Source organism: Stylophora pistillata, chromosome 1, assembly GCF_964205215.1.
Source record: "Stylophora pistillata chromosome 1, jaStyPist1.2, whole genome shotgun sequence".
Classification (NCBI taxonomy): Eukaryota; Metazoa; Cnidaria; class Anthozoa; order Scleractinia; family Pocilloporidae; genus Stylophora; species Stylophora pistillata.
Window position 1 is genome coordinate 8,600,337 of NC_142519.1, and position 141,064 is coordinate 8,741,400.

Sequence of the window (141,064 nt, forward strand, 5' to 3'; positions counted from 1 at the left end):
AGTTAAAAAAGAGAAAAATCATCAAAAAATATTAAAACTGGAGACTGAATCGTAAATACTTTTGTTGTTGGGCCATCGTAATTTGATCAAAAATAAGACACAAACAGCGGTGATAAACATATTGAACTTGCACATTTTGATTATGACTTGACGTTTCGTATGTACTCAACGTACATTTTCAAAAGTAACCGTTGAAATTTAAAACAGCGAAGGGTAAAACAGACTACCATTGTAAAATCAAAGAGATCTTACTTATTCGGAAACTTGAGCCAGCTTTCAACGTGGACGTCGGAAGTGAAAAGCTGTTGCTTTATTAATCTGCTCATGTGTTATTGTTGATTGATAACTTTTATGCTAAATCTTGTTCCCAGTCCCATCACCTCAGTTATATATATACATAGCCGTTTTAAATTTAGTATCGCTGAGTATTTTTACGAGTTGTGCCGTATTTTGACGAGCCTGTAGGGCTGAGTAGAAATACTCGCTGAGTAAAAATACTCAGCGATATACTACACAGCAAACGTCTAATAAGTTATTTATTATCCAACACGCCAAACTATTAGTTCAGTGCGGGCGAATTTCGCGTGACAGAAGTGTGCGAAACGGAACAGAATTGGCCCGTTGTCGTGTTGCTGTTTCTATTTTCTTTAATAAATGAAGAAATTTCCTGGTGGTCTTGCTGTTTTTCTTCGTTCGATTCATCTTATAACCTTGGATCTATATTTGCCAGCCATTCTAACTCTTCGTCGTCGGAAATACGATTCAAATTGTCCGCCATTTTTTTTCGTAACTACAGTCCAATTCTTCGCTTGCGCGATGCGAGAAAACCTGTTCAACCGGTACTCTGCAGTACAAATACCGCGTGATATTTTTACTCGTCTATGGCGTTATTTGTACTCTACGAAGCGTAGTTGGATAATAACAACGGTTACTTTTGAAAATGTATGTACGAAACGTCAAGTCATAATCAAAATGTACAAGTTCAATGTGCTTATCACTTCTGTTTGTGTCTTATTTCTGGAGACTGAAGCTAAGAGTGGGCACATCATTTTTATTGTTTTTATTATTGATAATAATAATAATAATAATAATCAATGGATAGAGCACTGGACTGTTGTGCGGGAGGTCGAGGGTTCGAGCCTCGGCCGGACCAACACTCCGGGTCTTAAAATAATTGAGAAGAATTTGCTATCTTTCTATAACATCAAGAAATGGTTAGATATACTAGTCTTCTTGGATAGGGACGAATAAATGGAGGTCTCGTCTCCTGCAGGGTTGGGGTAGGAGACATCAATTTCAACCACACGAGATTACTGTGTGATGGATGTCCTCCCCTGGGGTGGGATGGGTGGGTGTTTTAGAGGGCCACTAGGGATAATACTTTTTAAAGTACTTGGTACTTAAAAATTCTTAAAAATAAAGGTTATTAGTATAATTTCAGAGCTGAGCAAAGAGTTTCCAGCAATCTGATTGGTCGAACGGTTCCTTATATGACGCTATATAAACCGCTCCACGCGGCTTGTATAAAATGTTAAAATAAAATGTTAAAATGTTACTAAAATGTTATGATTTTAGAAATTTCTCTGTTGCTCAGCTCTGAAATTATACTAAAACAATTATTCGCCTCAGGTTCGGTTAATATTGTCGAATAATCCTCGAGACTTCGTCTCGGAGATTATTCGACGATATTCACCTCGCCGAAGGCGAATAATTGTTAATTATGACCAGGTCCCACCGAGATTTGAACTCGGATCGGTGGATTCAAAGTCCAGAGTGCCAACCATTACACCGTGGGACCAACAACAAGTTTACACATAAATTTATTCCATAAGTTCGTAGTAGTAGCAAGTATGAAATAGACAGCTTTTTTGAGAGACATGTTTCGACCGTGCTTATGCCATCTTCAATCAATGAGTAACTGAACGTGAGTAATTATATAGCATACAAGTAGATGAATAAAATATTTACAGTATGATGTAATACAAAGGCGGGTACTAATTACAACGCGACACCAAACATCAAAGGTGTGAACTAAAACGCTAGAAAAGTGTTATAATGCTGTAATTGTTTGTTTAGTTCAGGTTTGGTCTTATTTATATAAAAAGCTTCTTTGACAAACCTATCCGTCTCATAGAAAAGCATACTTTTTTTCTCAAGATTTGAAGGAAACAGAAAGAAAAAAACTTTGTTGATGAGATTGCTTTTGTTTGACAAGTCAAATATCTGTAAAAGTGGGTCATAGTCAAAAAATAAATTACTTGACAACAGCACTAGCTTGGATTCCCATCACTGAATGACTAAGTCTAATACTATAACAATACTGACTGCTGATGCTCAGGCAGCTCTTTGTCAGTATACATAATTCTATAGTCATACCCAATTACATTTGGGACAAGCCAACCAAAACCTCACGCAAATCATCACGGGGAAAACAATGGGTCAATGGGTTATCATTTTTTTATTGATGCGACATTTTGTTTCTCGACCGAATCTATGCCGTCGATGGGTTCCTTTTGAACTCGAGCCTTTGAAAGCTGTGAAGTTTCTTATTTCTTATACCCTCACTGTACACGCAATCTGATGAATTACTAAAGACTAGAATGTTTCCTTTGAAAGTAGTCAGTTCACCTTGATGCGACATAAAAAACACGAATCGTTACATTTTCTGTAACGATTCGTAAAAGATGCTACAAGAGACATCCCAAGCGAAAATCGTCGTTTAATCTTGTTACAAACTGAAAATAACACTGGTTCTCAGTAATTGATTCTAAACATCCAGTTTATGGTGATTTTAAACCGACTCTTCAAGTACATATCACGTAAAGCATCCATGCTAGACTGAGCAAATTACGTTGGTAAAGCAAGCAGCTCTTTGACTAGCCGTACCAACATTTAAACTCATCGTTGTTCAGTGTAGAAGTCCATATCTTGAATATGTCGAGTACAGAATATAAGGTTTCAATAACACCGAAGGGTCTTCACTATTGTTCCCATCAAGGAGCAAACCACTCACATGGATTCTTCACTGAATGATTAATGGCTTCGTCCGACGATAGCCTAACAAATTAGATGTGCCTGTACTTGTTTTGTTGTTTTTGGTTTGCATTGGAGAAGGTATCAACAAATGATAACAGCTGAGATAAGCTAAATCATGCTTGCACTGGTGGCTTTGAATCTTCATAATAAATAATTTTCCTTAGCTGAAAAAGAGGGAGCACTGCTGGTTGAAAATATATTACTGTAGATGATAATACTTGTATCCCTGCTTGATGAGCCGACAAAAATTAGACTGATCAAACTGTAAACAAAACATTCGAATGCTCAATATAAGTACCAACTTCCCAACGACTGTAATCCTCTTGTTGAAAATGAACTTTCCTAAAAAAAAAAAAATTTCATATCAGTTTAACTTCCCCGGAAACACGCTGATCTCGTGAAGCCCATCTCCTTCCCCCGCACACACGTTTGACGTTAATCTGTCAGTCTATTCCCCTGAAAGTTTTACTTTTCTTCATAAGTTTGGAATGAAACAAAAAGGACGTTGAGAAGATTGTTTTCATTTGATATGTCAGCCTTGGGATTAAAATCACGGAACTAAGTTTAATAACAATAGTGAGAGCAGCTTAAGGTTTGACCGAACGAACGCAACATTTCAGCGCAACATCTTGCAACATTGTTGCACACAGCTATAGCAACCACCCTGAATTTAACCTGAATTTAAAGTGGATAAGCACATAAAAAGAGAAAAATCAATCAAAAATGATAAAAGTGGAGACTTGATTTTAAGTAAGCTAAGTATGGGCATATCATTTTTGTTGTTTTATTTAGCAATAATTTCCATAAAATCCTCTACAATACAAAATATTAACAGCGTAAAAAACGATCCAAAATAACTCACTTTCGGCTCACATCTACTTTTTTTTTTTTTTGTCAAAGCGTCTGGAAAACTATAAATAACGGAGTCAAATCTGAACAGATTCAAAGTCTAGTAATCTGATAAGTAAAAGCATATCTAAAACTATACAGAAAAGAGAAAGGTGAATGGCAAATCTAGAACCCTATATACAAGGCTGCCAAAAATCATTAAACAATGTTAATGGCTCCCTCGGCAGCTGCGATTTCAACGTCACAATTATTATAGATTATTACAGTCATACGCATCGCGGCGCTTCACCCGCGATCCTCGAAGGCAAACTAAGGCTGACCGAAGGAGGGCAAAGGATGTCTTTGCTCGTATCCAGGATATTGTTTGCGGGTATCATTCCTCTTTCTTGGCGGCTATCAGCTCGGCCAATCCTCTGTGGTATCTTATGCATTCCATCCCCATCCCACCCGTAGTTGTAAATACAAGCGGCGTAAACGAGCCATGCTCAACATCCAACACTCTCCTTGAGTACAGCCGCTTCTTGTCGTTTTCATGGATGCGATAAATCTGCTGCGGTTCCCGGTCCTTGTAAGACTCGGCATTAGGGTGGCAAACCCTCACATCCAAGAATGCCGAGCTCTGGGGATCCCAGAAGCCACGCGCCCGAACGTCCAATCTTGCGTCTTGTGCTCTATTAGACCCTCTGCTGAGTTGTTCTTCAGTGATGTCTTGGAGAACTGGCTCGACCTCGACATCGGTACTCACTATACTCAAAAGGTCGGCCTCGAGGTCTCTCAACTCATTATGCCGTTGGATAACAAAGCTCCCTCGTTTGCAAATCATTGCGTGGTCTACTGTGAAGTTTTCCCCACACGCACGCACTGATGGAATGTCATTGAACGGCCAATCATAGCGTAATTTAACAGCATCGCGAAACTCTCTCTTGCTGAGGTTGAAACCATGTTCTTGAAGGGGAAGAACTGTGAGCCATACAGAGGAGCCTTTTTCTTGCGCTAGCAGTCTAGAGCTCGCTTGGTCTTCCGTGAAACAATTTGTTTTAGATTATCTGCAATCTCTGAAAGTTCTTCAGCTTTTCCATGTTTGACAGCCTGACGCCCTGACTCGATGAGGGACTCGTCGGGTAGTTGATGAGTTTGAGCCATGATATGTTCGACAAGAGAAGATGTCACCTGAATAGATGAGGCATGTTCGCGTGCCGCCTCACTATACTTGTTTTTGTTATAATAAAAATGGTAATTATTATCATCACTATTATTTTTGCCATGGTTATTATTATCATCATTATCATTGTTATTCTTTTTATTTATATTATTATTATTATTATGCGTAGAAGAAGTGACTTGGAACAACATTTGACGATAAAAACTTGCGACAAAACGTTGCTTGATAACATTGTAAAATTTAAAAACGATAAAAAGCTATAGAAAGCTAAAATCGACGACGTTTCGACGTTAACATAACGTCATTTTCAAGTCAAGAAAGTATAAAAATAAGTTCTATAAATGCTAAAACCGAACAATAAGAAAATAATTTGCGAGTTAAACAAAACGTTTAGCACGTATGGAGCCCGTTTGCACGTTCAGATTAGGTTTGAATTGCTTAATATAAAGCATTTTAAACGCTAAACAATCAAATTTGCTTTGACACTTTCTGAGAATCTTATTATGACTATCATTCCAACGATCCCTCCTACCATGCGCTTCATAAAAATGTTTGCCAATTGCCGAATTTTATTGTTCGTTTTTAGTATTTATAGAACCTCTTTTTATACATTCTTTCCTTGATAATGACGTTATGTTAACGTCGAAACGTCGTCGATTTTAGCTTTCCTATTTAAATTCAGGACTCATACACAAGAGTGGGTGTGCAGCTCGAACTAGGAGCTGCTGAGAATACAAAGAACGGGAATTACAGGCCTAAGCAAATAGAAACCGCTAAACGGCTTTCTAACGAGTCTGCAACATAGACATCTTTAGCGTTTTCAGAACGCCATCTGCCGTGTCTCTTAAACAATCTGTCAGGAATACCTCCGTTAGCAGCGGAAGATAGCAGTAGAAGCTTGAAGGACACTGAGTAAATACAAGGACACGAAAGCCGGGGATGCTGGTAAGACGTTGATTTCAGGGAACCTAGAGCCCCAAGAACGCCAGCGCTTAAAACCGCAGAGATACGTTGTAGTTGTACTATCTGCTCTGGAGCCAAGAGCCACTTGGGGTAACTTGTTTGCTGAGAGACGCAAGGAAGGATCTTGAACGTGGGTAAGCTCGGCCCACATGGGACTGGATAAAACGTCTGGGAAGACAAAAACAGAAAAGGAAGGAACTGTAGTCAGAGAATTAGTTGGGGGCCCGCGGGAAAGGGATATACTAAAAAATAATGCTGCGGATAGAACCAAGTTAAAAAACGGTAGAAATAGTATGAAAACTACACAGGGCCGGGCATGCAGACAAGGATATTACAAACACAAACGGCCACTAAACGTACACAAGTACACGAAACGAGAATAACACACAGCCACCGAGGCACGCAAAAATATAAAACAGGATTACTACTAGCACCGCCACCGAGGCGTGCACAAGTCCTCGAGACTAATAAGCATAGTCAGCCACGGAGGCAATCACTAGTCACCGAGACTAGAGGTACGCGTGGCCGCCGAGGCCGACAGTAGACACTGAGACTACAAACATACTAAATTACGAGATAGAGCCGACCTACGCGAGGTCAAGAACACACCGTCACAGGGACATAAGTTACAGCAATCATGATATAATTTAATGGGACATATGACGAGGTGAAGATAAGAGGTGCAAAATTACAATGGCGTGAAAATTAAAAAATAAATAGGGGAGATAGGCGTAAGCTAACAAGCGGATAAACGAACTGCTAGTACATAAGACTTGAACTTAGACCCATCAAAAATGGATTTGGAAGAGCCCATAACAAAAATCCCTGCAACGTCAGTGAAAGTAATGATGCCCTTGACAAGGGAATGGTAGGGAGACTCGATCCCGAAGAGCATGGGCCAGAAGGGCGACGAAACCCATTGGGGTACGATGAGAGTACCCGCAGCTTTGCAATGCGCAGGATGCCTGATAACCCGAGGAATAAGGAACACTGGGGCCCGGGTACTAGCCAATTATTCTCCTCAACCCAGTCGTAGCAAAAAGCGTCGACGCCTTCACAACCAGGGTTCCAATAACGTGAAAAGAACCTAGTAAGCTTAGAATTATGGGAATTAGCAAAGCCATCAACAGAGTGTGGGCCCCAAATACCATCCAAGTGGCTGAAAAAGAAGGGAAACTCCCCCCAATCATCGCGGTCAATGAACCTGCTAATGGCATCCGCTTGCTCGTTAAGGGATCTAGGGACCCAATCTTCTTGCAAATCAATAGTGTTTCGCAGAGCTAATCTAAAGATGGACAAGGCGAGTTCGTGGAGATCCGGCCTCATACTACCATTGGAAATAATGGAAGGGATGTTTCGATTGTCCGTAAACCACTGGACAGCGCAACCAGCTAAAGATCTGAAGAAACTAGAGAGGCAAATGAAGACCGCTTGCAGCTCACGCCAGGTAGAACTGCGGCCTGCTTCTGAAGGGGCCCATGGCAAGTGGCAAATGAGGCCATCGCGCTCTTTAATGACCCCCCCCCCCCCAGCGCCTAAATCACTCGCGTCGGAGTAAACAATAGTGCGAGCAGCGGAATAGCGCTGTCCGATAGGCCTACCGTTAATAAACTTAATATTGACTTTCCAGAAAGTGAGTTCCTCTCTAACGGAGGCGAGCAAAGGAAATTTGAAATCCCAACCGGATTGAAGAGCAATAGCCATATTAAAGAATTTAGTCATAAGGTTGATGACATTTCCTACCGCCAGGTTGAAAGAATTTATTTTACCGGCAACAGCAGAAAGTTCTCTAGCGGTAGAATGACCAGTTTCCAGAATCGAGACAATGTCGGACAAAGCCCGTTTGATTTTCTTCCCTGGAACAAAAAGTAAGCCCTGAAACAGATCAATAGTGAACCCCAACCAATCAATGACTGGGGTGGGAACCCAAAGAGATTTCTCCGAATTAGGAACAAAGCCGGAGTGAGCTAAATCCTCCTTCACTTTCTCGTTCCAGACCAAGGCAGCCTGAAATGAAGAGGCCTCCCCTAACCCGTCGTCAAGATACACGACGATATGGATGCCCTGTCACCTCCAGTGGGAAACGAGAGGTCTAAATGTCTTACTAAAGATATAAGGGGCTGTAGAAAGGCCAAATGGAAGGACTCGGAAACAAAAATATCTAACCTTACCCTTGTAATACCAGGAAAACCCCAAAAAACACTGGTGAGGAGGGAAAATCTCAACATGATGATAACCACTCTTAATATCAAATGAAAACATGAAATGACCTGCATCCAAAAAATTCAAAGCGACCTTAAGGTTTTCAAACTTAACTCTCTGCTTCCACAGGTGCTTGTTAATAAGCCGCAAATCTAAGATTAACCGCTTCTTGCCTGAGGACTGCCCAGATACAGATAAAGGATTCACATTATGCGGTATCGCGTCCGTTTCAAAAATACGATCGGTGAGTAGCAATTCGGATATTGCTTCTTCGACGAAACCCGCATTGGCTAAGGCAGAAATATTGTTATCTGAGGAGCTAACCGGGAGCATAGAGTAAAACGGAATACGAAAGCCTGTATCTATAACATCTAAAACATATGGACTGGCACCAATAGATTTCCAAAACTGAATGTGGGTCTTAAGTCTACCCGCTACAATAATATTAGAGCTTAAACCCAGCTCATATTCATAGAAGTCATGATTTCAGTCTAAGCCTCTGGAGAAAGAATTAGAGACTTATCTCTGTTCGGTAAAAGCATGGAGCTTTCCGCGTCCATTAGATTCGCTTGCTGAGCTGGCTAGCTGTGGGCTGAACACCACGAAAAGGGCACTGGCTTCGAAAGTGGCCAAACTTTCCGCAGCCAAAACAGGCTCCTCGCAAGGCGGACGAGCTTCTAGGCCAGATGGTAGTGGAGGTATTCTGCGAGGCAGCGGCGGAAAATGTTGGAGTTTGGAGAAAAGGGACAGGAGAATGGAAGGCAGTAGGACTGCCGAAGGGAACGGACGAAATTGCTGGATATGGGGACCTCGGGGAAGTAGAAGCTGTTTTTCTCTGCGATTAAGTTCGACGGCGCTTCTGATATGCTCTCGCCTCGGCCTGTCTTATACGTTTGTCATCGTCGCTGTTGTCGGCAAGGTCTCTGTGCTCGTATTCATTAACCACTTCCCAACCTTCTTCGGAGGAATCGGCGATTAAGATAAGCTTATTCCTGTGTGCGAGCTTTTCTCATTAAGTTCTACAAGGGCCTTTTTAACTTGTGGTGGCGTAGATTGGAGGAATGAGGAGGCCGATTGGACGTTATCGAGGACTTGAGTATTCACCTCAAACTGCATCTAGTTTCTTTTCTTCTTAAATTTCGGCGCTGCTGAAGGGGTGGATTTGAGTCTTTTTATCGCTGATTCGTGCTCTTCAGATAATTCTCTCGGCAAGAGTACCATATAACCCCATTTATTAATTATGCATTCAGACTAGTAGACCTTGTTTTTAAAGTTTTGTCGTGAAAGACAAAGAAGTGGAATGCATAATTAATGTATGGGGTTATATGGTAGTCTTTCCATTCTCTCTTAAGGGATGCAAAACCATTGCGAAGCTCCTCCTTTAGATCGGATAAGGTTTTGGCGAGGTCAATTTCAGGATCGGACGGCATTTTAACATAAAACTAGGAAAGTTCGAGAGCTGAGATGAATACATTACAAATGCCAAACCTTAAATACACCATACAACAAAAGACTCAATTAATGCCATAGCGGCCCACCTGCTAACATACCAATAGGAAGATATTTACATTCTTTGTCACTGCCACTTACAGTTTAGTTCCGCCGAATGTAAATACATTTCTATAGCTTTAAATCGTACTTAAATTTTACGATGTTATCAAGCAACGTTTTGTCGCAAGTTTTTATCGTCAAATATTATTATTATCACCATTATTATTATCATTATTATTGTATTAAAGCACGATAAACTGGCAAATTTAATAGTTAATCAATGTATTTTGAGTATTCCAAACACCGTGGATAGTCCTTACTACAAAAAATATTAAAAGACAACTGAAACTAAATGGTCACCCTTTCGAATTTCATTTGATAGAAAATAATTTTCAGACGTCGATTTTAAAATAATATTTCTCGACATTTGAATTGGCAAAATGAGACGCTTTGATTAGGTCCCACCGAGATTTGAACTCGGATCGTTGGATTCAAAGTCCAAAGTGCTAACCATTACACCACGAGACCACCTACAAAATTTATATTTAATATATTGACAGTGTTCATTGACTGGTGGCTTTCAGAGTCTTTAAATCGCTCTATGCAAACAAGAGAGTGGGGTTATTAATACTTTGGTTGCATTAGCTGAGGTAATTTAAGCAATAGACCGCACTTTTTATCGGTTTACCGGCCAGGCGTAATAACTCGTGCGGAGTGTCTTCGGCCTCTCTGACAAAAATGTCGTGAATGTAATTTTCGGTGAAGAATTTATAGCTTTTTTTTCACCTTCATAACCTTCTGCACCAGTCTTCACATGTTTGGCTACCGTAATAGAAGAAATCTTCAGCAGACTGTTCGGAGATTTCGTCCAATTCGACTCTAGATCAACAAATTTGCTTTAAGTTTCCCCCGCTGCCACTTTGAAAACATGGCCTTTATTTAGTCATTTCAGATCACATGACTCCGAAGCTAAAGAGGTCTATTGGCCACAATAAATAGATCCTAAAGCTGGCGTTTCAAGCGTCAGCCCCTTGTCAGAGTCAGTCGGAAATTTTACGGCGTTGTTTGGTTTATATACAAAAAGATGGAGCTATGCTTTAAGTGGGAATATGGTGACATGAAAAACACAAGAATGAATAAGAGACGGACCATTCTTTTTCTGGAGGGAGGTATGAGAAATTTTCTTCTGCAAAAATGTTTTTAAACATACACGTCTCTGCAAATCTTTTTTTCAACATTTTCTTCGTGCACACAATTTTATTCTTTTTTTTTTCAGTGTTCTTTTTATTTGTGCTAAATATTATCATTGCCTTTTTGAACTATTTTACGAAGAACGTAATTAATATGATGACCAGTAACGTTGAGATTTAATTGTCGCAATAAATTCCCACTTTTCCATTTTTTCTCGAGAAGCTACGAGACGGAAGAAAAACTTGAAAAAAAAATTTTATTTCTAGAACGTTTTTTTTTTATTATTCAATGTTTTCTTTAGAATAGAGAACGGAGAAGGGAGAAAAGGAGTGGGGAACGAAGAACGTAGAACGGGAATGGGAAACGGGAATGAGGAACAGCAAATTGAATAAAAGGCTTAGCAAAATTTCATCGGACACAGTAACCTTCGACAAAGCAGCACCCATGTATCAGCAAGCGTTAGAAGCAAGTGGCTATAATCATCAATTAAAATTTGACACAACAACTAAAGACCAGAGGAGTACAGAAGGGAGAGGAAGACACCGAAATATAACTTGGTATAACCCACCTTTTAGTAAGAACGTTGCCACTAACGTGGGAAAAAAATTTTTAGGCATCATGAAAGAATCCTTTTCGCCAGGGCACTCGCTAAGAAAAAAATTTTTTAATAGGAACACTTTGAAAGTAAGCTATTCGTGCATGCCAAATTTAGAAAGAAAAATCGACGCCCACAACAAGTCCTCCCTCGCAAATAATTCTCAATCGCAAGAAAAATCATGCAATTGTAGAGACAAGCACTCTTGCCCGTTACGTGGCAATTGCCTAATTCAAAATGTGGTCTACCAGGCCACAGTTGAAAGTCCCTTGGGAACCCAAACGTACGTCGGCCTTACTGCGAACCAATTTAAAACAAGATTTAGAAATCATACGGCTTCATTTAGACATGAGAACAAAAGGAACGCAACAGAGTTGAGCAAATATATCTGGTCCCTAAAGGATGCTGAAACGGAGTTTCCCGTGACCTGGAAAATAATAGCTCGCGCCAGGCCGTACTCAAATACCACAAAGAGATGCAATCTTTGCATAGCTGAAAAATTCTTTATCATATGCAGAACAGGGGCGGGCACCCTAAACAAAAGGAACGAACTGGCGAGTGCGTGCCGGCACTCAACTAAATATTTGATAAGGCTGCTCAAACCACCTACTTAAAAATATCGTTAGTCAACTAGTGTATTATCTACCTGACGAGAGAGGACTTTTAACCCTTTCGAAACAGATCTGTAGTACCAAGTTTTAATTTTTATTTTCCTAAATAATCGTTTATATATATATATATATATATATATATATATATATATATATATATATATATTTATATTAGCCTGAATGATAAGTCATTTAACAGCCCTATTAGCAATTATAATTGAATACCCTGATCTACATCGTTTTCAGTGTGATCCTCAAGGTTCAAAATAACAGCCGGCTGCCGGCGGCAGCCGGAAATTTTTTAGCACACTTACCGGCGATTTTTCACCAAACAACTGGAATTTTATTGAAAACATTATGCTTATTGATTGTCCAACTGAAGTAAAAGTCTCTGTCTTGTTATGGTGAACATTTCATATCAGACAATAACGCAGCCAAGAAAAGTTTTAAAAGCTTTTTGGAGACGTACACGAGTATAAAGTTTCGAAATTTGAAGCCTGCTATAAGGAGTACTTTTGTTTACAGTATTTAGTTTTCTACGTATTCCTTCAAGCGTGTAGCAAGCAAGTTTGTGTAACCGCCGTTGCATCACCCTTTTACACTTGGACAAACACTGAAAAATTGAGCCGTTCACTCGCTTTGTAATTAAAAGGGAATTATCGCAACCAAACATGTTGATCAAAATAAGTGTTCTAATACTTAATTATTTCAGTAATTTAATAATGTTGAGTGTTGAAGAAATGTGCTGACTGATCATTTATTATTGGCAGCTGGGAAAAAAATGAACCTTGACAAGAGCCCACAAATTCTCAGTAAAAGCTGAAAAATTCTTTTGAACCCTGATCACTGCGGCGTTCCTTTTTCGGGCAACTGGTAGAAGGGAGAGAGAGAAGAGATAGTTGTTTGCCTGTAGTCCAGAATTTGGCATTTTATCTGATTTGTTGTAAAACGTTGACAGATTATGCAGAGACGTTTCAACTTGCTATTTTCCTTCACTAGAAAGTGAAACATGTACATTGCTCATTTTAAAGATTCACCATTTTAAAGGTTCTCGTTTTTAAAGATTCCTTAATTTCAAGAGTCCCCATTCTCCCTTCCCACTCCTCCGTTCCCCGTTCCTTTCTTCAATGATAGCCATTTGTTCACTTCTTCTTTTTTTTTTTCTTTTCTTTTTTTTTTATTATTATCATTTTTTATTTTTTATTTTCATTTTTATTATCATTATCAAAGATTATTACTCAGTTTAAAGAGGCAGTATTTAATTCTGAAAGTTCAAGAATAACACCTACGGCAAAAAACCAACCTTTTTGGCGGCTGCTTTAAACTGTTTACTCATTAACATATGCTTCAAAAGTACAGTGAGATTTTTTTCTGCAGCGTTCATATTACAACTACTCGAGAGAGGAGTAAATTTATAAAACTCTTGCTTATGCTGATTTTTGACCATACTTTCTTTCAAAATTTGTTTGTTTCGAAATAAAACATCTGTCAATGCAAATAGAATTTTAATCTTGCCACCCGCAGATACCTGGCGACATCAATAAAAAGACAAAATTGTAGAGTTAACTTGCCTCTTTAGAGATTGTGAAAGGTATAATTACTCTTATTTTCTACTTTTCTTTTTTAAAAAATTATTTAGGAAGTTTTACAAAGCATCTGTGACCTATAGGAGCTCGTCCGTGCGAGTTTATTAACAAGAGGGACGTGGTTGATTATACCATGGGTAGGGGGGCAAGCCTCCTTTTAATTGCCTCTAATAGACACTTGTCTGTTTTTGTAGCACCCACAATGTAAAGATGAAGCCATTAAATAATGAGCGTAATTTTTTCAAAATTAAGCCTACTTATACTTCGCTTTTCAATAAACATTTGTCTCGTTTGTTTGTTTTTTTTTTTGTTTTTTTTTGTTTTGTTTTTTTTCATGTTTCTAGAAGCCTTCGTAAGAAATTTAAATTTTTTTTCCTTCCCGGAACAAACACTCAACATTTTCTTTTTTCCCGCTTACCAATGTAGAAAATCAAACTTTCTGGTGGTTATTCCCTATATGAAAAACATTGCCTTAAATTAAATACCACTTGCGAACCCTAGAGGACTACAAATTACTTTCAAATGCCACGGTTTGGCGCTATAATGGTTCTGCATTGATAATGTCCATCATTTTGGAGAGTCGCCATCTGTTCAATAATGAATTCAAATCTATAATCAACTTTGGAAATAATAGTCTGCCCTGCGTCGTATCAATTTCATTTTACTCTAGTTTTTCTCACGAAACTATTTACTTGTAAAAAAGACTGCCTCAGGGCATTCGGAAACTCCTCATCGTTTCCTCCCATTTTTCGAATCTAAGCCGCCTGATATGAACACCACAAGCCCGCAAAATTCTACTTTGGTTCAGGACTGTTCTGGTGCACTAAAAAATGCCGAAATAGTGATTTTGTCAGCGATGAACAGCGTGTTGGCGCTACTTTCCGTTGTCGGAAATGCACTCATTTTAGCGGCCATTTACAGAGTTGAAAGCCAGAGGACTCCTTCCAATGCCTTCGTTGCTTCCATGGGGGTCGCAGACTTCTCAGTGGGTCTGTTTATGAACCCTCTGTGGGTTGCAAAGAGTGTGTTGAATATCTGGAAAAGTGACAACCAGCTTTCGACTGCCATTGAGGTCCTGACCATGCAGACGATCGTAGCCACTACCTTCAGCTTATGCGCAGTAAGTGTGGATCGCTACATAGCGGTGACTAAAATGCGTTACAATGAAATTATGAATTGGAAACGCATCCGAAGCACAATAACTTTCATCTGGATATTTTCCTTGTTGTTTGCGTGCTTGCGTCTCTTCATTACAGATCCCCTTCAGCTACCAAAGTTATGGCTGGCCGCGACAGTGATCACTGTCATAGCACCTTTAACGATCATCTCAATCTGTTATTATCACATCTTCAAAGCAGCAGGCTTTCAAATGCGAAAAATTTCAGCCTCCGTAGGGACTCGAATTAGTGCCGATCAAGCTATCACGCAGCTTAAACACCGTAAGGCCGCTCTAACTATTGGAATTGTTGTTGGTGTTTTCACAATTTGTTGGACCCCAAGTCTGGTGATCTCGCTCATTCAGTTCTTTACTACCAATAATTGCCAGAAATTAATAATAAATGGCTATTGGTTTTGGGGAGCCCTGGCAGAATTCGGCAACTCGGCTTTTAACCCTTTCATATATTGCATCAGAAGTAGGGACTTCAGGAAGGCTGTAAAGAAGGCGATAGGTGAATGTGTATATTGATTATAGCTTTTACCTCGGTGAAACCTATAATTAACATTTAAAAAACCAGACAAGTTCGCAGTTTTAAACCAGGCTGTCGCGTAAAAAACAATTTGCATGAAAAATGTGTCACTTAGAGGTTTTAAATCGAAGTTTTAATGATTTTTCGTCTTCACCCCGTAACGTATCAAAACCTCCCTTGATATCACCAATGCTGACGAACGAAATTCGCGCAAAGAGCCTCGCTAAGATCAATTCGAACTAGTTGTTAAAAGCTCTGGTGAAAGACGTTCATTGGGAAAAAATACCTTATATTAAGTAAAATTGAACGGAAAATAGATTAGCATATATATAGTGACTATTTGAAACTCCAAACAAAGTCCGTAATATATAAATTTCAAAAGCTAGTTTGGTTTTCTATGCCAACATGACAAATTATTTATTCGGCATTTTGTGAAAAAGTTTCTTATTATGTTTATTGCTTGCTGATTAGGTAAGGTGTTTATCGTAATAATTTCAGTTCGTCTCCCCTCAGATGTGCCCCAATATGCAAGCCAAGGTGTTCTTAATATATAACAATTTTTTTGCATAATGTAAGTGTCATTAATTGACCCCGGAACTTTTGAAACAAAAAAACAAAACAAAACAAAAAAAAAAAGAAAACTAGCAAACATCATGCAACAAAACATCCTTTCCCGTATTTGCAGTTCTACTTCTCAATAAAACATATGTTTCGTTGTAATTTGGATATATCAACAAAGTTGAAATGGTAAATTGGCCACTGTAACGATTACAAAAGCTGACGTTTCGAGCGTTAGCCCTTCGTCGGAGCGAATAGAGGAATTGTGGGTTGTGTGTGCTTTTAAAGGCAGAAAATGGAGCTACGTTATTGGTGGGAGCATGGCAACGAGAAAAACAAGAATAAATTAGTGGAATGAAAAGCGTTCGTTGATCCCTGTGGGATTTAGACTGCCGGTTTGAAAGATGAGCTTTTGTTCAAGATTTTTACGGCTTTCCGTGCTACCTGAGTGTAAGGAAAGACCGCAGATTGCCATATGTTGCTTAGAATGATTAGGTAAATTAAAATGTCTAGCGACTGGTTTCGATGTGTCCTTGTCATTCCTTTCCACGTCTCGAAGGTGTTCTCTGAATCGGTCACCTTGTCTTCTGCCTGTTTCGCCGATGTATATCTTTTTGCAATTAGTGCAAGTTATGCAATAGATTACATTGGCGGAAGTGCACGTGAAGTGACCGGTGATCTTAATGGATCGTTTAGGTCCCGATATTTTATCAGTGTTGTGAATGAAAGGACACGTTTTGCATCGTGCACGAGCGCATTTAAAAGTGCCTGGTTGGTCATTAGTCTGAAAAGAACTTCTGACCAAAAAATTGCCTATGTTTTTGTCGCGTTTAAATGAAATGAGCGGAGGCTGCGAAAGCACTATCTATCTATCCGACGCAGCCCCAAACAGTTTCTTTCGAAACTATCAGCCTTTATTCATATGTTTCGTTGGTCGGAAACGCACCTGTTACTTTAGCAGAAGATAAATTGTTTCGTAGTCTATGTGACAAGTTAAGATAACCGATATATCTTATGCATGCAAAAAGCGAAAGTAACCAGCGCTGAAGGCATCGAGTTTGGCCTCAGGCTAATGAGGAAGAAAATTAAAAGACGTCAAGAACCAACTGCGTCAACGAAAGTTAGCTGAGTTTCATCACTGTTTAAATTGGATACCTAATTTGGAGTGACTGTAAAAGACCATTAGACCCTTCCATTTAAGTGATAAAGATGTTGTGCACGGGTGTAATCTTTCTTAAAAGCTTCTTACAGCAGTAATAGAGATATTTTTAGCTTGGTTCTATGATGTTTATCACGGAAGGGCTTGCTCAAACGCGATTCTACAGTAAAAATTGTATCAAATTATATACCAAACGGAACCTCGCAGGTGTCCGCTTAATACACATTCTGGTATATAATGAAATGAGAAGCCATTTTGTCAGTCTGTCATTACCGCCTACTACTTCAACTTTGCTTTTTTTAGCTTACTTTCTCCTTAAAAAAAAAACTCCGTTACAGCGGGTTACTATAACAAGCTGAGCATGCCTTGGATAGCTCGCAAAGTATTTCATCGAGAGGTCTGTATTACGCTCTATGACTCCATGATACTTCCGATGTTCGACTATTGCTGTGTAGTATGGGATGGCTGTGGTAAAACAAAAAGGGAACTGCCTGGACAAGTCACAAACGCGAGCGAGCAGCTTGTGTTATTGAAAACTTAAAATAGAAAATACGGTACTTTTAGCTGGCCCTCCTTAAAAAATTGTAAGAAATATCATACTTACTGACAAGTTCTTAAATGCCTTCAAGGTCTTAAGCCCGCTTATCTATCTATCTCATGGAATACTTTACCCAGTAGGATAGGAAACAAAGTAAATTCTCCGGGAAACCTCTCAGAATTTATTTTTGATTAGTATAGTATAGCTAAGTAATGAAATTTTTCAGCTTCTTATATATTGTAGATTTCTTTTAATTTTGTATTTTGTATATTGAGTTAGATATTATATTTTTTATGTAATTTTTCACCTAGATATTTATATAGCCAACAAATGATTTGTTCAATTTACAATGTTTATACAGGCCCCCTCCTTAAATCAGCTTTAAGCTGAACTTAGACGCGGCTTGTTTAAAAATTTAAATGAAATTTCGTTGCAAGTATGGCTGCAGTTATAGGAGGTAGGTTTCGCTTGATATTGTTTGTGGTTCGCCCCGCCTAGTAATACATCGGACTCAGTTAAATATAAGCTGTGCATCATTATAGGTCTTATAGAGATGACATGAGCTGTGCGCGATTTTAAATCTTTCAAATTTTCTTAAGGTTATAGTTAGATCTTCAAAAGAGAATGTGATCTCTTGCCGGATCCTCATTCGATTCTCGTTTTGGATACGAAATGACGTCTGCCAAAAAAATCGAGTTGGCTGTATTGAGGTCATTCTTAGGGTAAATATGGAAAATACGGCCATTTTCGTCACAAGAGCCACTCGTTTTCACGTACTATTTCAACCAAGAAACAAGAACATTGGGATTGAGAACGTAACGATACGAAATATGGACTTGGGCCACTGTTCGCTCAATGAAGATTCACGGTACTTGTAAAAACCCCATAACTGGTCTTTGATCCTTGTGGATTTAATTTAAGCAAATGCACCACGACCTCATCCCCTCCCAGCTAAAATTATCTTAATTGTCTACAATTTCAATTTTGGCCAAGGCGTCGGCTTGTGGTAAGGAATGTGTCCCGTGTTGTTTTCAGTGCTCTATTTTGCTCGTCATTCCTGTTATATTGTTCATTTTCATCAGTTTGCTCTCCTTGGTGGGGAGGGATGAATTGTATGAGCGTTCAGCCTCTTGAATTCAACATATGATGGTCCACAACACAGCGCTTAAACGACTCCTCTTTCCATCAGCCCTGTCATTATATCATTGCTTGAATCTTTCAAGTGTTCCATGCTCAGCGTTCTTTGAAATTAAGAACAAAAACACAGGGATTACTAATTCAGCGGTAGAAATGAAATAGGTAGAATTTAGGGGCCGACCATTTAACTTTTGAGTGGGGAGTGGGTGATTTTGAAAAAAATAATTTCCTGCAAGCGCTTGTTGGAAGAAAAAAAATGCATGCAGCCCAAATATAACAGAAAAAATGTACCAAACAATCGGAAAAAAATATCCTGCACAGCAGATTGCTAGAAAAAAAATCTCTTGATGACCAGAAATCACCCATCCCCCTCCCCTCAAAAGTTAAATGGTCGGCCCCTTAGTCAGTTGAAATTAGAAACATGCTGAGACGTGCTGAGTTATTTTTGTGTTCTTTCACCGTTTGTTTTTTTTATATCATTTACGGCAACACCTATGACAGGTGTACAAACACGACAGCAGTATGTTTCGAAATCCTTTCCGAATATCCTTGTTGAATGCCACGTACAAAGATGGGTTGATTTCAGATGTTGCGTGGCTAAGGATGAAGCCAACAGAACCGATGCTAAATCCCCCTTGAGCAATTCCGCAGAGGTATTCATGAACTTGAAAAAAAATAAAGGAAAAATGCACTGTGTAATGGAAGCCGCCAACACAATGCGAAGACCACAACCACAATAATAAGCATTTTGAGAACGTTTTTTCTTTGCGTCTAGCTCTCTAGCTCTGTTTGAGCGACGGGCCATGAGTACTGGCCGGATCCATCAGTACCTTGTAAACAACGCAAGAGACACACAGATGATCAGCAGTGGGAAAGAGTAGAGAAACACAAACATAATTACTGTGTACACCTTTGCAGCAGTGTCCTGGTCAAACAAAGGCGACCAATCTTCGTAACAGTAGATAACTCCGTTTAGTATATACTAAAACAGTGGATAGCGTTCAGGCGCGCTCTGATTGGCTAGTCAAACTCCGAATATCCTTTGCTATTTACCTCCGAGCAACTCGGGAAAAAATGGCCTCCCGGTTTGCATTCGTGACAAGCGAAGAAATCACTCAAATTAACAAATTAACGTATATTATCTCACTGTTTTAGCATATACTAAAACAACTATTCACGCCAGTGTCGGTGGTTAGCGGTGGATATTTACCTCGCTGCTTTGCGGCTGGGTAAATATCCACCACTAACCACATCCACTTCGGTGAATAGTTGTTAATTATTTCGCTGACGCTCATGGCGTACAGTAGAGGAGATACAGAGAGAAACGAGGCCAGCCAGATGGCAACAATCATGAACTTCGCGATCTCGAAGGTCACATTCTTCCTGAGAGAAAATGTAACAAGGCAAAACCGCTCGAATGCAATGGCTGTCAGCGTTAAAATGGAGCAGGAAACTGTTGAATCAGAAATAAAACTTGCGGTTTTGCAGACGATGATTCCCTGTATACCCGGCCGTCAAACCAGTGATACCTTCCTGTTATATGCCTGGCTAATCTTCCCGGCATGTTGCAAAAGGTCACCAGTATATCCGCGGCGGCTAAGTTTATGATCAGGCGATAAGTAATAGTATGGAGTCGATTATTCCTTTTTACCGTACTGATAAGCATAGTGAACCCCACAAGAGACGCCAAGATGACTTCTGTATAGCCAACGGTATAGACCACTTTCTCCGCCAAACCGTCCATCTCGGTTTTACACGAATCTCCTGACAAGTTCTTTGGGATGTTGATGGTGAGATTTACAGTATTGTTTATTTCCATGATATCTGCGAACCATTGATCAAAAGGTGTGATCCAGCTGAACCAATAACCGATAATGCTACTGATAAGCAAGCGTTCGGTGGTGCGTCAACTGGATGTAACAATTGCAACAATACAGTCGAACGAAAGTTAGTCAGGTGTTATCATTTTTAAGTCGCCTGTTGTCCATTTAAACTCAAAGGGTATCAAAGGCATAAATACCTGTTTCTTTTGGTGACCTTCCCTGGTATCATTTATCGACGCATCCTGTGAGTCTGGGCTAAAACATTCGGAGCTTGCTTTCTTTCCAGATAATTATACTGATGTAATGAAAAGAACAGGAAAGCAGCAAAATAGGCCCAAATATCGCAAAATTTTTAATAGCTTTAAGTTCATTGTTTGAAAAACGCTTATATTGGTCAAGAATGTGCCACATGGGCTGGAGCCAATTAGCACCAAACACGAGGTTATGGTTTCAAAAGCCTCAGTGAAATCTCTCTCGTCTGCGGTTTCTAGGTTAAAACACAATTTATATCGTAACCAATGTCCTTACCTTCACGAAAATTTATCTATTTAAGAGGATTTTGTTTAATCTTCCAGCAAAAGTTTTAGAGTTTCCAGTGAACATTACTATTTTTCAATCAAGTCTCCTTTTTATATTTTAATTATGAGTCAAGTATTTCTTTCAATTACGAGTGTACTGTTCAAGTGCCGAACTTAGGCGCGAATCTGGATTTTAATTTCATTTAGGCCAACAGCAGTTCTCTTTGATAATTTATTCATCCAAACTTCTCTGCTCAAGACACCTTTCTTACATTATCGCCAGACTTTTAACAATTAATTCTCTGTCTTTATTTTGGGCAGAGAAAAATTTTACCGAATCTCGTCAGTAAGGCGGAATTTTCTTCGGTATTATTGGGATTCATAGGAATCTCATAGTAAGTATTATTGATTAAAAGTAAAAGTAATAATTATCCGCAACATTGAGTATTTAGCCAACCTTATTTTCTGTGGACATTCTATACCAAATGAAATGATAAAAAATTTGAAGACAAGCGAGTTTTTTTTTTTTTTTCGGAAAAAAGTCGGTTCAATTCATGGTGAAAGATTATTCCCACAAATTCTTCGTTGATTACTCCTCTAACCGAGTGCTTCTTTTTTCATTCATCTATTTATCTTTATTCAATTATGGATTTATCTTACTTTATTTCTCAGCTATTTCGTCAGACGATATTAAATTCCAGTTACCACATTCAACGTTTTGTGGTAAAAGCACTAATTATTTTCATGCAGAGAATTTATAAAGGGAACGGTGCATGATAAAACATTTATTCAATTCAAGTTGTAATTCAAGTTCGTTATTACAATTTGTATGTCTCTAAGTCGCGACAAATTGTTTTTCAGTGCCGATCAGGATGCGTTTTCCCGCTTAGAATTTCATTGGCTCCTTTGGGCCCCTTATGACATATTCCTTTAGTTCAGGAGCCCATTTCAAATGCCCTTTGTTTATGTCTCGGTGTTTTCGCAGACAAGAGGGTCTTAATGGGGTTAACCGATAGGCGTAAAATGGCCAAAAATTTAGTCGATAGCCGTAAAAATTGAAAAATTTTAACCGTTAGCCGTAAATGGGATCAAAAGAGGTAACCGTAAAAAAAATTGTTCTCTAAATTTCTTAATTTTAAGGAAGTTGTTAGACTTACTTATGACCTGTTTCATTTCTTATTTTGCTGACTTTGACTCCGTACATGTCGTACATGTGGTTCATACGTTTATAGGCCAAGCTCGTTTCAAGGACCCCGGTAGTCTCCCTTGACCTCACTTGGCCTGCGTTTTGTAGGACAAGTTGACAGCTTTTTGTTTTAAGATCTCCAATTTCTTCACCCAGTGTGCATGTGAGTTGAACGATGTCGGTATTGAAAGCTGTTGTTAGTTTTTATCGAACGGGTGAGGAAAGGCCAAGCGAAAGATACAGGCAAGACTCAAAGTCCAAGAAGAGCATCGGACACTTTCAGCGTTCAAGAAAAACGTTATTGACTTTTTTGGTCTTAACGAGCAAGCCAGGAAGTTCGGTCTTGGGCAATTTGACCTTAAACTTTACCGCCTCGCCAAAATCAGCGGCAAGATAGAAAATTATTCTTTATCGACCCAGCAGCAGCTGGATCTGGAACTACCCCTGTTGCTTGAGTCAAATAGTGAAAGCGAGCTGAACAGTAAGTACTCTTAAAGTTATGAATTTTGTACGTGACTACTAGGATGCCGCGTGGCAAGAAATTTTTGGGGGTCTTCTATCTTGCGGATTGCAGAAACTAAATTAGCTCCTCACATGTTTGGGGAGCTAATTGTTTCGATAGCGAAAGACTGGTTTTCTTACTGAGGATTAATATTTGTTATTTTCAGGAGATCGCGAGCTTGAAATACCTGAGTAAAGCAACTAGCAGAGATGTCACTGTTTTCAAAACGCGTACTGTTGATCACTAAGGCATGGGTCGCACTTGGCAAAGTTTGGTGTGAATGTGGTCACTTTGGTGTAAAAATCTGTCATCGGGGCACATTGCCTAATGTGACCCTAACTTTTCCAGTTCGCAAAAACTTTGAAAACCGGCCAAAACATCAAAGACGCCGTAGTGCTTGGGTGGGGCAGGTAGATTTCGGAAAACTCGGGCTAAACAATAGCTATCACAATTCTATGCGTAAAATAATATTAGAAGTGGTATGATTTATCAAATATTAAATTTTTTCAAAAGAATAACTCATTTAAGCCTGAGATGACCATAACACCTTTATTTCGCTTTAAAGATTAAAAAAACAAAGGTTTATTAATATTTAACCTTTTGGAACCAAAGAAATTAATTTTAAACTTTTTTGTTAACCGTAACTGTAAAAAATTAACCGATAGCCGTAAAAGAGTCAAAATTTTAGCCGATAACCGTAAAAGCCAGCACCCCATTGAGACCCTCAGACAAGTCTACATTTTTGTTTAGGTCACGGCGTTTTCACAGACTAGTCTACTTTTAGTTTGAATTTAAGGCGAAATGGGATTCCCTACGGAAGCCTAGGCCTAGACACAAATATCCCGAAAAATGCTCTAAAAATCTATCTGGAAATTCTCAATTTTTTCCCTAAATATCTCTCCAAAAATCTCTAAATATCCCAAAAAGTTCTTAAAAATCCCTAAATATCCCAAAATTTTCTAAAAATCAAAATCTCTATTTTTCTCACAATTATTTTTTAATGAAACCTTAGCTCTCCCTTGAAAAGAAAGCGGTAAACACACTTTGTACGCTATATAGCACTTTTATAAACAAAAGGCACTCAAATGAATCAGTGTTCCATGCCAGGAGTGCAAAACTGCTAGCTTGTGTGTAAATTTAATCTAATTTAATTTATTAGATTCGCCGACAGGCAGGGACACCGCAACAGCTTGCGCCAATTACTGCGGGCCCAGTAAACCCACCCACTGATCCCACCCCAGGGGAGGACATCCACCACACAGTAATCTCGTGCGTGAGAAATTAACGTCTCCTACCCCTAACCCTGCAGGAGACGGGGCCTACGTTTATTCGTCCTTATCCTTATCCTTATTTAAAAGCTTGAAAACTGAGACAGCATTCACACTCAAGAAAGTGTAGTGCTTATATCACGTCCTTGACAAAATTTTCATTTCATAGGAATTTTAAATAAAATGGCAAAGAATATAGAACAATTTTTGTTCCAAATCATCTAAAATCCCCCAAAATCCCATTTTTTCTAAAAATCCCCAAAATTTCTAAAGATCTCCTGATCCTCTAAAATTCCTAAAAAAAAAATCCGGCTTTTTGTGTCTAGGGGTTCGGGGGCCCTTCGACCAATCACGATTAGCGCGTACTTAATTTATTACTTGACTCGTGACTATGTGGGCTCGAGCAGCCTATTTCCCGGGAAATGATAATCTAAAAATGAACGGTTCTGTGAAAATGCCGTGACATAGGCTCAGTAGGGGACTTGAACGCTCCAAGTTATAGGCTCCTGTTTATTCTGATTGTTTTTTTTTTTTTATTACTTTGGTTTTGGTTTCGGGACGCTCAACTCCAGTACGCTTTAACTTAAGGAGGATTTGCATCCCTTTCAGAGGAGAATAAAGGCAAACCCCTTTCGCTTTCAAGATGTATGTTTTAATGTATTTTTGTCTTTTTTCTCTATATTGATGACTCACTAATATGACTGAAGATGACGCCGTTTATTTTCTGCATGCGTGCTTGCGAATTGGCTCAACTCAAATAATAATAATAAGACCATGATAATAAAATAAATAAAATAAATAAATAATAAAATAAATAATAATAAATAAGACCATGATTCGTCAAACAGCCCCAAACAGTTTCTTTCGAAACTATCAGCCTTTATTCATGATTCAGCCTTTATTCATGATTCATGATTCATGATTCATGATTCATGATTCATGATTCATGATTTATGATTCATGATTCATGAATCAGCCTTTATTCATGATTCGTCAAGGTTTGAAATCTTTTAAGAGTAAAGAGACGATAAAATGACACACCAGGGATTTTGCAAAATATTGTAAGCCCCTGTTTACTTGTTTGTGTTTTTGCTTGCTTTCTTCTTTTACCCATTCCCAGTGTTTCAGCCAGAAAATTTTACCTGAGGGCCAAAGTGGCCCTTAAAAACCTTTTTTAGGGACCAATTTTTCAGGAAAGGGGCCAATAAATTGAAAGCTGCAGAAGGAAAAATGCATCAGGGTACCAAGGAAAATTTAATTGATTAACTAATTAATTAATTATTTAATTAAGAAATTAATGTTAGAAGCCAATAACGCATTTCTGTGATCAGTGCTCTCAGTGTGTCTTGTGAGCGACGAAGTTCTGAAGTTCGTGCATCCAGTAGTAAAAGAGGACTGTTTCCCAAAGCGGATACACAGTTCACATAACATCCCCTTCTCACTTTCGTATTTCAACCAACTGTAGTCGTTCAACCACAGAGTATCAAACGTCTTCTCATAACGTGAAGAATTTGGTTTCTGTGTCTTATCAGTCGCTTCTTCATCAATTTCATTGTCTTTCGATTCTTTTTCCTCCATTTCACTGTCCACTGCTTCTTTGTTCGTCGAGTTAAACTCGCGATAGACCTTGTTGCCAAAGCGGGAAATCATCTTTTGCCATCATGAATATCCATGAGCACGTTCGATGCTACAGCATTAAGTCGAGGCTATATTGTGTCCAAGCTACTTGCAGTTATGACGCTGAATTATTCCACCAGGCGCTGATTGATCGAACGCGCAGTCCGCTATTTGGTGTTGTTCAGTTTTACACTGTAAAGGATGGCTTTTAAAATACTATGGCTGTGTTAAGCCTGCAACCGGTAAGAGAAAGGGGCCAAGTTGGCCCTTTTTTGTTTCTTGGGGGGGGGGGGGGGCCATCTCTGATTTCAACGCGGGATTCCCGCAATGGCGAGGTCTGGCGGAAACACTGCATTCCGATGGTATTGTTGTGAGGTAAAATTGGAAGTTGTTATTTTGAGACTTTCTCAGTTTAGCTTTTCGTTTTGTTAAGCCTTGCCTTTTGCGCTTACGTGTTGTTTTGGTAGATTTGTAGTTTTGATCTTTTATTTTTAGCGTGTACTTGAACTAGGCTCAGTTCGCGGATTTCCTTCTTACCGTGTCAGACATTTTAATTGTTTATTATAGCTGAGAATAATTATTTTCATAGGTGGTCATGTTTGGGTTGGTAAAACTGACCTTGGGTTTTGTACTCACTGAAGATCCTGTTTGTGCGTGCGATTCTTCTGCGCAGCTTGATCATTGGTTCCTGGTTCCTTGGTGCTCGCCAAGTGCTTCGGAGCGAGCCACCCAGTTTCCCCCACTGCAAAATAACGGATGCACTATGGAAACTCTCACGGTCAGCTAACCCAAACATGTCTACGGTTTTCCTATTTAATACGCTAGTACTCCCTCGCTAGAGAGAGAGAAAGGAAGCGTCGCTGTAGTAGAAGTCAACTCGATTGGAAAAGAATAGAAAAAAAAAAAGAGAAGAGTCTTGGTACCTCCCGTTAATTCGGCCGAGCGAGTGTTGGGGCCGAGCGAGTGGTAAAACCCCCAACAGTATATCAACTAGTTGGTTTTTCGTCCTCTTTATAAGCTTTAGAACCAATAACAAATCCAATCCAATCGTGACTCCAGTAATTTAATTTGCTCCGTTCAATTTTATTGTTTCTTCCATCTTTTAACGAAAAATAAGGTTTCGCTTTCGCTTTACGGAAAAAATAGAAATTGTACAATTGGAGGCAGGATTCGAATTTCATGAAAATCCTGATCTCGCTGTCCTCCCATGTCAAATTTGACACGGTAAGCTGATTCCCAACAATCTGTGTTCCGTCTAGTCACTGTTCCAGGAAGATAACTTGAGTACCCAGGATAGTAGCCAATCACGCGCTGAGTAGCGTGCACGTGACTGTATGGTGGGATGACATCCAGGATAATGGCTCTCTTGTCATTGGCTTGATGTGAAATGGACTCCGACTGGTCCAGTTGCACGTCTATGTAAAGTATGTTTCCATGGTAACTTGTTCTTTTCACGAATCCGCGAAAGTAAAAGTCGTCTCTTCTACGAGCAAACACGCGAGCTCCGACTGCAAGAGAAAATAATTTAACAAGCTATTATAAAAGAGCTACAGGCCTAGCCCTGATTGTTCGAACAATGGATAACAATATCCACCGGATCAATCTCAGTACATTTTGTTAACATTTATCCCGGCGCTAGATAGCAATTAACCTGTTGGATAGCATTATGCTCCCTTTAACAACTGAGCCCTGTGTTCTTACAGGAAAATTATCACAGTCTAAGAGTCTTGAAAATTTATCCCAACAATTGAAAGGCAAAATTTCCAATCCATTAATCTCTCTTATAAGGTCATTGTAGCAATCGACTTGGTATAAAAATTAAAGAGGTAATAGAACTGACATTTGTATGTTCACCTTGGTGAGTTGATGAGAAAAAAGGGAGTTTACGTAGCAAATTCAGCGTGTAGTTGTCGACTCTATGTCCTTTGTTCAAAGTAATTTCATACGTTTCCGTAACATTTCCTGAACAAAGATCGCCAGTCACGAAACCAAGAAGGTATTGTTCGCTCGCATTATCTTTTGGTGACGGTGCAATCACGCGATCTCCTAAGCTGGTCCAGTTGGGAGTGGTATCATATACTACTGCCGTGATGTCCTCGTAACTGTATTCAATTTCATTGCCGTTGTCTAGCGTAACAACAAATGTGGCGATGTAATTCTTTGTCACGGTACCTGGAGAATAGGAGGTGTCTGCTTGTCTTGCCAGAACACGTTTTCCTAGTGAAAAATGATGCAAAAGAATAAGATGGTTTAACTTAATGCTCTAACCATCATCAAGCTAATATTTGAGTGATTGTTATTACGACTTTTTTTATTTTCATTTTATCTAGTGTTCTATTTATTTACTTTTTTTATGGAAACTAATGTTGTTGATATAGTGGCCTTTTATTTTAAGCCAGTAAATCAACACAATATTTTTTATGTTTATTTGTGGCATTGAGAAATGTAGAGCAAATTAGAGCGCCGGATTGTGTTGTGCGAGAGGGTTCGAGTCCCGGCCGGACCAATACTCATGGTCTTAAAATAACTGAGGAGAATTTGCTACCTTTCTATAATATCAAGAAATGGATAGATATTCTAGTCTTCTCGGATAAGGACGAATAAATGGTGGTCCCGTCTCCTGCAGGGTTGGGAGTAGGAGACGTTAATTTCCCACGCACGAGATTACTGTGTGGTGGATGTCCTCCCCTGGGGTGTGATGGGTGGGTTTACTGGGCCCGCAGTAATTGGCGAAAGCTGTTGCGGTGTCCCTGCCTGTCGGCGAAGCTAATAAACTAAACTAAGGCAAAAGAACTTTGATGAAAGGTAATACTTATTCTTTAAATGACCCATTAAATCACATCGAGAATTCCAGTCAGCAATACGTGTTTTACCTGGATCAGGAGCAAAAATCTCCATCACGGCAACCAGCAATAGCACTATAATCCTGAGCCATCTTCTCAGAAAAAACATCTTACTACTAGTGGATGAAGAAACTGAACCCTGTTAATATTCATTTAACCGATGACAGGAAAAAAGATGTGGTGATCATAGACCACTTTCATAAATGGCTGCCATATAAATATTCTTTTGTTTAAATTTAAATTAGCCCTACTGGCCTCGCTTGAGATAATGTATTCTTTTGAATTTTGTACTGGAGAACGAGACCAGTAGGGCTAATTTAAATTTAAACAAAAGAATATTAATCTGGCAGCCATTTATGAAAGTGGTCTATTGAGATATGATAGTTTGTCGGTCAAGGTATGCTCAATGCATTTGAAGACTTTTGTTTTAACCAACAGGTTGTGTATCTAGCGCGATATCAATCGTATAAAACTAGTTATTGTTCTAAGTATTTGACGAGTCTTTGACGAGAGAAGGCTGAGTTAAAATATTTCAAACTGACGCCATTTCATACAGTTTGTTCGCCCCACACTTAAATTGTAAATTTGACTTTGGACCTTTTGCTACTCGCAGAAATTTCCGGAAAAGATCGGTGAAGCAGACCTAGTGGAGGTAGTTTAAGGAAAAGAATCCAGCTGCTACTGCTCTTAGGTACTATCGTCGGCGATGAATTTGGACCTTCATTTGATTAACGACAGTGATGACAAGGGATTTATTTTTGATAGACAACTGCTTAGACTGAACTTTGACTAACTTGATTATAATCAGTAAGAATTTTACAAACATTTAAAAAACGATAGCTATAATCTTGTCTTCTAAAAACTAGTTAAGGAGTAGAGTTTTTACTAGTTGAGTGAAATAAGTTCTCTGTTATAACTACTCAACTCCAACGCTGTGTGCTCGAGCTTCAATTGACAACAAATTAAATTAAAAGGGACTGTCTGGGCAAAAAGGCTACACCAGCATTCATGGGAAAACATTGAAAATGAAAGACTGGTGAAAAATGAAACACAAATAGAAAATACTTCATAAGTAGAGGCTGGATAAAACTCCTGGACAAAATTCTCCCAGCCATCTGGCAATTCCCCAACCCCTCGACATTTACAGCGCAATTCATAAAGTTAGTGGTCAGGGTAGATTTCTACGTGGCCGTATATCAGTAAAACTAGAAAATAATGTGCGTATTTGCTTTATATAGAGGTGCGACAAAGGGTAAAAACTTATTAAGTTTCAAATGAAATTGCACTCAAAGCCATGACTTTTTTTAGTTTTACCTGAGTCGGACAGGCAGGGTTTTAACTGTTTCTTACCTGTTTCTCCGACCTGGTTGACGTACAGAGCACATACTGTGTAGCCAAAACATTGATTCTCAATTACATAAAACCCACAGGTGTTTACTCAACATGATCTATTGCAATATGAAATTTGTTTGACAATCGACTAATAACACTCCAACGAAGTGAAGCGCATGAAAGCTAGTATTGATTTCTGAGCGGTGTGCAAGAAAAAGTTTAAAATCAATTAAAATTATCTCTTTCCTCTTCGCGATGGAAAATGGCATAGAAAGTTGAAAAGTGCACTTACCCTTTTAATTAATTCAAGGAGCACAGAGTGCAACACATCTTGTATTATTTTGACATGTTAAACTTTAGTAAATGTCATGTCTTGCGTTTCCAATGCTTTGAAGCCAAAGAACAGTTGGAGAATTCATCTTATTGGGAATACTTTTAGGCTACTGAAAATAGACACGCTTTCAAATTAATATTCAAAAATTATATTGTAGCGTCCTTATATGACTAATTTACTAGAAGACTGCTTTCTATCCTTCAAGCATTACAACAGAATCGATTTGGGCCGTATCTTAGGAACAACCTTTCAACCACAAAATTTCCTTGAAACGGTACTGTGCGAGCAAAAGCAGAAAAAAAGCAGAAAAAAATGTATTTATTTAGGAAATGATTCATAAAGCATGAGCAAAATTGATCAATCGAACGTTTTTGACGAAAAATAAGGATTAGCGATTAAGGAGAGAGCTTAGCGGCCGGCATTTATACGAACCAGATCGTTAACGTTTAGTTGCAAATGGAAATAGGAAAATTCTAGCAACACCGGAGCATTTGTGTGTTTGTCATTTTAGGTGATTTCAATCATTCCACGAATGTCTAACAAAGCATACTTAATTCAATAATTTTAAAGGCGATGAAATTAAAAACACATGGTGAGACGGTAAATAAAAAATTTATTTTGGCACTTTGGGAACGGGTGAGACTTTTTTCTTTAAATTTTCTTTCTTCTTCAGGACTTAAGAGGCTCTTTAAATTGAGAGGAACGTAACGTGAGGGGAAAAAGGCGTTTGATTCTTTGCAGAAAAATGTCTCTACTTGTTCAAATTGTCACTCGCCTCGCCCTGGACTCGGCAGGCCTGATGAAAAAGCGAAAACAACGCCTTTTTCGGAAGGTTGATAACCCTTTTAATTACAAAATTTACTTTTTTTATGAAAAAACAAATAGTTAGAGGCTGTACCTAATAATTATTCCATAAGCGCGCTCAGGGTATGACATGTTAAATCTCGGCCAACGAGGCGAGTAGCACCGAACTGGCTATGATTAATCTTGTATCCAACAAGCGCGAATGAAGTAATTGATTTATTTTAAAATTCTATTTAATTCTGATCAGAAAGTTTTAATATTTGAATCCTGTTTTAAGCTCCGCAGCGGTTGGCGCCTCACATTAGGGACCTTAAGAAACCACGACGACGACGCCAAGGAAGACTTCGATTAAAAAATGAATTTCTACTCTTAGTTAGAATTTCAAAAATGGCTGCAGGAGCTTACTGTCTCATACAGCGCCACGGCTCAACTTCAGCATGACGTATAAAGAAGCCGTTGAGTTCCAAATGGAAGTTAAAATAATTTGCCGTCGCGGTTTCGGTTCACAGACGACGCAAATTTTGGCGTTTTCACGTTGTTGTTTTGCATAGGACGGCTAAGAAATGTACAAAGTTTCAAAACGCACGTGCTGAGCTATTGTTCTGCCAATTAGATCTCTTGTTTTTTCACGTCCTCGTTGCCGTCGCCGTCGTGGTTTCTTAAGGTCCCTATTTCCATGTAAGGTGACTCGAAATATGAGTTGATAACTGGAGTCGAGTAAGCTAATGAAAGTACTATGATGAAAGTACTATAATGAAAGTACTATATTCGGCCTGGAAATTTTGATGAAATCTCATATCTCTTACTATCTTCAGTGCCGTCAATAAGGCAGAGGTCACATTTATTCTTAATTGATTACATCTTCAATTAGTTGATTATTCATTTATAGTCTTGTGTAGACTTGAATATTCGAATAATCCTTTATTTTACAAAGATCTGGTTTAACTGTACAAAAAAGGAAACAAATGTAAACAAAGCGAAGCGAAACGAAAAAAACTACAGTGAAAACATACTTACAAGATTTATGGACTCGAGGAATAAGTCAATAAACTAGTGAGAAAACAATCGAACATCCAAAACGAATTTTTGACCTCTGCAAGTACGAGCACATGGTTTATCCCATAATATTTAACAATTTAAATGACGTAATTGTACCAGTCCCACGCGGACTGAACACGAGAAACAAAGTAAACAATTGTAGAACGTTTTGTAACTTACATTTTGCATCTAGAAGCAAGTGGTGAGAAATTGTTTTCTTTGCACGTCCAAATTCATGCTCTCTTGTTTAATTTTATCATTCTTGGAAGGAACAAATTTCTTTGAAGAAAAAGTGTTTTCCAAGAGAGACTCGATACGCAAGGCCAGGGAAGCTTTTTTAATTATTTCAAGAGGCAACACTATTTATCCAGATGGCCTTAACGCTCGCGAAGAAATGTATTAGTTTCTAGTTATTTATCCAATTTACCATACCTCATTTCTATTTTTGCTCACTATTTCTATTTTTATTGTTATCTCATTGTCAATCAAATTAGTTTTAAATAATTCCGCTGTTACATCATACAGCTATCTATGAAGCATCACCCCAATTCTTTGTTAATTCCCACTGCACCTGAAGAAGGCTGGTTTGGCCAGCCGAAATATAGTGCTCCGTCTTAAAATTTACTTATCTACGTTGTATCGGTCTTGCCTCTATATTTATATTTCATATTCGTTATTTTGGGCCGATCACATCATCGCTGATCCAACGTACAAGAGTAGGAGTATCGTCCACGGTTACCTGCTGAACAGTTCACAGTTTTTTTCCTCCCCAGTCCCTCCAAGGACAGAGCATACCGAGCGGAAGGTGCTTGGGTAGAATTTGTTTTCCCAGCATACACCTCAAGCCGACATCAATTCCCAACTAACTTGCCTAAATACAGTAGTGGTTATTTTAAGAGTTGTACGATCGATCCTTATTATTTATCAGGATGGCCCTCAACGATGCTGAAGTTCGAAAGCAAGTACGTTTCCACATTTTTTATCCCTTTTTCCTGCATCTCGAGTTTTTCTGAGGTGCGGTTATCCGTAGTTGGACCTTAAAAGTTAGGTTATAAACACCTGAGTCGCTTGTATTTTAGATCGAACATATGATGGCATTTATAGAGCAGGAAGCCAAGGAAAAAGTAGAGGAGATCGACGCCAAGGTACGTTGACGTTTAAAACGTTTATTCCGTCTATTTCAACGCCTAAACTTTCACTATGATCCCGAATAGATTGTAATTATCAGCTGAAACACTTACACATTTACTCGGTGTTCGATTCCTTTCGACTGATGACGTCACAGTCTTTGATACGATGAGAACAGGCACTTTCTTGTTTGTGGCCAGCAGGTTAGAATTTTTTGATTGTGATTGCACTGACTTGAAATAAACCACAGAGTGTATACCATTCACCAGTCTTAAGCCTTAAAACTTGCCGTTCTTGCTTTCGTTGATGGTCCCCTTGTCCTTAAATGTCTTGACATTCCCATTGGCTCAAAGGGTGGATGTTAACATTCATATTCTCTAGATCTTCAACTACCTTGTCTTAAGTCACCATTTTCTTAAAAGTGTTGCATTTTCAGATCTAGATAAGCGTAACTCACCATTGTACTTGTAAAAGGCAAAATCATGTTTTAGGAATAAAGGCTGATAGTTTCGAAAGAAACTGTTTGGGGCTGCGTCGGTGGGAGTAACGAAATAATTTGGATATATCAACAAAGTTGAAATGGTAAATTGGCCACCGTAATGATTACAAAAGCTGACGTTTCGAGCGTTAGCCCTTCGTCGGAGCGAAGGAATAGGTTAAAGAATAGTATATCATAATAGAGGTAAAAGTTACAGTGGACTTTGTCATACATCTATGCCTCCCTTGGCCATATAATCCACTCACTGTTTACCAACTCCTGGCAACACTTTACAAATAAATGAATAAATAAATTAATAGTTTATTTAAAATTGATAATGTAGGAAGTGGTTGCCCAAGCTTCTGAGCTGGTGGCTCATGTTAAAAGCACTTGACTCTAGATCAAATTGGTATTTGGAATATTGGTTTTTGCAATTAGGGGTTACAACTTACCTTAGTTTAAAGGTTCTGTAAGACAAAGAAAAGGGTGGCATATCTTAGGCTTTTATCAAAAAAGGGGCTTTCCTTTGGGAAAGTCTGTTTATTCTGGATGCCTTAGCAAAGACTTGGAAACCTTGGTTTAAATTCCAAAATGGAAAGTATCACCCAATATGGTGAGCATAAACCATTCAATATCTTCTAATTTGTCTCTTTTCAGGCAGAAGAAGAGTTCAACATCGAGAAAGGTCGGCTTGTACAGCAGGAACGTCTCAAAATAATGAATTTTTATGAAAAGAAAGAAAAGCAAGTGGAGCTGCAAAAGAAGATGTAAGTGTAGTTTGGCTGTGTAGGTGATTTGATCATAGTTGGTGACAATTAACAATTATTGACCAAAGTTGGCTAGTGGGGGATATTTATCAAGCCACAAAATTTTCATCCAAACTTTTAGAGCTGTTGAGAATGAGCTATTTATGTTGCTGACTAGACATATTGTCTTACCATGATAGTACTGTAAGTATTTCTCTGGTCATCAAAATTTTCAAGAGATTGTCATTTTTATTTCTTAACTGGGCCAGTGATTAAAAAATCATAATACAGGATTTCTGAGAATCAAAATGAAGTGTTTGTAAGCAAATTGTACTTTAGTTTTTAATTAATGTATTTGGCTCAATTTATCCTTAATTCCTTTGTTTGTCTCTATGGCTCCTTTTTTAGTGTAGTACTTTAACCAAATAGAAGTAAAATGTGGAACTCCAAGACAAAATTGAACAACATAATGTGTAACATTTAGCTTTAGCTGACCTTATATTGTTAAATAATTTAATGTTGAATGTTTGGCACTGTTGAATAATTTAGTATTTGGATATGAAAGTCCACAAGATGAAAAGTTTTCTCTTCACATACACAAAGAACAATTACCTCAAAACACATTTCATATATTAGTCTTCTGCAATTGCTTAAATTGCAGCTCACCTGTGATGATCATGGCTTTATTCGATATATATTTTCTTGTAACATAATTTTGAGAACATATCTGTTGAAAACAATCTTTGCATATAATTATCTGTGTCTGTCATTGTTGATGTTTAGTCAGAGATCAAATCAATTGAATCAGTCACGACTGAAGACTCTCAAAGCACAAGATGATCATATCAAGGTAACTGCAGACTTTCTTGAAATATGAAGATGTATCATTTGGTGAAATCAGAAATTAAAATTTTAACCCTACTTGACTTGAGAGGTCAAAATGTTCTGCATGGTGATGACTTAAAGAACAATCCAGATTGAAGTAGAGGAGGAGAAAGATTGGGAGAAAAGAATACCTGGACTCATTCTTGCTATTTGTATCGTCAACTTCTGTTCAAATACAGCTACGTTTGCTGTTTCCACTAAAAAGAGAAATCCTTGGGGTATGTCTTAGGCGACCCTGTGGATGGATGAATATTACAGGGTTCCTACACTCCTTGAAAGTCCTTTAAAGTCCTTGAATTTAATTTTTTATTTTGAAGGACTTGAAAACCCTTGAGTTTAGACTCAGGTGCTTAAAAAAATTTTTAGAGCCCTGAAAATAAGTGCAGATGAGTCAAAGTTGATGTTTTCTTTTTTTTTTTGGTGTTAAAAGTGTAAGTTTCTGGCACAAATTGCAAAAACAGGTTTTGCTTTTAAATGCCGCATCCAATTATGATGTTTTACACATGATTTTTATATATTTTGTACCTTACTGGTGCATTGAAAATAACTATGGTTACTTAGCACATGATCACTCTGATGTGCGTGTTTGAAGCCACGCTTGTTGGACTTTTATCTGTTATTTTTTAACAATAAAGAGCATTGTTTTTTATTGCTATTAGCTCTTATTTGATACCAAAGGTCTTTGAATTGGGTTCCTGAAAAAGTGCAAGAACCCAGGCTGATATTAGTAATAATTATCTTTGTATATTAATTACATTTTGTCATGGAATTATTCAAGTATAGAGAAGCTACAAAACAATGGTGAAAAGTTCTGCACTGTCGATGTAAAACCATAATTTTATGTTTGAACATGGGAGGGATTATAGTGTCATATTTTTGGGTAAGACACATGCCATGTATAATGCCTCTGTCTTCCAAAAGGGTACAGACAGATACAAGCAAACTTTGTAGGATTCCTGAAAAAGTCCAAGGTGTAGTATTATTACTGTCCCCCCGTTCTCCCTTTCCTCCAATTAATTAATTAATGTTATGAAAACTGAGTTTTAAAACTCTGGCACTGTGGGTTTATAACCATTTATGTAATGCCTGCCATTACAGCTGCTTTGCTCTATTAAACATCAAGTGTGTTATCCACAGGTGTTACTTGATGATGCAGTTAAACAGCTTGGTAAGGTGACACAGGACAAGACTCAGTATTCACAAGTTGTCAAGGGCCTTATAACACAGGCAAGTGTGACATCAGCCAGTACTTGATAATAGATATGAAAAAATTATCCTATTTATGTTTGCTAAAGAATGAGTGCAGTTCTCATGTGATATGGGTGCAAATTTATAACACTAGGTAAGGACAAATTGTCTTGTAATCATTTGATTACCCAGTATCCATAGAGAATTGAACTTTTTTGTGTTTGGTATCAGCATTTTTGATGTTTTCATCAAAATATACTGTCTCCTCTAAAGGGATTATTTCAGCTCCTGGAGCCATCAGTGTCTATCCGGTGTCGCCAACAAGACCTTGATATTCTGAAGGTAGTACTCTTCACTTTGATTTCCATATATCTACAAATCCAGTCTAAAAGAAATATGATTAGAAAGGAAATGTGATTAGACTCTTAATTCCTTGAATTTCTTGTGGTTTTTCATCTTTGCCCAAAATTGAAGGTTTTTTTCAGAACTTCTTAGTAGTAAGTACTTGTTGTAAAGGGTTTTTTGTCATGTAAATTTGTGTTGGCTTTCAACAAACCTTGAGTCTGTAATTTTACAGGATTTTTTGCAATAGGGACTGTTTTATTGGCAACATGAGTTAAAATAAAAATTTAAATATTTTGGTTGATAGTAAGACAGATTTTTTCGTCTTCCAAAAATGAAGCCACTGTGTGGTGCAGTTAGAGAAAAGTTGCTACAAAGTTTGAACATACATTTGAGACTACCTTTTACACTGAATTTTCCTCTAACTAGTAGTGCAAAATATTGAAATCAAATGGGAATGAAAAGAGTCCATTTTACAGTTGCGTGCTTGGTTGTCAAGCCTTAGAACAGGAGTGAGGCTAAGTTAGTTGTTATGATACAAAGGACGCTGCCTTTCAAATGTAAATTACTTTGTTATAATGCTAAACAAGAGATTGGTCTCCATCACAGCACGGTCATCTTCAGCCTCACTCCAAATCAAAGGCTTAGCAACTAAGTACACAACTGTTCATAAAATGGCCTTTTAAAATATTGCACTTATTGTCAGTAATAAATTATCCTAATTTGCAGGGTGTAAAGGATGCAGCTGTTGAAGAATATAAAAAAGCCACAAAGAAAAGTGTAGAGCTAATCATTGATGAACAGACATTTTTAGGCTCAGACTGGTAAGTATGTTGTTTGATGCTAGAGCAGTTATAATCACATTTTCCCAAATAGGTACCTGCACACCTACTTGAAATTCCAGTCAAAAGGAGTGGCACTTACTAATCAAAGGGGGTGCTTATTTGAAACTATTAACCTCTATTGATTCTGCTATAGTTGAAGCTTGAAAAGTTATAAATAAAGTGGCAATAAAGACAGGTTTTCCTTGTATCCCTGCTATTTTAGAAAGTGATGGAGGAAAGGAGTGCCCCCTTGAGAGGAGCACTTGTTTGATGTTGTAGCCTACAGTTGGGGGGGGGGGGATGGGGAGGCTTATTTGAGGAAATACAGTAAGTTTCAAAGGTAACAGAAAACTGTGCCATCTGCTCAACCATTGATATGCAAGACTAAAACCAACCATGGCTTACATATAATCATGTGCCTCTACAGACTGTGTGAGCAACTACCTGTCTCAGTTTGCTTTGAATTGTTGTATACCCTCTACAAATTTACCTATGCTCTGATTCAATTAACCCGTGATACCCAAGCATCAGTATGAATTTCCTCTGCACTGTTCTTTATACACTTCCTATGGTGCTAGCAAGGAGAGTTTGTTTTAATGATCAAGAGCATATTAGTAGGAGATCATTTCTGTCATCCTTGTGACCTTAATGTGATTCACAGGTGATTTTGTAAGAAGAAATTACGTGTTAGTTATTCTAAGGAGTCAAAGGAAGGGTTCATAATGATTTCTTTGGTTCTTCTGTTGTTAAGGTTTTCATTCAGCCCTAAGCCAGGTGAATGACATTCATAGTGGTGCATACAGCATCAATTTTTTTTTCTGTAAACAGAAACAAAGTAGGCATTTTGGGTTTGCACCATGCATTCATCCTGCCTCATTTGCAAATTGCAACATTTGAACTGCATCAAAACATATAGAACTATCACATAGACAACCAGACTGTAAACAAGTCAAATACATTCATAATTTTTTTTGCAGGTTTGTATACATTTGTATCATTATTCTTATCTATTGCAGTGCTGGTGGTGTTGAATTGTTGGCAAAACAAGGACGCATTAAAGTTGTAAACACATTAGAGAGCCGCCTTGAAATGATGAGTAAACAGGTGTGTAATTATCTCCTTCATTGATAAGGCATATTAATGAATTTTTACACAGTTAATAGTAATAATTAAAAAAATTGTTTAACTATTCCTTTCATTGTTATTGCAGATGATGCCAGAGATAAGGGGGACTTTATTTGGTGCAAATGCCCGAAGAGCATTTTTTGACTGACTTCTTTTACTAGGCAGTATATACAATTTCTTGACCACAAGACTTTCTTCTCTGTATACAAATTTTCCTTTCCTATCCTTAGACCATGTGGTCTCCTACTGATAAGAAAACGTATGTAAACTTCTTTATGGGTGAAGATTCCTTTACATCTACATGTTTTTTGTTTGTTTGTTTGTTTTTTGTGGTTTGGGTTTTTTCTGCATTTGCTGGTTGTCAGTGATTTTATTCTTGTTTTCCTTTGTTTTTGTTTTTGTTTTTTTTTGCTTTTTGTTTTGTTTTGCAGGCCTTGTTTTAGTGAGAATTTTTTTTCAGGGGGGGAAGGGAGGGAAGGCAAAAGAGCCATCCCATGTTCTTAAATTAAATAAGACTTAATGATTATTGAAATAAACACAAATAAGAATTGAGAGTGCTTATCATGTACAATTTTAGTGCATAACCTGGATTGTCCCAGTTAATTTGTAGACTGGATTGAGGCTTTTAACCTGACCCATGCTTTCTGTTTTGCCCACTTGGCACAGAAAGGTTTAAGATAACGTCATTTCATATTAAGTGATGCCACTCATTTTCTTCCGTTTATTTTTATCTTATTACCTTGTTAAGATGAAATAATCTTGACTTCTATTTTATAGACTGTCAAAGATATCTGTTACATTATTCATATGAAGTTCTCTGGAAATTCTCATTGGACGGTTTTAAGCTTTCTCTGTCTCTTTTGCAAGTTGTAGAAACCAGCTACACTTTACCATTGTCGCGTATTTTGGACAAATCTGTGTCGTAACATCTTCAAGAGGGCAATTACAATACTGCACAGTAAAAAACACTGGTTAAATTACCTTAAGCCTTTGACAGAAGTCTAGTGAATTTGCAAAAAGCTTTGAGCCTTTAGTCTTTATACGAAATCTTTTTCCATTTTTTCTTTTTTTTTTTTTTTGGCAAGCATGAAGCTGATCCATGCCCCCAACTGGTTCGTGATCTTTCTTCTATTTACAATGACCATTTAAAGCTTTTTATAGTCATTTAGTTCATCTTTCTCCCACTTCAAATCCAATTATTTTTTCAGCCACTCCGAAGAAGTACACCATCTGGGCAATCCCAAACAGCGGTGCAATAACGATCATCCTGGGCACTACTCCTTTATAAAATGCGCTGATTCCTTCATTTACGTAGGTTTTACGAACACAATCCCACAGACCGTTGTACGCAGCCTCTCCTCCTGTTCTTATCACCTGGAGCCTCGTTTTTATCACATCCAATGGGGTGACAGCAGCACTTCCTATCATAGCTGGATTGAAACATCAATGGTTGTTAGTTTTGATCCTTAGTTGTATAGCTGGTCGCTAATCCGAAACTGTCAGCAAAGCTATCATTCTTTAATTTTTTTAGAACTTGACTGAACAATGCCCAATTACAACTGACTAGCTTTATGATTAAGTAAGTAAGAGGACTACATACATGTCCAATTTATTAAGTTGTAGGAATACAAGGAAAACCTGTTTCTTTTGCCATTTTATTTATAACTCTAAGCTTCAACTACAGCTGAATCTACAGGTCAAGAGTTTCTCATAAGCGTCCTCTCCATTAATAGTCTCCCTTGCAGCCCTTTCCGGCGTCGTCCCGGAAAGGGCTGCAAGGGAGACTACTCCATTTAAGCACCCTCCATTAAGCGCCCTCCTTTAATAAGCACTCCTCCTTTTAGCTGAGAAAACAAACTAGCGCCTGCTTGATTTTCTTGTTTTCAAGAGGCACTTAATTTACCAGAAAGTGAGTAGAAAGCAAAACTCATCAAACTCATCAAACTCACCAGCTGTGCAACCCGCCATCAAAGATTGTAGTGGTCCTGGGGCGTGACTGTGCGTCCCACCTCCCTGAAACTAGACAACGAACATGTAGCCAAGTCATTCGTGCGGCAATGGGTTTCATTAACTTATTTCCTTAAGAGTCAGCTCATGGTGCAATACATGGTCAGCTCACGGTGCCGTGAAACGAAACCCAAACATTGAGAGCCTGCTCACAGGCTAAACAGACGGCGATGAGGTCTTGAAGGCGACGGCAGACCGGTAACAGACTTTCATTGAAACCCCTTGTTATGTATGTCTTACTTACCTCAAGCCTGAGATAGGCAAACAGGGGAAAGTAGATGCAAGAAAACGGCACGTCCCTGGCGAGAAAAGCAACAAGAAACAGACAGCTTTGAAATTCTTTACGGTGGTCAATTTACTTTATCAACTCAGTTGATAAAACCAAAATTACCTTGTTACTCCCACCGACGAAGCACCAAAGTTTCTTTAGAAACTTACCCCTTTTGCGGTAAACTGAACACTTACGAGTTGTGAGAGACTAATCCACCATGTCACCGTCACCTGCAGAAGAGCCGTATTTGTTTGCGTTTTTGAGGGGAACTGAGGCAAGCGCGAAGTGAGCGCGTGACTCGTACTTAAAACTTGCCTCCGTTTGCCTCAAAACGCAAAAACAAAAATTACGTCTGTTCTGCAGGCTAAATTAATCATATCATCTCCAGAAGAAACCAAAAAAGAATCCTCTTCATCGCATATCAATACAACCCGGGAACCTTCTCAAAGTGCAAAATAATGAGAAAAAAAGAAAATATCAACGTTAAGATGATGTGTGACTACCAATTGTTTGAGCTCAAGTTTGAAGAAATGTTGCAGAGGATGGTGCAGAGAATTGATTTGCAGACCTTGGGAGTGAGAAGGCTTATTGAGCTGTCAGTGTTTGCCTTGCGCCTGATAAGGCCCAGTGATCATAACTCAAGATTTGTTCACTTGCTCTCTACATTACCTTAATAATGTAGCGCCAAGTCCTCTGTAAATGCCACCTATGCCCTTGCTCCTCATTACGTCATGCGCTATCCTTAGGGCGGATTGGGGGGGTGTGCTTGAGTTGGTACCGAACGTCCTAAGGTTCGAGCTCGCCGCCGCTACAGTTGTAGTCGTGTTGGCTATCCGGGGAGCTATTGGTAAAAAAAAGTAATGAAAGATTGCAGTTGTTTTGGGACCAGACTTGACAGGTTTCCCAACCTTTCAGTTTGAGAACGGAATCGTCCTTTTCAGGGTGAACAAATGTAGATATCAAACTGAGCTGGAGTCCCCTGTAAGTATAACATACCTGTTGTCTGTGATCCAGCTAACTGAAGCTGTATTTTGAGCATTTCCATCGGTGTAGTAATTACCACCTGGAAGGGAAAATAATGACGATCAGACAATTTAATGCTGAAATTAAGCCCACGACCAAAGGAAAGGGAGATTTTAGGCAAAGATTGCTCGCGATATGGGATACCGAGGGAGAATGGTAGCATGTACAAGGTTTGGGCACATGTTTCCTGAATATGAAGCATTTTTATAAGGAAATTGGACGTGTTATAAGATACGTAACGTCGGTTTAACTGAGCGTTGTATATGATACCGTAAACAGTTTTTGGCTCTCACCTGACAAAACCCAGCAGCTCCACCAGCGATCATCTCTTTGCTCAAGGGAAGGGTGTGTCTGAGATGTCAGTAGAGAAAAAGGATTGGACCAGCAAGACGGTGTAACAGCACTGGATTTGGAATTGTTTACTGGATTGCCGCAAATTGGACTACACTTTTCAAAAATAGATTGCTAAGGGTGACAAACACTGAAGAGGCAAGGATATTCTGAAAGGGTACACGTCGCTCTATCGAAAGGGCTAACGCTCGAAACCTCAGCTTAGGGACTCTTTACGGTGGCCAATTTACATGAAAAACTCGGCCAAAATTGTTACATGGGTAGGGAACGATGGAAAAGATTAATTAAAACGGATTGGAGAGCGAAATCTACTCGATTTACTCTTAACCCAGGCCTGTTTTTCAGATTTATCTTCAGAACTTCGATCATCGAACGATTTCCTCAAAACCTAAGAACACTATTAAGTTTATTTTTAGACTCGGGCCGGGGCAGTACCTTCTTCCACCATACATCTGTCTTAGCTGGTCGTTTACAGCAAGTTTCAATGCCTTTTCTGGGTTTATGAGTAACAAATTTACCCCCATGCCTGGATGGAATAAAAAAAATTTCAAAACGGGGTTTGATGGTTGAACTAGTGCCACAACTGAATGTTATTAAAAGTATTACAATCATCTTTAGACCTCCATATCTTCTAAGATCTTAAAACGTAAACTCCCTGACCTCTGCGCAACTGAGGGAGAAAATAGTATACCACTGGTGCGGTGGTATCTGAATACAGCACCCACAGTCACAATTTGGAACACAAAAATACGTAAAGTGATTGTGATGTTTCCTCGGTCAGAACTAACCTTTGTATAAACCTCTTACGCCCTCTGCTCTTGCCACTTTCCATAAACAGTCCGCTCTAGAGAAAAAATAATCGAAGGTAAATCTTGCCGCTTTTTAGAAGAGGACAAAAACCATCGCCGAATGCAAACTGCCCCAAAAACATAAACGAGTCGTAGGAATGCCGCAAAAAAGAAAAGACCCGCAGAGTAAATATCTTATTGTTCTCGCTATTTTGTAGCAGAAAAAAACTCATATCATATAAACATCAGCGATCACATAAAAGGATTTTGTTGCCTAGGGGCCGTGCAACGACTTAGAATCGATGTCACAGTTGAACTCGAGGTGAATTTTACAACAGACGGTTATTAGAACTGTAGAAAAACACTCCGTTGAGCAATGCTGATTAATGAGTTTATCTTCAAATTCGAAGTAGAAATCATCATGCAACTTACAGGTTTTTGTAGTGCTTTTGAGCCCCATGATGCCTTTGATCCTGTAATCTTGTTTTACACAAATCCAAAGGGAAGGTACACGAAACACCGACCACTCCAGCAATAGCTCCATTCATAAGTTTGGCTAAAAAGCTACGCAAAAAACAAAACAAAACAAAACAAAACAAAACAAAAGAACGCAAAACAAAACTTTTACTTGTTTACAGCGCCATGTTGTTTCAGTGTACTTTCGCACAATTTATTTTACAGACAAGTTGCACAATTATATATGACATGATCATATAAAATTGAAAAGAGGCTGTATGAACATAACATCAAAATGCCGATAAAAAAGTTGCTATTTTCTGAACAAATGCTCTGATAACCTCTTTGAACAAAGTGAATTACGCACGAAGTCACCAGTTTGCTTGTTAATTAGTTATACGATTCAGCAGGAGCGGGCTAACCTAATTAACACTTCATACACTTTCACACAAAATTTTTGTTTGGTTTCAAATTAAGTTTACTGGAGATTTCTTTTCCTATTGATAAAATTTTAATGAACTGTGCACAAAAAGCCGAGCCATGAATGAGCTTGTTGTCAAGAATCGAATTTATCAAATCTTGTTTACAAAAATAAAGAAAACTTTTTTGTGACTTTTCATACGTACACCAGTTGGGAATTTTTTTCGGTTGCAGGTATAAAAACTGAAGGCGTATATATGATGTTGAGTCTGTTGTAGAATCTTAGTTCCGACTAATTCTGATTCTATTACACAGCTAAACCGATATGCTTATCCTCAAATTTCAGTTACCACTCAGTTTCTCTTTTTAGCATAAAACCACTTGCTTGAGCTCGGGACTATTTTGACATGCGAGTTTTCTTGATCTTTCGAACTAAGTACACTTTGACAAGATGAATAATTAATTATCTATGTCAGTTTTTGGCTAAGTAAGTAATTCTGCCGAAACAGAAAATCAAGATGAGACAAGGACATGTCGATGAAAACAAATCAGGCAAAACGCATTCGTCGTTTTGACATTTCTGTATTGATTTCTGTGTAAAATTCGGCTGACTTAAAAAGTAGCTCGAAACAGTCAAATTTGTTGTTTATACAAACTCAGAGATTTAAAAATGCATGGCTTTTATTTTTTTTCCGTAGTATAGATCTGGTTTGGTTAAAAAAAACCTAAATTTTTTCGCGGAGTTCGTCGTTAAATCGAATTACCGAGATTTCATGCATTTACTTTCAAGTGAAGAATGCTGGTCGTCTATTTTGCTTGCAGACAGAGGAAAAAATCAAATTCGTTACTAAAATTGCAACTTCAAAGCTTACCTGTGTTGATTTTCCATATAATAGGATCAAACTTTGGGGCTGTGGACTGCGGAAGGTTGGCTTCGAGCAGCAATGATGGTAGCTACCACGACTTCAGCTTGCTTCGGTCTAGCAGCGCCGTCCTTCGCGCCGCGGTTGTTTTTGCACAGCCCAATGAGATTGCTTCAAAGAACTTGTGACGCCAAATTGGACCAATTAGAAGATGCGTTAGGTTCTGCTTCACTTTCTTAGCTGGATGGTCGAAGAACCAAACCAAAAAACAGCAAAACTAGTAAAAAAAACCTCGCGGAAACTTAAGCTTGATACAACAAGTACGGAAGAATATTGTTTGTGGCTAACTTCCATGTTTTTCAAAATTTTTCTTTTCCAGTTTTGTACTTCCTGTCGGATTACTTACTCGATCTAACTGACTTTTTTCCAAGAAGAATTCGTTCGAATTCGGGACAAAGAGTTGCAAAAACAAAAGGATCAGGTGTAAGTGCAATTGGTTTCATGTGACTTTTGTAGAAAAATAGGGAATTTAAGCAAACCACGACGGCGACGGCAACGAGAACTTGGAAAAACAATAGATCAGTCTAATTGGCAGAACAATAGCCCAGCACGTAAGTTTTAAAACTTTGATACATTTCTTAGCCGTCGTTTGCAAAACAACAATAACGTGAAATCACCAAAATTTGCGTCGTCTGCGAACGGAAACCGCGGTGGCAAATTATTTTAATTTACATTTGGAACTCAACGCTACTTTTATGCGTTATGTTGAGTTTGAGGTCTGGCGCCCTATCAGACAGTAAACACATGCAGCCATTTTTGAAATTCTAACTAAAAGTAGAAACTCAATTAATAATCGACGTCTTCCGTGGCGTTCCCGTCGTAACTGCCTAAGTTCCCTATTGTTGGCATCGTCTGGAAAAGACATGCGCAAACTATGTATTCCATCAGCGGTGGAACAAAACTTTTGCAGTGAAGCTCGAGGTGGGGCTGGTTTGTCGAAAAGGGACTGACGGTGACATGTCGAACAAGCGGGATCCCCGACCACACCCTCGTCATTTCCAATTCCAGAGGTTTGTCACCTAGAATAAAACCCGCGACAATTCTATTTTCACTCATTCCAGGTTTTCATGGAAGATATTGAAACTAAGCCAGTCACGCAAAAGTTAAAACTGAACATGGTCGACCTGTCAAATTTGATATAGATATGCAATCCATGTTTACGATATTTATGAAGACTAAACAAATTTACGACGGCGTATAAAAAGAGAAACGAATGATAAAGTTGCGGTTTTTTGAGGCTTAACGGCTATCGACCATGATACGTTTGCAACCAATAGATATTGTCTATGGACAAATGCAAAATAGTGGTTTACAAATTGTCAATGTTTTTGATCTAGGAAATTTGGCAACCGAACGGGACACAGTTAATTATTACGACTGTGATGGAAATAAAATTACAGGCGGCATCTGGCAAGAAACATACCAAATTGCAAAACATAACATTCCACCTTGGTTCACAACTTTACAAAAACAATGAAATAATTTGTTCTCGTCTGCATAATTATTTAGACCAGTGTGTTTCACATCATGAAGAAGTGAAGTCACTTTCCCAAAATGGCAACTTAAAAGAGCATGTTTTTACCAAACAGACATTACCCGGCAAAGAAGAACATCAAGAATCGTGACCTCAGGAGTAATTGAAAGATCACTGACTTACTTTACCTCTTCGTTCAGAATCGTCGAGTGTACCGGCCTTGAATAATGAGATAAAACTCTTTGATACGAATGGAGGCCGGAGCGATTTCGTACCTGAGATGCGTGTTCGGTTGACTGTGAAAATTAGAACGGACTGGCTGTGGAAAAAAAGCTAGTCGACATAGCGTTGTTTAAAATTTAATTAGCTTCAGGGCCTGGTCGTTCAGTTGTTTTTAATGATTTATTAAAATCCTTTAACTAATATTTAGCTTTAACTGCTTGCTGCTTAAGGGCTGATGCAGATTTTAGAATGCATCGCAAAAACTGTTGTTACCGTGCGGTTTCTTCACTAGTTTTCCCTTAGCATTTGGATCAATTATAGCTCCTGGTGAGTTAGAAGTCATAAAAATTGTCCAAAAAGAAAATAATGACACGGGGACCACACCCAAACAGGTCATGTCAATGAAATTAAATCTTTTGACTCTCAAGATGAGCTGCATAAGACTGCTTGCACGGCAGGTGAATTTATTTCTTAGCGGTAAAATGCATTTATACGCACACTGTCAAATGATCTGCACTTGTACTGAGTGAGAAACAGAATACACGTGCAGCAAAAATGGTGCAAAGTTCTCATCTTAAATACTTGTATCGCTTACTGATCAGTAAGAATAATGTACAACGATAACCGCGTGCTAAGGGACGATAAGGATTCTTTTAACACTAGGACAGTACAGCATTAAATTCACACGTACAGCTGTAGCTCGAAAAGTTACGAAAAATATCGTTGGCAGTTTTTGTTGACCTTTAAAGTGATAAGTTATGTCTAATGCGTAATTTTGTAAACTACAACTGTATCGTCTTCTTTTTTTTCGTTGCCGTTTTGTTATCGGGCTGATTATGTCATGGTACTATCAAAGACGATTAGTGGAAAATTCACTCGCTTTCTCCAACCTTTCCCCGCCAGTTACAACAGGACGAAAGTCGTTAGTCTACTTGTAGGACAGGCGGCCGTTCTATGTCCATTTCTTTATGACTGGCTTCTTTGTCAAAACCCTTAATCGATAAACTGGCCAGCGTTTCTCAACTAACTTTTAATCGATGAGGGTATCGCCATTGAACCCTTTTCTCCAAAGAAAAAAATTGACCAGTTCTTTCCAACACTTTGTTCGACGACGTAACAACAACTTTTGTAACGAAAACTTGAATAGTTCGCCCGAGTCCGAAAACCTAACGGGAGCAACATGGTGGCCTTAATCAAGAAAGCACCGCAACCGTCGAAAAAAAGTCTTAGCTGCAACAGGCGTTTATACATATCAAAAGCAAACGGTACATAAGAACTCAAGCGGGTAAAAGTGTTAAAGTAAATTGGAGTGCAAGTTGTGTCATGTGACACAAAGGCCAACCCGTCGCACCAACCTGCTGCAGGTCTCATGCCCCAAACGGAAAGGGGCATTTATATCGACGATATTATTCATTACTTCCAGGTCTAAACAGAGTATAACGTTACTGATTATATTACTGCATACAGGGTGATGTTCTGGAAAAACAAGACAGGTTGGGAAATTTGATGTAAAGTGCCTCACTCTGGCAGACGATAATTGTTGCCCTAGTAACGCACTGCAATTATTTTACTGTTTTCCCCTTTTCATCAGTTTCCATTGCTTATTTACCCTAAACTTTAACTGGCAATTTCCCTGTGGTTCATTTAATGTTTTTCTCTTTGGACCTTTTCGCTTTCAGATTGCATACTCTTCAAAATATCCTCCTGTTTATTTTGGAAAGATTTCCGTACAAGCCCATACCAATCAGAAACAAAGCCGTAATCCCAAAGGTAATCTGTTGTTTTGCCTCTGCTTTCTTTTAACCAAGAATTGTATGCATAATGAAGTATGGCGTTATACGGAAATCGGAAATCTTGCCTTTGTTTTTTCTTCTCTTACAAAAAGTTTGTACATCGAATCGATTGGCTCCCCCAAATAAACTATCGTTGTTGTATCGCGATGAAATTGAGTCAACCGCCTAACCAACCGCTTCACCAATTGGTTAAGCGCCGGACTGTTGTGCGGGAGGTCGAGGGTTCGAGCCCCGGCCGGACCAACACTCAGGGTCTTAAAATAATTGAGAAAAATATGCTACCTTTCTATAACATCGATCAAGAAATGGTTAGATATTCTAGTCTTCTCGGATAGGGACGAATAAATGGAGGTCCCGTCTCCTGCATCTATTAATTAGTTAATTTGGTTAGGCAGGGGACGTTAAAGAACCCACTTCACGAGATTACTGTGATGTGGTCTGGCCTGGTTACTGGGAATCAGTGGGGGAGGGGGCATCTGTTTTACTCGCTTTCATTTGATTGTAAACTGCTTAGCAGTCTGGAAAAGTCCCCCGTACAGTGTTGTAAAGCGCCATGAGTTCAAGATATGAGCGCTATATAAATACAAGTTATTATTATTATTATTATTATTATTATTATTAAATGAAAAACAGCGACGGCTTAGAGTAACAATGAAGTGAAAAAATTGGTTTGAATGCCATCACAACTTATAAGTTACCGGTACATTAAATGAAACTGCTGAAAGTCTTCTAGAGAAATAACTGACTAACAATTACATTAAAGCTGGTAACATGCCACACTACCATTTAATCAAATTAAATGACTGATTGAAGAAAGATAAAAAAAAAGATGGGAATTACCAGTATATGTTTGTGAGTGTGCATCTGTTTTCAGGAGGGGGTGGTATTAGGCAACTGACTTGAACTAATAACTACTACACCAAGTAAAAAACTAGACAATACCTTTGTTTTGATTAGACAATAAAATACAAATTTGTGATGTTCTCCAGCAACTTTATCTCAAAAGCTCTTGCAAAAAATAGCAATGTACGAGTTAAAGTCCCAGATAGAAAAATGTGTGATCCTCCTGCGGGAAGCTATGGCACTAATGACATTGCCAGATATTCAGCTAAATAAATTTCACCAAATAAACAGTGGATCCTCACGGACTAATGGCTAAAAATGCATCCTAGATGTCATCATTTCACCACCTCCAACAACATCTCCTAAGTTTACCTCTCTGGAATCCAGCTGAGCTATTGTTGAATTCAAAAGCTATGAGCTACTGTTTAAGATAATGTACTTTAATTTGAAACAAGTAAATATCATTCAGCAAAGAGAAAATCAACTCTGACTTAACACTTCAACTAAAAAAAAAAAAATTAAGTGAGCAACAGAGTTCACATTCTCACTGTACATTTCATTTGTGGACAGATTACGTTTCCAAGCAAGTGATCTCTTGCTTGGTAGAGTAGCTTTGACTATCAGGTCGAGACTCCTCTTCACCCACATGCTCCATTTGCTGATTGACTGCCCCACTTAGTGGCCTTTTGAATTCACAAATGGGGCCTGTATATGGAAACAGATACAAAATAATGTTAAAATTGCATTAGTTAAAAGAAAGGCAGCATCAGGCAGAAAAGTTCCTGTATTGAACTGGAAAAAAAAAAGAGACTGGTCTTGCTGATGAGTAAAAATTGATAATAAGATTTAGTTAGAATCTATTTGAACCTTGGCTAAGCAATCAAACTTAAGGGACTTTCTGATTTGAGGATAGAGGTTTTCATAACTCATGCACCTTACATTTAGCTCTTGTGCTTTATTTCTGACAATATTGTAAACATTGAAAATTATTTTTTGAGTAGGTGTCTGAAGGTAACTTAAAGAAAACGTAGAGGCCACCACTATAATATTGACATTGACGGAGAACGCCAAAAGATGTGGCAATGGCAATGCTTGTAAAAACAAAAATATTGCAGTGAGGTTGAACTTACAATTCCACCAGCCTGTTGCATGGGACGGCGGAATGAACGACCCAAATATTGCTCAAAATAGCTCTTCACTGTACTACAAGTATCAGATGTAAGTAAGCACACTTTTTTGCCCACATAATATGCAAATATTAAGTTGGTCCAGTTCCTGTCTCTACCAATCATGTTATCAATTTCTCTACTAAGTCTGTCGTAAGTTAGATCACCAGCATTACTCAAGACATATGAAACCAAGTGTGTCTGAACTCCCTGCAAAGAAAAAAACAACAACAAAATAAATGGTGAGAAAATTTAATTTTTGTTCTCATGCAAATTAGTTTTATGATTCTGATTTTGATATCAAAACAGATCTTCATTCAACCTTTTACTCCAACATTCAAAGTTTTCCTTTCAGCTGTCACTAAGTTTCACAGATTTTTCAGCAATTATCATTTACCCTGTGAAAATTACATCAAGAGTAGAGAACAGTGATATTTCCACTGTACAAGTAATGTCAATCCATACCAATGACTAAAACTTTAGAGCGACCAGTATCTAATTTCTCTTCACTGTAATCGTTACGGTGGCCAATTTACCATTTCAACTTTGTTGATATATCCAAATTATTTTGTTACCCCCACCAACGCAGCCCTAAACAGTTTCTTTCGAAACTATCAGCCTTTATTCATTTGTAATATATACTGTAGAATTAAGCATCAAGGTTGTGAGAATAAAGAAAAAAGATCACCACCTTCAGAAGCTTTGTCAGTGCCAAAGGAAACATATGGAGGAACGTATAGAGAATACAGATACTGATGTCAGGGTGCAAAGGCTATGCATGAGTGACAAAACAACAAATAAATAAACTACTAAACTTGGTTTTTGCATGACATTTAAAAACAATATCATTCTCCAAGAATCTCAATTTTTTCAATGTTGGTCTCTTTGAAACAATCCTTTCCCTTTTATTTTAGGCCACCCTAAAATGAGCCTATGGTATTTTGGCACAGTAATACACTGGATTCTGGAAATACCATTATCTCTACAATAACATCTGACTACTGACTAACTTAAAATAGTTTCCACTTCCTATTCCTAAGCAAAAAGGTTACAAGTACACAATCATTTGATAAAATACAACTCAAATCAACTCAATCAGGACATACCAAATTATTGTTAGGATTAAAATCTGAATGCTGATTAACTCTAGTTCCAAACAGTTCCCACTCCCAATTCCAAAGCTAAAAGTTACAAGTACACAATCATTTATAATAAAATACAACTCACATCAACACGATCACCATATTGTTGATAAAGTGCATCACCAGCTTGTTGCATCTGATGTGCAAGTCTTGTCAGTTCAGGGTTTTGAGTTGGAACAGGCTCAGGTTGAGGTAAAACTACATTGCTGGAACTTTTTTCAGCAGCTTCACTGTCTGTTACTAAGTCATCTTCATCTGCTTCATCACATTCACAAGGACCTGAAAAGGTTAAGCGATAAAATGAAAACTCTTTCAATTGTAACATCTAATGTGAAATTTCCCCTTAGATCTACTAAAACTCTCCTTAAAAATTTAATCACAATAAGAGAATAAGTGTGCTATCAAGATAATATCTTCTGACATGTGTGTTCACTGGCATGTTTGTCCACTTGCATCAGCTGTTTACCAGATGAAGGTCTGAAATAATATTCTGGAGAGGGATACATGTAAACCACTTCTAGGTGTTGCAGGGTCAACCAAACTGTCTGTAGCTACCACACTGTGAAATTTAGTTTTACATAAAGTGCAATTTGCTCACTTCAGATTAAAAAAGACTCCAACATTTGTTTTACTCAGAGATGTGCCTATGTCTATGAGTAATAATGATGCACTAATAATACTACAATTCATGTAATACTACAAATCAGGGGTGTTTTCTATCATCTTTTACTGTTCAGTCATATTTTACTTTAGTGAAGGCAGTGACGCACTTGGAGATTTTACTCTCTGATCACCAAGAATTTGAACAGCATCAAATATCACCAATATCTGACATGCCAGATTTTGCCAATTATATATTACCTATTGAGACAACCAGTGAAAATCACAACCAAGCATACCTAGCAATTTTTGCTGATTGCTAATGTGTCACTGCTTTAAACACTTTTAAACACTTGTCTTAAACAAGTCATAGTGTTTTAATGTTATAAGAAACGATCCTAGGAAGCTGTCCTTTTATTTTTCAAAGCAAAATTTTTTAAATATGAATTTGTTAGGCAGTAAAGATCACCAATATCTGACAAACCAAATATTGCTGATTTTATATGCTGATTAAAGCAATCAGTGAAAATCACTTAATTTGGATATATCAACATAGTTGAAATGGTAAATTGGCCACTGTAACGATTACAAAAGCTGACGTTTCGAGCGTTAGCCCTTCGTCGGAGCAAATAGTGAAAATCGCAGCCAAGCATACCTGGCAATTTTTGCCTATCACTGCAATCCCCATCCAAAATTGACAAGAATGTCACCACTTTAAGCACTTTCAGTCCTAGCTTTCATTTTTGAAAGCCAATTTTTTTTGTCAGACAAATCTGATTGGCAGCAAAAATTACCAACATCTGACATGCCTGATGTCATGGTTCTTGCCAATTGCAACAATTAGTGTATATAGAAGTTTGTTGCCGCTGTAAGCTATTTTAGCCCTTCTCCTGAACATGTCCTAGTCGTTTGCTAGGGGAAAAATCTTGGAAAGGTGTGCTTTCATATTTTTTAATATTAGGGCCAACTGGAGTTTTCTGGAGGTTTTAACTTATCTTAAACAAAGGCCACCACTTTAAATAGGTGGTTAAAAATCTTAAATGCATTTGAACTAAATTGAAACCTTCTAATCTACAAGTAGTCTGATGTGGCAATTGGCAAATACAATAAGTCATAATGTATGCATATTGTACACAGAACTAAACAATAGTTCTTACAGGACCATATTAAGTCGCGTAAACCTACCCAGTTCAAGGAGAGAACAATAACCAATTTCTACATACAACATAAATATAAGGTGAAGCACAAAGGTAGTGAGGATTTAAATGACAATATGAGCTTAATGACATTGGGAATTCATGCAGAGATCATGCAATTCAGCATTTTGGCAAAACTTCCTTGTTTTCCTAGAAACATTATTTTTAGAACAGGGAAAAATTTTTCTGCCTGACTTTATATTTAGAAGAGTAATTGGTTTACCTTCCTCATTCCTGGTGTTCCATTGAAATACAGCCAAACTATATTGGTTCTTTAACAAAACGATTTTTCACTAGATTCTTTAGAGCATATGCAAGATTCACAGAAAAGGAGGTACATGCTGATACCTTATTAACATTCCCTGTTCTTTCAACAAACAAATCTGTTACATTCTCTCAAAGAATTGAACTCTAGGGCTAGAAATTACGTGATACCAGCCTAACCAAATATTAGAGATTATGGGATCTAAGTTTGAGTAGATGCCCTGCAATCACGAACCGGTCAAACAAAGCACATATCATGCACTGCCATCAGTTCGAGTTTTATGCACTATGCACATGCACAGAAGATCATTAGTTACAAAATATAAATGTACCGGTCTTCAATTCAAAGGATAATGAAGAAAGAGGATATTAGACTTGGACATGCAGAAACAGTAGTAGTAGTAGTAGAATCTTTATTTATACACGATAAGAATTAAAGCTAAAAAGCTTGTGGGGTCGTGCACTTAACAAAATAGTATCTAGTCAACTTATGATTATACTAAGACACATTTAAAACTAAATAAGAAACTATAATTGCCAATTGCCACAATTAGTGTATATAAACTAAATAAGAAACACAGACATATTGACTGTCACCACCACGGGAAAGACGCAAGTTCTCTAAAAAACTTCCTTTGCTACGACAGGATTACAGACTATTGGTCATGCTGAGCGAACCACGAGTGACTGACGCCAATTGCAAGAGGCTGAAGGGGGCCGTTAACACGAAAACAATCGCGCCATGTAAATTGTGCAAATATCTACAGAACTTGACAAAAGTGCTAATCATTCTACTAAGCATGATTCCATCGAGTCCTATCTAGAGTAGAAGCAAATAAATTCGATATCTAGGGCAAGACTTTTGAAAACAATTAGTAAATTACCTCGAGACTGTTTGTAATTGTAATGGCCCGTTTCCTCTTGGATGATCGGAGAATCCGCTGCTTCTTTGGATGATTTTTTAAGCATTGACTTGGTATTTGATGAGTGAGGCAGTCTTAAAAATTCCTCGAAAAGCAAGCACGCTTGTTTCTCGATATCCTCTAAACTCTCTTCACAGCTTTCCACAGGAGTTCGCTGAGGTTTCAGATCAAAATAAGGCATGCCCTCTGCCATAACGAATACGCAGTTATGTCCTCACTAAGGTTCGACTGAATCTGTTCAAGTACTGCTGGTAAAAGGAGTTTTATAGGCCTCTTTGAAAAACAGGAAATTCGATCTTCCTCACAAATTTAAGTTTCCCGGAAAACTTTACGTGTTTGGTATTTCCCCCGTCAATTCGTCATTTTGTAAGCATCGCACTTGCCTCGTCACGTTTATTCTGACTATCTGACCCAGTCTTTACCGAGAGCTCATCTTCGTAAGTTCACGAAATGATTCGATATTATTTACACTAATGATCTTTGATAATAATTACTTGTCGTTTTGCTTACTTTTTCAAATTTACTTATACACAGTTTCCTCTCTGTTCGAGGCTTAGAGCTATTATCTAAATACTTTTAGCTGTTTATGTCGCTATTTAGCAGTTTGGCTACGGTGTCGAAGATATCACAGAACTCTAGCTAAGTGGGCAAACCCTTATTTTGTTGATATATCCACCTTATTTCCATCGTTCGCTTCCATTTTCTACCCCTTCCCATTTCAATGGGAATAGCTCAGGCTCTCAAGAAAAGTTCACCTTCCTTCCCCTAAATCAAACCCACCATAAACATGTCTCGTCCAAATGATGAAAGTCACGTGGTATTGCTTTGGCAAGTCATTTATTTGCTTTGGGAGAAGAGAAAAGTTTAAACTTAAATTTTTATCCACGTTTCTATAGGCCTTGACTCTGTTTGTTGACTTTACTAGCTATTTCAACCGAATGAAACGCCCACCACTCCACTTCCGTAATGAATGAACCAAGTAAAACGGGGTGTGCCCATATCCCCCATGACTATGATCATGACCTAACTGCTAGCTGCTCTTTATTGTTCCAGATGAAACCAAATTAAAAGGGCTCCTTCATGTAAGTTCCCCGCTGTTTATCCTCTTGAGGTAAATGTTCTGAGACTGAGTATTGCACAGGTCATGAAAAAGCGCGATATTGCTTCACGAGTCAGTCTTTAACGTCCTTTAACGCAATTTAACGGAAGTAGTTCACTGCGAACGTCACGCACACACTGCCCCACGCGCAGCTCGGCCGCGAGGAATTGTGCCGAGTTCCCTGTCGGGTACAGTTTACAAATATTTTCTAGACACATCGTACTGCTACCGAAACGATCACACATTGAGTACTTCTTCTATATCATCATCATGGAGCAAGACCCGGTAGAACAAACATACATTTTACAAGGAACACCTGAGGTTACTACAGATACAGATTCTGACAAAGAAATGGAGAACAGTGGCCCCCAAAAATCAAACATTGATCGTTGGGCTTCACTCGAACGAATCCGGGAAGAAACTCGTATTGTAGTATTAGACTATCTAGGTTCGTTACCAGCAGATAGGCTGACTGCTAGGAACTTTACAAATTCTGAGAACAGGGTACCATGTCTTAAAAGAGCGATAAGTGGCCTATCCAAGAGTGCCAGCGATGCTGGCGCTTACGAATCCAAGAGAAAAAAATTTTTGGAAATGGCAAGATTACAGCGAAAGTTATCTTTGAACTTGAAGAGAGACATTGAAACATTTGACCATAACAAACTCCGAGCAAGAGCAGAAAAGAAAGTGTAAGTTATCCGTTTTGTTTTTATGTTTTAATGATAAGTCTATAAAGCAGTATTTTTCATTTTAAAAACTGTCTGCAGCTGTTTTTTAACTTGACGTTTTTGGGGTTCAAATGTTTCCTGGTTAGACTCGACGATTTCTAGTCACTGATAGTCCTTGGGCTTTTAAATACAACTAGAGCAGCTCTAGTTATCAACCAAGAAAGGGATAAATACACGTATTTTTGGAACTTCGATCGTGGCGTATACATGTATTTTATATGCAGCAGACTCCACAAAATCGCACAATTCGTGTTTTCAAAGAGGTCGATAGGGCTCTCAGCTATCGTACGAAATTTCAAGAAGAGTAAGAATATTATTAAGCCCACTGAATCTTGCACTGCATATTTAGAGGGAAATGGTTTTTCATTTGTGTAGGATTGTGATTTTCAAACTACCTCTTTGCAAATCAATCGAGCCGGCATTTAATTAATAGCTCAGAACTATGGCAAGATTTCATTATGCATACAATTCTTGGATAAAACTGGAAAACAGGGGCAAAACAACAGATTATCTTTGGGACTTCGGCTTTGTTTTTGATTGGTATGGGGTTATACGGAAATCTGTCCATTGCTTTTTCTGACGTTTTTTCAAAGAGCGTATCCTACGTGCCGCCTCCAAGGGTGATGATTAATAGGGTTGTGGACTTTGTGGTTTGAAAATGTCTGGTAATTAATAGATAACTTACTTACAATGTGAAGTGAGTTAGTCACCTTGGGATTTACGTCTTAACATGCAAGTCACAAGATATGGATTTGTAAGATTCTAAAATTTATTTATTCCACATTTTGGTGACGATTAGCCTTTCCTCAGTTGCTGGGAGATTCGAAAGGTTTACATGAAATAAAAAGCCATGCATGGCTGAGAAAATGATAAAAAATTAATACTCTAAAGCTCTATCAATCCCTCAGAAGGCAATTTTTTTTGCCATCTAGGTATCTTTACAAAGAATGGGTGCAATTGTTCAGTGTCATTTACTGGTTAGTAACCATAACCCTTGGTCAGAGATTGGATTGTGTATCCACCATATTGAATGAAGAGTTTTAATGTATACTATACACATAGCAACAGAAAAACAACTTGCAATTTGTTAATTTTTCCACAGTTGAATTCAATTTACCTGAAATTTCAAAATTGTTGGAAAGTTGGGAGGGTATGAATGGGAGTCCAGCCAGAGTCACATTCTCTCATATGGCGTGCACATACATGATTGTCTCCCCCACTTCCTCTACTCTTGCTGGGGGTTTTGCATTCAAGCTATTAACTTCTACTGTGTCAGATGTAATGGCCAACCTTATTTGTCTATTATGAATTGATATTTTTATCCTTTATTTTGCAACTGAACATGGGAACAACAGCTTTTTAAAATTATTAGAACCTCATATGGAAATAATTTGGAATTGTATAACAATCCTTCTGTAACCTTACAGAAATAGATCTTTCTGTTGAGCGTTATCATTCTTTTGTAAATTGGCTTGCATAATAACAAATTAAACCATAATTTCAATAAACGGTGACATGTATATTAAGAGCCACTGACCATGAATGTAGAGAATCAGCCAACAGTTGCAAAATCTCATTAATTCATTTTATTTTTCAGTAAGGACCCTTTTGATGAACCTTTTTCAAAATATTATTTAAAAGTTGTATGGCCCTTTGCTTTGGCCAAAAAATCACAAAATGCAAAATATACCCAGATTGCTATAATTTGTTTCCCCCATAAAACAATGAAAAATTGTGCAACCTCAGCAACTTTGTACCCCACAAGGCAAAACCTTTTTTTAAATTTTTTGTGCTAGCAGATGGTCCAGATCGCATTGTATTTTTGGCCATTTTAGCCCAGACTCTCTTCAAGCTGGATGTGCTGCCTATGGCAGGCCAGGAAAGAAACTTTGAGGAAGTAAACTGCAAGGATAAAAGTTAAAGATGATGTATATTTTGATTGGTAAATACATATAATACCAGATCATTTTTTACAGGCCTTTAAATAGGCCATGACAGCTGTTAAGTGGTTTGCATTGCATTTTTGTCGTAATTGTCCACACTCTTTTCAACCTGGACTGGTTACCTATGACGAGCCAAGATAGAGAATCTCTTCTGCTTTCTTCTTGAAGCCTGTCTTGCAGACCAACTGACTTCCTAAGACTTGATAGTGTTTCGAAGGTCATTGGCTCAATAACAAAAAATATAAGTGTTCTTAGTTTGCTTTTAGCTACATAAGACGTGCCAGGAGATTTTTCAGTTTTACTAATGTAACAACTTACAGGAAAAACACTGGGAATAATAATTATCTGGCTAAGCTGCAAGCTGATTATTCACAACTTTATACTTTGTGGCAAAGGTAATAAAATTGAAAGTCATTATATCAGGGACGATTTCAGAATACTTGGCATGTTTAGCATAAATGCCTGACTAGTTTTAGAGTTTTAGTGACATGAGAGATGGACTGCACAGTCTCTTGTGCTGAAGAGTCTCTTTCTCTAAGGGACTTCAAAATTACTTTTGTTGCTTGCTGCAATGACATGTAAATCTGGTCTTTCTTTCACCAAAAAACTTAAGTCAAATGAGACACTTTAAATAGACACAAGGGGATTTAATGGGGCTTTTTCTCATTGAATTCCTTTGGTTTCTCTTGTGCAATTTACACAACAGATGTCCAAATTGAAAGGACTTGAAAAGACTTAACAAAAGCATGTTAGTAGTAGAACTGAAAACTTCTGTGATGAAGCAATACAACAGTGATAGAAACTCTGACAACTGTAATACAAGCTGTACCAAAATACATTGGGGTCATTGAGAGCAAAACTATGAAAAAGTGATTTTCCTCCAGAGCGATTTTCCACGTGTGTTAGTCATGTAAGCAATAATATAATTACTCCTGGTGGGGAATATCCTTCTACTGAATAACAATGAGTGAATAAATGTGAAAAAAATTAATCTTAATGTTTATTATATCATTCAGGCTATTCCACATCTTGGCTCAACCTTTTGTAACTGTACAAAAAAATCCATAGAGAGAATTCAGGTATTAAATGAATGAAACTTTCATCAAATGAATTAATTTAATTGCAGACAAATACCTCAGGTTTTGGTGAAGGATTGAAATTAAATACAAATGGTTTTTAGGCAACATGTCAACCCATGACACATTCATTTGGAAACCAATATTTTGCTGGCAACCAAAGTGTTTGAGAGAGAGAAAAGAGGAGATTAATAAGTTATTTATTGGCTTGAGGTCTTGACTGAAGTCTTTACTTGATATACTGCCCAGCCGGGAAAACGAAATACGTTTATGAAAAATGGCAACAAAGGTACAGACTGAATGATGTAGTTGGCGACTCATGAAAGTGTTACAATGCTGGTGGGCAGAGATGGAAATTAAAATATATGCTGTGCCAAGAACCAATCAGATTGCAGGATTCCTTATTGTGCCCTCTGAGAAAAAAGTAATAAGTTATAAGAAATGTATCATGAAACTACATAAATTTTTGTGTTAATTACAACACCTGCAGCGTGATTTATATTTGTTGACTTTAAAGAAGAACACATAGTTTGGATATATAGTGTCACTGTTATACCAAAAGCACAAATTCTTGATCCAATTTCTCCCAATCTGCCCAATGGAGGAGTCTTCTCCAAATGAGTATGTGTGTTAAGGCGAGCCTGATATAATGAAAGCAAGGCCACAGCCCCTGAAGAAATCTTTACAGAGTTTGCCTGTATTACACAAGAAACCCAACCCGTGCCAAGGACACCAACACAAAATAAGGATGCATTCCCCATTCAGTCAAATACAATTAGCTTTTATCAACTGAAGTTATTTTTTTTTTTGTAAAAAAAAAATAAGAATAACCATGTCAGCATATATAGAGTGGTTTGTTACTCACACTAATCAGATTGTGGCATTGGGTTATAGATCTCCAATCAATCAGATCGCAGAATTCAGACAAATATTTGCATTAATTATCTCGCAGATCACAGCATAAGGGTTTGTATCTTGCACCTGCCCAATAAGATCACCACATTGGGATATGCAGGGGAATTTCAGGTCAAGGATAGTACCTGATTGCAGCCAATGGACCAGCCCACTTAAAGGTGGGCTGCAGACAGCCCTTTTTCTAAAGCTCTTGGTTAGGAAGGGTCTTTAGTCTTGTCAGTTAATGTGGTTTGCTTTTTGTTCAGAATTTGTTCTTGTGTCCCCTGTTATGTGATGATTAGGTTTTAGTTTATCCTAATTTGATCTATTTAGAACACAGTTACTTATATTTTGATAACCTAGAAAGCCACAGTCACTGTGGCATGTAGACTCAACTGAAAAAAGATTTTTTTCTGCATCACAAAAACTGGCTCGTCTGACAGTTTAGTTTTTGCCATCCAGATACCAGTACACGATATTTAACTTATTCTTCACGAGACCCTGATGATGACAAGTTTAATTTTTTTTTTAAATGGCAATCTGTTCTTTTCTATCAACATCAATTCTTTAATTTCCTACTGAGCAGTTACTAGCCACAAAGTTGTTTTGTTACTCAGAATAAAGGCTGATAGTTTCGAAAGAAACTGTTTGGGGCTGCGTCGGTGGGAGTAACAAAATTATTTGGATATATCAACAAAGTTGAAGTGGTAAATTGGCCACTGTAACGATTACAAAAGCTGATGTTTCGAGCGTTAGCCCTTCGTCGGAGCGAATAGAAGAAATTGTGGGTTGTGTGTGCTTTTAATTTTTAACGTAGCTCCATTCTCTGCCTTTAAAAGCACACACAACCCACAATTCCTCTATTCGCTCCGACGAAGGGCTAATGCTCGAAACATCAGCTTTTGTAATCGTTACGGTGGTCAATTTACCACTTCAACTTTATTGATATATCCAAATTATTTTGTTACTCAGAACATGGGCTCAAAACATTTACTGTATCAACATGAGATATAGACAAGAGTAAGAAGTAATGTTTGTGAATATGTGAAAGTCATATAATTATGGGAACTGCGCTTAAAGAAGTGAAAATGAGAGTGATCTTTACAGTAATGAACACTACTTAAGCAGTAGTGAAAGTAGGTTCTAAAAAAAATTCAGGCTTCTACAGGATTTGAACCCATGACCTCTGCAATACCAGTGCAGTAAGAATTAACATGAATATCTACTTGATGTTTTAATAGGGATTTTTACAAGAGACCAAATGAACTCCAGCTTCCACCACTTTCCTGTAAATCTCGTTTTGATCGTGACCACACTCCTTCACCTGTGTTATCTCCTGAGGGTCGTGTTGCTGCCCGACTGGACAAGATTAGTCAAGAAATTATGGAAATGGTGCCTAATTTATTGGATGAGCCTTTGAAGATGATCCAAGCAGAATCTCTGTCATACGAACAATTTTGTGAAGCTGCAAGACATCTTACCTTTGATCATCACATTGTTGGCTGGTCAAAGGTTGCACTATTGTGCCATTTTGCTCGTGAAATAGCTATGATGGGAGAGCTAGATGACAAGCAGCTTGAGCAGTTAGCGGAACACAGCTTAAGGTTTATTCAAGAGAGTACAGCTGAATGGATAGAAAAGAAGGGAGGATGGGTAAGTACCTAATAAAAAATAAAAAGTAGAACCCCTTTCACTCAAATTCTCAAGGGCTGTAGCTAATTTTTTTGAGGCCCTATAATTTTTCACTACTACATAATTAGGGATCATTACTGCAAAGATCACTTTCATTCAAGGGGAAAAATGGGAATTTTGATAACTGACTTCTTAATACCTAGTGACCAAAGCTCAACTGTAGTTAGTCTTGACCCAGGTTTAACAATCCATCTTATTCTTTGATCCATATATTATGTTATTCTCAGGCTGCCTTTAATGAGGAAGATGAGGATGACGTACATGACATAGAAAGTCTTCTAGAGAAGTATCGTGAAAGAGAAGAAAAAGATGGAAAAGAAGGTCCACAGTCAAAACGAGCAAGTGGTTCAAGGAGCTATAGGAATTCCTGGAACATTTATTTTAAGTATGGTGTTGCTGCAGCAGCTGTAGGAATAGGTGTATGTTATTCACTTCTCAGACAGTAATCAAGGCTAAGGATATCTCTCTATGAATATCTCAAGTCAGTGAAAGGCATTTTTTGGAAGGGTTGACTTCACCAGTCTCAAAGAAATTGAAGACGATAATTCAACTACCTTTTTGTTGTTGACAGGGGGTAATTGTTCATGGCACCATAGCTTAGAAGAGAAACAGAGAAATGAAGGAGTAAGTCCTTCTGCAGCTATGAGTGTGTGTTTTGTGCATACGATATATATATCTTATTAACCAAGCACGAGGGCTGTACTGGGAGAATATTGACCCTAGGTCTTGACTGTACGGACCGAGCGCGGAGATGTCCGTACAAAAAAGACCGAGGGCTGATATTCTTCCAGTACGGTCCCGAGCAAGCTTGGTTAATAAGAGATTTATTATACGACTGAAGTTCAAAGGGATACAAGTGCGGTATCATTCGGGACCATTCGGGACCATTCGGGACAGTGCCCGGTCCAATACTTAGAGAATATTGATCGGCAATAGAGCATTTTGATTGGTTGATTTTAGTTATTGGCCCTCTGACTGCCCGAGTCGTGTAATAATGGTGCATGTAGGTTAGTTTAGACCATGCAATTACCAGTGAAGGAGAAACTTGAAGAGTGGGTTCTTGAGACCCTTTTAATTTGATGAAAGACAATAACTTTACTGTACTTAATTAATTGGGACATTGATGTATTGATGAATAATTAAGAAAAGAGCAATGTTTTACCAAGAAAAAAGTTAATACAATCACAAGAATTCTATGGAAGCTTTCTCGTGGTTTGTTTGTTTTGTAATAAGTATTTCTTAGATAAAGATATAATAAAATACAGACTATGATCATGGATGCTTTTGGTGCCCTTTTGAAGTGGCAATGCTCCACTGTTAAGAAGTAGGGTTGCACTGATTACATGGTGTAAAACTTTAATAATATGTTGTAACTATTCAACCAATGGAATGCAGAACCAGAGAGGTTAACACTCGAAATGTCAGCTTTTTAACTCTTTACAGTGGCCAATTTAATTTTTCAATCTAGTTGATATAACCAAATTACCTTGTTATCCCCACCGACGCAGCACCATAGTTTCTTTCAGGGCTCGACACTAATGGTAGCTCACTAGCCACAGACTTGTAGAAATTCAGTTTTGGCTGGTGGTTTTCAATTTCAATTTGTTTACAGCTTGGCTAGTAAACAAACTGAAATTGTCGTAACAGCTAAAACCATCTAAGATGTCACTAGCCATTCAGGATTTTAAATTGTAAGGGAAGCCCACTGAAAGGCTAGGGGGTAATCCTGCGACAGACTGGCATCTAATCCAGGTGCAGTGATGATATATGTAGTTACTTCATGCTATTCAAACTGCAGAGATGCCGACCTCTGGAGATCTCAAATCAAAAGATTTTTCTGACGAAGGGCTAACGCTCGAAACTTCAGTTTTTTTAACTTGTTACAGTGGCCAATTTACAATTTCAACCTTGTTGATATAACCAAGGGACTTCAATAGGTTGAATACTCATCCAATCAGACTATCGCTTATATAGAAGAATAAAGAAGAGACTCTCCTGTTTGTTTGCAACGAATAACGTGCATCACGGAAGAAAATGAAGCCAGAACCGTAATACAAGCATAAGAAGCCTGATGATTCTGGAATTTTGGAAGATATGGAGCTTAAATCTTAGTTTTTTGTGGGCAACTGACCCACACATCCTTTTATCCGGGAGGTTTGGTCACTCGTGCGGGAGAGCAGGAGATTGGCTCTGTATCCGGGAGACTCCCGGGTGATCAGGGCATATATATATGAAACTAGGATAAGTTTGAGCTCGATGGGCCACTAGGCGAACATAACCTACCTTTTGCTTACCCTCCAAATTTCATATATTTAATGTAAAATATGCTCCACCTTTTGTTAATGTTTTAATTAACAATTGTTATTGTTAAGGAAAGGGTTTGGGGAGAGGCATCCCCATATGGAGATCACAACCAGCTTATCTCAAGGGTATGAAGTATCTTGCATTTTTTACTAGGGCTGGGTTGTTCAAACCAGGGTTAAGATAACCCAGGGTTAGTGTGAAATTTGATTTTAGATCTAAAAGCTTTGGAAGAAAATCCACTTTAATTATGCTCTGAAAATAATAAGAAAACTATCCCAAAAAGGCTTTTGGACAAATAATGAAACCTGGATTAAGTTTTTAAGCTTGGATTAGGGCTTATTAGTCTTCGAACAACTGGGCCCAGGACTAATCGAAACTGTTCTTTGAAATAATAATTATCTAAAGAGAAGGTGAAAGGCAGGAAAGCAAATCACTCACGTGACTTGTACCAGTCCAATTCTCGTGAGGGAAATGGGTACTAAGTTGCAACATCACTGACGCGTGGATAATTCCAGCTGGCAGTAATGGCGGCCGTTTCTCGATCCGAGCAAGAAGAATTTCGGAAAGTTTTGAGTATTATGGGAGACGAAACCACTTGTCCTGTCTGTTTAGAGGAATTTCAAGAACCAAAATGCCTTCCAAGCTGTGCACATAATGTTTGTGAGCGGTGTTTGCAGAACATGGTTCGTAGAAACAGTATTACGATTTCATGTCCTCAATGTCGCGAGGAATCATTTCTTCCTCCCTTAGGGGTGTCTGCTTTCCCCACAAACCATCTTTTGCTGCGTTTGATCGATAATACTCCTGCAAGGAAAGAGAAAAAAGCTGTTACTGAAGCAATGAAATTTTGTAAAGAGCAGGTCGAGGCAGCAGAAAAAGCAATCAAGGATATGGAAGATTGTTACAATAAGGCGAACGAGCAGAGCCAAGCTAAGCGATGTGAAATCAACAAAATGGCTGATACCCTTATTCAGTTAATAAACGACAAAAGGAAAATTCTGCTTGCTCAGCTTGATGATTTCATGACCGAAAACTACGACACTGACTCCCTTCGAAAAGAGAGGGAAGATGTGAGCGATTTATTTCAAAAAGCGAGAAGCTCCATCCAGCTGGCAAATGAAATTCTTAGAGAAGATGAAATTGGAAGAATTTTAAAGTCCGGAGATGTGCTAGTGGAGCAGTTAAAAGAAATAAGCTCAACTTTGGACACAAGAGCTCTTGAAGCCAGGAAGCTATCTACCCAAGTAGAAATATACTACAATCATATTCAGGTGTTAGAATCACATGAAAAGTGCGTTGAAATGCTTGGGACACTGACAATGTCTGCTACAAAATACATCCATGATGGAGCCAGTGTTGGTTTGATTGACTATGGCAGATGTGGAGAAGTTACACAGACAATTGAAACTAGTTTCTTTGCTTTTGCCATTGCAGTATCCAGTGTATCAGGTGACATTGCAGTGCTTGATGAAGAAGAGAGACATGTTCATGTCTTCTCTTCACAATTAGATTACTTGGCGTCATTTCGCATTAGATATGGTGACTTGTGGGACATAACATTTTCCAAAGATGATGAAATCATAGTCGTGAACCGAGAATGTAATCGCCTACTTCACTACGACAAAGAAGGTACATTTATCAAAAAATATGTCAAAGCACCAAATGAATCTGTGAAGTTTACACGAATTTCAACAGATGGAAGTGGCCGCCTTTTGGTGACCTCGAGTCCAAGAGACTGCTGTGATGAGCCTGAAGATGAAGTGCAATCATGTATTCTGGTTTACAGCCATGATAGAAGATTTCTACTTAGTTTTGGTGAAGACAAACTGGCTTGCCCTCAAGATGTTGCTTGTCACCAAGGGAAGTTTTTTGTGACTGATGGTGATCTTGAATGCATCATGGTCTTTGACAGTAATGGTAAATTTCTCCTTGATTTTGGAAATAGGGATCTCTTAGACCCAGTTGGCATAACTGTTGATGTAATCAACAATGTAATTCTAGTTTGTGATTGTAGTAAAAATTCAATTGTGGCCTTTAAACCAGATGGGGAAGTGATTTCAAGAATTGAAACTGCTGAAGAGCCGGCACATGTTGTACTTTCTGCTTGTGGGACAAGCTTAGTGGTGTGCTTTAATAAAGCCCTTTTTATCCAAATACTTTCTCACCAAAAGAATCAGAAAGCTGCATAAGGAAATTTTAAGTAATGTAGTATAGCCTATATCTGAACCCTTCTGAGATTACTTTTTTTCACACCAAATAAAAGTTATACTTTGAAAAGCATTTTGCCACAAAGAGGGAGTAAGTTGGTAAGACACAAACATGTTTTTGTTTTTTACACGAGAATTTTGAATCTCATTGAAGTATCCATCATTTGTTTGTGTTTTATTTGTCTGAAAAAAAAATTCCTTCATCTTGCAAGGAGAGAAATATAAGACTCTAAGCATCTTCAAGGTAAACAAAGGAAGAAATTGCATCTATTTCCATGTCATATTTAAAGGTTGTCAGGATAACAGGAAGCTGGAAGAAGAGTTAACTGTGAAATATATCTTATTAACCAAGTGCGAGGGCCATACTGGGAGAATATCGGCCTGAGGTCTTGACAGTATGGACCGAGCACAGCGAGGTCCGTACAAAGAAGACCAAGGGCCGATATTCTTCCAGTATGGTCCTGAGCAAGCTTGGTTAATAAGAGATTTATTATATGACTGAAGTTCAAAGGGACACAAGTACGGTATCATTCGGGACCATTCGGGACAGTGCCCGGTCCAATACTGAGAGAATATTGACCGGCAATAGAGCATTTTGATTGGTGGATTTTAGTTATTGGCCCTCTGACTGCCCGAGTTGTGTAATAAAATCTGATGTTAAACCTTTCCTCTAGCTGCCATACAGTTCCTCGTAACTTAGTTATTTAGGAGAATTTGGTGTTAGATCAAGATGAGAACTTCTACCTGCTATGTTTGAGTATTCTCATTACCTGTTTGCTGGGTAATGTATGGATATTTTAGAGAGAAGTTAAATGTTAATCACTTCAAGGAATGAAAGGTTGAAACCTTTGTCATGATGGTGATGAACATGCCACTGCTCTTAGCAGGAGAGATGCAAATCAGCCATAGTATGGTGCCTGAATATAGCACCAGATTATCATAACTTATTTTTAGAGTAGATAAGATAATCTGTTAAAAAATAGGAAATGATTTTCAGCTAATCAGATCATGGTAGTTAGAAGTTTAAAGAAGTTTAAAAAGGGTGGAAAGATAATATCAGATGAATTATTTCTTACAAAGGCCCATGTCTATGAAAATGTAAAAGTGCACAGACTTAATGCATCAGATTATAGACAAGGTTTCCAGAAAATAATCATCTTTGTCGAATAATATAAGTGTTTAATTCATTTTGCATCATTTTAGAGAAATATTGTAATTACTACCAGAAGAAGGTGAATGTTATCAAGGCCTCCTCAAAAGTTGATTGCCTATGTTAGGGTGCAATAATTATTAATCATATTTCTATCTAATTTTCGTACCAATGACAGTCATTTCTGATCGTGTGGTACAACGTCAACGGATGAAAAGCGTCCAATATCCCCTTCTTTTCTATAGGCTTATCATCTTGTCTCGGTGGGCCTGGAAAAGGGGAGCTGTGATCAGTTATTGTCAGCTATCAATACCTCAAGCGCATTCACCATTTATGACAAGTTAACCACAATTCCTAGCAGATATTTTGCCAAGAAAGCCGGCCTAGCCAAAATCCTCACCTACTCGTAAATTTACCAGCTAGTTTAAATAGGACTGGGGAGCGGATACTATCGATGTCAGTATCTGAGGATGCGCACCTATCCCCCCGCCCGCCCCCCCCCCCCCCCCCCCAACTCAACGTGAACCCTAGCTTTTTAAAAATTGACTATTGTCGGGTCAGGAAAGGGAAAGGCGTCCAGTAATCGATTGACACATCATCAACTACGAGTTATACAGCTATGGTAACCGGTGTTTCATGCTTAATTTGCGACCAGGCGTTCTTTTTCTGGTGGGTTACAGTGCAGACATCCTTAATTGTTGAGCACGCGTGTTATGACGCGAGTTAAGATCCCAGCCTCTAACAAAACCCCAAATCAGTTGACTCGGCTTTTTCAACTGAGTCGATAATGTGAATTAACCGCCGTAACGAGTTTCTGAGTCTAATGTTTCGAGCGTTACCTTTTGTCAGATGAAACGAATCGTTCTGAGAAAATGCAAACCCTTGCAACGTTAGATTTAGAATCTCTTTACGGAGGTCAATTTACGTGATCAACTCAGTTGATAAAACAAGGCAAATTATCTTGTGATTCGACCCCTCTCAGACGCAACACCACAGTTTCTTTGTACCTTACACCCTCCAACATCAGTAAAGTGGACATTTTCGCCAAACGCATCAAACTGCAGAGTTCAGTGTTATGCAAACCGTGCTCATCTGAGCTATTCCATAATCTTTCAAGAACTGCCCGTTTTCACTGTCACACCATCATCGAAGCCATTAAACAAATAATATCAAGAATTAAAGAGATAAAATAAGATGAATATTGGAACAGACTCGCAAAGATTCGGGTCTTTGCGATGTTCCGCGCGGGAGATATACGAAGAAATGTGTGAAGCTTACAAGGCTTTGTATGCAGACGCCGTGTTTGTACCCCTCAAAGGGACACCAACATGGCGGCCGGAAGCGAGCAAAAACATATACAGGCTTTTTTTATAGGAAAATTCGATGACAGTCGTCTTCTGAGGGCTCATAAAAATCTATAACAATTAAAAAATCTAAAAAAAAAATTGCATGTTCTAACCTCTGAACTTTGTGTTGTACGGGTAGAGAAAGGCTCAAAATTGATCTGAGTCTTGATTTCCGGTAGCCTGTTGGAAAGGTGTAATTTTTTCTACGTTTTTCAGTCGAGTGGAGGCAAGCACAACGCGGTGCCAAGTGCAAGTCGTGCGCGAGGAGAGGAGCGCAAAAAAAGGTCTTCGATGATGGGTTCAACTGATATCCTCTGACTAAGAAATACCTGCCACTATATCTGAGCTTTTCCAGACGTGAAGGAAAAAAAGAATAGGCTAAACTGAAGTGATCCATGTCTTGGTGAATTTGCGCTGGTGCTTGTTCTCTTCTCTTTTTTTTTTTTTTTTTTTTTTTGCTCTTCTTTTTTCCATTCCTTTGTTAGGTTAGAGATTGTGGATATAGTTGCAAACGTGATCTTAAAATTCCTTTCAAAGCCATTAAGAGGATATGAAAGGGCTGGTCGTTATCCGGTTAACTAACAACGAGAATTTTTAGCAAAATTTACTTTTAACTTCTCTTCCAACAGAGATTTCAGTTCTCGAATCTTTTATGAACTTACCTCTTGTATTAAACCAGAGAGGGCGAGAGCATCCGTGAGACGATAGTGGTTGAGAGAAAATTGTAAGCTGGTTGTGCATCGTTGCATTGCATTAAAGCGAGTTATTATTTTTTCGTTATTACTTTCGCGGCTTAGTCAATTAGATTTTGATCGCAAAGATTGGCCGGATATTTGCTTATAGGAAACCACGGGTGGGCGGGTCGACCTGGAACCCGACTGCTGCGTGGACCAGGTTGGTGCAGATTCATTTTCAATTATTTCGTAGGTGTTATACAAACGAATCCTGATAAACGTACTAGAACATTTTTGATTAGTATCCGGTGATTCGGTGAAAACGATGACAACTGTTTTAGCAGGAACGCTAGAGATGAAATTTACCAAGCATAAAAAGAGTCCTTTTCGAAGCTTATGGTCATCTAACTTAACTCCACAGCTTCCGGTATTAAATTTCGCAACGAGAGAGAGAGAGTGATGATACGTTTTAAGTCTTAAACTTTCTTGTTATTGTCATTAGGGATACGAAATCTCGAGTAAGAGCCACATAGAAAAAGCTGCATGTTTTCTCAGACTGCTGAAACTGACCTGTCGACCGAAGCTAAGGATATCTTTTCTACTCCGTGCCACCTCGCTTATCCCCCTGCCCGTACCCGGTCCTCTCGCTTCGCTATGTACCGAAGTCCAGCTTTCACAACAAACACCCGTTTTAAGACTGCTTTCAAAATATTAGCAATGAAGAGAAACAAGAGAAAATAGCCAAGATGTGTGCAAAGTCTAGACGGAGCCATTTTTTTTTGGGAAGGAATAGATCTTTCATCAGCTGTACAGAATGCCTATTTTTAATCATTTTTAATCACATGTTCTATCAAATTACCTCGGATTCAGAAATTCTCTTGATTTTATTCTAGAGGTCATCAAGGCTTTAATTTCCGCGTGCATCCAAAAATTTCGAACTCCCATCTCAGCATTTAACGTTTGACAATAACAGGCTGCCGGCTCAGAAAATCAGAAAAAAAAAAATTGACTGATGTGTGAAAGAAAAAATTGCTCACGGGTCACTCATACATAAAAGACTAGTCACGTTTTACCCTCTTCGGTCAAATTTTTAACCTGTATTGGACCATTCTTAGGAAACTACGAGAAACAAGAAGATAAGGGAAAACTTTCGAGTAGATGAACAATATCTGAACAACTTGGCGAGCAGACAAAGCTAGGTTGTATTTACTTGATAGGGAGAGGGTGCTCAGTTAAAAAGATCATCTTCACAGGAAAAATAAATGGGAAAACTGAAGAGAAAAAGGGGAAATCCAAGGAGGAGGCACTCGGAAAGGAATACACAAGACTCCTAAAAAGCTGAAGACTCATAATAAAAGCTAGAAGACAAGCGTTCCGTGTTTGATAAGAATTTAAGACATCACGGAACATGGATCGTTCCCTGTACCCTAAATATCACGTGTCACGCTTTAACTCTTCGCTGCCCTCACGCTCTCCCAAAGGACCACTTTTCGGCATATATGAATTACGACAGGAAGACTATTGTACTGCTTTGTCAGAACTCATTCAAGCTCTTTTCAACAAAAGGTTGATAAATTGGTTTTTATATGCATTTCAATAACTAACTTGAAAACTGTCTCAATCCTCTTAAATCAAACAAAAATAAGCTGATCCGAGGTGTCAGCCAGTGCAAATGGAGTCGGCGCTCTGTACATCCGTTGTTGACCTTTTTACTGAATGAGTTGTGCTCTGCACACACAATATTATCTATAGAAATTTGAATAACGAGCAGACCAGTACCGCCGAAGGGCAAATACGCGTTATGGTGTCAACCAGAAATAGCTTTCGATTTCGACTCCAACCAAGGTAAATATTTTACCCGAACTACTGTTCTTTGTAAAATTGTTACCAGGTCTTCTCGAGAGTAAAAACAAAGAACATTGTCACTGGAAAGCGCTGGATTCTCGCTTCCCACAAGTTGACGAACAGGGATATGATTTACAAATTCGCAGTCATGTAAATATGACTCATAGTCTTTCTGTTTACTCCCACGCCTTGATCTCCGAGATAATTTATCAGCGAAGCGGAAATCCACAAGCCCTTGTAGCACAAACAGCCAGCCACGAATATTCCAAGGCGACTGTGCCTATCTCGGCCTTCCCACACATTAACTGCGATACTAAAGTGTGGTAATCTGTTTGTTTGATTGGACACTTCTCTTTAGATCTGGTTTATAATAACAGTATTAGGGACACTGGTTCACTTGAGACCTTTGTTTTGGTGTAACAAAGTGATTTCCAATGAAGCCTACGATGGTTTTGACCGACGAAGACATCCAACGAATTAGAGAGTCTTTAGCTAAGACACTCACGCCTCGTCATAAAATTGTTATCGCCCCGTGCTTGGCTGAGGTATTAGTTTACAAGATTCGGCTCAGCATTCTACGACGACCTACGAAAGAGAAATGGAGCGCTGTCGGCCGAGGAGTGATTGCTTTAATCTACAATACCGACAGCCTCGGCCAAAGGATTGAAGTCTGTTTGACCTCCCTGAAAACACGCGCAGTTGTGTGGAAAGAAACGGTAGTTGCGGACCTAACAAGGATCGAGTCACCTCAACCAACTTTTCATACTTTTAATAGTACTAAAAACTTTCACGAAAAGGCTGGAATTCGCTACGAAAATGAAACAGTTGCGAGACTTGTTCTTCGTGCTCTGAGCGTGTTTTCTTCTCAATCAAAATCGCTTTGTAAAGATGCATCAAAAGGATCTGGACATAAGCCGGCTTCAAGGTCACACTCATTCAATGTGGCCCCGAGACCAAGGCATCCTCGAGCTCACGAATCTGCTTTTGAAAGGTGTACAGTTGCCTTATCGAATATCCAGATACAGCAAGTATTCAGTACCGAAGGACGACCTCTAGCCGAACCACAAACAGCGACATTGTTTGGAGGAAAGACTGCGCCGCAAGAAAACAATCGACGCCTCGTCTCTATAACTGAGGGGTGCGAGAAAACCATGAACGATATCAGCCGCTTTGAAAACCCATCCAACAAACTTTTCGCCTGCCAACCGCGACCCGTGCACCGCAGTTTAAGTTTGGTTCGGCGGTGTACAGAACCTGTGTTCAAGAAAAGGGACTTAATGGTCACCGATTTATGTACAACTGAGCTTTAAAGAATTTGAAATCTCTAAAGAAAAATAGAGACGCTAGATATGAAAGAGAGGAATTCTCAACGCTGCCATGAAATCTGTTGTGATTGTATTGTAAGTTCGAGAGTTTTGATTTGTTCGGAGTACCCTGCGTTGTCGACGGCGTGAAATTTAATATTCAAAATATGATCATGTTAAACTCTGCTTGAATGGAAACCTGAAAGGCTTCAGATTAACCGAGCAATTAAGAAGGGATTTATAATATCTACAGAAAGATTAGATCAGTTTCAGATTGTGTACAGAAATTCTTTCCTCAAGTTAATTTATTGAGAAAAATAAAGCTGCTGATATTTAATTCTCAGACGTGTTTCCGTAGTGTAGTCGAGCTAATATTGGACTCAACACTGCGTAAAATCGCAGACTTTAAACAGACCAATTCTGTATTGATGAATAATTACCTGTCATTAATCATTTATTTACAAGTCAAAAGATACCGTAAACAGATTTCAACAGGTTCTAACCACCGCGCATCTTACCCCAACATCCCAATTTCTGACCCGGTTTCATAAAATGTAATTTTCCTTGCGAAAAAATTCCTCGGAGCAAATCACATGCATTTATTCGCAGGAAGTTTCTACATAATTACGTCGCCCCAAACCTCAGTACTTCATCAATGACATATGTCCGGTGCCGGCTTCAAACACAATAGAATGTGGTAACCAGTGGGTGGTTTTCCTGGAGGCCCTCTTTGTGGTCAGTGATGACTTAGCTTTGGCATGCGACTGCAGATAAACTTTGAGGTCAAATCAACCGTAAGCGATTCACGATTTTCTCTGAAAACAGTACTGCCATTTCTGACGAGATTTTGGCTAAGAGGCGCCGATGAAGTTTAGCAGTCTGTAAAAGATTCAAGTTCGATTTTGGTCGTATATTGGACCACTGGCAAGTGCTGTAGTGAGAAGAGCACTCGGAGGACACTCGAACTGAATGGGAAATGAGCTGATAAGGAAACCTTTATATTAAATAGTTGCTGATTAAGTAACTGACGCAAAATAACCTCGGAAACATTAAAATTTAACAAAACGGCCAGGTTAACGACAGATTTGCCAGTCCTCTTGTCAAAATTCTTCGTATGTACGTTGTCAAATTGATCCAAACGCTTCATCTTCAATAAACTGTTTTTCTGTCAGTGTATCGTTTCCGTTTTAATATAATGTTAACATGAACCGTTTTAGCTATACTGTATCAACACCGGATGCTTTTACTGAAAGACGAACAACACTGTACACTGACTCAGCTTTGGCTGGAATCGATGATCTCCAGTCAAATATTCAATTTTAAGAAGAGGCATCGGAAGTAAAAATTCACTGAACAAGAGACTGACAGATATCGGCAATAGCCACGAGCTATTCGGGACGGCGAGACCAGGAACTCAAAGAGTGTGAAGAGACAAAATAAGATGCAAAGAAAACAAACAGCTAAACAAACAAACAACAAACGACAATGAAGAAAGAAAAAACTAGGTGGCGAAGATGATCTGAACATGATTCACTTTTGGCGGATTAAACTTTCGCTGGAGTCCACAATAGCTACTGATTTAGCCAATACAATCGAGACACATGACCCTTGATAAGGCTACATTTGAAGATGTTGTTCGGTCTTATTATATCCTGACTAAGTAAATTTCCGGCTCAAGTAAAATTCGTAACCTATTCGCATTCGTTCGTTTAAAGGCTTGTATCCGTCCTGTCAATATGGGGCTCCGGACGGTAACAAATTAATCGAAATTGTATCAAAATATTGCGCGCCAAGAATGAGGTTTTTTGGATTAGATAGGAAAGTATTAAGAGAGTTATGAACCTAACAGTTGGCAACTTTCCAGATAGTGATGTAGCAGAATATTTTTCTTTTGATTGCATCCGTTTTTTTTTTTTTTCTTTTAGTTGTCACGGGAACAAAATTGTATTTCCGCAACTGCGCATGAAACACCACTATGGTCTAAATTCGTACTTGTAATAAAACTTGATGTTACAATTTTACTATTCTCAGTGTCGCATTCATTTTAACTGCTCTTGAAATTATAAGCTGCCCTCAGTCTTAGCAGCAGAATTTAAGACAATTATACCAAGTGCATGCTGTTTGTGAGATCGCCGCGATCGCGAAAAGCCTAAGCCTAGACAAAAGTATCCCGAAAAATGCTCTAAAAAATTCTCAATTTTTTTCCCTAAAAATTCCTCCAAAAATCTCTGAGTATCCCCAAAAGTTTCTAAAAATCTCTAAATATTCCAAAATTTTCTAAAAATCTCTATTTTCCTCACAATTATTTTTTAATGAAACCTTAGCTCTCCCTTGAAAAGAAAACGGCAAACACATTTTGTACGCTAGATAGCACTTTTGGATCAGTGTTCCATGCCAGGAGTGCAAAACTGCTAGCTCGTGTGTAAATTAAAAAGCTTGAAAACGGAGACAGCATTCACACTCAAGAACGTGTCACGTTGCTTATATCATAGTCCTTGACAAAATTTTCAAAGGAATTTTAAATAAAACGGCAAAGAATATAGAACAATATTTCTTCCAAATCATCTAAAAATCTCCAAAAATCCCATTTTTTTCTAAAAATCCCCAAAATTTCTAAAAATCTCCTGATGCTCTAAAAATCCTAAAAAAAATCCGGCTTTTTTCGTCTAGGCCCAGAAGAGCCGTGTAGGCGCTGCAAAATGATACGTTCTTGTATAAAAAAAGAATGTATGCCTCAGACGAAACTGGAGGAATCTCCAGTGATTTTCTCCAATGTTTAAATGTTGCGTTTAAATTAAGGCCCTGTTTACAAGCAGGTAGGGTAACCCTAATGCTAGGGTTACCCTGGCAGGAGGGTTACCCTAACGCTCCCACATTTCTTCTTTTTTTCATCGACGTGTTTATAAGGCAGCTAGGGTTACCCTAGCACTAGGGTAACCCTAGCTGAGCGCTAGGGTAACCCTAGCTGCCTTGTAAACGCTCTGGTGGGGATAACTCGCCTACCGGGACAACTTTTTACTTGTTTCCAGACCCTTTGAACATTGATAACAATGCGTGCGGTTACCAAGCATAGGTAAGTTGTCCCGGGTGGTAGGGTAACCCTATCTGTGAAATTTTGCTTGTAAACCCGGGCTATCTTTGACCCGCCTGCTAGGGTAACTCTAGCACAAGGGTTACCCTCCTTGCTTGTAAACAGGGCCTAAAATAACTTAGATTGTTCACTGTATTTGCAGAAGAAAAGACAACTTGTTTGCTCATGAAGTCGCTCTGAAACGTCAGCTGTGACTGTTCTCGATTATTGTTATTTCATGTCTTGCGTGATGGCCCCTCTTTGCAAGACTAATAAATGTAGACAAGCTGTTGGTAAACCTTTCGTTGCGCGCGCTTGCTTTGCTGCAAAGAATATGTGATGGATAATAAACACCTTGCCTTTATCTATTCCACGAAGCTCACAGTTTTTATCGAGCCTTACTCGTAGAGGACTATTCGCCTCTCAGAATACTAGATAATGTTGGCGGACAAAAATAAAGGAAGCTGCTCCTATCTGGTAAATTAAACTTTGACACGGAGCAAATTGTTAAATTGTTTTTCTCATTTTTTCTACTTATTTCTTTATATGCTTTTTCAATCTGTTTATTCGTAATTGCATTTATTTGTTCATTCCTTCGAAAAGGCATACGCCTCGAGCAGGAAAAAAAAATGATAATAAACAAGATTGAGAGACCAATCAGAGCGTTAGATTCGAATTTAATTTCATACACTTGCTGGAAAAGCTTAATTAAAGAGGTCCTTTCAGATGAACATGCCACAAACCGATAAAAGATGACCCCAGCCTCTACATGCACAATCATTTGATATCATGTCTGAACAATAAGAGAACAAGAACCGAACGCACTGCGAGCCACTAGTAAAATATTTTGACATAGCCCAGTGTACTAGTGTCCAGTCGCCCTCTGTAATTTGATCTATAAAGTATTCTTTATTGCTTGCCTTCAGTCCTCTCCCATAATATACCCTCCCCATTGTTCCCTCGATATTTCCTTTAAAATGTACAGAGCTATCACCCGAGGGATGATTTGTGCTATCTTACAGGAATATTCAGATCTATCTTTCGCCTCTCTGAGCGCAGCTAGTTTGGAGAGAAACTGAGATTACGTTTGTGGTATGAGTCGAATCGAACAGCAACCGTCCCTGAAAAATTAGACAATGATTAAGTTGGTAGTTAAGTGCCTCCGAATTACCTCGATATTCTCCAAAAAATTTAAGGTGGCTGAACACAGTTTTCGTGCGCGCTTTTGCTGATGCAATTCACCGCGCGCGCAATTCAGGGATTGCAAAACTAGAGTGGTCGTTTTATTTACTCAACAAGTATCCGCACTATCTTTGCTATTTTTCTCTATAGTTGGCGCAGTGCATTGAGGGCTTTAGTCTTTTATTACAAAGACATGTTAGAAAAGTTAACGGTGCAAAGAACCCAGCAATTCTCAGCTTTTTCGTCGTTCCCGAGAGAACCCAGTTAAATGCAGCGCATGCGTAGTAAGTAAAAAAATTGCGATTGAATGGAAAATCGCTTTCTCGGAAATATGCCTATTTCTTGAGAACCACCCATTAGAATTTCACGAAATTTGGCACGAAAATACTTTAGGAAATAAGCAACTGTAATATTGAAAAAATTGATTTTTAACAAAGGAAATTCTAGATAATCGAGTGAACCTTCAACAAGGGATAATTAAAGATCTCTCTGTTAAATTGTTAGCAAAATGGTGTTAACTTGTGAGTATCGTTACAAGCTCGTTGCATGCAAATTATAAAGAAAAACTAATGACTAGATTTTCTACAAATGACCAAAACCTATTTTAAAGGCCTGTTTATATTTATTCATGTCGCCATGACAACGGCACATACGTCAGCTTAACTATCAAAAAAAAAAAGTTTGTGTTGTTAACTTGCTTGCTGCCAGTTTTGGCGACCGAGGGATCAAGAGTTTTAGAGGAAATGGTGAAAGAAACACAGGTATCAAAAACTGCGTTCAGCCACCTAAAGCCTTTTGCTTATTACGCGTTTAAAAATATTAATTGAATTAATTATGTAACTCACCTACAGGTTTACCATATCGAGGCTCCAAGCTAAAGTTTTCAATTAAGCTCATAAATTCTAATGATTCTAAATGTTGCAGTAGTTCAATAGTGATATCTTTATGAAAGGTGCTTTTTGATTTTTAGAATTTTCCTTGAGTGCAACAATATTTGCCACTGGCAACGATTCACTGATATGATAGACATTGGAGGTTTATGACTCGGCTGCAGCCACTTAGCATGAAGTATTTGATATTTTTTTTTTCGTATAAGATGATCTCTTCAAGTGGAGCAGCCACTTGGTTCATTTTCTTTCCCATTCCTTTTATTTTCGTTCTATGTTAGGTGGCATAACCCTATAACCCACTATGACCCCCTGAAATATCATCAGCTTTGCTTCCCCTTGATTAAAATCTTCGTGATCTATTTTATTTTGAAAAAAAGAATTATTTTTATCTTTTATTTTCTTGATTTGATCCATCCGGACCCATTTGCGATTTTTATACCTTGCGTACTTCAATGAACAAACTCCTCAGGCGATTTCACCGGAAGTAAGTTCACCGCACCCAGTCACATCCGTCGAAATCAAAAAAGGCGTGACGTCATACGCCTGTGACTAAGTTCCCCCATTTACACTACATTGTAAATGTATGTTCTCCCAAAAGTGGGGTTTTTATGCTGTAGCGACAGATAGTAACGGAGAATTTTTCACAAGAGCGCTTTTCCACCCAGAATGATGCGTCATCAAGTTAAACCTTTCAGGTGGCACTAATTTTTCAGTTAATGTTAGACGGAGGTTTGTAGCACCGACAGTGTCCGTATTTTAAATTGGACTGTTTTTAATCTGAAGTCTCCGTCGGTCACGTCTTGTTGGAATTCGCTGTTTTCGATTAGTCATGTCCATGAGGACGACGCTTAGTGACGATGCCTTGAGCGAACGTTTATCGGACAAGGATATTTTCAAGATCAAACTTTCGTTATCTTGTTTATCGAACCGCGTTGTGGTGTGCGGAACAACAGCCAGCCTTTATCTTTGGCAACCACCAAGCATCGAACGTCCTTCGAATCAGTGGACTCTTGAACGGAGTGGAGTGCCTGTGTTAGTCATCAGTACTGGAGACTGTGGGGCGAGAAATCCTAAGGGAGTTCATGTGAGTTTAGTGGAGAGAGATAGCGGCTTTGCGACATGGAAAGAGACCCTCACTTCGAACTCTAATTACCACGAACAACAAAAGAACTTTCATACGCTGATGCTCTCTAACGGGGACGGGTCCATGGCGGGGTTTCGCTTTAATTGTGAGGAATCTGCCAATGTTTTCTTAAAAGAGGTCGAAGCTGCAGTGCAGGAAATCCTGTCTCCTCTCTCAGCTCCTGAATTGAATAAACTTCCGACGACTACGAACAGGGAACGTTTAAAAAAGTTCCGCAAGCTTAAGAAAGTTGAGATATCAACGCCATGTCTGTTTAGCCATGTAACAAGTATAACGTCGGCCACACAAATGGGCGAAGGAGAAAAATCCAAAACTAAAAAAGACAAAGAAAAAGGAAAACCGTTGAACGGAGAACTCAGCAGGCCTGCTCACATTAGAAGAGCCTTTAGTATGTCGAAGAGAAGGTAGTGCGAGAAGAAGCTTTGACCTGTTTTGCATTCGCCGCAAACCACGGCGTATCTTAGGATTAATAGGGCAATTTGAATGTTCGCCCTATTATTGCTGCGTTTGACCAGCCAGTTTTATGGAGATTGATATATAGAAGTAAACATCGTCGTGTATTTTAGAGCGTCAATTTGGTGACTGGTTTATGTATCTGTGGCAAATAATGTCCCTACTTGATCAAGTTGTTTTGTTTAAAATCGGTTTATAAGTTGTCTATCACGACAACTTATAAATAAGTCATCTTCCACGCCAGCAGCTAAGCTATTAAATCGTCAGACGATAGCGTTAAATGTATGGGTCGCTCTTCGAAACTTTTGGTGTATGCGGTTTCTTCAAAGAGGGTTACGGTTTGTGACTAAATAAGTATCGAATTTGGTCCAATATCGTGTAAACACAATTCACTTTTCTCTGGAATGCATTTTCAAGGGTTATACGCACTTATCTATAGACTAGACTGTTGACCCAAAGAATAGTTCTATTCGTAAATGGCATTAGCGTTTCTTTCAATCAATGCTTTAATTCTCTGAGGAATGTTTTCAATTATAGAGTAAAAATGCTCCTGCAAGAAAAAGGTTATTTTGATATGTAAATCAGAAGATTCCCTTGTGATTGTGGGGTTTAAATTTAACTTTGGCTTTTGGACTATAAAACAGTATGGTGCCAGAGGCATCAGGTCTGTAAGCATTTCTCCAACATTCTTAATTAGTCATATCTGGGAAATTTCTGCGTCATGGATTATCTCTATGGATTTCCTTACAACTCCTTGGCAACCTTCCCAGAATGCTAAGAGAAACTCATGATATACTGGTCTCATTTGCGAGCATTTTGCAAGCAAATAACACGTTTTGAATAAAGGGATGCTTGAATGATTGCATGATGTGATGTTAAATTGTGAGGAGAAAGTCTCAAATAACAGTCTTTTTTTTTTTCAAACACCAACTGGCAAATAGCCAAGGGCCATGGTAAGCAGCCATTACCCTTTCAACAGGATGTTTCCCACAGACTGTGGTGCAGTAGCTTAACTCACAACTGCAGTTTATTTAAGGTTTTCAGCCATTTTGAAAGAAGCTATCTTAACTAAAAGTTTTTTAATTTCTAGCAACTGCAAAGTTTGACAGATATTGATGGATAGGTACCTCCGTAATAGTCATGTGAGTGTTGGCTGAACCTACTCATCTTTTTGTGTCCTGACATATGACATGTATTGTCAGAACAATCTTACAAACATCATTAGGGTGGGAAATCTTGAGTCCATGTTTCAATTTTACAATCAAATGACTACCCTTTAAGGGGGGATTCTACCTGAAATTAGCTCAAAATATTGTTTTTTTGTTTTCTTCAGAAATGCGAGGTTCAACTATTCGACTTTACACTGACGATCGTTTTTACCGAAAAATTTTAAAATATAAATGAGAAATTACGTTAGAAAAGAAGAGGTATCTAAATAGAAATCTCGTTTTCATGGCAACCAAAACAGCATTTTTTGTTTCTTACTTGTTTACCAGCCTGTTTGGAGCTCAAAATATGTCAAACAAGCCCGAAACGCCCCTTAGAATCCTTGTGCTGTCTTACATGAAGGGGAAAATAACAAATTGAAAGAGTAACACTGGAGACGAGTGAGAGATTTTTGTGTGAAAGTTGTCACAGTGTATTGCGAAATATTGAACTCCTTTTGTCTCTTTTGTGCTGGAATGACTGGAAAGAAGAAAAGAACCGTTTACAGGAAAACTAGGAAAAGAAAGGGGCATGGAGGAGATCGTAAAAAAGCGCAATTACTGAAGAAAAGCGGTTGCAACAGGAAGAGTGAACCAAACGAACCGACCCCAGGAACTTCGCACGATCAGTCTGATCTGTCAGATTTTGGCGAAGAAAGCGATCAGCTTCCTAGTTCTTCAAGGAAGAAGATGAGATTCCAGAGCTCAGAAGATGAGTCTTCTTCAAGTTCTGATGAAAACAAAAAAGTTTTCGAGGTAGCTGAGGTAGAAAAAGGATACAGGCTCGTTGATCTAAAGAGCTTCTCTTCTGTGCTCTCAACTTTACACAAATGCGAAGAAGGTGAGAAAAATATCACACATCATAAATATGCTTTTCAGCCCCTTGAACCTAAAGAAAAACGATAGTTAGAATTATTTGCAGAAAAGGAGTTTTATTATTGTTTAATCATTTTTTCTGATCTTTCTTCACTGCAACACTTGTACACATTTATGGAGGTGTGAACTAATGCTCCAACATTGTGGTTCTGTTTGGTTCAGTAACTATAGCTAATAGCATCCTTTTCCGTCATGTTTTTAATATAGGAGACCTTACTATTGAAGAAAATACCGCTAGCCGTTATGGACTGATGTCAGATCTCTCCATTCACTGCAATTCTTGTGATGAAAGTACTCCTTGGCAGACATCACCCAACCTTGCCAAGAAAGGCAAATCATTTGATGTCAACCGGAGAGCTGTCTACCACTCAATAGAAACTGGAAGTGGCTACGAGGGACTCTCTTCTTTCTGTGCGATAATGAACATGCCTTGTTTGTCAAGAGCTGCTTACTACAAGCAAGTTGATGTAATTTTGGAAGCACTGGAAAGTGAAGCAAAAGAAGAACTAAAAGGTGCAGGCCAAAGGCTCCGAAAGCTAATCATGGAGGAAAATGGCATCTCAGACAGCACCACAATAATTGATGCTGCTGTTAGCTTTGATGGCACTTGGGCCAAAAGAGGTTTCACATCACTAACAGGTGTTGTTTTCGTCATCTCAATTGACACAGGAGAAGTTTTAGACTATCACGTGATGTCTAAATCTTGCCGTAAGTGCTCCCTAAAGAACTCACAATGTGAAGGGAATGTGGAAGAGTTTGAAGAATGGAGGAGGGAGCATGTTGCATCTGGAGATTGTGACATCAACTTCGAAGGCAGTTCACCTGCTATGGAAGCAGAAGGAGCTTCTGTTCTTTGGAATAGATCCATCGAACTTCATAACATGAGGTACAAATGGATGGTGTCAGACGGGGACAGTAAGGCCTTTAACACTGTTCAACATGCCTATGATGACTGTGAAGTTATTAAACTGGATTGTGTAGGCCATGTGCAGAAAAGGATGGGCAAACATTTAATGAATTTGAAGGCATGCAGTAAGGGTAAACTTGCTGATGGAAAACCTATAGGAGGGCGTGGCCGGCTTACAGAAGGAAAGATCAAGCAGCTTCAAAGGTACTATGGCCTAGCAATCCGGCAAAACACCTTGACCAAGGCAAATCCCTCTGAACGGGAGGTTGACATTGCAGTTTATGCTATGAAAAAAAATATTATTGCCATTCTCCATCACTGTGTAAATTCAACTGACAATGCTAAACAACACCGCTTCTGTCCACCAGGTGATTCATCATGGTGCAAATGGCAACAGGACCAGGCAACAGGAACCAGTACCTACAAAGGAGATGACTGTTTGCCCGAAGTCTTCGTGGAGACTCTAAAACCCACATTTGTGTCATTAAGTGACAGTAAACTTTTAGAAAGATGTGTACGAGGAAAAACCCAGAACCCAAATGAAAGCATCAACGCAATGGTTTGGGTCCGGTGTCCCAAACATAAACACCATGGAGTGAAAGTTGTCCGGTGTGCTGCTGCGTCTGCAGTCTGCCACTTCCACAGAGGTGCAGAAAGCAGAGAAAGATTGATGGAAAGGCTTTCAATTCCTGGAGGTGCATTTACTGAGGATGCATTTCGACTAAGAGATAATTCAAGGCTTCGGAAAGCTGATAAGCAGGCAACGGCCAAGGAGAAGAAGCGCCGGCAGGGTTTGCAGCTTATCCGTACTCAAAGAGAAGCGGCTCTTCGTGAAAAAGAAGATGTTTCATATGAAGCTGGGGCATTCTAACTCTTGCTCTTGCCTATCCTAATTATATTTGAACTTATGGCTACTCATTGACTTCATAATTTGAATACAGGAGGTGTTTAATTTTAAAATCTTGTAACTTTAGGCCTTTTTTTCTCAAAACGTATTTTTTAATACTTGAGAAAAGATTACTCAAGAAGTATGAGAGCTATGGACCTGAAATTTTTAGGGATTGCTGATCTAATTGAGTTATTTGGGATGAGTGAAGGAAAATGCCATAGAGGTCTTTCTAAAGAAATGATTAAACAAATAGTGATCATGTGTTAGATGTGTAACTTGACACCAGTGCTGTGATGTCAAATTTAAAAAATTCTTGAAATCCTTCACTCATCCCAACAAGTATTCAATATTCTTTAGAATAACAGCAAAATATTGGTATTTCATTGAAACAGTTTCTAACAATCTTTACTCAAGTACATATAGGTGAGACACTACAAGTTGTTAATTGAAATGACCGGTGTCAGGTTACATTTGCTGCAGGTGTGACATAACACCTTTTTTTGAAAAATATAGTTCATAAGCTTTCCAGTGATATATAGTTTTAGATAGTTGTGACCAAAACTTAAATTCCTACAATTATTTGAAAAAATGCACTTTTTTTAGGTAGAATCCCCCCTTAAGCAAAAATGTGATAAAGTCTTGTCATCTTGAACATTCCTGTTGTCACTGAAAATAAGGTTTGGGACGGCGGTGATTTTTGTAGAAATGCAGGTTTTAAAGTAACAATTCTAATTCACAGGGTTATTTTGAGGGTGCATTGATGGTTGAATCATGATATTAAGTTGTTTCTTAGAATGCAGATTTTTTCCCTTGCAATGTGAGCCCTTGTTGAACAAAGGAGAACTGTAGAGATACACAAGGTCATTAAGCATGCAAAATTAATGCTGGCTGATCTTGAAATTGGCAATTAATTATTTATACCCCCTTGTAACAGGAAGTAAGCAATCAGTTTGACTGATTATGTATCAATTGCCACAGTAATTATTATAATATTTATTTAATATAATAATTGTAATAATATTTTGAAAAAAACAACAGAAACAAAACACAACAAATATTAAAGCAATGAATAATGAAGCCAAAAAATAACAAAAAATTTGAATTTTTTTCACAGGTCTACACATGATAAGACTGCTAAAAAAATAATATTAAAAAAATAGAGAGAAAAAAGAAGGAATGAAAACCTGACAAAATGAAATTACCCAGGATGCATCTACCGCACTAATACATTTTATTCTGACCCAGGCCTGACCGAGGTGTGGTAGCGGGGGAAAGTATGGCCGGCGCTACTGATGGTGGAAATCGCTGTTCGGCATTTATTCTTCTAACTCTTGTCAGACAGTAAGTAGTCAACAAATTTCTCGGAACCGTTGTTTAAAACGGAAAAAGCTAACATCATATGTACTTGGTGAAGTTTACCGTCTTAACGTTCTTTTCATACCAGGACATCACTGATTGGACATTTTTTAAAATTATCTTTCACATGATTTTAGGACAGAAAATGAATGGGACGTATAGCAGCGTTTAAAACCCTTAAAAGAGGGAAACACGCTTCGAATTCGCAAACAATCGTTGTCCTAACATTTAATTTTAAACACAGATGTTATAGTGATGTGTCGTAATCCAACAGACATGGCTGCGCTTGAGCTGAACTGGGTGGTAATTTGTAGGTCTTCGCAATTTTCTCGGTTTTTAATTTGTCTTTTGAGAAAAATCTGTACTTTTCAGTGTTTTGTGGAGGAAAATGTGACCTCGGTTTCGAAAATTTAATCGATACTCAATACTTCTGCTAAAAATTGAACCCTTCACTCTTCTAGACCATTTAAAATTTCGTTTGTTTACAGACGAGGGACAGGCGATGTTTGCTAGATTGATGAGCAGTGTAATTTAACGCGCTAAATACTGCATATTTTATTAACTGATTCTTTTTACTCTGAATTTTCCTCTGCAGTGGTGAAACTCCAGAAAACAAGGCAAATATTATTCAAGGTGAAAAATTGCAAAATGTCTGTGATTTTTCATTCTAATCAAAAGTTACTTGGTTTAGAAAGATGACCTGATTGGCTTTTTTTTGTTCTAAAACTTGAAAGATTCAGGTTTTAGATCCTCCATCAAACTATTTAGGACATTTTTTTCTCACCAAAAGAAAGGAAGGCCTCCAAGTGGCATAAGACTATTCCTGGGTATAGCTATCAGCTTACATCTTTTGCAAGAAGCAAACAATTTTTCAAGAGTGTATCTTGATGAAAACATTATGTCTTAGGTCAAATGTTTGAGCATTAGTTTCATTCTGAATGAAGGTCATAATTTTATTATTCATAACATTTTTTTTGCAAGAGTTGGGCCATGAGTTAACAAAAATCTTAGCATCAAAATGTTTACTGCATTGAATGTTGACCTTTTGAAATGGTGTTTTGAACAAGCAAGACTTTTTCTTTGGCAACAACACCAAAAGGCCCTGCCATTCTGAATTAGGTGTTAATGAAGACTTTTGATACACCTAAGATTAGATATATGAAAACTGGGAATGTAACTCAGTTTTAGGAGATGGATAAACTAAGTTTGGATGCATTAAGACCAGCCATGTTTGGGAGAAAATATTTCACATGTGGTTGATAAGTTTCTGTTCTCACTGTGAGAACTCTGTGCTGGTTGGGTCACCAAATTGTATAATTTTAATTTTATTGGTGTTGACAATAAGATGACTAAATCATTTTGTAGGGCAGACAGATACTTTGCTTTCTGACGAAGGTATAGAACAAGCCCGACTTGCTGGAAACAAGTTAAATGATGAAAAGTTCTCTCATATTTTCTCAAGTGATTTGAAAAGAGCTCGAAAGGTATGCCAAACTAGATTTTTTCCTTTGTTGTCAGTGGAAGCTGATTTAATGTTAGACAGCAGAGAGGATAGAGAATAAAAATATGATGAAAATTAACATTGTTCCTATGGAGTTTTTTCCTGGTTGAAAGCTGAAAAAAGGAGTTATCTGGTTTCATTTTAGCACCTCATTTTTCCTAGTTGTTATCTACCATCAATCACAGTTTTTCTGTGGTTATCTGGCCTAGTTGGTCAATGTTAGTTTTATATCTTAGCTTGACTAGTTAAATGTAATTTCCTCTGGCATCTTTCAGACTGCAGAGGAGATTATCAAGAAAAATAATTGCTGCTCTCACATAAATATTGTAGAGGATTCTCGTCTTAGAGAAAGAGTGAGTATTGAATATTTGATTCGTACATACCATCCTCTTTGTATCTTCTCAAAGTCTGCCTTCATTTGGTTTGTTTGTCCTTTGATAAATTGTTCAAATTATTGGAAGTAGTTCATTGTGACAACACAGTATATGTAGTCATAAAGAAATAGATATGTTTTGGTTAACTGCTTGCAGTCTCTTTTTAGTCTCAATTTGAAATGGTCTAGAAATTATAGAGTAGAAAATATTACAATAAATTATTTTCTTTGTCCATTTACAGGGCTATGGTGAAGCAGAAGGAGTGTCCAACCAAAGGTTTAAACAAATGGCAGTGGACAACAACGTGAAGACAAACACATTTACACCAAAGGGGGGAGAAACCATTGCTGAACTGAAGGAAAGAGCATCCAAGTTTTTGAACTCCTTAATACATGAAATTGGAACTTCACACTGTAGCAATTCTGGTAGTCCCATTCAGAATGACATTTGCTTCAATAATGAAATCATCAATGACCCACAGACCTCAAAATGTGAGACACAGAAACAAAAACAGACATCACAGCTAGCTAATGTTCTAGCTGTTTCTCATGGTGGATTTATAAGGCAGCTTCTGCTCCACTGTATGAATGATTTGCCCTCCAAGTTTCCACCAGGATCCAAAAGGAGAATTTCATTTACTTCTCCAAACACTGGCCTATCAAGGTTGAAAATATATTTGAAAAAAGAAACAAAATTACCAGAGTTTGTTGAGTGCTGTTATTTATATAATGCAGAACATCTTAGCTAAAAAAGTTTCCCAAATTGTCTCTGGTTGACACTCCTGGAGGTGGGTTTTTTTAATTCCAGTCTGGTACTTACAACAATTTTGCAATATTTTCTTTGCAAGCAGTGTTATTTTTTAACATTATAATTAAGGTGAGATCTCTTTACTCCTGTATTTTAGTCCATAGAATGACCTGTGGGCAAATGGTTGAATAAAATGATTTTTCTCAACAAGTATTCAAGTTCAAGATGGATAGGTTTCTTTCTCTTTGTTCATTATACCATACTCCTGGATGAATTATTCTAAAACGTTTAATGACAAATTAAAGTGTTCAAATGTCAATTTTGTGTTATGGTGAATTGGTAATTACATTTTACCTCAAAGGGAATTATCTTACTTTGATCTGCACTTCTACTCAAAGGGTTTGTCTTCTTTCCTCTTTGGAAAATTCCACTTTTCCTTTCCCCCAAAAATTATGAATATAGGAGATGAAGTTAGCTTAAGGTTGGTTGAGCAATCCTTGATCTTTGTTTGGAAAGCTCAGTTGTTTAGTTGATAAATCAAATATAACACTTTTCCACTTGAAATATTCTGAAAAAAGGGGTACATTTCTAGTTATTCTCCTTTTCCTGCTTTTATTCCCTGAAACCCTGAACCATCTGCAACCCCTTATTTCCCAGAAACCCTGAGCTATCTATAACCTCTTTTTCTCCTTGAAACCCAGATCTGCCACTCCCCCACTATAAGGGACAACAGCCATTGATAAGAATTAGTGAAATGCAGTCTCACAGTTTTAAGAAATCATAAATACTATTTTAGTACTAAGACAAAGAGAATAAAAAGCCAGGCATTACATAAAAAATGTACATGAAGCTGTACAAAATGCTAGAGTAAGTTTTTCTTTGTGCACTGGGATTGAGTATTTTAGCTAATTTCCTTTTTGTAATTTTTGTTTTTTTGTGTGTGTAATCCATGTCATACTAAAAATAAACATAATACTAATAACAAAATCAAGAAGAGAGAAGCTCTGACTGTTTTAACAATGAAGGTTGTGGCGAGTCTACCTGTTTGATCAAACACCTTAAAAAACACAGTATGACCAAGCTTCTTGAAAGAATCTTTTTATGTCCAATATATATATTTAAGCTTTATAGTTCCCTATATTACATAAATTGGTTGACAATAACAAACTGATCTAAGTGTAATTAGTAAAACCTGCCTCTAAACTACCTTAGTTTAACTATATAATTATAATATTTTTATTTTGTTTGGAAACAGCTTTTTCAAAGAATTTCCTCTATCACCACAATACAAAAATATGGTGCATCTCCGAAGGAATTTTCCAAGCCAGCTGCCAGTTTTTTTTGTTAGCAGAACCAGTTTTTATACCAGAAATACCTTTCACCAAGTTTAAAGAGCACTTTGCATATGGTAAGTTAAAAATTTGAAGAAATAAAACAGGTTTTTACAAGAATGATGTTCACTGGACAATGTGCTCACAGACCTTGTTCACACCATAATTAAGTTCACTTGGACATAGTTTTCTTGTTTTTTTTGTTTTTGTTTGATGTGTCCAAAGTGTTTGTCAGAAAGTTTGCCTAATAAATGTTCTAAGAACAGAACAAGAAGTGTGCAGGACAGTTAAATTAACATGTATGTGGAGAGATAAGAAATAAGTGAAAATATGTACCACTTTACACTTGAAAACTCCCCTGGTACTTAAGCTCCACAACTTGAAGCAATTGTATGTTCAGTACAGTTAAGCTGCACTGCTTTAGATAAACATGTAAAAATGTTTAGTTCAAAAATACTACCTAGGAAAAGAGCTCCATAGCCTACATCGTTTGAATAAGTACACTAGTAATAGTCTTTAAATGTCAGTAAATTTATCGAGTAATAAGAAACCCCCATAGTACAGAACAATTCACCACCATGGTGCAGTTTGTATCCACAAAAACAAAAGAAAACAAAAACATCCAACCAGGGAATAAAGCAACATATCTTGACTTCACAAACACCCAGTAGATTTGAATTTCATATTTGATCAACTAGGAGAACAAGTCAGCCTATTTCTGTCAATTTAGAAGTAAAATTAAAGAGAAATAATGGGAAAAAACTGACAAGAAAAAAACATTCTTAAGTCTTGCTCACAATTTGGTTTCATTGCAAGTTTTAGTTAACCCCTTCACTCCATGGAGCGACAATAAGTAATTAATGCTTACATTCGCACTTCACCGTCAAGAATAAAAGTAATTAGAAGAAAGAACAAGAACAAGGAGTATCTTTCAATATCTAATTGTTAATTCTCCACTCTAGCTACTACTTATTTCCTTGTAAATTCATTATGAGAATTTGATGTTAGATCAGGATGACAACTTCTAGCTGATGAGTTTGAGTATTCTCATTACCTGTTTGTTGAATAGTGTATGGAAAGTCTAGGGAGAAGTTTCATGTTAATCAATCGCTTGTAAGTTAAACGGTTAAAAACAGACTAAGTAGAAATATGTGGCAGACAGTGAAGTGATTTGATATTATTGAAGTCTCAGAAGTGAAAGGGTTAATAAGCAAATGTAAAGGAATAGCTTTTTCTCAAAAGATTAAGGTTAAAATGCTCCCCAGTCATAACATACTATTTATGCATTTCCCACAAAATTTTCCTTGTTTTTTAGAATATTGATAGCAGTTAATAGCTCAGAGAAGATTAAAAATTTTTGATATCTGCAACTTAAGACCTGGGCAGAGCCGACAGTCATCTGAAATGCATCGATTAAAAATGATTGATTTCTTCTTTAACTTTGTAACTCATGACTAAATGCTGTATCACAAACAACCCAAAGCATTATCAACTTGCTCTGAAACCATTTTCCTTATCATGTTTGGGTAGTTCTAGTTGTTCAAATGGCTGATGTTTTTTCATTTACACGGTACAAGTTATTCAATAAGTAGAACTTGAAAGAATAAATTTTACCAAGGGAAACAATCGATATACATATAAATGTTCTAGAAAGCAGTTACTATTATTTTTAGTCTTTAACTAGTCGATAGATATGATGCTGAGCCCCGTGTTCACTAGTTGATACTTCAAACACGTAGGCAAGGCAAAGCAAGGTTTCTTGTGTCTCCCTGTTTGATAAAACCTAAAAATAAATGATAAATCAATCAATAAGGCTTAACTGTTAGCCACTTTCCAAAAACCCCATAAGCAAGTCTAAAATAAGCATGTCCATGGATGATGGCAGTGCAGGCTGTACCCTGGCAGCAATTAATTAATTACCTTCATGCTTTAAAATCTAACTTCAGTATGTATATATTCTCCATGCTGTTCTCTACACTTTTCCTAAGTTGCTGGCATGGAGAATTTGTTAAACAATCAAGAGCTTCTTTAGAAAGTGATCCTTTCCTTTATCCTTGCGAACTTAATGCGTGATGCAAGGGCAGGGCTTGACACTACCTTTTCAACTTACTAGCCAAGTGGCTAGTGACATCTTAGGTGTTTTTAGATTTTATGACAATTTCAGTCTGTTCACTACCCAAACTGGCTAGTGGAAATTGTAAACCACTAGCCAAAACTGAATTTATTCTAGTATGTGGCTAGCGGGCTACCATTAGTGTCGAACCCTGAAGGGTGATAATGGATGTTGGTCTTTAGGGTCAGAAGGTTGCAAGTTTATCTGAATTATTTTGTTCCAAGTTTGCATCCCCACATTCACCACAGTTATTACAACCTGCCTGTCTACTCAACTAATCAGGTTGGACAATTTTATCACAAGTTTTCAAATTCACAATACAAGAGCACCATACTGGCTTGAACAGAGCCTGGGAACAAAAGTGGAGTGCCCACTTGCAACAATTGACAATGCAATGCAATATGAACTTACAACTTGCACTGAGATACGTACTACAGGCAATTTCATTGTTGTGGCATGACAAGTTGAATGAAATTATTGCAAACTTTATTCTCACCAAAAGCCCACTGAATTCAGTTCCCTAGTGACACTTATAGACTTACTTGAAGAATAGTGAAGTTCTCCAGGACACTGTTCATCATGTACTTTTCAGGTAACTGTTTAAGTTTGTGAACAAAATTGATCATGTATTCGCACATTGGTGACCTGTGAATGCGGTAAACAAACCGACTGTTTTCAAAGTGGCCAAATTCAGTCTGAAAGAAAGAAGAAAAAAAATTCCACACTTATGTAAGAAAGAACATTTAAACAGCTCAACTTTAGTTGCTATAGCCAAAGTACATGTAGCTAAAAAAAAGGGTAAAAGGGATGACAGCATCCAAATATATCTATGATGGGTCTTTTCATGCCTATAGAAACTTAACACATGTACAATATCTACTTGAACAGGCTAGATATTTCACCAATACTCTCACCAAAATTAATGATGTCTGCCTGGTAAGAACAGATTGAGGGCTTTGATTAATTAATCATTATTTCTTAACATTTTTTCTTACCTCCACCTTTTCCACAACTTGCTTACCAAATGAACAAACTTTTGTGGAACACGTTATGGTCATATTTTCATTTGACTCATAACTGGAAAGAGAACAAAGGCTTTCCATTAGTAACAAAGTTACCTTAGTTGTCGAGTTCAAAACAGGTGGCCAAGAAGTTGTGCAGGCAACTTTATCCTCCCTAAATAATTATCACCACACAATATTATTCTTTTAGGAAACAAGTTACAGCACCTAAAGAGTTATATACAATTTCTAGTATGAAGAGAAGTATAAACCAAATAAATTATAGCTAAACTTCATTTGAAACAATATCTTTCTTTTAGATAGTTCAGTGATAATTGTAAAAAATTATTCAATTTAATGATTGAACTATTTCAAAATGAGAAACTCACGTGCTTGAAACACCATAAAAGGCTCCAGCTTCATCGTGTATGTTTGTATTTAGATCGGCCTAACAAGGAAAAATCAGAAAAACCCTTTACACGTCATCGTTTCAATGCTCTTAATTCTTGTACATGTTAATCAACTAGTCTTTTCTTTCTTTTTCTCTTTGGTTAATGATTATCTATTTTGTTATTTCTTAGCATGGGGGTTTGTAAGTGGGTTGGGTTTCAAATTTGTTTGTTTGTAGGGGATAGGGAAAGGTAATTTACCTAGTAGGGGACAACCTCGTCCTACTGTAAATTTCCCTTCCTTTGGCAAATTATTAAATAAGTAAAAAAATAAATAAATCATTAACAACTATTCACAAAAGTGGAGGTGGTTAGTGGTGGATATTTACCTAGCCGCAAAGTGGCGAGGTAAATATCCACCGCTAACCACTGACACTGAGGTGAAGAGTTGTTTCAGTATATACTAAAACAGTGAGATAATATGTAGACCACCATCATTATTTTAATTTGAGTGATTTCTTCGCTTGTCACAGATGCAAACCAGGATGCCATTTTTTCCTGAGTTGCTCGGAAGTAAACAGTTAACAACTATTCACCAAAGTGGAGGTGGTTGGTGGTGGATATTTACCGAGCCGCAAAGCGGCGAGGTAAATATCCACTGCTAACCATCAACACTGAGGTGAATAGTTGTTTTAGTATACATTAAAACAGTGAGATAATATACACCACCGTCGTTAATTTGAGTGATTTCTTCGCTTGTCACGGATGCAAACCAGGACGCCATTTTTTCCCAAGTTGCTCGGAGGTAAATAGCAAAGGATATTCGGAGTTTGACTAGCCAATCAGAGCGCGCCTTCAACGCTATCCACTGTTTTAGTATATACTAACAAAGGATATTTGGAGTTCAACTAGCCAATCAGAGTGTGCCTTCAACACTATCCACTATTTTAGTATAAACTAAATAATAATAGCAGTGACCATATTCTCCACATTCTTCTCCAAACAATTCCTTGGTACTGACAAGTAGAATTCATTTAACAATCAAAGCTTCTTGGAAATCATTCGATTTATTCTCATTATCTTAAAATGTAAAGAGAAGTCAGATGCTGGTCACTATTAAGGTTTTAAGGGTTAACTAGGGGTAGTGTGTCTATATAATCAAAACTAACAACCAAAAAGAAAATGAGACTTCATTCATACTTCATGAGATAGCAAAATAATACTGACAGTACTGCTTACCCAAAATTTCACTAAGAAAAATACTGCTTGGGGTCCCTTGTCATATAACTCTTTGAGGCCTCCTTTCTTCTCCGGAAACTTGTCATAAATCTGACGAATGTCGACTGCCTGCAATTCAACAAAAGAAGAAAAAATATTAGTGATTATGTGATCAGTTGTCCAAATATATTTTGCTGCCATACTGACACAAACTGCATAAAAAACTGCTTAGTCACACATACACAATTATTTTTGTGCTATACAAACTGTAATAGAGCACTGGATTGTGCTGTGGGCGGTCAAGGTCAACGGTTCGAGCCCCTGCCGGACCAACACTCAAGGTCTTAAAATAACTGCGGAGAATGCGCTACCTTTCTACAATATCAAGAAATGGATAGACATTCTAGTCTTCTCGAATAAAGATGAATAAATGGTAGGTCCCATCTCCTGCATCTATTGATTAGTTAATTTGGTTAAGCAGGGGACGTTAAAGAACCCACTCACGAGATTACTGTGATGTGGTCTGCCCTTTTTACTGGGAATTGGGGGGGATCTTCAAATAAGTTTCCTTCGATTGTTTGTAAACTGCTGATGCAGTCCGGCCAAAGTCCCCCGAAAAGTGTTGTGATGCATTTGATCATATCCACATGCTAATTTGCACAACATAAATATCAAATAATTATTATTAATATGATAATTATTATTATTAATAAAGAGTTCATGATGTTGGAAATTGTTGGCAGTCCACTACTGTCAAACCTCAATTTACCAAATTTTTTGATTATCCAGACTCGCCTTGCTGGTCCTATTTTTTCATGAAAATTAATCAGTCTCATTTGAGACCTGCACCGACTTTTTTCCATCAAACAAAGCAGATGAACCAAAACAACATTAACTTTATTTCAATGATACAGCTTCAAAGAATTTAAGACTTAATGACACAAACAAGTCAGTATTTTAAGTTGTAAAACATTGTCAAAAAAAAAAAAAACGTTCATGTAAACACTTTGGCTACCATTGGCAATGATGCACAATAATTTCAGAATTTACTTTTTTGAGAACTTACTTTGATACACAATATCAATTAAATATGGTACACATTCAATCATGCATACTACTCCACCCAGTCTCCAAGAGTCAGGATCATCAAAATTTGACAGTATAATGATGATCAATGAAATTGCATTCAATAGCCCATTTCCGAATTACCCTTCATTTTCAAATCAGTCCTCGTGCTCATCCTTTCATATGATAATAAGTTTTCATTCACATGCAAATTAAACTCATTTTCACAAGAATGGTTGAGCACCAGGCCTTGTTATGAAAAAGGGGCCAAGGGTAATTTGGAAATGGGCTATTCATGTGTTCTAATTAAATGTTTTACCTCAAGATGAGGGTCACCAAGGTCCGTGTTTGGTCCCAAGTGAACAAACAAATGCTTGTGGTACTAAAGAAAGGAATGAGGAGGAAGTTAAGTTAAAATTCAAGCTTAATACTAGTTCAAATACTAACTATCAAAGCTGTTTCTTTTGTCTTCATTTACACTTTATCATGCTAACTGAACATTTGCCCAGCAACTGAGGATTCTGAAGTACCCATAGCTGATAAAATGTAAAAGACACCATGGTTTATCCAGTGTAACACATTCATGTGTATATCTTCAATTTGAAATTAATAGCTAACACATTTATCATGGAGACTCTATTTACCGACTCTGGTTCCATTCGCTGTTGTTCAAGAAATGCTGAGAAGTCCACCAGCCGCAAGGGCTAAAATCAAACAACATCAATTTCATCAAAATAATTTCAGATTAGAAAAACAAGGATAGAACAAATTAACATAAGGAGGCTGAAAGGTTCTCTCTATCACTACCAGCACCTGAAAGCCACTTCTTTGCACTGGTGACCACATACAAGCATCTAAATTCCCTTTACAGTAACACTCATGACTTAAAAATTATAAGGACATGAGAAAAAAAAGACATGCAGAGCTTGACAATAACTTTTCAACTGACTAGCCAAGTGGCTTGTGTCAACTTAGATGTTACAACAATTTCAGTTTGTTTACAAGCCAAACTGACCACTGAAAATCGAAAACCACTAGCCAAAACTGGATTTCTACTAGTCTGTGGCTAGTTGGCTATCACTAGTGTGAACCCCTGACCCCTGGGGGGGGGTACTGCCATATATGGGCTACATAGGTATGTGCTGCTGTGAAGGGTATGGTTTTCAAGCAGTTTACTCTAGGATAGGGTATATAAATCAGAGCGTTTAGGTCTAAAATAGGGTATCATTTTTCAGGAAACTGATCAATTGGTTGAAGATTTTATCTAGACTAGGGAAACCAGGAATTGCCACTCAAACATATAAAAAAATCAAATCGACAAGTTGAAATTTCTGCAACTCAGCCCCAGGAGTAAAAGCAAAGAAAGTGTCAATAGATGACTATCATAAAACAGTACTGGATATTATTAACTGTCAAAATTTGGGATTCAGATGGAAGTCGGTGGTTTTAATACTGGTTAAAATTAAACAATTTATTGTTCCTTGTAATAGCGTACGTGCCTGCTTGGCATACCTCAGCCCCGGAGCTCAGCATGTAACTTGCAACGCGACCAAGTTGAATACGGGGTTGAAAATCAAAAACCCGTCCAAAATTAGGACTCATTTAGGACTAATCCTCGAGACTATACAAGAAGGAAAGTGGACTAGCTTTCTTGTAACTTAGAGAAAGAAGGTAAGTGCTTCTTTTTTAGCTGGAAAACAGCTACTCTAGGATAGGGGGAGTTTGGAGAGTTTACTCTAGTATAGGGTAGCAAAATTCAGCTGAAATAGCTCTAGTATACGTTAAGGGTTCCAGGGTCCCAGCAGCACATCCCCACCCAGAAAATCCTAAAGTACCCCCCCTGACCCCCCGGGCCCCTGACATAACCAACGACTCAACAAGCTCCTGATTGTGTTGCGGCCAGTACTGTAGTCAGTGTCAATGGGAATGTATAGAGAACAGTAAGGAGAGCATGCATCATGATTTTTAGATACAAAGGATTTGAAAATCAAATCCAAATAGTAATAATTACCAACTATTCACCAAAGAGGAGGTGGTTGGTGGTGGACATTTAAAGAGCTGCAAAGGGGCGAGGCAAATGTCTAATGCTAGCCACTCACACTGAGATAAACAGTTGTTTTGGTATACACTAAAACAGTGAGATAATATATCACAAATAGACAATTTTTACTCATTTATTCCTGCAAATAAGTAGAATATTTTCAGGTGCAATTCATCAACGAGTTGCTTTGAGGTGAATGGTAAAGAATATTTAGACTATTATTCGGATATCTACTGTTTTAGTAAATACCAATAGTAAACAGTGGACATTGATTAAAAAAAAATTGTAAATTAAAATTCAGAAAACACTGCAGCATTAATAATACAGTAGGTGTCCTTACTAGCTGCTGTTCAACAGATCTCTGAGGCCATGATGAGCTGCCATGTGCAGCAAAAGTTGGTGGTGTAGAGGACACAGTACCCCTGCTAAGTGTGACACTTCTCTGCAAAAAAAAAAAAAAAAAAAAAAGAGAACATACAAAACGACATCACACCATGTACTGCACTCTATTGATTAATTTTTTAAGGAAAACAAAAATGTAGCTGGAAACTAGTATTCAAAAATAGAGAAGGAGGTAAACTTTGTCCTGCTCTCACTGGGTACATATAAAATTTCACATTTCATCAGAGAACATACAAAACATGAAATCACAACACGTACTGCACTCTGTTGGTTAGTTTTTTAAGGAAAACAAAAAAATCCCAGAAATTATTTCAAAATAGAGATGCATGGAATTAAACTTTGTCCTGCTCTCACTGATTTCTTAAAAAATTTCAAATTTCATCATCAAACCTGGCAATCTTCGGGTATTATTCAATCTCAATCCATCCTGTAAAAATTACTGTACAGTAAACTTACCATGTCTTCAGGAGTGCTGACAACAGCTCCTGTGGGGCTTGCAACTGATGCTGTAGACACAACACTACCAGGTACACTGGCTTGGACTCCTGGACTGCCATATGGAGCTTGTGAAGCATTGTTATAACTACCTGGTACTGGCTGTCCTGCACTAGACTGCCAGTATTGTTGCTAAAACAAACAAAATAAACAAACAATACATAATTTGACTGAAAAATGAATATCCCTGGAATGTACTCTTTATTCGCACTATTTCAAGAGGTTACTACAGATGATAAAAGTCCGAATATATAAGAAACAGTAAATTACATCAATAATCAAAAGTAAAATGTGCACAGTGACCAGAATAGCATAGCTTTCGAGTTCGCCACTGTCTCCCCCTCCCCCCCCCCCCCGAGAAAAAAAAAACTCCAGGTTAAATTTGTAAATCTATAAAATACAGGTAACCATACAGACAGACATACAGACATCTATATTTATACAGGATAGCCCCTTCAGTGTAGTAAACACTGGTATCAACGGGGGTCCTGTTACCCACCTAACCCACCCCAGGGAGGACATCCATCACACAGTAATCTCGTGCGTGGGAAATTAACGTCTCCTACCCCAACCCTGCAGAAGACGGGACCTCCATTTATTCGTCCCTATCCGAGAAGACTAGAAAATCTAACCATTTCTTGATGTTAAAGAAAGGAAGCATATTCTTCTCAGTTAATTTTAAGACCCTGAGTGTTGGTCCGGCCGGTATTGAACTCTCGACCTCCCGCACAGCAGTCCGGTGCTCTCCCAATTGAGCTAACCAGGCGGCGGTCTGAGCTAACCAGGCGGCGGTCATAATTACTTTTGGTAGCAAACAGCACTCTAATCAGAGTGTTCATAAAGTTTTCTTTTTGTTTCTAAAGATTTGTACATTATACAGGTGGAAGAACAAAAGGACATGTAGTCCCCTACTAGGTTCATCAGCCTAAATCCAACCCACCCATTCCAACCCGGGAAAGGACATCCATCACACAGTAATCTCGTGCATGGGAAATTAACATCTCCTACCCCTCCTGCAGGAGACAGGACCTCCATTTATTCATCCCTATCCGAGAAGACTAGAATATCTAACCATTCCTTTCACATACTTCATAATAATTGATAAAGGGGGTTAGCATTAGCCCTTCGTCAGAGGGGCTAATAGGCAAAATCTCTGTGATGAAATTCTTTATGATGACCAGCTTTGAAATTCTTTATGGTGGCCAAACACTCAAAATGTCAGCTTTGAAATTCTTTATGATGGCCATTTTACACAATCAACTCACTTGAGAAAACCAAATCATATCTTATCCCAGCTTTTCCAAAGGGGTCAGTCTTAAAAAAAATACTGTGATCCCAAAAATTGGTTTAAGCTGGTTAATCCGATGACCTTAAAAAGACCATAGAATGGATAATAATGCAATTTGAAGAGTGAAGTTTTAGAAATATCTAATGTTAAAAGTTTTGAGAGTACATGGTATTTCATATTAATTAACATCCTACTGGACGTACCTGGTATCCTTGGCTTTCATTGTTAAATGCTGGCATTCCAGCTGCAGCCAGAGCCTTGCTGTGAAGTACGGAAGCTGACACGATTTGCGCTGATGACATTGATGCCATAGTCTGAAGAGCTTTGTCTCGTGCAGCCTGGTCCTATGTAAAATGTTGATAAAAAAATCATTAATCTCAAAATTACTTCCGAACGCTAGAAATACATTTGACACTTACAACCTGAAAAAATGTTTAGGATTAAAAAAAAAATGGGAAGAATAAGATGACATGAAAAAGCTTAGAAAAGGTTGTGGTTATTTGTGTTCAAACACAATGACTTTAATTAATTATAATAAAATACCATCATTTATCTCCTAATTCATGTCATGATTCCAAGGTTTCAACCGCCTCCCGGTTAGCTCAATGGATAGAGCGCTGGACTTTAGTGTGGGAGGTCGAGGGTTCGAGCCCCGGCCGGACCAACACTCAAGGTCTTAAAATAATTGAGAAGAATTTGCTACCTTTCTATAACATCAAGAAATGGTTAGATATTCTAGTCTTCTCGGATAGGGACGAATAAATGGAGGTCCCGTCTCCTGCAGGATTGGGGCAGGAGATGTTAATTTTCCACACACGAGATTACTGTGTGATGGGTGTCCTCCCCTGGGGTGGGATGGGTGGGTTAGGACAGCAGGTCCACATCAGCTATTACAGCTGCCAAATTAATCAACCTGCTTAAAACAAATAAATGAACTTCAACTGTACAGTACGATTCAACTCCAGGTGACAAGGCCAACTGGTTCTGCGCTACTTTACAACAGGATGCTTAACACTGACTTTTGGTTTCAGACAACTGTGATTGGTGAATTGCAACTCTTAATAATGGATACGCTTAGTGCTTTAACATTTAACACCTACAATATACACTTGTGTACAAACCTTAATTTTTGCATGCACTTCTCTTGGTTTTCTCCGGGCTAACACCTGAATGTGACTTGAAACCTATCAAACACAAATAAACAAAATAAGCAGTGTGACCAACCTTAAGTTTGCCTTGAATCTCCCTTGCCTTTTTCCTTGCTAAGACTTGAATGTGACTGGAAACCTATGTAAGACAAAAATTTGAAAAAATCTAAACTTTTACCCAGTAAGTAGCCAGCTTGAAAATATTTCGGCCTGAACCAATCTCGACTTTTGTTTGGATGAGTGCTACATTAAAAAAAAAGTTTTTCTTTTTTTTTCTGGGATCATTTTGTTCATTTTTCTCAATAAAAAAGAACGTTATGATTTGGCACCAAAAAAAGAAAAAATGGAACAGTCAAGCTGAAAGAGGTACCCATTCTTCTGAATTTCTCATAGCATACTAGTAACAGGTGCATGGTAAATTGGGTAGTCCATGCACTGTCAGAGTCAAAACACTATCTAGTCTGTAACTCCTGGATTTAAAATGGTTACCTGTTTCCTTGTTCTTGTTTTTCCAGTTCTCAGCTTGATGTACCGAGCAATCAACTCATTGCGGCCTGCACTCAAACAAAAAAGAAGTTTCAATTTTAATTTCATAATTTAAGACAACTGGGGCTTAATTTTTGATTACCTTGAGAAAAACTCATTATCAGTTAATGTTTCTTCAACTCATCTTAAAATAGGAGAAAACTGAATGTGGTCTCAGAACATTTAAGTTCTATCAACATCCTTTACAGAAGAAAATTAAATACTGCCTTACATTTCTCTCAAAGATAAGTTTGAGCATTGCCTAAGGTTACGAGGTGTTTTTAAGAAACCCACTCAGAAAACCCTTCTTCACATTATCAAAGGTGATTTCAAAGCGACCACTTTCATTACAGAAAGTAAACTTTAGTTTGTTAGCTAAAACAACTTGGAGACAAGATCTGGGCTTGCATGTACCACCCATACTTTTGATGAGAGGCATTACCTTTTCTTGAATTAAAAATACTTCAGAATAATTGTTACATTAAGCATAAATGTTGTTTAAAAATTGACAAAACAGAAAAAAAAAAACAGTAGTTTTAAACTTTCGGTCTTTAAAGTTGGAATTGTAATTTTTTTTTTTCAGTATACAGAGATTTCTTAATCATTCCCAAGGACCAAACTGCCCGAACTGTGGTCGGGGGATAAAAGATAAGATTTATAAGAAAATTAACATCGTGTTGCCGAGAAAATAAAAAATTATAATTGATTATTTTGAACTAAACTCGAAGAATACAAAGCATCACGGACTTCAGACAGATTACAGGAAAAGGAAAAGTGTGGGAGACATCACCAAAGCATTCTCATGAATGTATTTTTAGTTAAGCATATTCTATTAGCATAGCATTTTATAATATTCCATTCAAATTGCTCGATATTTTCCATGTGGCATACTAATCAGATACAAATATATATGTCTTTGTTCCACAAAACACAAAAGTTAGAAAAAAGCTGATTTCTTTATAATTTCACGTTCGCCATCATTTTAACCCAATAAACTAAACATGCATTCCAACAAAATAATTTGAGATCCTTTGTCACAAAAGCAATGTAAAACATATGCTATTCCTAAGATCACAACGGTTCTGGGAGACAAAATTGCTGTGGCGATGAAAATGATTTTCGACCTATAAATCGTCCGCAAAATTGTCAAGTTAGTCTTCAAAAACACAAATTAAGCAAAATTGATGAGTTTTACTGATGATGCAACCGCTGTGGTAAAGGGTTAATGCAAAACTGCGAGATACATAGCGAGCATATTTCAAACAATTGAACACGCGTAGCTGCCTACACTATGCGTTCGTGACATCTTATCATGGAGCTGATTTTTTAGTTGCTCACCGAAAACCGCCGAGTAGCGTTCAAGTATGCTAACATTTTCATGAACTCTAGCTGGACAGCTGCCACGAGGGATCAGTGTTAGACTGTGAGTGCTGAATGCCAATAATATGTAGTTATTACAACAAGAGATCGCGTTTAGTTGTTCAGTTGATATAAACAACTCAACTGTCCATTCCATGCCTTCGTGGAAAGCGCGGTATGTAGTGTCAACATTCTCTCTATTCTTAACAAGCCAGTCGTTTCTCATGTTAGAAATAGTTTCAAACTAAGTGACTTATGCAAAAGGAGCAAGCAACTTCGTTAGTGACCATAGTTTAGGTTTCCGGGTAGAGCAATATTATAACAATCGACGCTTGACGAACTAAACAAATTCGACGACAAGAATGCGCTACTCACCGTACATTTTCCCTTCATCAGAGAGAATAATTTTTCGCCGCCCACAAGGAGGGTAAATAGCCAGAGCCTCCTGGAAGGACTGTTCGATATCTGGCGACCAAACTCCTTCGGCATCATTGGCCATGTCGACGGGGCTTTTGGTCGCGCTGCCCTCGTCGGCCGAGTTAGTCATTTCGAGGTCCTCGTGGTCCGAAATCTTGGCGGTTTTGTTGGAAACACTGAGTAAAAAATGATCTTAACTGGAGGGAATCTCCAAATACTGTTTATTCTGACCCAGTAGACTTCTAACTGATGGCTTGATCAGTCGTTCCGGAAGCACAAGTCTGGAAAAATGAAAAAAATTCGAACGATTCAACAGGCCAATCGAACATTCGAAGGGGGAAAATCTATCGGATGATCTGAAACCATTCTAACTTTCGTGTAACGTACCTAACCACACAGAATTCTCCAAAATACAAGAGGAATGATTGTAACGTCGTCCTTCGAAAAATCACCTGGAATTAGCAACTTGCCCTTTACTTGAGTGAAAACGGAGGCTAGCAAAGAATGCGAGGAATGACACAACTATGCCTGGCGCGCCCACAAAAGACTTGAGCTATTTCTTCCTAGAGGGGGGTCAATGACATTTCCTTTCGTCACGCATTTGTTCAAGAAGAATTCGAAGCTCGCGTGGTTCGATGCCCAAACACGGGGATAGAATTCGAAGAATGTTTTCTTTAACGCAAAGGTCTTCAAATTATACTTAATCTCGCTGAGTATTTTTCTCTTACAATTTTTGGAAAAGAGGATCAATTAATGGCTTCTTGGAATCGTTAGCTATAAATTTAGCACCTGATCAAAGGCAAGTTTCTCAGTACACTGTTTGGTTGCGTTGTGAAGAGTCAAAAATATGATTAGTATACCACGTCGCTCTACGCATATTTTAGAAAAGCTCTGAATTGTGATTGGCTGAGGTCAAACACACCCTATTATATCAAGATTAGGTATACTCGAGACCCCATTACTGTGTTTAAACAACAAAAAAACTTTATTCCAACTCAAGAGAAAAAGTGTTTCCAAGTTGGTTTGTTCGCTTTAAATTGCGGACGCCCCCTACCCGTACAGTTTTAATTATTTACTCTGAATAATAAATCGACCTTTAGTTTTTTCCTCGTTAATTTTTCCTTTTGGTTCCCGACAGACTAGATCATAAAGAGAACCAGTTAGCACATCCTGGAACTGAATACACTTGGCCATCGTCTCTGAGTTCATAACCGCTTCCCCATTCACAAGACGGGATTTTCTAAATCATAGAGACACTGATTTGAGTTTCTGTAACTGGTCTCGTGTTCTTCCCATTTCCCTTGCGTTTCTATTAAGTTCAGTTACACGATCACTTGATGAGGTACGAGTGGTTTGACTCAGGAAATCGTGACATGCTCCAAGTGCCAGTGGCTTAAGATCCGAAGACAAACGTTATTTAATTCTCTTGAAGCCAAGCATCAATGGCTGCTACTCTCCCCAAAAAGTGTTGCACTAAACCACCTGCAGAACTCGACCACAACTGATATACGCTTCAGTGATCTTTAGTTGAACGCAGTGGACTGAACAAATTCAAATGCGTCGCGTAGAAATTTCTTATTTTGCCCGTGATATCAGAATGACATTTAACCCTTTGTTCAGGTGGCCCTTTGTCGTGAATTGACGGGGCTGATTAACAAGACAATTGAACTAAACTTGACTCAGGAACAGACGGTCGCGTTGCCATTAGATGCATGATAGCCACATTAGATATACCACGTTTGACGGACATCCGATGCGGTGATAAATATATTAGTCATTTTCTCTCCACCCTCTCGGTGACCTCTCGGTCTCTCTTAAAATCACGCGATAGGCTCACCAGTCAACAAGCTCAGATATTGTCGACAAATGAGCAGTAGATCTGAACGCTTAAACTAAAATGTCTTAAGGGTCAGGTGGATTTTGATATGTTCTTTTCATTGATCTTTTAATTTATTTGTTTGGTTTTTTTTTTTTTTTTTTCAGGTCAATGTGGTCTTGGTGGAGAAGAAAACGCTTAACAGCATCTTCCTGCCCGCTGGCTAAGGAGTTATAAAGAAGTCAGTAGCTAATACTTCTTTATCTCAAGTTAATGATACGGCGATTTTCCTTCAAGCGCCGGAAACTGGTTCAGTTTCTGCCCTTCACCTGCCTTACTTAGCCCTTCTTAAAACCTCTCTAGTTTGCACTTATATGCATGATATTTTATTACTTGATCAGTACTGCTTATATTCGCCCGCTTTAAGAGACAGCGGTGCCTTTGGAGTGCCATCCATTAGAGTCAGTCATGATACATTTGACCAAGATGGAGATGTTTAGACAGCAGTGAAAAAATTTAGCAATAAATTGTTTTGTTTTTGGTCATTATGAGAAAATGTGTAGCTGCTCGTTCAGTTCTGTGCAGCTCGAAATTTACCTCGTAATGAGATTAGATGGTATAGTGTTAATATTTTGAGAGTATAAACAGTGCATTCTAAGCGGGAATTTATCAGTTATCTAAAAGGTGACTTTTTGGAACTAAACTATTCTTTATTAACGATTAAAATTTCATCATATTACGCCAGGGGCTTATTTGGGCTGGCCATTTTCTTTTCGAGTTTTGTTAAACGAAATTAAATTCTCCCAAAGAAAGGAGCAGAACAGAATAATGATCAGCCACTTGTGTAGCGAACAACAGCTTGACTGACCACATGGCTTCATTTGCTCCAAAAAAAAAGCGTCAATGAACTTCATAAGTCTTGTTACACTTCGTGGGGATTTGTGATTCCGCAAAATTTGGGTAAAAAATTTATTTCCAAACTGAACAAGTTTTGGGTCTTCCATTAAAAGGGCTCTTAATTCATTTATTTATCCTGTGACATACCTGGATGTTCGCAAAGTTAAAAATCATATATGAAAATTGCTACTTATTGTGCTATTCTGGAAAAAAAGGGAAGGGACGTTCTTCTTTTATTCCAGTTGATTGCCGTTTTTGTTAGTTACATGTACGTTTAAAAAATTGCATACCAGACATCACTTATTTGTCGTTTTTCAGTAGCGCTTCGCTAACGTAAAGAGATTTTATTTTTGAAACGACATCAGACGATGAGGTAGAATTAATTTCAACCCTCCCTTTTTATTTCAATATGCTCATTTGGCTTTTATTTCAATTAAAATGATAAAGATGATGAATATAATTTTCATTGATGTTATAAGTTACGAATGCCGGCAGTGAAATGGCAATAGTCACGCTACTTTTAGGACTGAATAAAACCATGCGAAGTAGCTGAAAAAAAATTAGGATAAGTGTAAATTTGATGTCCTCGGACGATATGTACAAACAGACAAGATAAAAATCCAACGAAGAAGCGAATAAAGAAGTGAGAAATGCTGATTAGGAGCCCGGGATTTACGTACAGAATACGGAAGACCCAGTGGCTGGATAAGCTATCACGAACCTTGATGATGAGGTCTACAGTTCTTCAGTGTAATTTACTTCTAGATCTTACAAATCGTTTTAGTTTCAATTTATTTCTGCCGAGTTAAATATTTTTTAAAGTTCATATTCCTACTCTATAAGAATTTTAAAGTTGACTAAGCGAATTTTTGGCAGCAGTTTCGAAGAACTTAGCTAAGATACTGCTTTTTACCGTTATGTTGCAAATTTTTGCTCTAGAATTGTATGTACCTCTGAAATATTCAAGTTTAATAAAAATTGGTTAAGCGCAAGTTAAAATCATCTAAATACAGCTTTTCATAGCCACTAGCTAGAACCGCATTGAAACAATACAGTTTGACGCTTCTGTATTTGGAAAGAAAATACACCAAAGACAGCACTGATCGCAAACGGAAATCTCTCCGTTCGAAAAAAATATGCAGCTATAATTAGATGCTTCAAATACTCTAAGCTGATAACAGCAAATCGGCTGGACGGTCGAAGTATTCCATATATGCAAAATATGAATGATCAGATTACTTAGTGAGATGCAAATCTAACATTACAATTTCGTTTTGTCTCGTTTTGCATTTCCTCTTTAGCAGTGCTCTCGCTAAATAAGGTCAAGATTCAAGACTTTAAACAATTAATTTTTTTAAAAGAATGTGAAATTTCTTTTGAATAGAAATGATGCGAATTTTTTGTAGAGTAGGTCAAATGAACCTCGTTGTGAGGGGAGGGGGCGTGGGCCGAATGGGTACGTTCTATGGTTAGCCTGATGGTTAGCTGAGAATACGAGGTGTCTTCAAATCATCTATCGACCTTGCTAGTTTGAAAAGGCTCGAAAGGGAAAGTTTTAAAACTGTCCGCTTGGCTATTTCTATCGTAAGGAAAAATATAAATGTGTAAAGCATATTGAATTGGTTAGTCAAATACGTATTCAAATCCAAGTACACTAGCAGCTCGTGTGTCCATTGCAAGATAAAAAAAAATTACGATAGAATGGGGAAGTTATTGACCAACGACAATTTGTTTCAACGCCTGTATGAAGCGTGTCTAATGAGTTCACGGTGTGTATTTTGCAGATGTACGTAAGTTGGTCGTGTTATGGGAAAAAGGCCGATTGTTTACGGGTGAAATTTCCTATCGAGCAGAAGTTTGCTCCGGTCGCGACGACAGACAGGCTGATCCAATTATTGGCTTAGATAATCACTTAGCACGAGACGGTATTTATGATATCATTCAACCTGGCTTCTAATATTCAGATAAAAATAGAGTGTGTAAACTCTATTTTATGTGTCTAATTGAATTTCCGCTATATGTAAGGTTTCACTTGGCCTTCAGTCTGCAAGAATGGCAGAGTTCAACCAGATCTTGTGTGTGCAAGAGCATTTCTCAGCAGTGTGCAATGCGTTTATGCAATACGCTAGGAAGTACGGAGGTTCAGGAGTTCACGGGTGCTGGGTCGCGGTACTGCGTGATAGTTTCACTGTTTCCCCGCGAAAGGAGCCCTTCAGAGACGAAACAAAGGAGAAAAAATTGAACACACACTCGCTATACTTTGTAGACTACTGTGACCTGAAATGAATACAGTCGAATAATTAGAAAGTGTGCGTTACGTCAAAATTCAGCGAAAGTCATCAGGAATGCCGAGGAATTACGCAATCGCTTTGAATTTCGCAATTATTGTGGTCAGAAAATATGCTGAATTCTTTAAATGCCGAGGAACTGCGTTATTGCATTGATCTTCACAGCTGTTGTGGTCAACTTTGGCAGGGATTTCATAAATTTACGTTCTTCAAGCAAACGAAAATCGAGTCATCAATTGTGAAGGAAGTGACTGAAAGTAAACTGGTCGATTATTACAATCCCACTCAGGGAGTTTGGCTTCTCGGGACCAATCTTTTTTGGGGGAGAAAAAAGGAAAATTATAGAGGAAATGAAACACAAGACATTACCTATTATAATTCATTAAAAAGTTTTGCTCGCGCGCGATTCGTCTCAATGCATCACGTGATTAAAATATGTCCAAGCTAAAACTAGGAAAAATCCGAAGAGATACCCCGACAGAGGGATGTTTCTCAGTTTCCAAACCTTGCGTCTACTATTTCAATTCTAAAACGGTCCAATATCCGTGCAACATTTCGCGCCAGATGGAGGCTATTTTCTCTCTATATATATATATTGATTTTGTTTCCTTCTTTAGTTGGAGGAAATCACTTAAAATATTTCTTAAAAGGACATTAAAAAAAAAACATGTTGTGGCTTAATCAATTTACGGCGTTTGTAATTGTCGTCACTGGGATATAAGGGGCTTCGATCAGCGCTCTCTTCACAACCTCTACGTTATGAAAGGTGGATGCGGGTGTAAACTGCGCCTCTCCGACTCGTTAGATTTCAATTTTCTAGCTTTCGATTATCAATTTATTTTACTAAGAGTGGCTGAAGATGAAGCGATATGTAACCTACCTCTTCCCTAGCAGTTGGTTTTCAAAATATTTTCTAGCTTTCAAACATCACACAATTTTCACACAACTATTTCACTTTAATTAACCCATTTTTCATCTATTAAATTACTTCTCAGCATACCGTGATTACTTGTTTGTTTTTTCAAATCTTCACCTTAAGTAGGAATGTGTCTTTCTTTTGTACGTAACTAACAATACAGTCAAGTATTATATACACTCTTGATCACCTCATTTTCCCATGTCTCGTCCTTTAGGTGGTGAAAAAGTTTTCAGCTGATCGTCCAAATCTTGAAATTAGTTATGGTCTCAGAGATCTTCTATATCTTTTCCATGGATTGGTAGGATTGTCATCACCTGATCACCCAAATCTTGTTATTGACTGAGGTCCTAGAGATGTTCTGTATGTTTTCCATTGATCGGAAGGATCGCTATCAGCTGATCGTCTAAACCTTGTTATTAACTGCGGTCTCAACGATCTTCTGTATCTTTTCCATTGAATAGTACCATTGTCATCAGCTGATCGTCCAAATCGTGTTACTGATTGTGGTCTCGGAGATCTTCTGTATCTTTTCCATTGATTGGTAGGGTTGCCATCAGCTGATCGTCCGAAGCTTGATATTGATCGTGGTCTCGGAAATCTTCTGTATCTTTTCCACTGATTGGAAGGATTGCTATCAGCTGCTCGTCCAATTCTTGTTGTTGACTGTGGTTTCAGAGACCTTCTGTATCTTTTCCACTGATTGGAAGGATTGCTATCAGCTGATCGTCCAAATCGTGTTATTGATTGTGGTCTCAGAAATCTTTTGTATCTTTTCCACCGATTGGAAGGATTGGTATCAGCTGATCGTCCAAATCTTCTTATTAAATGTGGTCTCGAGGATCTTCTATATCTTATCCATTGATTGGTAGGGTCACCATCGGCCGATCGTCCAAATCTTGTTATTGATTGTGGTCTCGGAGATCTTCTGTATCTTATCCAATGATTTGTAGGGTTGCCATCGGCTGATCGTCCAAATCGTGTTATTGATTGTGGTCTCGGAGATCTTCTGTATCTTTCCCATTGGTTTGTAGGATTGCCATCAGCTGATCGTCCAAATCTTGTTATTGATTGTGCTCTCGGAGATGTTTTGTATCTTTTCCATTGAATGGTAGGATTGCCATCAGCTGATCGTCCGAATCTTGTTATTGACTGTGGTCTCGGAGATCTTCTGTATCTTATCCAATAATTGGTAGGATTGCCATCAGCTGATCGTCCAAATCTTGTTATTGATTGTGCTCTCGGAGATCTTTTGTATCTTTTCCATTGAATGGTAGGATTGCCATCGGCTGATCGTCCAAATCTTGTTATTGATTGTGGTCTCGGAGATCTTCTGTATCTTATCCAATGATTTGTAGGGTTGCCATCGGCTGATCGTCCAAATCGTGTTATTGATTGTGGTCTCGGAGATCTTCTGTATCTTTCCCATTGGTTTGTAGGATTGCCATCAGCTGATCGTCCAAATCTTGTTATTGATTGTGCTCTCGGAGATGTTTTGTATCTTTTCCATTGAATGGTAGGATTGCCATCAGCTGATCGTCCGAATCTTGTTATTGACTGTGGTCTCGGAGATCTTCTGTATCTTATCCAATAATCGGTAGGATTGCCATCAGCTGATCGTCCAAATCTTGTTATTGATTGTGTTCTCGGAGATATTTTGTATCTTTTCCATTGAATGGTAGGATTGCCATCGGCTGATCGTCCAAATCTTGTTATTGATTGTGGTCTCGGAGATCTTCTGTATCTTATCCAATGATTTGTAGGGTTGCCATCGGCTGATCGTCCAAATCGTGTTATTGATTGTGGTCTCGGAGATCTTCTGTATCTTTCCCATTGGTTTGTAGGATTGCCATCAGCTGATCGTCCAAATCTTGTTATTGATTGTGCTCTCGGAGATATTTTGTATCTTTTCCATTGAATGGTAGGATTGCCGTCAGCTGATCGTCTGAATCTTGTTATTGACTGTGGTCTCGGAGATCTGTATCTTATCCAATAATTGGTAGGGTTGCCATCGGCTGATCGTCCAAATCGTGTTATTGATTGTGGTTTCAGAGATCTTTTGAATGTTGTCCATTGATTGGAAGGATTATCTTTAGCTGATCGTCCGAATCTTGTTATTGATTGTGGTCTCAAAAATCTTCTGTATCTTGTCCATTGATAGGATGGATTGCTATCAGCTGATCGTGCAAATCTTGTGATTGGCTGTGGTCTGATAGACTTAACTTCTCTTGTCCATTGGTTGATAGGATTCTTATCTGCTGACCTCCCAAAAGGTATTACTGACTCTGGTCTCCTAGACCTAAAGTAGTTTTTCCCTCCATGAATAGGTTTGGTGTCAGCTGATCGTCCAAATCTTGTTATTGACTGTGGTCTTATAGACCTACCATTTCTTGTCCATGGAGTGGTAGGATTGCCATCAGTTAATCGTCCAAATTTAGTAATTGACTGTGGCTGGAGAGAACGCATCCTCTCTTGAGGAACTCCATGTGATATCTTGGGCTCGTCCTTTTTTAGTCTGTGTGTCATTACTGATAAATTCCACTGAAGCATTAGCAGGCAAATAGGCACAAGAATTATTTTCATGGTCGTGTTCTGATCTAGCAAAGTGCTCGGAAGGGTTTCTGTGGTCTTGATCCTCTTGTACTTTATATGATGAGTGGCTGATTTATTTGATATGTTTCTACCCAAATGACGAGGGTCTGACTAACTGTAGGACAAATGCAGAGCCTCATTTATGCATTTTGATAATGGTCAAGTTGACGTCAATGCTTTTATTTTTTACATATAAATCTGAAAAGAAATGTGTTGAAGAGATAACCAGGTTCGGAGGCTACATCTGTGAACATGTCTGCAATGAAAACATTGCAAAAGAAAACAGAAGAGTAAGCACCTCATAAATACACATTTAAGTTAAAAAGGATTCATTTTGGTTAACGTAAATTCGCAAAGAGCGAAATTTTGGTTCTCAGTTTTGAAAAGCTTAAGAATGTAAGCCGAAAGTTAAGTTATTAACAGGGATTAAATCGCAAAAGAGGGCAAAACACGAATGACGGCGAATGTCAGTAAATATTAGTAAGTGTGAGGGCGAGAACGATCCCTATAAGAAAGATTGACTGGCGTCTGTGCGACGAAAACATGGCAAATGAAAATAGAAGAGCAAACAGGGTAAAAAAAGATTCTTTTTGGTTGACACAGTTTATTATAGGGCGAAATTTCGGTTCTGCATCTAAACTAGCCCTATGGTAAACAGTTTCCACCACGGTGAAAAGTTATCCCTGCATCGATTTATATATATAATCATTTGTCGGCAGCCTTTCCTTTCGTACTTTAAAGCTTAAGCATTTAATTAAGCCGAAAGTTTACTTGTAGGAAGGCTGTTTCAATCAAACCACACTTATTTTCTTCTAAATATCAAAACTTCCTAGCTGGTAAACATGTTCACATGTAAACTGCAGAGGTAATGAACTCTTACATTCACAACACAATAATTATAACGAAGATTTGAACAACACTTTTGACAGTTAGAACATCTGTGTAAGGAAAGCACTACCCAGGCAACGACTTGGCATCGCTCGGTGTCTTTAAGTGCGTTTCTCGTTACTGATAACTTCCACAGCGGGCACAATATTTATTGTCATCATTGTTTTCTGATTTCTGATTTAACAAGTTGTTCGGAATGATTTCTGTGATCTCAATCTTCTCGTCGAGCTGTACTTCTTATGACTGTTTTGAGCAGCTGATTTATTTCTTTATGTTGGTACCCAAAAGGCAAGGGCTTGACTTATTGTACTGAGGAAAAGAACTTCATTTATATCTTTGAATGGTGCTCGAGCGGTCGTCGATATTTAGGTTTCCCGTCCAATCGACGGATTTATCATAAAATTTTCAACTGAGAAACAACCAAGGTTGGTTACGAAATTTTTGAGCGTATTTAGGAAGGGCAATACAGAATGACCGGCTGACAGCTGTTAGTAAACGTTAGTCAGTATGATTGCGAAAACGATCCCTGTTAAAAAATAATCTGTTCAACAAAAGCATCGCAATTGAAAATAGATGAGCAAATTCTGTATAATTACGTATTTAAATGTAAAAGAATTATATTTTTGGTTGACAAGGTTTCTTATAGAGAGAAATTTCGGTATTTAGTTTACAGCCTTTTTTTAAAAAAAAAAAAAGCTTAAGAATATAACCCAAAAGTTCAATTATTAAGAGACTGCTTTTTTCCTGTAAATATCAAAGCTTTACTGCTGTTGCACATGTTTACCCTTAACTTGCAAAGGCGATAAGCTCACATACTATTTCGAATCGAATCCTTATCTTGCAAAGAGTTGACAGGGCCAGTCTTTTACATGTCACCTGGAGGGTGTTGTTTTCAAAAGGCGACAACCTTCTTATCAGTTTGAATTTGTTGTAAATAGAGTTTTCTATTCATCTATTTATGTGGGATCAGTTGTCAACACTTACCCTTCTTTTTAAAACAGTTTATAATTGAAAGTTATACCTTAAGCTGCTTATCTGCTCTTCCATCGTGAAGGAAAATTTTCGAATTCAAAGTTCCACTACCAGTGGGAAACAAAAACGCTCATTTTCTCTCGGGTAGAACCTGCCGTGGAGAATGCTTTTGAAGCGGCAAAAAATTATTATTGCAAGAAAACACAAAAATCAAGTTTATTTTCACATTTTATGACCTTGTAGTACATTTGTGTACATATCGAAGATGTACCTGAAATCACTATTAGATAAAAACATTGACAGTAGTATATCACTTGTGAGAGAAGCCTTCAGCAAGCCATCATGATTGGGCGATCAGTTACAGAACATACGAAACCAAGATCGAAGTTGTGAGGACAACTGAATGAAGGGGAAACAGGTCTGTAGTCTTGATGCTTCCACCGTCATTTTTAGGTATCCCTATCGGGAAACAAAGATTTCGTTGTTTGTCAAAAAAAAAAAACAAACAAACAAAATGAAAAGCTCCATAGATATTATTAGGTAACTGACTTAAGATTGCAGTTTATGAGCAATGGTTAAGGCTGAAAAAAATCTTACGATTGCAAGAGGGACAAGTGAGTGTTCATATATTTTTTTGGTAGTTTTTAAGAACAAGCTTTGGTAGTTGGTAGTTTTTTTCTGGTACTTTGCTGGTATGGTAGTTTTTAACAACAAGCTTAGGTTCAACTTGTATGCACACGAAGTTAACTAGATGCCGGGGACACTCCAATGATTTAAACATTGCCCTGTCCTTATTTCGCACAAGACGGTTGCACATTTTCCAGTCAGCCAGACCGAGCATTATGTATTTATTTTAATAAAATCAAAGGCTTCAATATAATTATAAATGTTATAAACCTCTGCACTGAATAGATCAATAGACCGTCTTATTTTTCGTGAGAAAGGCATATTATCGTGCAAATACTTTGGAGAACATTGAGTGAGGAGCATCTTTGTTAAAATTTTTAAAGGCCCACGTACATTTAATCGACACTTAGTGAAAAAAGCAGGGGCGGATCCAGTCATTTTTGATTAGGGGGTCCAAACTTTGGTTCAGAAAGGACTGTTGGACTTTTGAGGCAAATTACTTCTCCCCACACTCCCCACATCCCCTCCTACCAGTCGCGGTGCACGTTATAATTCCTTGGCCGCTTCAGTACCGTTTACTTGGATTCATTAAAAAGATCAGCCAGTTAAAAAGTGATATACGATCCTGTCGATGTAAGAATTTCAGTTTCAAAGTTGTAAGCGTCAGGTCTGTTAGGGGGGTGTCCTAACCCCCCGGACCCTCCCCCTGGATCCGCCACTAAAAAGGAGGCCTTAGTGTGGATGTTACTACATAGAGTAACTGTTAGTCCAATTCGGGCCTAAGACAACAGCTAAACGACAAATAACTCAACTTATTATCCAACTACACCTAGACGAGTACAAATAACGCCATAGACGAGTACAAATATCACGCGGTATTTGTACTCGTCTATTGTAGTACCGGTTAAACGGGTTTTCTCGCATCGCGCAAGCGAAGAATTGGATCGTAGTTACGAAAAAAAAAAGTGGCGGACAATTTGAATCATATTTCCGACGACGAAGAGTCAGAATGGCTGGCAAATATAGATACAAGTTCATTTGATGAATGGAACGAAGAAAAACAGCTTGACAAGCAGAAAATTTCTTCATTTAATGAAGAAAATAGATACAGCAGAACAACAACGCGCCAATTCCGTTCCGCTTCGCATACCTCTGTCACCCACTCCCCGTAAATAAATATCCGCGAATTTCGCCCGCACTGAAATAACAGTTTGGCTTGTTGGATGATAAATAACTTATTAGACGTTTTGTTGTGTAGTATCGCTGAGCATTTTTACTCGTTATTTGTATTTTGACTCGCCCTACGGGCTCGTCAATACGGCACAACTCGTAAAAATAATCAGCGATACTACACAACAAAACGTCTAATAAGATATATGTCTTTACTTTACTCGACATTTAGTCTATTCGACTGCATCCGATTGCGTCAGTCATCCCACGATTCAGGGCTCGGGCCCGGTCCAACTCAGTCCTCTCGACTTAGTCCTCCACATGACGCAGACTTTTTGGAAGCTTTCATGACACCGAAAATGAGACCGAAAACACCTCGAAATTTACTTCAGTTCTTTCTCGCACCCCCTTGTCGTTACCCCCCTCCCCTCAAATCTGAAAGCAAGCATCCAATTCCGGGCATGAACTTACCTCTTCTTATCTTGAATTTAATTTGATTTGGGAGATTGCAGTCTCGCTCTAGGTGAAAAAAAGAAGAGACGTTAGGTGTCGTCGAAAAAAACAAAACAAAACAAAACAATACCAACAACGACACATCTAATGGTCAAAGGTTTAATTGGTCAAAAAAAGATATGGATCATTGGTGTTGAAACATATTCTGAAATCGGTGGAATTAAATAAATGTACACTATGAGAGTAAAGAGTATTGGCTAACGATCCGACCTGGCCTCAGGTAGGGAGGCATGTACCTCCGTGGTTAGGCATGTCTGCTTGTCGCCGATTCAAGCACTCTAACCTGCCACCCACTGGATTTGTTCCCCCCTGCCTGGACTTTATGATCCAGTGTTTAGCGCACTAACTACTGATGGGAATGCAACTGCAACTTGACGACTACGTTAATGCAAAACTCAATTGAACATTTTAAAAACCTGAGCAGGAAAGAGAAGACGATTCTCCGTATATTCCGATGTGGATTGGAGGACAAGTTTCAGAGGAATTGTAACCTGAAATTCGAGATAAATGCAAATAACTTTAAGTCAGTGCACTCTGATTAAAGATCACGAGGATGGAGGTATTGGTGGCAGTCCCCCAAAGCATTGTAATTAAAATATATAAGCCCCTGGTCAGAATAGTAAAAAACAAGGAATCAATCGCCGTGATTAAGCTTAAAGTAGATTTCTATGGTTTATTACAGTGTAACAAAAGAGGTTTTGTTTCAACAAAGTCAGTGGGACAGACATGTATCTAGCAAAGTAAGCTGTACTCTTCGTAGAGTATATTTTATTATTACAAATGTAATAATTGGCTTCGCGAAGTTTCATTTTTATTTTTGAAAGGGTGCCTAATTATTAGATTATCAATATGATCTTAGTTAATAATTAATTGAATGGTGACTGCATGTTCCTACCGGTGCAAAGGTTTGAAAACTGCAGTTGCATCTCTTGTCCTTCTCCTTTAAAAAGTGAAAAAAGGCTAAATGCAAAATAATTTCTAGATGACGTGTTTTGTGGCGAAAAGCATTTGAACTGAACGCCGTCAACATAAAAGTTGAGATTGTACTGAAGTTACCATGTTTGCTCATTATTGATCCAATATGATATTTCTTCGGAGATGGCGGCTCAGAATTGAGACAAAAAATATATATAGAAGCAGTTTTGCACTACCTGACTCAGTAACTGGAAGCAAAGAGGTCTCTCGTGTTCCTAACGACTAATAAAAAGGTTTCCACTACAGAGAAATCGAGACGTGTTATCTCAACCACATATTTATTCTTTCTCTGCGATATTATACAACACTTACACGGATAAAGAAATTACGTACATAATCACGTGGTGCTAACTAGATAACATCATGGTATAATTATAGTCGCTAGTGCGATAGGTCAAACACTACAAGGTCGCGTGATCTTCTCATCCGATAATATCTACAACTAAGACAAGGTGTTGCCAGGTTACTCAGTCCCCCCGCCTGTAAGTCAGTTACCTGTATTCTTGTTCTGTAGCTTCTTTTGTTGATTTTTTTTCTTTGCTACAGTTGGCTTCTGTTCTTGTTTTTTTTCTTTTTTTTTTTTGTTTTTGTTTTTTTGGTTTAGCGATTCGCCTGATTATTTAAGCATTCGCCTGATTAATTATCTAAAGTAAGGCAAAGAGGTTACCTGCAGGTCCAACTTTAAGGGCGTGATTATCGGGTCCCGGAGTATCTGTTATCCTTGATGCATACACAACCACAGTGCCATATTGCGGTATAACCTGCAGCAAATACCAAATTCTGCTAAACTTGTGATTTACTCTAGCAGCAAAAACTCGGGTTTTAAAGAAAATGAACGTTAGAAGTCAGCGACACATTACGGTTAGAATACATAAAAAGCCTGAAACATTCTTACGTCTATAATGATGTCCTCGACTCCAAAAAAATGCTCCGCTGGCAGAGTGAAGAACCGTGCCTTATTTGGAGAAACAAACGCCACAACTTGTGTCGAGTCCTCTGACTCAGTGAAGTTCAAGCCCATGTAAATGGGTGCTGCAAAGAAAAAATATTGATAAAGGTTGGCAACACATGTCTGCAAAGCAATTCACGACAGGAAAGTTGTGAAGGAAAACCACAGAATATTGGTCTAGTGATACAGAAATGCGGCAAAAATTCTAGGATGAAGTAATGAAGGGAGTATAGGTAAGGTTGGAGGAAATCAATACGGAGTGGAAATTATCAGCCTTTCAAAAAGTTTAGAGAAACATTTTAAGATTTTAAAATGTGATACTGCTCCTTCACTTCGTTCAGAAGTTACCATATCAGTGATTCCGAATACGACCTTCACAATTACGGAGCAAATTTTGACTTTTTTGACTACATGTATATCATCCCTGAGGGATGATATAGGACATTTCGATTGTAGTATTAAAGACTTTTATTCATGCTTGGGTTAAAGAAAAATTTGAGTCCTGATGATTCAGCCGCATCTGTTCGCACTGGTCAAATTAGAAAGTCTCTCTTTGAAAAAGGGGAAAGCCTAACTTTTTTTGAAAATAACTGTTAGGGGCGTGGCGAGCCTTTTGGCCTACAATTTCCTTCCACACTCTTGAATTTTATAATATGATTCTTGCAAATGATGAAACAAAATGAAACTTTCTTTGGGAACAGGTCTAAAACAAGCCGAGAAGCTGGCTTCGCCCCTGACTGTCGTGGTAAATCAATAATGCTAATAATAATAATAATAATAATAATAATAATAATAATGCTAAGAGCTCCAAACTCTACGAAATTATCAGGACACTGTTAACAGGTTAACCCTTTCACTACTATTGTCTGATTGATAATTCTCCCCTCTAGCCGCTTTACATTTCCTTGTAAATTAGTTAAGAGAATTTGGTGTTAGATCAATATCAAAATATCGTCCTGAAGAGTTTGAGTATTGTCATAGCCCATGTTTGCTGGATATTTTACAACTATTCACCGAAGTGGAGGTGGTTAGTTTTAGAATATACTAAAACAGTGAGATAATATACACCTCCAAAAATTGATTTGAGTGAATTCTTCGCTTGTCACGGATGCAAACCGGGACGCCATTTTTTCCCGAGTTGCTCGGAGGTAAATAACAAAGGACATTCGAGGTTTGACCAGCCAATCAGAGCGCGCCTTCAACGCTATTCACTGTTTTAGTATATACTAATATATGGATATTATGGGGAGAATTTACGTTTCAATCACTAATGGGAGTTAAAGGGTCAAATTATCAGCATTGTGACAGTTATTGCATATTACCGTAAAGATTCGATTTTTTACGCCCTCGTGCCAATGAGCGCCCCACCCTCTCCAATAAACGCCCAATTCGAATTTGTTTTGTTGATAAGCGCCCCTATTCCAATAGGCGCTCCTATATAATAATAATAATAATAATAATAATAATAATAATAACTTTATTTATCCTGGTAAGAAACCGGTCAGTCGATCAAGATATAGATCGACTGGTATTAATCGGTGACCAGTTAAAAAGAATTACAAGTAATAAGAATTACAATTACAAATCTATAAAATGTATAAATTACATTTAACTTGTACAAATAAGATTCCCTGTTCTTGTTCATTGACAACACTGCTAGAGTACATGTATATTGAGATCAATCGTGGTTCATCATCATCACAAAACAGTGGTCTTCGTCTCAATCTCAAAACTATTACATCCATGTGAGTGCATAGTTCCCTCAAACTAATGATCTCATCTTCTAATTTTTCGACGATTGCTTGGCTGATCGTTCTAGCCAGGGAGGACCCAGGGACAGCAAGTCCGTTTTCTAGTATTCTTTATCCTTTTTTGAGTAAATATCAAAGCTTTGTTTCGCACATTCTGCTGTTTCTCAAAAGAGAAACAAGCGCCCTGTTCCTAATAAGCGCCCTATTTCGAACGATCACTCTCCCCTTGGGTAGCATAAGTAAATAAGCATCCCAGACGCTAAATCAAATCATTATGGTACCTTCTCACTTACATGAATACAGTATTTTAGAACTCACCATTACAAGCCTTTGTTCTCAGTGACGAAACCAGCTCAGGAAGTTTGTCGAAGTTTGCAGCGGTGAAAACATGGCTCTCCTCGTCAGTAGCAATCAAACGCAGCTCGGAGAGAAGGTAATTTGCAACTCCAACAGCAATCATCGTCAGGTCTAAAATGTTTAAGTTTAAGAATAAGATCTACTAAACACAGACAAGGCATTTTCTGGTACAGAAAACAGGAAACACTGGCTACATCTGAGTATAACGAAACATATGATTTACCAAAGTCGTCTGTATGGCTTGTTTACTTCTGCATTCGGTTCTCGAGGGCGCCAAAAATGTTTTATCTATCTGCTAAATGCAAATGAGAATTACCCTTTATATCGTTCTTTAAATCCTCCACCACCCTCTTCAAGTAATAAGAATCTGAAGATCTGCCGTCTGTGAGTACAATGACGATCTATGACACAAAGAAAAGTTGGCTAAGCCCATAGATTGATTCATAATGGTTGTCAAAGGATTTGAGGCTTTTTGCCCTAACGACAATCTGCTGTTAAAACAGTCTACGTTTTCAAGTTTTCATTTGCTTTATCAGTTCTTCATCATTTAACACAAGTACACGGTACAAGGTGATTTTCAATTCCAGGGAAATTGATACTTGTCAAAAGCAAGTGATCCACCCTCTTAGTCTAACTTAGTTATCAGATAATTTTCATTTATGATGGTCAATAAAGCAACCTGGGATGTCCCTAAATCCCATTAAGTCATTTATGAAGGCCCTCCCCCCCCCCCCCCCCAATCCTATCTATGCCCTCCTTCCCCCTTCACTATTATCTATGTGTATATTTGATCTCTGGGAGGTTATATGTGAATTCATTCGCGGTAGGAACTTAAGTCGTACCTGTACTGTTTCTGTGTCGGTCACTGGATTTGCCAAAGCGGGTCGTAACACATTGTAGTGGACAGTCTTTAGAGCCTTTGCAGTGTACGTAGAGCCCGCTATAGAATAACAACCTCTTGTTTATTTTCAGAGCCATCTTAAATCGTTGTAAAATTTATCTTCTGCAGCCGGATTGGACATAAGAATACTACGCAGTCTACAGGTTTAACGACGATGTGATGAACAATTGTTTCGACAATAAGTGGTTTTTTTTTGTTTTTTTTTTTGTTTTAGCTTTTGAAATCCCTTTAGATATTCAGCACATTACGTAATAGATTCACTCGAGTTTTTTAAATTCATCAGTAGAGCGAGGTTTCCGAAACAAGATTCAAGTTCTAAAGGATCAGTTCACCTGTAACTCGCAGCTATTCAGACGGCGAAAAAATCTGGTCGCTATACTTGTCTAAATCAGGTTTCGTTTATTTGAAAATAAAAATGTTCAATAGGAGAAGATACTGTGTAGAAGGAACAACATCACGCCCTTTGCAACTCCGAGACCTTGTGAAACTGCATGTGTCAACAAAATAACAAGAATTTCACTTCACATCATGTTGTAAGTAATGTTTAGTCAATAATATTTTGTAAGTAATGAATCATAAGAGAGTTTTAAGTAGTGAATGGTGATGTAAATAAAGTTAGATTCAAAATTAAAGAAAAACATACAAGAATATATGATGTCATCTACTGCGCAAATCAATCGTGTTTTGGAGCCATAGTTGTCAAAAGCGACTGCCACACTGGCACTAGAGGCAAACTCAACAATAGCCACGCGAGTTTGAAGTGGAGAAATGTCAAATGTTTTAATGATCTCCCTGAAAAAAAAAATTAGCTATCGTCATTCGAAATGATAGTATTTATGGTTATGTTGAAGGTGATGATGATAATAATATTAATGATAGCACTTAGATGATGGAATAATGATAATTCAAGCAAAGCACTACGCTTGTTTCGCTGCACAGGCAAGATACATTCAACTCATGACATTATGATGTCATAGGAGTGGACTTGAAGGACCACGTACTCTAAGGAAAAAACATACAAGGCAACAAATGACTATCAAATTATCTGTACCGTTCTCCGTTTGGATTAAAAATCATTGGGTGCACAAGTTAATTTTTCCCAGTATATCTACCAAATTTATGAATGGGTTTTTAAGTAGCAAGCAAGCAGGAAGATTCGTGTAGTACGCTTCTATATGCGCGAAGGGTTCTTTTCGCTTCACTGTTATACCGCAGCATGCAGCTCTAAAGAAGCAGAGCGTAAGCAGTGTTATTATTACCACTAACCGCATGAATTGCTTTTCCTTCTCATGGTTGTCTCGTCCAACACTTCCTGACTCGTCCATGACAAATACAATGTTAGCTGGGATTTCGCAATCTGCCATGGAAGAAAAATAAGGAAAAAGTCGATGCGTAGTGAGCTTATAAAAAGGGATAGAGAAAAAAGTTGCAGACAGACTAGTAAATTCTGACCTTTGCTGTTTTCGTCAACACTGCACATGGATTTTCTTGTGATTATATCTGCAGAGCAGACGAATTCATTATTAGCAATATCTTTATTCTTTAACTTTCAGCACTCTACGACTTATATGATATAAGACTACTGAACATGTAACTTCCCTTCAAGGAAAAGGTTTGCCAAAGGGATTAGTGAAAAGAATATTAGAAAAGAAATCCTGGTTAAGCAATCTTTTGAATGAAGTTTCCAAAGCAGCTGGTAAGAAATGAAAAGCCGGACAATTACTCACCAAGGTAAGGGAAGAATTTGTCATTTATGTCCCTGGACAGAGAGAGGATCTCGCCTTGTTTTACACCTGTAAGCTGAGCTGAGTTTTTATCATAGTAGGCGGAAGCAAATCTGTTTATCTCGCCCAGAAGTTTATCTTTATTGACTACGCTTGAAAACTTTGAGCTTCTCCGGCACCTGACGTACGAAGTGTCGTAAAGGACGCCTGTTTTCAGAAGAAATTAAATGGAAGAATTCATTGACCACAACTTAGTACACCATGTGTAAAGAGACTCAGTGTATCGAGTCATAAGCTTAGAACCCTAAAGTGATTATGTATGTCTGGGGTTTATTACATAAGAGCGTGAGAATAGCAAATCAGAATTTACTTCCTAGTAAGGAGTTGTATATCTTTAATGATTACTGAATGCATAATAAGTGAAACTTTGCTGCGGTACGAATCGGGAATACGTTTTGAGACCATAGACTCCACCATAGTTTAGTGAACTGACCAAACGTATATTTGTAAAAGGATACAAACCGCACTTTGCTCGCTTTGCGAGTTCGAGGGTAATTTAAACGCTTCTAGGTTATAAAGTTCTGATCAAGGTTAACAAGCTAAATTGTAACATTGGCCTTTGTCGATGCGTATTCGAAGCCACACGTCTGACAGATTCTGGATATAGTTTGAGGGGACGGCCTGTAGACTCCTGTCCACACTCTTACTTTGACAACCCACATTTACCACTGCTGAAATAGGGCAGTAAAATTATGTGAAGATAAAAAGTATGCAAAGTCTGTTCGTGTCAGTGTGATTTTCTCAGACTACTAGTGCCTATTTGTCTGACTATCTATGATATTCTGCTGATTCAGAATGTGGATCAGCCGACTCAGTAATTAAATCAGTGCTCTCAAACGATTTATCCTTGCAGCCAGTGCGAAATAATCAATAACAGCGAGTAAGATTTTGCATGTATACCAATTTTGCTCTTAGTGCTTTTTATGCTGATTTTCAGATACCTGATCCGTAGTACATCCTCAGCAACTGACCAAGCCTAACACCTTTCTCCTTCCATTGGGGGATGCCGTACCCTAAAAGGAACCCATCGACATCTCCCAGTAATTCAGCGTCAGTGGCCTTAGAAGCCGTCTTAGTTAGCCGGTATGAAGCAGGGCAGTTAGTATCTGGGTTCCATGATCCAGACGGACCGAACAAATCCGAAGTGTCACCATTTGCTTTGTACAGCGCACTTCTTCCAAGGTTGTATGCAATTGTTGCTGTAAACAAATTATCAACACGCAGTAGAGCTCCTGGGGCCCATGCACTTAGTGAAAGGCTGTTATCACGATTCAGCCCTGCACAAATGCCCAGTAAGACTCGACCCATGGCAATGGTCTCTCCGTCAGGTGTCAACACCACACCCAGCTCTTGCTTGGATTGGTCTTCGTACCTGTATCTCACCATGTTGGTCAGGATGCGTCTCTCTTCTGAGTTCAAATTTACGTCTGGTAGTGGATCTGCTTTGCCACACACTATGTTCCACAGATCAGTGTTGTAACCGAGCAGACGAACATAGTTAGCAATCTTGTTTATAGTATTTCCACTTGTACTGGTGTCTCTTTCGATCTTCTCCACCAGCTCGATAAAGTAGTCCAGGCTGTAGATGTCATACTTGATTGGAACAAAGCGCCTAGCCCTGAAACAAATATGACCACAAAAAAGTGTATTTTAGACAGTAACAAAACTACTAAGACGAAGAAAAAAGTACAAGCTGGCTCAGCGGGATGCTTATTCACACATATACAGGCACTTAGACTACGAGCAGTCCCTTTTTTTTGGCGAAGTCCGCTACGCGAATCAAAAATAATCAGAGAAAACAAATCGATTGAAGCTCTTGGAGTGAGCTCAAGTAGACCATACTATGTGTTGTTCTTGATTCATAATACGCGATTTTGCTATTACTGGGGTCAGTCCGGAATGAACGCTGGGATTGGCCAATCCTCCATCATGGGGCATTTTGATTGGCGCGGCCTAAATGTTTGTTGTGGTTGTGTAAGAGGTAGAGCTTAAAAGCTTCGGAAATTCTTTAAAATTTGTCTATTTCTAAACCTTTTTTTCTTTTCATGATGGGCCAAGGAGATCACTGATCTGTGTGGGAATGTGAAAATGAGAATAGGCATCCCGAAAGGTACAAAATTTTAACGAAAACCCTATATTTCCAATTCGTGGCTTTGTGCAGAAGACGAAGAAGTCCGTGATAAATTTGGAGCTCAAAGTGAAAACTATTCATAGCGAGGAATAACAATTCCGAAAATAATGGAAATTCAAGACATAAAGCATTGGAATTGGCGTTGGTGTCAGAAAACAACAGGAAAAACGATGACAATTTCCAAATTATACACTTTGTTAAATTATGAAGAAAGATAAACAGTGCAGAGATCCATAGTTAGTAGAGGGGACGTCCCCTCTATTAAAATCTAATGGCTCGAGACGAAATGACCGCGATACAAATCGCAGAAAAATTAGGGAATTTAAGCAGTTAGGACGGCAACGCCACGGAAGACGTCGAGTTTCTACTTTTAGTTAGAATTTCGAAAATGGCTGCATGTGTTAAACGTCTCCTAGGGCGCCAGACCTCAAACTCAACATAACGTATAAAAGTAGCGTTGAGTTCCAAATGTAAATTAAAATAATTTGCCGCCGCGGTTTTGCTTCGCAGACGAAGCAAATTTTGGTGTTTTCACGTTGTTGTTTTGCAAAGGACGGCTAAGAAATGTACAAAGTTTTAAAACACTCGTGCTGGGCTATTGTTCTGCCAATTAGATCTATCGTTTTTCCGCGTTCTCGTTGCCGTAGCCGTCGTGGTTTGCTTAAAGTCCCTATTATTGAATCAGGGGCGCGAAATATTTTAATCGGTGTCATAAAAAAGACTCAACAAACGAAAGAGGCAACTATCGCCCAATATCTGTCTTTCCTATACTTTCTAAACCTCTAGAACGACACTATAGCAACAGCCTTCCTATGGCACCTAACTATGAACAAGCTATTTTATATGAATCAGTTTGCCTCAGGTAGTACCAAACATTCCTGCGAAACTGCACTATTGAATATTTCCGACAAATGGCTAAAGGCCAGAGACAATAGTGAACTAATAGGAACAGTTTTCCTAAACCTGAGTAAGGCCTTTGATCCCTTCAATCATGATATTCTCCTGATATTCTCATACCATACTAGCCCAGCTGCAATATGACTTGGTTTATAATGGTAATTGAACTGATTGGAGTGCAATTTGGGCTGAAATCATACGCATTATTTCAAAATCGAACAAGCGCGCAGCGCGAGTTCCATTTGAAATCACAAGCATGGTTTCAGACCAAAATTGCACGACACGAGGTTCAATTACCACTTTATTACATCCATTTTGAAATTGCCCAAAATACAGGACTTGGTCAATGCAAATATTTTATTGAAGCAGTACTGAGCCGGTTTTTAATTAAAAAGCCGAGCCGGAAACGCTTTTACATCTTATTTTGTATGCAAAACAGGAAGACTTTGACATCATGTGTCGAAAACTCAGTCAAGCGTAAAATGATGCGATTCGTGAATAAATCGCACCAATTAGAGCCAATCTGAGATTACAGGGACCATCAGTGATTTAAAAATGGACGTAATAAAGGTCGTAATTATCCGAACGTAAACAAGTCTGCTCAGTCTTAGGTGTGCTTTCCAATCCTGCATACCTTTACAGAGGAGTCCCACAGGACTCAATTTTAGGCCCTCTCCTAATTTCTGTCTATAGCTATATGAACGACCTGCCTCTTCTGCTGAAAGAAACTGAACTGGACATCTATGCAACTATTTGGTTGAGCGGGGTCAACTACACCGAACTACAACAAACTCTAAATATAGAGCTAAGTAAAGCAAACGGTTGGTTTAAACTTAATGAAATGCAAGCTAACATAAAAAAGACCAAGCACTTACTTATTGGTACTGGTAAGAAACTCTGTCACAGTGAAATAACTACATTGGAGCGTTCCGTTGACAACGCAAGACTTGAGGAATCAGTTGTGGAGAAAAACTTTTTGGTGTCGTAATTGACCCTCATCTCTCTTGGAACTTACATATCGACTGTCAACTTATATATCGACTATCTAATAAAAAAGCTGAACTCTAGAATATGTCTTCTTAAAGGGGCTAAAGTCTATTTAACTATTGAATGTAGAAAAATGTTATTTAATGCTCTCATTAAGCCAGTTCTTGAGTATGGTTGTACTGTTTGGGGTAATTGTTCTGTTGAAAACCTTCAAAGACTGTTACAAGTACAAAAACGATGCGCGAGATTGATATTTAATGCCACCATCAATGACAGCTCCGTGTGGAAATTTTTGGTAAATTAGGCTGACGACCTATAAATGACATCGTACGCATTAGAAAACTCTTTTAAGCTACACAAAGTTAGCCAGGGTCATTGTGCTGAATATTTCATCTCATCTTTTAAACATGTTAGGTCTACACATGGTTAACGAACTAGATCTGCTATCTGTAATGACGTTTTGACACCATCCTGTGAAAGAGACTCAGGGCTCAGGACTTTCCACTCAAGTGCACGTCGTCTATGGAATAATCTAGGTAACACATACAAAAACATAGTTTCCCACTCAAATTTTAGAAAAATGCTACAGGATGACTTTATCAAAGAAAACTCTTCACCAGAACACTTTAAGATTAGTAGGACTTTTTGATCTTTATAACGAGTTTTAATAATTTAGTTGGAAGTGTAATAATTGGTAGGATCAGTATGATTTTCGTTTACTTGTTTTTGTTTGTTTTTCTTTTTTTGTTTTTGTGTTTTGCTTTTTGTTGAGGGCCATTATGTAAACTACCGGGCTACCGGTAATAATGCATTTCACCCTCGATAAACGAAATATTTGTTTGTTTACACAGTTTGTTATGAAAACAGGCTCATTCCCTTTCGAATGACAAAGCGCTCAACGAGGGGGCATTTTAGTCTTCCGTTTCTTGGAAAAGTTTGAAGCAAAACGTAAAAACCAAGCGAAACAAAGTGGTGAATTGCTCATCCGATAGGACACCACTCATATACCAGTCGACCAAAAGCTCTCGTATGTCTTAGAGAACTAATTTTGTCGAAACTTCAAGGAACTTCAATCAAAAGATTTAGTAGACCGTCACCGTGTACTAAAATTGAAGTTTACTTTTCACGCCAAGTCGACGCGAACAAAGTTACCGTCCTCTATGTCGCCGTCCACCACAGTTCACTTTAGTGTTGTCAATTAACGTGTCCGTCCTCTTGCTGAATCTCTCTTTTTATAGTAGCACAACAGGCGGTACACAGAAAGTCGAAAATGGCTTAAAAACGACCGTAAGCGATAATGTGGCTTCGCAATAAAAGCAAGGAGACTCAACACGTTATATTATTATTTTTCATACTTTTTCTCTTATTTACAGCACGCGTTTACGGCTCAAATTCAGTCTCTTATTAGGTGTAATGTATTGCGTTACATAAGGTTACATGGCGTTACCACTGTAAGTAACTTCTAATCGTGCCATAAATCTACTATCCTAAGTAAAAAAACTGATTACGATTTTTATCCGGTAAATATATCATCTCGATTATTGAATGAATTTACAGTTGAACAAGTGGAATGAGAGTGATCCCTTGACCTATGAATAATAATAATAATAATAATATTAATAATAATAATAATAATAATAAAAGTCTTTATTCCATCATAAGATAAAACTACATATCTTATGTTACAATGAATTTGGAAAAACTACAGAAATCTACATACATATTATGAATTAAAAAGTATATATGTCATTACAATAAATGGAGCTTAAATATCAACCTGTTTACAAAGGTGTTCATAAAGCGCTGTGTACTAATTTTCGGGCGCGCGCAGCCTTTTTTCCTAAGATTGTGTACATATGTCTTTTGGACAGGAATGATGTCTTTCAGGGGGTGGCAATCCGTTGATTTTAGTTTCTTCAAAATGTTTCGGTCTTGTTTGTTTAAAAGGTTCTTGATAAAAACTGGAAATGAGATAAAACCGCGTTTATGACATCGGTCTAAAAAATTTTGTACAACCGTAAGATCGGACTCAGATGCCCCATAGACTGAAAGTGCATAGCTAAAATTAGCCAAAACAATGGATATAAAAAGATGATCAATCTCTGCCTGAGAGTAATGTTCCTTTCTCAATGTTTGTAGGACGTGTAAACACTTGTTTGCTTTGACAAGCTTAGTTCTTACATGCTCATCAAATTTTCCGTCACTCTGTAAAGTTACTCCTAGTAAAACGAAGCTATTATATTGGGGAATATTATTAATTGGAGAGTAGAGTACATTATGATTTTTCTTTCTAACAACCAGCTCTTTACATTTGCAAGGGTTGCAGACCATTCTATTGTCTTTACACCATGTTAAGAACTGTCCTACTAAGTCGGCAGACGGGTCACTATTCCTAGTGATAGGCGAAAGAGTAGTGGAATCATCGGCATATTTAAAAAGCACAGGGCAACCATTAAGAAAAATCTCCAAATCGGTCAAAAATATATTAAAAAGATACGGTCCGCTTACACTACCTTGTGTGGTTCCTCTATTGACAGATTTCCACTGTCCGAAAAAATTATAACTAACAACACGTTGTTGTCTTGCATAGAGGAAACTATGATACCAATTGATAATGTACGGATTTAGAGGTAGCTGTTTCAGTTTGGCAGACAAAATAGCATGGTTCACAAAATCGAAAGCCTTACTGAAGTCCATGGTAAAAATTCGCACTGCACTACAGTCACTACTATCTAAATGCTTGTATGTCTGGTGCTGGATAGCGAGCAAGGCATTTGTGCAACTACCCGCCTGTCTATATGCAAATTGGGTGTGGCTCAGGTTGTTCTCAATGACTGACTGTGCTTGCGTATGATACACGACCTTCTCGAACAACCGGGCAATAACGGGAGTAACATTAATACCAAGGTAGTCTGAGTCCTCTATAGGCATGTTCACTTTGGGGAGAGGATTAACATTTGCCCTTTTCCAGGAGTCTGGCCATGTATGAGTAGACAGCGACAGATTCCAAACGTGAGTGACGATTGGTGTGAGTAGCTCAGCACAGTCTTTCCAGATCCAGTACGGGAGGTTGTCTGGTCCCGTTGCCGTTTTCTTTACATGAACTAAGGTATTCCAGACACACCGCTCAGATATTTTCGGGGGCTTTACACTGTCCGGGATATCCATATCACTAGGTCTAACGTAAGTGTCATCATAGCACAGGTTGGCGAAGTAGTCGTTCAGACGAACTAGAGAGTTCTTGTCCAAATTTATCAACGATGACCTGCGACGCTGCGATAGGGCGTCCACGCCCTTCCACCACTCACCGCTACCAATGGCAGCCAGTTTTCTTCTGTTCTCGGTTATCAGCTCAGAAATGCGCTTATTAAATAAAGACAGACATTCCTTGTTGTTTAAAGATATATGGGACTTAGTCCTCAGCATATACTTGACTAATGGGGACATCCAAACTGGGTCACGCGATGACATGCGTACAGATTTTTGCGGCATAAACTTATTCATCACTGCACGAATCTTTACCTCAAGCACCTCGACCGCCTTGTTTATGTCCACCTCATTGAGGACGTCACTCCAGTCCAGCGTAGTGAGTGCCATATAAAATGACTGTTTCCGATGTTCCCTACAGTCCCGCACAAGAACTTTGCGGCGCACAGGTTTAAGTTTTAATCCCGCCGGTAAAACAAAGCCTTCATGGTCTGTCTTAATAAGCATATGTATGGGATATGCTTGACCGAACAGATCCGCTCGGTTGGTCATACAGTTATCCAAGCACGCCTTACCCCGCGTGGGAAAATCAACCACGAAATCCCAGCCAGACAAAGCCTTAAATTCTTGCATATCTAAACGGTTTACATCGCCACCACAGACAATAGCCGCTTCTGGGTGTTTGTTCAAAACATATAATACTCTACATTAGGGTCCAAAATCACTCACAGTACGCTTGGGCCGCCCGTGATGTCTAATGCAAGGGATCCGATTACTGGTGACTTATTCTTTTACGCCGACCCAGGCTCTAAAAATTGCGTGAGATGGGTTGCCCGTCACGATTCTCAAATAACTTAATGACCGGCTGTCAGAAATTTTTAAAAAAAATTTAACAAACACATAGTAGATAAGGTTCTTTCCAAAGCCAGTTGGCAAAATTGCCAGAAAGTCCTTTTCAGTGATAAGAGCTTCAAGCGCCTCAGTATGCTATGATACTGGGAACAAATTCTACCGCTATAAACATTCCTGCAAGTCATTAACCATGATTAATCTGGAAGTTGACAAGCGTTGACATGCATAACCACTTGCTGACAGATTTCCGGCCGATAGCCAATCATATTTTTGTGATGTAAGCGCAACGCAGAAGACAAACCCTTAGGCTTAGGCCCGGGTCGCACAAGAATTTTCTCTGTATGTTTAGTGAAAAAACACAAGTAGCGTGAAAATCTCAAGAAGCATAAAATAAGCACAACCTCTTTTCGGAAAACTTGCCAAATTTTTGCAGATGGCAAATTTTCGCCAATCTTAAAAGGACCCCGATTTCCTGCTTCGCAGGCTTCCTGAGGGCTTCTAAATTTTGTCAAAATAAACAATTATGTTTTTTTTTCAAGTATTAAGCTGTCATGTTATGCAAGACACGTCTGGATAAAATTTCAGTAAGAAAAAAATACTCAAGTCCGTTAGACTAGCTTTGCGCGTGATAACAGGACTGTCCTAGTCTATCTGACCCTTTTTCTTTTGAGGCAAACGAGGAATTAGAGTGCCGCTTTTATTCCAATGTCTATGACTCGCATCCTGGGTACGGCTACTTGCAGCAATTTGGAAAACATATTCTGCATCACAAAATTCTCCTTCGATCGCAAGTATTAAAGCAAGCACATATAGCGCAAGGGTCAAACAAATCGCAAAAACAAACAAAAAGGAGAATAAAATTTGAAAAATCTGTAATCGTTTTCTCGAAATTTCCCACCGCTTTTCTCGGAAAGTGTTGGAGGATGAAGCTCAAATTCAGCGAATAGATAGAGTAACATCTCATCGATCAACAACCTTGGCCAGTTAGGAGAGATTTTCAGTAGTCTGGCGTTCATTCCAGTTTGAAGTGGAGGAGCCACCAAGTTGCAAGCCCTATCTCCCTCTCTTCTGTTAACGGCCTCCGGCCAAAAGTAATTTCGTAGAAAGACCCTTCACAAGTCTTCATACAGCTCATGAAGACAAAAAATACTACAAATGCGTCGATTAACATTTCATTTAACTTTATTGAGATATTCAGAACGAGATGTAATTTTGAAATGCGACAGTGATTCAAGCGTTGAGCCTCCGCCGAGCCAAACAAAATTAAAAAATTATGCTAATATATTTTGGCGTTAATGCATTCTCGCGGGAAGTTACGAGAATGAATTATGTCAATTAAAGTGGGCAAGTTTCTAAAGAAACTTCGGTGCTACGTCGGTGAGTGTAATTTGGGTTATATCAATTGAGTTGATAATGCAATTTGGCCACCGTAAAGAGTTTCGTAGCTGACGTTCCGAGCATTAGCCCTTTGTGGCTTTGAATTTCGTACGACTCTAGCCCGATGTCTGAATCAGAGCCTTGTTTTTGCCGTGCTAAAGCTGGCTAAAGTCGAACCTAATCGCAATTAAGTTCGGCATAGCAGAAGCACGACGTCTGAACTTAGCCTTAGCACGTATAATGTACACACTTTTAAAGGTATTAAAATACAAACGACAAACCTATTGATAGGACGCACTTCTCCTGGACGTACTTCTTCTCCTGGAGGAGTGAAAAGTAAAAGCCTATAAAATCACTCGGAATTACATACGAGCAGATTGGGCATTTGCCGCTCAGCGGGCAGAATGACATTACAAGACAAGATAATCATAAATACAAGGTTCTTACCATTCAGCAAACACACCGCAAAACTGAACACGCATATAAGCACAATCATGAGGAACTTGTTGTCTGCCATGGCTAAATGAAATTAACAGCATACTAATTGTCAAAAGGGAAGGTTTACTTTACGTCCCGAAGCACAACTATGCTTGTATATCTGAATGAAAAGCTAAAAGACCTAGGTGATAACTCTTTTTTTTTTATCGCTTCATGAGACATTGCTATGTTTTCATATTGGCGAAAGTTTGAAGGAGTCTCGACATTTCCACAGATAGTATCCCAAGTTTTCCAAATACTTCCAAACCCTAAACCGAAGAAGGTTTCGTAAAGAACGAAGGTCTGTCTGCCTTCATAATTAATCGAGGGGACAAAACTGGACACAGCTAATTTGACTTGGCTTAGTTCTTATGATTTCGTTGTTAAGATTCTGAAAGATGTGTTCAGAGCGCATGAGAAGATGTGGAGATATTACGGTGTCCCTACGCAGTTACTAATCAGAAACAGAACAATTTTCAGGACATTGAATAGCTAGAGAATTAACTATTAATGAGTGAAAAGGTCGATAGTGATAATTTAGCAAGCTGGTTATTCAACGAAAGCAAACTGAAGGGAACCTTAGTTAAGACTCTTACTTAACATATGCTTGCGTGTCGTGGCTGATTACATGAGAGCGTCAAACTGTATCAGTGCCCTAACTTACTGCCGGATCAACATTGCCGATTGAATTTACAACTCTACGCAACACAAGAGTCGGCAACTGGCTACTTTCGAATTACACCAGTGCTCAACTGAAAGGTACGAAGACTGAAAATCGACTCAGTGGAGTGACAGCCGACATAAATGAGCTTATTAGAGCGTACTGCAAAAAGGGAACCTGTGAAACCAACCTTAAGCGAAGTCTCTCTGTCGCGAGCTTTCCCAGGAAATGCTCAGTTCTGAATTTGGGAAGCGAAAATCGTGCAATGATGCCAACTATTAAGCTTCTGATTGGCTAATAAACAATCACTGCACTTCGCGTCATCATTCACTCGTAAATAATAAACTCTTCTGGGTAAAATGTTTTTCATGGAAAATATTTTATTAAAAGCGAGATAGATGTTGCGCAAGTTTTCTAATTTGAGGCTGATAGATGCCTTTTTGTAATTCGTGGAAGAATTTTGTTGTGATGTGATTTCGCTTACATTCGCACCCTAGCGCCCTATTTCTTGACGACAGTGAGTTCGCAGTGGGTCATAATGCGTGACCCTGGATAAAAATCGCTCCCATGCATTCTAATGACGCGATGTAGTTTCGGAGGTATGGACGAATCATTTTTGAAATAAAAAATTGAATTCTATTCTTCTATAATGGAAATCCAGAATGGTTTCTTTGTTTTACATTACTAGTGAAGGAAGGGAGTGCAGTCAGCATATTGTGTCCTCTCTTGTCATCCTTCATCGGAGATAACTTATTGGATGCTTTGCTTTGTGAAACACCGCTAACTTTGATGACACGAGGAAATTAACAAAGTTCAAATTAAAATGAAAAGTTTCAAGCATAACTGTTTAAACGTTATTATTATTGTCAATTAGTTGACGCTAAAACGCCGGAAAGTGTTAAAGACGTGTTATCTAACTCCGAAAATCCTTTGCTATTCACCTCCGAACTATTTGCGCGGGTTTGTGTCCGAAATTATTGAAATCTTTGCAAGAATAATGAGTTAAAACTTTCTTTCTTTTGCACATTATGCCATCGTTTTAGTATACACGAAAACTGACTTCTTAACCTCAGTGTCAATGGCTAGTGGTTGATATTTACCAACGTGCAAGGCGGCGAGGTAATTATCTACGACAAGCCCCCTGCACTTTGGAAACAGTTGTCAGATATGGTGTGTGATATGGTTCAAAACTGATAAATTCAAATTCACTACACTGCACTTGCAATGTACTTTATTTGCTCTGACAGTAGATTCCACGATATTCGAGTTTGTCTATATTTAAATTCTTCGAAATTCAAATTCTTCGATATTCAAACTCTTTGAAATTCAAATTCTTCGATATTCAAATTCTTCGAAATTCAAATTCTTCGAATGACCCTTGTTTGCTCCCGGTGGCCGCTCGGGGATTGCCGGCACGACTGTGGTTAAGTGGCCGGGAGCAACATTTCTTTCTGTCGTTGAAACGTACATCGCGAGACAGCGGCAGTAAAACTTAAATGGATAGCCTCTGAGTTGCAGTCCCTTCCAGAAATTATCCCTAGTCTCGATAAATCAATGATAAAATGGCGCAAACATGTAATTAAATTAAAAGTCTTAACCTCTCTTGAACATCCATTATTTCGAATGTGTGCCAGACTCTGAGGCAAGCCCCGAAAGGCTACCGGGAGCAAACAAGGGACGCCTGTACGATCTTGAAATTTGAATATCGAAGAATTTGAATATCAAAGAATCAGAATATCGAAGAATTTGAATTTCGACGAATTTGAATTTCGACGAATTTGAATTTCAAAGAATCTGCTGTCAGAGCAAACAAAGTACATCGCAAGAAACAGAGCAGTGCAGTGCGGAATTCGAGTTTATTAATTTTGAACCATATCACGCGTCAAGGTTAGATACCATTCCGCTGCAGTTCACGTAAGACAGACATAGAGCACTGATCAGGAGGATGCTTTTGAAATAACAGTGGCCCAAGCCTCTCTTGATTAGTAAAAATGTGTTGCAGATTGTTTGCATTCCTCAATGAACTTTATATAGAATCTAACCTGGGTGACATCTGCATGTTACTATAAGCGTGACAGAGAACGAAGTAGGCGAATAGGAACAAGAATTTTCATTTTTATCGTCGTTTACTGATTTAGCAAATTGTTTGAAATTATTTCTGTGATCTCAGCCATCTTGATATGAACTTCATATTAATTTTTTGAGCAGCTGATTTACCTTAATATGTTGTTACCCAAAAGGCAAGTACCTGACTAATTGTAGGACCATTGAAAAACCTCATTTATATTTAAGTCTGACACAACTTTTTAAGTATTTTAAGGGCTTTTTGTGTTGTACGTCTAGATAATTATTTTAAAAAGCTTTCTTCTTGCCGTACAAGATGTACCAACAGATATAAAATTTGGAAACCCTAAGCATGAACAAATATTCTTAAGTACTCCTTTTGGCACAGGTACATTGATGAGTGATATTCTTTACCAAAAGATATTGTTGAAGCAGTCAGTGTTAGCAACTTTAAGAGACGGCTATAAAAATTGCTCATTAAGGATTCTGTTTCGCACTAGGCTTAAATTAATTATTTGGTTATATATATATATATATATATATATATATATATATATATATATATATATAAGTAGAAGCTTGTAAGGGGTCCCACAAAGAATGCTAACAGAAGCTTACAAGCAACTAAATGGTACTGATGAAAACGGTAACAAGGTATATAAACATGTGGCCAGCGACTCCACGTCTGACTTCGTCATCAGAGTAAAAGAAACTGTACAAGAGGCCCACTCCAAGGGTGTAATCAACACCAATACAGCAGAGTATCTGGTAATGGAAAACGCTCAACCAGGAAATATCTATTTCTTACCTAAAATCCACAAAACGCAACGCCCACCTCCCGCTCGACCGATTTGTAACACCATCAAATCTGCCACAACTAACATCTCTGAGTGGATTGATGATCAACTACAGCCACTGGTCGAGAAACTACCCTCCCATCTCAAGGACAACAACGACTTTCTCTGTAAACTTGTCGAACTGAACAAAAGTCATACCTTACCGCCAGAGACTACTTTAGTAACATGGGACGTGAAATCCCTCTACACAAACATCCCACATGATGGTGGCATGGAAGCATGCGACCACTTCATGCGCCTTGATAATTTTGCAAACAACAGAAGAGAAACTATCGGACAATTCATCAATCTCGTTCTAACTTGTAATAACCTAACCTTCCAAGGCAAACATTACATTCAACAAACAGGAACAGCTATGGGAACACGAATGGCGCCGAGTTACGAAAATCTCTACATGGGTCGCCTTGAGAATCGCTTTTTGATAGAAGCTACTGACCAACCTCTTGTCTGGTTCAGATACATCGATGACATTTTTTTCATATGGACACACGGCGAACAAAAACTCAAAAACTTCTTTAACAAATGTAACTCCTTTGACCCAATGCAGTAAATGGTTTGAACCCGGGGGTAACATGTGAAGGTGTAGTCTGATCGTCCGGGTGAGTGTACTTGACTCTGATGATGACTTCCGCACAGGTTGTCGAAACGTCAGTCACTACCACCGACAACAGTCCTTCTCAGGACTACACTCACCCGGACGATCAGACTACACCTTCACATCCTTTGACCCACATATCAAGTTTGAACAAACCACATCAACTACAAGCATCCCTTTCCTAGACGTTCAAGTCATCATCAAAAACAACGGCGAACTTAGCACAGACTTATACACAAAACCTACCGATACCCACCAATACCTAAACTGGACCAGCTGTCATCCACGACACACTAAAACATCCATCCCATACAGCTTGGCATTGAGACTACGACGCATCTGCTCCGACAACGAGTTTTTTGAAAAACGAGCACGTGAGCTACACAACATACTACTTAAGCGAGGTTACAAGAATAAGTTGATTAAGGAATATACCATGAAAGCAAGGAGAACATCAAGGCAGGAAGCGCTCACAAGCAAACCTATTTCCTCCACTGACCGTGTACCACTTGTAATAACTTACAACCCAGCACTGCCAAACATCCACAAAATCCTCAAGGAGCACCATCAAATACTCTTGACATCGTCCAACACACAGGCCATATTCAAAGAAACACCTCTCGTTGCCTATCGAAAAGGGCGTAATTTAACACAGATGCTTACCCACAAAAGACTGCGATCGCCGATCGCCGCTGACACAACCCCCTCCACTGATGAATCCCCACACGATATAAGCAATCCACACATTCAAGTTCCATCTGACACTACCTGTACAATCTGTGGTCGATCATTCAAAACTAACAAAAATCTCAAAATTCATTTCTCTCATAAACATAAAAAGCAGAAACCATTGCAATTCACTAGTCCCGGATTCTGGCCCTGTAGGGCTGACATAAGATGCAACTGCTGCAAAACATACGGGCAATTTACAGGGTCAGTTAAAAGCAGCACTACGGGAGAAACGATAACACTGCGACAACACACGTCATGCAAGACTAGCAATGTGATACACCTGATAGAATGCAGCAAATGTAACGATCAGTACGTAGGCGAGACAGGTCACCCAATTCACCACCGTGGCAATCAACACTATAGCGACATCAAGGGTGGACATAAAAACATACCCTCTGTCGGACATTTTAAGAACTGTGGAGTCGACCATCTTAAACTTACGGTTATTGAAAAAGTTAGAAGTCAAAATCAAGAAATCAGAAAAGCAAGAGAAAATTATTGGATATTAAGACTCAATCCTACTATCAATAAGCTTACTACATGAATTATAACTACTTTAATTTATCTATTTTAGACACCATGACACGTTTCGCTGTTACCTATTCTATTTTTATATTATTACGTCATGACATGTTTACTGTTGACACGAATTTTAGTATGCTCCTGAGGAAGACCGAGACGGTCGAAACGTCGAGCTAATAAACCAACAAAGCTACATTGGAGTTGGCCTCTTGACCATTACATTTCTGCTCCTATATATTTGTATATATATGTATATATATATATATATATATAGGAAGTCTGCAAGTCGATTTTCGCGTGGAACAGTGCTCAATACGTTGAAGCAGAGCAGAATAAATATTATGAGAGGAAAAAAAGGACGTAACTACATTTCCCGACAAGCCTGTTTCGTGAATCGCTTCACTCTTCAGGGGTTTAAACCCCTGAAGAGTGAAGCGATTCACGAAACAGGCTTGTCGGGAAATGTAGTTACGTCCTTTTTTTCCTCTCATAATATTTATATATATATATATATATATATATTGTGGGAGGAAAAAGACAAGTAAACTACAAGTTCATCCCTACAAGCCTGTTTCGTGGTCGCCCACTCATATATATATATGACTACTCTATATATATATATATATATATATATAAAGTGTGACTTGATTTTCGTAGAACAGTGCTCAATACATAGAAGTAGAGCGAAGTATATATTGTGGTAGGAAAAAGACAAGTAAACTACAAGTTCATCCCTACAAGCCTGTTTCGTGGTCGCCCACTCATGAGTGGGCGACCACGAAACAGGCTTGTAGGGATGAACTTGTAGTTTACTTGTCTTTTTCCTACCACAATATATATATATATATATATATATATATATATATATATATATATATATTACTCTAGTTTGAGCACTCTGGCATGGCTTAGACGATACCACAAAGGTTGGGTCGTTTGGGGTGACCATTTCGGTTCTCCCCCATCCTAGCATTAGCACTGCACTGATGAGGCCCAGAAGGCCGAAACAGTACTGTCTGCAGTTAGTTATATATGTATATATATATATATACATTTTAGATTACTATAGTTTTATAGATGCCAACATAGTGTATATATTTTAAGTATGTATGTAGATTTTTTATTTCTGTTGGGGGATCAGCTTTATATGAAGATTAAGTTCTTCTCTGCTGGCACCCTATTTCCATTTATACTCTTTTGATCTTTCAACTGTATGCAAATAAAGTTGTTATAGATAATTAATTATCTTTGAAGAGGGTCTCAATTTGGGGGGGGAGGGGTCACGTTGACGGTTGATGATGAAAGATAAAACGAACTAAACGCGTGAAGCTGGTTGTAATATTTCATAATGGGGTTTTTGTAAAGAACTGTTAATTTCTAACACCTTTTATTAATGAATGACTAACGTTTTACGACACCGGAAGTGTTTCTACACTTGAAGTCAGTTCTGTCGCCAACCAATTTCACTCGCGACTGGAAGTTAAAGGACTTACATAGGTGTATTTTTGTGATATATCAAAACTTTTATATTCATAATTAATAGAACTTGACCCTAATTAAGTCAATCGTTTAGTTTTTAATTAAGGATATCTAGGACATTTGACGGCTAACAGGCAAAGGGTAAAATATGGACTGGAATGGACTATTTTTTGGACCATTTTTTGGACTATTTTTCGGACCATATTTTGGATCATTTTTTGGACCCTTTTATAAGGGGAGAGGCACACATTTAGTACTCAGGGAGGGGTGGGCGCAGTCTACAAGTACTGAGGAAGGGGTGGGGGAAGAGTGTTATTACTCAGGCAGGAGTGGTAGGTGGTTGTAATTGTAAACACTACCGGTTAATGGAGCCCCCTTTTACTCGATCGTAATAATTATTTTAATCGGTTTTTCGACTGACTTCTCCTAAATTAGCATTTTTGCGCTGGGCCGCGGCGTTTCTTTAATTTTTTAGTCATGCGAATGCGAAACTGCCACGTAAACACTGGACTTTAATTCGTATTGAATATATCGCGTTTACGATCCTCCACTGTCGAGTTACCAGTCTGGCAGAGGTTATGTGTGTGCCTTTAATTTTGAGTCGACTTTCACACTATCAGTTTTCCTTTGTGTATACAGTGTGTAGTTAACAGATTTATCTATCTTTCTTTTGTCATTGATGTTATCAGACGAGGTCTCGGAATTTCTGTTCCTTGGCCCTTGACTTCAGCCGCAAATATAGAATTCACAAGCGCTATCGCAATTTTAACGTTTACTATATGAAATCATTTTTGGTACAGTCGTTCAAAGCATTATTCTCTCACGTTTTCCTATGTGTATACAGTATGTTATTACTGAATTTATCCATCTTCCTTTTGTCAGTGATCGTATCAGACGTGAAGCAACCAATAGTGCACAAACAAGTCGACTCAAAAGGAAAACGGATAACTCAACAGTGGAGGATCGTAAACGCAGTATTTTAAATATACATTTAAGTCCAGTGTTTACGTGGCAGTTTCGCTTTCGCATAACGGAATTTCCGAGATCTCGTCTGATAACATCAATGACAAAAGGAAGAGAGATAAATCTGGTAATTACACACTGTCTGTACTCGTTTTTCGAGGTGTGCGTTTTCGAGATGTGCGGTCTGCGGTCTGAGTTTTCGAGGTCTGTTAACGAGACAACTGAGAGAATATTGCTTTGTACGACTCAGTACCAAAAATGATTTCATATAGTGAACGTTAAAATTGCGATAGCGCTTGTGAATTCTCTATTTGTGGCTAAAGTCAAGGGCCAAGGAACAGAAATTCCGATATCTCGTCTGATAACATCAATGACAAAAGAAAGATAGATAAATCTGGTAACTTGGGTATTTCTGGTAACTACACACTGTATACACAAAGGAAAACTGATGGTGCAAAAGTCGACTCAAAATTAAAGGCACACACATAACCTCTGCCAGACTGGTAACTCGACAGTGGAGGATCGTAAACGCGATATTTTCAATATTTTAAAGTCCAGTGTTTACGTGGCAGTTTCGCATTCGCATGACTAAAAAATTAAAGAAACGCTGCGGCCCAGCGTAAAAATGCTAATGTAGGAGAAGTCAGTCGAAAAACCGATTAAAATAATTATTACGATCGAGTAAAAGGGGGCTCCATTGACCAGTAGTGTTTACAATGACCACTTACCAGTCCCACCTCAGTAATAACACTCCTCCCCCACTCCTCCCTAGCTCCCTCAGTACTAGTAGAATGCGCCCACCCCTCCCTGAGTACTAAAGGTGTGCCTCCCCCTTATAAAATAGTCCCAAAAAATGGTCCAAAAAATGGTCCAATAAATGGTCCAATAAATGGTCCAAAAATTGGTCCAAAAAAATGGTCCAAAAAATGGTCCAAAAAATGGTCCAAAAACTGGTCCAAAAAATGGTCCAAAAAATGGTCCAAAAAAAGGGTAAAAAAATTAGCCCAAAAAATGGTTCAAAAACGGTCCAAAAAATAGTCCATTCCAGTCCATATTTTACCCTAGGCCCAGCTAACATTGGCTTAATTATTTCACGGTTGACGGTGAAAATATTGCGCTTTTGACGGTTGACAGTTAACCCATTCAGACCCTCTTTGAACGGTGCTCAAGCTGAGGTAAGTATTTTGCTTTCATGTCAAATCGATTGATACATGAAAAATCGACAACCTCGCTATCGGTTGAACTTGTCTGGCCCGCTGATATTTATGATTTACCGACGGTGCCTATCCTGATATTATTTTTATTACCTGTAAAGTGGGTGATATTTTTTCCATATAATTGGCCATCTCAGGTATAAATACTCGATAAAAGACTGCAAACATGGAGTTGGTGCATGTACAAAATAAAAGGAAGAAGGCGAAATAACGAAGATTTAAAGTATAAATTTTACATTTAGAAAATCTGTGTAAGGTAAACATTAAAGCTGCATTTATTGTTGTTTATGATTTTGACCTCATTGACGGTTCCAAAACACGAGAAAAGATATAAACAAGTTCTACGGTTATGAGCTTTCAGACACGGTAATTAGAGTTATCTAAACTAGGTTTACA

At 38.2% G+C, this 141,064-nt stretch overlaps 14 protein-coding genes, 1 long non-coding RNA gene, 1 other non-coding gene and 3 pseudogenes across 21 annotated transcripts; 10 read left to right on the forward strand and 9 right to left on the reverse strand.

The window, feature by feature from the left end:
* Positions 1–4,923: 4,923 nt before the first annotated feature.
* On the reverse strand, positions 4,924–8,695 carry LOC148741130 (uncharacterized; annotated as a pseudogene).
* A 1,464-nt stretch (positions 8,696–10,159) lies between these two features.
* Positions 10,160–10,231, reverse strand: Trnaq-uug (transfer RNA glutamine (anticodon UUG)). Its single transcript has one exon. It is a non-coding gene; the product is annotated as a tRNA-Gln (tRNA).
* A 3,937-nt stretch (positions 10,232–14,168) lies between these two features.
* On the forward strand, positions 14,169–15,944 carry LOC111346857 (beta-1 adrenergic receptor-like). The gene has a single exon (XM_022954117.2). The coding sequence runs from the start codon at positions 14,456–14,458 to the stop codon at positions 15,371–15,373; it is 918 nt and encodes a 305-aa protein (XP_022809852.1). The 5' UTR covers positions 14,169–14,455; the 3' UTR covers positions 15,374–15,944.
* Positions 15,945–19,242: 3,298 nt separating this feature from the next.
* On the reverse strand, positions 19,243–19,742 carry LOC148741132 (galanin receptor type 2-like; annotated as a pseudogene).
* Positions 19,731–22,480, reverse strand: LOC148741133 (neuropeptide FF receptor 1-like; annotated as a pseudogene).
* Positions 22,481–26,727: 4,247 nt separating this feature from the next.
* On the reverse strand, positions 26,728–29,895 carry LOC111326767 (uncharacterized). The gene is made up of 4 exons (XM_022930845.2): positions 29,874–29,895; positions 28,554–28,639; positions 27,535–27,897; positions 26,728–27,188 (listed from the first exon to the last, which is right to left on the reverse strand). Exons 2-4 carry the CDS (start codon positions 28,630–28,632, stop codon positions 26,812–26,814), a joined length of 819 nt encoding a protein of 272 aa, XP_022786580.2. The 5' UTR covers positions 28,633–28,639; positions 29,874–29,895; the 3' UTR covers positions 26,728–26,811.
* Positions 29,896–32,836: 2,941 nt separating this feature from the next.
* On the forward strand, positions 32,837–39,299 carry LOC111326741 (V-type proton ATPase subunit E). The gene is made up of 9 exons (XM_022930817.2): positions 32,837–32,993; positions 33,111–33,176; positions 34,295–34,404; positions 35,167–35,233; positions 36,406–36,495; positions 36,730–36,798; positions 37,528–37,622; positions 38,639–38,726; positions 38,833–39,299. Exons 1-9 carry the CDS (start codon positions 32,961–32,963, stop codon positions 38,893–38,895), a joined length of 681 nt encoding a protein of 226 aa, XP_022786552.1. The 5' UTR covers positions 32,837–32,960; the 3' UTR covers positions 38,896–39,299.
* On the reverse strand, positions 39,133–46,800 carry LOC111326740 (mitochondrial glutamate carrier 2). 2 transcript variants are annotated; one of them, XM_022930816.2, is made up of 11 exons: positions 46,649–46,800; positions 44,936–45,166; positions 43,620–43,751; positions 43,188–43,243; positions 42,835–42,925; positions 42,342–42,399; positions 42,022–42,088; positions 41,695–41,866; positions 40,999–41,053; positions 40,697–40,766; positions 39,133–40,177 (listed from the first exon to the last, which is right to left on the reverse strand). In XM_022930816.2, the coding sequence occupies exons 2-11, from the start codon at positions 44,950–44,952 to the stop codon at positions 39,918–39,920; spliced, it is 978 nt and encodes a 325-aa protein (XP_022786551.1). In that variant the 5' UTR covers positions 44,953–45,166; positions 46,649–46,800; the 3' UTR covers positions 39,133–39,917. The 2 variants fall into 2 exon arrangements, with proteins under 2 accessions (XP_022786551.1, XP_088612820.1); XM_088756694.1 differs by having other exon boundaries at positions 44,936–46,005; positions 46,649–46,786.
* A 2,445-nt stretch (positions 46,801–49,245) lies between these two features.
* LOC111326707 (uncharacterized) lies at positions 49,246–54,988 on the reverse strand. The gene is made up of 4 exons (XM_022930763.2): positions 54,571–54,988; positions 51,712–51,905; positions 50,449–50,694; positions 49,246–50,023 (listed from the first exon to the last, which is right to left on the reverse strand). The coding sequence occupies exons 1-4, from the start codon at positions 54,800–54,802 to the stop codon at positions 49,994–49,996; spliced, it is 702 nt and encodes a 233-aa protein (XP_022786498.2). The 5' UTR covers positions 54,803–54,988; the 3' UTR covers positions 49,246–49,993.
* Positions 54,989–55,883: 895 nt separating this feature from the next.
* On the forward strand, positions 55,884–63,318 carry LOC111326708 (uncharacterized). The gene is made up of 3 exons (XM_022930764.2): positions 55,884–56,397; positions 61,591–62,002; positions 62,269–63,318. The coding sequence occupies exons 1-3, from the start codon at positions 55,979–55,981 to the stop codon at positions 62,485–62,487; spliced, it is 1,050 nt and encodes a 349-aa protein (XP_022786499.1). The 5' UTR covers positions 55,884–55,978; the 3' UTR covers positions 62,488–63,318.
* Positions 63,319–64,835: 1,517 nt separating this feature from the next.
* Positions 64,836–67,219, forward strand: LOC111326709 (uncharacterized). The gene has a single exon (XM_022930765.2). The coding sequence runs from the start codon at positions 64,870–64,872 to the stop codon at positions 66,532–66,534; it is 1,665 nt and encodes a 554-aa protein (XP_022786500.2). The 5' UTR covers positions 64,836–64,869; the 3' UTR covers positions 66,535–67,219.
* A 4,169-nt stretch (positions 67,220–71,388) lies between these two features.
* Positions 71,389–73,214, forward strand: LOC111326734 (uncharacterized). Its single transcript, XM_022930805.2, has one exon. It carries the CDS (start codon positions 72,002–72,004, stop codon positions 72,875–72,877), a length of 876 nt encoding a protein of 291 aa, XP_022786540.1. The 5' UTR covers positions 71,389–72,001; the 3' UTR covers positions 72,878–73,214.
* Positions 73,215–78,454: 5,240 nt separating this feature from the next.
* Positions 78,455–80,471, forward strand: LOC111326729 (uncharacterized). Its single transcript, XM_022930798.2, has one exon. It carries the CDS (start codon positions 78,843–78,845, stop codon positions 79,563–79,565), a length of 723 nt encoding a protein of 240 aa, XP_022786533.1. The 5' UTR covers positions 78,455–78,842; the 3' UTR covers positions 79,566–80,471.
* Positions 80,472–80,609: 138 nt separating this feature from the next.
* LOC111326728 (fructose-2,6-bisphosphatase TIGAR) lies at positions 80,610–87,678 on the forward strand. Of its 3 annotated transcripts, none has more exons than XM_022930796.2 (6): positions 80,610–80,752; positions 84,733–84,828; positions 85,439–85,476; positions 86,209–86,327; positions 86,620–86,697; positions 86,960–87,678. In XM_022930796.2, coding segments are annotated over exons 1-6 (840 nt in total). In that variant the 5' UTR covers positions 80,610–80,750; the 3' UTR covers positions 87,467–87,678. The 3 variants fall into 3 exon arrangements, with proteins under 3 accessions (XP_022786531.2, XP_088612881.1, XP_022786532.2); XM_088756755.1 differs by having other exon boundaries at positions 80,626–80,752; positions 86,214–86,327; XM_022930797.2 differs by lacking the exon at positions 80,610–80,752 and having other exon boundaries at positions 84,161–84,828; positions 86,214–86,327.
* LOC111320031 (uncharacterized) lies at positions 80,996–84,021 on the forward strand. The gene is made up of 2 exons (XM_022922727.2): positions 80,996–81,656; positions 81,899–84,021. The coding sequence occupies exons 1-2, from the start codon at positions 81,293–81,295 to the stop codon at positions 83,467–83,469; spliced, it is 1,935 nt and encodes a 644-aa protein (XP_022778462.2). The 5' UTR covers positions 80,996–81,292; the 3' UTR covers positions 83,470–84,021.
* Positions 87,679–88,547: 869 nt separating the features above from the next.
* LOC111326731 (transcriptional enhancer factor TEF-1) lies at positions 88,548–102,805 on the reverse strand. 3 transcript variants are annotated; one of them, XM_022930801.2, is made up of 15 exons: positions 102,645–102,805; positions 102,216–102,538; positions 100,446–100,510; positions 100,060–100,095; positions 99,930–99,992; positions 99,012–99,152; positions 97,482–97,652; positions 96,964–97,065; positions 95,227–95,286; positions 94,902–94,964; positions 93,539–93,646; positions 92,300–92,358; positions 91,905–91,986; positions 91,452–91,604; positions 88,548–90,579 (listed from the first exon to the last, which is right to left on the reverse strand). In XM_022930801.2, exons 2-15 carry the CDS (start codon positions 102,385–102,387, stop codon positions 90,466–90,468), a joined length of 1,389 nt encoding a protein of 462 aa, XP_022786536.1. In that variant the 5' UTR covers positions 102,388–102,538; positions 102,645–102,805; the 3' UTR covers positions 88,548–90,465. The 3 variants fall into 3 exon arrangements, with proteins under 3 accessions (XP_022786536.1, XP_022786538.1, XP_022786537.1); XM_022930803.2 differs by lacking the exon at positions 100,060–100,095; XM_022930802.2 differs by lacking the exon at positions 99,930–99,992 and having other exon boundaries at positions 100,033–100,095.
* Positions 101,566–105,969, forward strand: LOC111326732 (uncharacterized). The gene is made up of 2 exons (XR_002694470.2): positions 101,566–101,904; positions 104,241–105,969. It is a non-coding gene; the product is annotated as an uncharacterized LOC111326732 (long non-coding RNA).
* Positions 105,970–112,825: 6,856 nt separating this feature from the next.
* Positions 112,826–132,516, reverse strand: LOC111326699 (uncharacterized). Its single transcript, XM_022930755.2, has 17 exons — positions 132,433–132,516; positions 131,552–131,623; positions 131,386–131,425; positions 122,595–123,271; positions 121,597–121,800; positions 121,322–121,369; positions 121,136–121,226; positions 120,513–120,661; positions 119,811–119,908; positions 119,285–119,369; positions 118,930–119,079; positions 116,807–116,943; positions 116,579–116,672; positions 115,832–115,876; positions 115,353–115,427; positions 114,895–114,942; positions 112,826–113,085 (listed from the first exon to the last, which is right to left on the reverse strand). Exons 2-17 carry the CDS (start codon positions 131,619–131,621, stop codon positions 112,985–112,987), a joined length of 2,112 nt encoding a protein of 703 aa, XP_022786490.2. The 5' UTR covers positions 131,622–131,623; positions 132,433–132,516; the 3' UTR covers positions 112,826–112,984.
* A 2,390-nt stretch (positions 132,517–134,906) lies between these two features.
* Positions 134,907–135,713, forward strand: LOC148741134 (uncharacterized). Its single transcript, XM_088724922.1, has one exon. The coding sequence runs from the start codon at positions 134,907–134,909 to the stop codon at positions 135,711–135,713; it is 807 nt and encodes a 268-aa protein (XP_088581048.1).
* Positions 135,714–141,064: the final 5,351 nt, after the last annotated feature.

Excerpts from the sequence above, each read along its gene's own strand:
- LOC111346857 (XM_022954117.2), top strand. The coding sequence starts at position 14,456 with ATGAACACCACAAGCCCGCAAAATTCTACTTTGGTTCAGGACTGTTCT.
- LOC111326767 (XM_022930845.2), bottom strand. The coding sequence starts at position 28,632 with ATGTTTTTTCTGAGAAGATGGCTCAGGATTATAGTGCTATTGCTGGTT. Across the intron at positions 27,898-28,553 it reads GATTTTTGCTCCTGATCCAG|GAAAACGTGTTCTGGCAAGA; the intron begins GTAAAACACGTA and ends ATTTTTCACTAG. Across the intron at positions 27,189-27,534 it reads TTTCTCATCAACTCACCAAG|TCGGAGCTCGCGTGTTTGCT; the intron begins GTGAACATACAA and ends TTTCTCTTGCAG.
- LOC111326741 (XM_022930817.2), top strand. The coding sequence starts at position 32,961 with ATGGCCCTCAACGATGCTGAAGTTCGAAAGCAA. Across the intron at positions 37,623-38,638 it reads ACATTTTTAGGCTCAGACTG|TGCTGGTGGTGTTGAATTGT; the intron begins GTAAGTATGTTG and ends TATCTATTGCAG. Across the intron at positions 38,727-38,832 it reads TTGAAATGATGAGTAAACAG|ATGATGCCAGAGATAAGGGG; the intron begins GTGTGTAATTAT and ends TTGTTATTGCAG.
- LOC111326740 (XM_022930816.2), bottom strand. Across the intron at positions 42,926-43,187 it reads CGTAAGAGGTTTATACAAAG|GCATGGGGGTAAATTTGTTA; the intron begins GTTAGTTCTGAC and ends TATTCCATCCAG. Across the intron at positions 41,867-42,021 it reads AGCTGGATCACAGACAACAG|CTCCCCGGATAGCCAACACG; the intron begins GTATGTTATACT and ends TTTTACCAATAG.
- LOC111326707 (XM_022930763.2), bottom strand. The coding sequence starts at position 54,802 with ATGGCAGAGGGCATGCCTTATTTTGATCTGAAACCTCAGCGAACTCCT. Across the intron at positions 50,695-51,711 it reads AATATGGTGATCGTGTTGAT|GGAGTTCAGACACACTTGGT; the intron begins GTGAGTTGTATT and ends TTTTCTTTGCAG. Across the intron at positions 50,024-50,448 it reads TGCAACAGGCTGGTGGAATT|GCCCCATTTGTGAATTCAAA; the intron begins GTAAGTTCAACC and ends TTCCATATACAG.
- LOC111326708 (XM_022930764.2), top strand. The coding sequence starts at position 55,979 with ATGGAGCAAGACCCGGTAGAACAAACATACATTTTACAAGGAACACCT. Across the intron at positions 56,398-61,590 it reads GCAAGAGCAGAAAAGAAAGT|GGATTTTTACAAGAGACCAA; the intron begins GTAAGTTATCCG and ends ATGTTTTAATAG. Across the intron at positions 62,003-62,268 it reads TAGAAAAGAAGGGAGGATGG|GCTGCCTTTAATGAGGAAGA; the intron begins GTAAGTACCTAA and ends TGTTATTCTCAG.
- LOC111326709 (XM_022930765.2), top strand. The coding sequence starts at position 64,870 with ATGGCGGCCGTTTCTCGATCCGAGCAAGAAGAATTTCGGAAAGTTTTG.
- LOC111326734 (XM_022930805.2), top strand. The coding sequence starts at position 72,002 with ATGAAGCCTACGATGGTTTTGACCGACGAAGACATCCAACGAATTAGA.
- LOC111326729 (XM_022930798.2), top strand. The coding sequence starts at position 78,843 with ATGTCCATGAGGACGACGCTTAGTGACGATGCCTTGAGCGAACGTTTA.
- LOC111326728 (XM_022930796.2), top strand. Across the intron at positions 84,829-85,438 it reads CTTCTAACTCTTGTCAGACA|TGGTGAAACTCCAGAAAACA; the intron begins GTAAGTAGTCAA and ends TTTCCTCTGCAG. Across the intron at positions 86,328-86,619 it reads ATTTGAAAAGAGCTCGAAAG|ACTGCAGAGGAGATTATCAA; the intron begins GTATGCCAAACT and ends GGCATCTTTCAG.
- LOC111320031 (XM_022922727.2), top strand. The coding sequence starts at position 81,293 with ATGACTGGAAAGAAGAAAAGAACCGTTTACAGGAAAACTAGGAAAAGA. Across the intron at positions 81,657-81,898 it reads TTTACACAAATGCGAAGAAG|GAGACCTTACTATTGAAGAA; the intron begins GTGAGAAAAATA and ends TTTTTAATATAG.
- LOC111326731 (XM_022930801.2), bottom strand. The coding sequence starts at position 102,387 with ATGACTAACTCGGCCGACGAGGGCAGCGCGACCAAAAGCCCCGTCGAC. Across the intron at positions 100,511-102,215 it reads TGATGAAGGGAAAATGTACG|GCCGCAATGAGTTGATTGCT; the intron begins GTGAGTAGCGCA and ends GTTTGAGTGCAG. Across the intron at positions 90,580-91,451 it reads AGAACTTCACTATTCTTCAA|GTTTTATCAAACAGGGAGAC; the intron begins GTAAGTCTATAA and ends ATTTATTTTTAG.
- LOC111326699 (XM_022930755.2), bottom strand. The coding sequence starts at position 131,621 with ATGGCAGACAACAAGTTCCTCATGATTGTGCTTATATGCGTGTTCAGT. Across the intron at positions 121,227-121,321 it reads TGTTGACGAAAACAGCAAAG|ATTGCGAAATCCCAGCTAAC; the intron begins GTCAGAATTTAC and ends CTTCCATGGCAG. Across the intron at positions 116,673-116,806 it reads TCGAGGACATCATTATAGAC|GTTATACCGCAATATGGCAC; the intron begins GTAAGAATGTTT and ends TATTTGCTGCAG.
- LOC148741134 (XM_088724922.1), top strand. The coding sequence starts at position 134,907 with ATGCTAACAGAAGCTTACAAGCAACTAAATGGTACTGATGAAAACGGT.